At 45.5% G+C, this 144,179-nt stretch overlaps 1 long non-coding RNA gene across 1 annotated transcript; it reads right to left on the bottom strand.

The window, feature by feature from the left end:
• Positions 1-45,582: 45,582 nt before the first annotated feature.
• On the bottom strand, positions 45,583-112,811 carry LOC138515648 (uncharacterized). Its single transcript, XR_011282134.1, has 4 exons — positions 112,249-112,811; positions 111,605-112,130; positions 47,831-47,972; positions 45,583-47,288 (listed from the first exon to the last, which is right to left on the bottom strand). It is a non-coding gene; the product is annotated as an uncharacterized lncRNA (long non-coding RNA).
• Between the last annotated feature and the right edge of the window lie 31,368 nt (positions 112,812-144,179).

The raw sequence follows: 144,179 nt of genomic DNA, 5'->3' as shown, positions 1-144,179 counted from the left end.
CAAAACCCACTAACAACTATGATAGGCTCTGAGTGAATATCTAAGTATTTGATCCATACTAGTGTAGGATAGTAAGTGGAAGTGATATGTTTCTTAACATCAGGTGGGGCAACTAAGCCCTCCCCTTAAAATGGCCACTACAAACGTCACTAAATACACAACATCTCATTGGCTACACAAACTATAGGACTCTTAATTATGTGGTCCCCTACAATTGGTTGGCATTCTAACCTTCGTCAGTACTTTTCCACCTATGTCTAGCAACACGCAAATTGGACCTCCAGGTGCTGCTGAGCTCGTCTTAGTCCCAGCTTCCCCCCAATTAGCATATCAATTTATCATCACCTCAATGGTCAGTGTAGTCAATTAGGCTTTGAAGCTCGGCGTTGAGTTTGTTCTGTACTGCAGAGAATCGGGGGAGTGAAGGCACGCTCTGCCCTCATGTGTAGGTGTGAGCATCTTGCTCGTCCAACTTCCTCCTCCCCCTGACTATAGACCATGATTTCAAGCTTTTACTGCCTTAAAAATACTATTGCGTAATAGACCTCTGACGTCTTCCATGTTTTGTTCATGCCTTCTGAACAGGAGCTGTTCTTTCACAAGATTCTGTATCCAATGTTAGCTCATTCCAACCTGATAAGACTTTTGCTTCTTGACCTGACTTCATGGCTCATCCAGCCTCGTTTGTTCGATATCGACTTTTAATGCATATGTTTTCTTACTGCACCACACTGCAAATGAGGCCTTCCATTTTTAGTCCAACTCTGCTATAACACGTAGTGGAAACATCCATTCTTTACTCCTTATGCATTTATGTATATATTGGCGCATGCCGCAATCTATTCACTATAAAGATAGCCTCAAGACTACTTCATCTGCTTGCGGTTTTTTTTGCATTTGTACACTTGCAAACTGACTTGATATCTTCATCCATTTTATGTCATAAGCTTCTTCACCTTGATCCCAAGATGCCACTTATCCTTGATAATTTCTTGGTGCCTTATACAATATCTGCATTCTCTAATCTCTGCATCTCTTCTATTCACGTCAGCTCAGGTCTGTAAGACGTCACCATTAGCCTTGACCATTCACTTGCTCTGCTTCTTCTGGGATTTCATTCAAACAGCCATCATATTTTCTTGTATGCAGGTACGGTTTTCTCAATGGGAAACCTTCCTCTAGGATTTGACCTTTGTTGTTTCAATTGTTCCACATATGTCACAAACTTTGGTTTCCAACATTCAGGTAATATAGGTGAAGTGGTTGAGGTGGGGGTACTTGGCTCCTCCTCTACATCGGGCAAAGGTATCCATTCTGTTTTTCCCTTGATCAATAGATTGCGGGCAAAAGACATAATAATGCACGACCAGCTGTATAAGGTGTACTGCAACTGAGACATTGGAATCCAATGCACTGACACTGGATGTGACAGAACCATTCAGGTGCTCTGTACAAACACCTTTGCTTCTGGGAAGAACAGACGAAAAGACTCACAGTGACACTGAGACCATGGACTTGGTTCTCCAGGCAACTGCAAAGCCAAAGAAGCAACCCAAAGCATGTTTTCAGCTTCAAGATGCTTTTCGTGCCAGTCCGGCCATTCTCAAATCACTTCGAGCCACTACAGGACCTGCAGTGCTGCCTTTGGCACTCCAAATATTTCAAACCCTTACCTGCTCTTCGAGCTTTCAAGATGCAGAGCTCTACCGACTGAAACAGATAACCAGAGAACCTGATCACCAGCTAGACCTTGTGGAAGCAACTGTCTTGCTGTGTCTCAACCACTGACTCGCCCCAACCGAAGCATCGTCTTAACCCTACTCAAAAGCTGATTCAACCAGTTGGAAGTCATCAACTTGCACATCACGAATTCTGACTACACCCAGCAGAAGTATCATCCCGCTGCCGACTCAGCCATGACGTGACCCGGTGGAAGGCTCAACCAGTCTCCACACTGTCTTGACTGCAATAAAGCAGCTAGAAGTCTGACTTGATGCTCTTGAGCCCCAGTGACAAGAGAGGAAAAAGTATTTGAAGAATCCTGGTCCATGTGGTTTGCCTAAAAGGACCATAGTACCCTTTAAGCCCCACTTGTTTACCTTTTGAATAACATATCCATGAAAAGTAGATGTTCTGCTACTAAACTATTTGCCCGAGTACCCCTGTCTGCAAACTCAGAGTGCCCTTTTATCCTAAAGTTTGTTTTCTTTGTGTTTTCCCTTATAGGAGTGAGCCAGGCGTGCTTTTATTAGTTGTGTGCATTTTCGTAACTTTAATTAAAGACACGCTTTGGCCTAATTACACGTTTGGCGGTTGCGGGAATAAAGCGACAGTAATTCCATTGCCGCCACTTTTTTGGCAGTAATGGAACTATCACTGTGTTTTGGCAGCGGCAAATTATAATTTTGGGAAGATTTACCACCAGTAGAATTACCGCACAGTAAATCTGCTGATTTTGTGAGGGAAAGTGGCAGGTCCACCTCCAGCTTCTTGACAAAAATTTGCAGATTTACCCTGCAGTAATTCCACCAGCGGTAACTCCACCAAAAATCCCCATGGATTCCTATGGACTCCGTAAATTGGGAATTATACTGCCCTACCACCACTTGTGATCCCATGGTGACTCTGCAGGAACAAGTGGTAGCACTAATTGAACTTTTCGGCAATTCGGCAGGTTTACAGCCGAATTACCACCAAACTCGTGATGAGGTGGACTATGTCTACAGGCCCGTGGTTGGATATTTTTAAATTTGTATGCCTTTGTGCTATTGCTGTTTGCAGTGCTTCAGTGCCAGCTCACACCTCTCCCGAAGAGTAATGCCTGCCCTCGTCCCGTGTTCCTAAAAGTGGCAACGGGGGTATACCTATCTGGCTTTGCCTGTTTCACCTTCATGGTTTGCATCACTGCTGGTTTAGTAGACTCTTTAGCTGCTACTCTCCCCATTAATCCTGAAGAGCAGTGATAATCTGGCCACTACTACATCTCATCCTTCAACTTGCATCCTAGCACCACGGTCACACCACACAGACACACACACACACATACACACACACTCTCTCTCTCTCTTTCTCTCTCTCTCTTTCACATATGCATTTTTTTTTACTTTAGAGTATACAGCTGAGCTCAACTCATTGCCACTTATTTGCACTTACACAGTTCCATCTGTGAGGGTCAACTTTACAATCTGTGGAAACCCTCATACCTCCCCGGCCTTCCCCGCCGGCTCTTAACCTTGTTGCTCCTGATCAAATATGTTTTTATTCGATCTGTTTAAAAGACTGGGTTTTGTTACATATTAAACAGTTATTCTTTGCTTTTTTGATTTTGTAGCTTTGCTAGTTTCCACAAAAGCTTTAATTAATTTTCTGTATTCTTTACTTCGGAAACATTGTTATTTTGTTGCTGTTCCTACCTGTGCTTCAGGACCCTAGCTGCCATGTGACAACACAATCTCTGTCAATGAGTAAAAACGGCTGTGCAGTTTATTATACTGCAAGCACAGTGCATGCCTCTGAATAACATTTTTAGCACGTGCCATCAATCTCCTTCTAAGACACAAATGGACTTCGCTGCAGGTATGGTCATAACCTTATAAACAAGCATTGGCAATGACAACAGTTTGGGCTTTTGGTCTTTTGTGTGGGAAAGGCACTTGCCAGGCACAGCCGCTGTGGTATTAACTACCCATTGTTGGTTGCAGGTGCAAAATGGTATGAGTACCTGGACATCTAATAGCAGTGCCAGGCAAAAGCTTGAAACAAATGCAGAAGCCAAAGATTTTGGCTAAAATCATGCAAACAAACACTGAGATACATGGCCGTCGACTGTGCCAAATGCCGCTGCTGTAGGAAGTTCAGGGAGGGCTGCATATCCTTGTCTAGAACCCAGAGTGCACATGCTAGCCAAGCTACAAAACCATTATATTAAAAAAAGACAGTCACAAGGGGGCACGGATGGGGTGGTGTTCAAACGGCGAACAAAAAAGAAATCCTGCACAGAGATCCAAAGACCCGAAACATGAACACCAGTACAAGTGGCCCGGTCACAAGCCAACATTATTTCCCCTCACAGGTGCAGGCCTTTTGCCAAAGCTCAGTCCAGTGGATGAGAGCACTGGGTTATATAAAGCCTGTACAGAGGGGTAATAGTATGTAATGTAATTGCTTATTTATAACGCGGTTAATACCCATAGGTTTCTAAGCACAGACCCAAATTTCTCTGCGGCGTTTTGTCTCTAACGTGAGCGCATTGTCCCTGAGCTATCCTCCAGAGACAAGCATGGGTGCTTAGTGCTTAGAAAAGGCTGTAATCAGAGTTTTGGAGCGAGATGGTGATTCAGGAAGGAAGTGGGAGAAGGTAGGAGGTAGGTAACATAAGAGCGGACTGGAGTCATGTAGGGAGAAGGAAGTTCACGGGATGGCACGAGGAGAGTATCAGGAGGTGGGAGGAGCTGAAATTCAGGAAGTGGCAGATGGAGATTATACGGAGATGGCAGGAAGTGACGAACAAGAGGTTTCAGAAGGAGAATATTAATGGCGGGAGGTAAATATCAGGAGGGGACAGGTGAAGTGAATCAAGAAGTAGCAAGAGTTAAACATAAAAACGTGGCAAGAAGAGAATATGGTATGGTATGGTGTATCATTTGTCAAGAGCGGTTGTGACCCATAGGACTACAGAAAGTAAGAAACAGCACTGAAAAAGCACTGAAAATCTTGTGAACCAGATATCACACCCTCTGAGCACCAATAGCCCAATTCTTTATTGGAAACAGGAAACAGGAAGGATTCAGTAGCCCAGAACATCACTGGGAGACTATTCCAAAGTTTTGGAGCTGCTACTGAGTAGGAACACCTACCCACTGTGTTTTCAATGAAGTGAGGGACTGTCAAAAGTGATCTATCTGCCGAGCGCAATGGCCGCGACCGTCGTTACTTACACTGCCTTTCCCGAATGTACTCATCATGTCGTATTAGGCTCTATGTACCGAACATAGGGCCTCATTACGAGGTGGGCGCAAAGGGATACCGGGCACCGTTAAAGACATTGGTGCCGGTAATCCCTTTGCGCCCTTTTCCGAGGTCCCTTAGCGGGTCCCTTCCTTAACGCCTGGTTTTACCAGGTGTTATGGACGGGGCCTGTTAAGGGACTTCAGAGCTAATAACGGTACCGCAATTTGCGGTACCGTTATTAGCGCCTTCCCCCTTCCCTTTGAGCCCTATGGGTGCTCAAATGGGAATGGGGAACGGCTTTTTCAATGGGGATTTACCAGTCCCGCCAAGGTCGGACTGGACCGGTAAGTCGCCATTGAATGGGACCGGAAACGGTCCCGTTATTGGTGGTAGTCATGGCGCTAACAGCGCCATGACTACCACCAACCTTGGAATGAGGTCCATAGTGTCTTAAAGTTTATTCTGTCCTCCACTGGGAGCCAATGCAGTTTCTTTTTTTTATTTTTACTTTTATTTTTGACGGCAGAGGTTCACAAAGGCACATACATTATGGCAACAATGAGTATAACAGGTATATCGTGGAGCAACATCACAATACATCAATCATAGCAATTGCATCAGAGCGTCACCTGAGAGGAGAGGATATAAGACTTCATGATGTAGGAGTAGTCCCTGATGGGGCAGGGGACAAGCCAGGCCTGGGTGTAGCTTCACTTTTATTGTTAAGATAAGTGTTGAATTCAACCCAGATGTTCTTGGGGCGAGAGTGGGTGGGGAGCATGGTCAGGTATTCTTCCTCGCAGTTTCGTGAACAAGTGAGCAAGCACAGCCATTTCTGAAAGACCGGGGGGAGGAGCTTTTCCAACTCTGGAGTATACATTTTTTGGCTATCATACAGCTTATATTCAGAAATTTAGCCAGACGCCTAGTGTCATCCGTTCTCCAGGCCCCAAACAGAACTGCTAGAGGATCAGGGTCAACCACAGTTTCAGTAATTACAGTGAGTTTTTTTAAAATGCTTTCCCAAAATTCAGACAGGCCATTACAGGACCAAAACATATGTAAGTGATCAGCTTCTTCTGCCCTGCAACGAGGGCAGGGGTGCACCGTGGTGCGGGTGAACCTCGAGGTCCTGTGTGGGGTATAGTAAAGCCTGTTTAGAAGTCTGTACTGCATGGCGCGGTGGCGGAAATTGAGAGAGACTTTTTTTGTGTGTAGGCACATTTCCCCCCAGACCCTGTCGGATATTTCTAGACTCAGTTCAGCTGCCCATTCGTCACGTGCCCTGAGAGCTGGAGTCGGGGTGATGTCCTGCAGGATCTTATATAGTGAGGAGACGACACCACGGGCGCCGCCAGAGTTAGCAATATATGCGATCGCTGGTTTATCTGGGGGCTCCTCTGGAAGTGAGGGCCATTTAGTGCGATACACAGCCCAGAGTCTGTAATATTGGAGTGTCTCTAAGGCGGATCCGGTGTGCCCTTGTTCCCATGTTTGGGGGTCAATGAACCTGCCTTTGGGATAGAAGTCAGACAACACTTGGTATCCCAATGCCCCCCAGTGTCGGGCCAGAGCAGTGTCATGCGTGGGTTCCAGGCCAGGGAAGGCATTTATAGTATGAGAAGGACTTGGTTGTCGGATATAGCAAGCGTGTCCAGGCATGAATGGTCGTGTTTATAGGATCAATAGGAAAGTCAGGTGTTTAATGCTGATGCAGTATAAGGGACATTATGTTGGTGCCAGCGGCTGACAATCGCTCCAATTTGACGTGCGGACGCGTTGGAGAGCCAGGGTACCAATGAGTGGCGTGTTGGGCCTGGGCCGCAGTCCAATAAAGTGTCAGATCCGGAGCCGTGATTCCCCCCTGTTTGTATGGAAGCACCATGTCAGTCCACTTCTTGCGTACCGCACCAGAGTGCCATAGGAACTGTGCACATAATGTGTGTAGTTTGGCGAAGTATTCCCACCCAGGCCATACGGGTATGTTGCTGAAAGTGTAAAGGAGCTTGGGGAGCAGAATCATTTTAATGAGGGAGAGTCAACCAGCCATGGATAATGGAAGAGTGCGCCACTGTGAGATCTTAGTCTCGACTGTTTGTGCTACCTCCGAGTAATTATCGTCAAGCAAGGTGGATTTGGCTAGGGATATCTGCACACCCAAATATCTGACACCATCCGGGGACCAGCGATGGGGGTATTCGGTGATGGGTTGTTGGGTAGATTTAGTGAGCAGGAAGATCTCAGACTTTGAATAGTTATTTGTGAATGCGGAGTGGGTGCCGATGCAAGTGATATCTCTCAGTACAGGGTCAAGATGGGTTGTGGGATCTCTGATGTATAGTAGGACATCATCCGCATATAGGGATATAATTTTGGGTCATCTTTCAGTCTTATTCCCTTGCGGGCGTGGTGTGCACGGACAAAATCCGCCATCGGCTCTATTGCTAGTGCAAAAAGAATCGGGGAGAAGGGGCATCCCTGTCGGGTACCCCTGGAGAGTGTGAAAAGGTCAGATGTCAATGAGTTAGCTCTTACTCGCGCCACAGGGGAAGTGTATAGTAATTTAATGAACCTAATCATGTTTGGGCCGACGGCCATTGTCTCCAGCACCAGCCACATATAGCTCAAAGAGACCATGTCGATGGCCTTCTGAGCGTCCAACGAGACCGCTACAGCTTGGACGTCCTGGTCTAAACATTGAACAATCTTTTGATATTGTGGGAGGTGGACCTACCGTGGACGAAGCCTGCCTGGTGCCTGCCTGGACTAAATATGTCATGATGGGCTGAAAGCGATTCGCTATGATCTTTGCAAAGATCTTTGTGTCAAGGTTCATGAGGGAGAGAGGTCTATAGGACCCGCATTCGTCGTCGGGTTTACCAGGCTTGAGCAAAATTGTGATGATAGCTTCGTGCATGGAAGGGGGAAGGATAGAGACACAGAGTGCTTCATCCCAGACCTCAAGCAGCCTGGGGGCTAATATGGCGATGTGCTCTTGGTAGAATTTGGTGGTGGGCCCATCAGGGCCCGGTGCCTTGCCTTTGGGTAAGTCTGAAATGGCCGTTACTATCTCGTCTAATGTGATTGGGGAGTCCAGCTGGTCCCGGGTAGGAGGGGAGATCTCTGTAGTGGAGATCTGGTCAAGAAGCTCACGCAGGTGTTGTTCGGTGTGTTCGGCAGGCTTGGAGTAGAGGGACCTGTAAAACTCGGTGAATATATCTAAGATTTGTTGGTCCGCCCCCTGTGCGTTGCCATGTTGATCTTCTGAGTCCGGCCAGATTCCCTTCTTACTACTGTCACTAACGTTTCCTCTCGGTCTGTCCCCCTCACCATATTTCCTGGCAGCCTGTGGGCGGCTAAAGTATTGGACTTCATTGGTAGCAAGTGCGTTGTATACCTGGAGTTCATCGCTGATTTGGGCGAGTATAGCGGGGTCAGCACCAGTGGAGCATTGCAGCTCCAATTGCTTCAGTTTGGCTTCGGAGCGACCGAGGGAGCTCTAATTGCTTTCAGTACCCCAGCCTCCCGGGAGATAGACTTTCCTCTGTGATACACTTTGAAGGCATCCCACCTAACCGCAGCTGATGTGCTCTGAAGAGAGTTGTGCTCAAAGAAAGATTCAATGTCAGCCAGTATTTTAGCCTTGAACACAATATCTTTGAGAGTCTCAGATTTAAAACGCCAGGTGCTGAATATCGGGATGGGTATTCCCAGCCCCACAGATAATGTAATTGGAGCATGGTCTGACAATGTGCGAGGCAGGATCCAGGACCCCTCCACCCTGCCCATGATTTCCCTTGACACCAAGAATAGGTCTATCCTGGAGGAACTGTCGTGCACAGATGAGTAATAAGTGTACTCCCGCCGCTGGGGGTATAGCGTCCTCCAGACATCACAGATGTTAAGTGTCTGTATGTGGCCGTGTAACCTGCGTGCAGCACTGGACAGGGCTTGGGTAGCAGTACCAGTTCTGTCCAGAACAGTATCTAGAATAAGGTTCAGGTCTCCCCCCCATATAACCTGAATTCCTACGTAGCCTAGCAATATGGTGGTTACAGCGTCGAAGAACTCAGGAGAGTCTACGTTGGGGCAGTAGGTATTGACAAGTAGATATTCTTTGTTAATCAGTATGCAATGCAGTATACCATAGCGTCCTTCAGGGTCTATGTAGTTTTTATGCAGTATAAATTTAATTGATTTATGGATCATCGTGAGGACGTCCCTAGATTGGGTGGAATAGGAAGTGAAGAATCTAGCGGGGCCCCATGACGGGCATGACTTGGCATGTGACCATTGGAGTATGTCTCCTGTAGATATAGTACCTTACAGCTATGCCTATTAGCATATGCCATGATCTTACGGGCCTTGGTGTGATTGCTTAATCCCCGGATATTCCAGGACATTATGACGGTAGACATTTCAGTGACAGATATCTAATCCCATAATACCCGTTTTAGTGAACATCCCAGGTACAGCGATAGTATGAGCTCCCAGAATTGGAGTTAAAAGTGTGCTTGTGGCCCTTCAATGCGCGTGCTGTGAAACCTTGTGTCCCTTTTTTGAGTAACACCCCATTCCCACCCACCGCCCTCACCACCAACCCGAGATTAGCAGTGTGAACATCACCCACCCTTAACTGTACAAAACTGAGCCGTTCCCAACTTGGCCCAACCTGTCCAAAAGCCCAGCTGGGGCTAACCCACAACAAAGGTGTATCCAAGAACAGTGCAATCGCAGTGGGGTGCGCCATTGCCGTACACTAGCACGCTTGGAATCAAGTGGTTCCGTTACAAAACGAGCAGTGTTGGCGGTCATATAGTGCATGCCCCTGCCTTTCTAAGTGTGAAACAGGGATCTGCATATGAACCGTAACGGTTCCGTTACAAAACAAGCAGTTTTAGCAGTCATGTAGTGCATGCCCCTGCATCTTTAAGTGGGAAATAGGGGCCTGCCGCAGAAACATTAGAGCACTGCATTTTAGACAACAACAAACAGTAAGTGTGAAAGGGTACACAGATCAGTATTGCATTAGTTCTGTGATGTGTATCTCCCGGATGCTAAGTGAGATGTGCATAGTAGAGCTATGTATCATGGTGAATACAGAAGCGTGGTTAATTGTAGATACGAGCAATGTCTGGTAAGATTTTCGGGTTCACATATAAGCATAGCATTCAGAGGGTATCGGCCAAGTTAGCGGGGTGAGTTGTCACCGCGCGGCCTGCATTTTAAGCATAATGTAGGGCAGCATGTGCTGACCGGGACATGCTACTGCAGTAAATCGATTGTGTGATTGGCCCCTGGAACCAGAGAGCATCCCCCAGGCCAGCCAAGACCCAAGGAGGGGCTGGGACAGGTGGCTAGCTCCTAGGATCGGAAAAGATGAATTGCCAGTGTTAACCATCCAAGAGCCAGCCTGTGACCTAAATGCATGCCGTACGGAACCAAAATTGCTTAGTAAACAGAACTATGTTGCCATTAACACATCATAAATCAAGGATCAGCAGATATAGTGAGTCTCTTTGAGCCACACTGTTCGTGAACATTTGTCATTGGCACGGTCGCCTCTCGGACTACGGAGCAGTATTTGCATCTCAATGAATTTCACCGCTTCATGTGGGACAGCGAAAAAGTTCAGTTTGCCATTATAGGTGATTTTGAGATGTGCAGGGAACAGGATGGCATATGGGACGTCACGCTCCCTGAGCAGTTTCTTATCACAAAGGAATTGACATCTCTCCTGCTGCACCGCCACTGAGAAGTCTTGGAAGATTCTAATATTGTGGGCCTCTAGTCGTAGATCTCCCTTCTCATGTGACAGGCGGATGATGAGGTCCCTGTTGCGATAGTTAAGTATTTTGGCGATGATGGGCATGGGGCTGTCGCCCGGTTTAGGTCGTGGTGATAGGGCCCGGTGAGCTCGCTCCACTGTGAAGTATGTGGGGAGGTCTGGACCGTCCAGCAGGTCTTTGAGCAGTTTTTCTACCGCATCCTCCATCCGCCCTTTGAGGGCGTTCTCGGGAACCCCAATAATGCGCAGGTTGTTTCTGCGGGAGTGAGACTCCAAGTCATCGCATTGCGCCTTTACACTCTTCATGTCACGCGACAAGGAGGCCACAGTGTCTTGGAGCGTGTGTATTACATCTTCATTGGTGGAGATTCTATTTTCGGCTTCCGTGATTCTAGACCCCGCCTGATCAACACGAGTTTTGAGTGAGGTAACATTTGCGTTAATGTCATCAAGCTTTTCGTGGAAGGAGGCGAAGTTTTTGGCCATTGATTCTATCAGCGTAGTAAGATCTGGTGCCACAACCCCAGGATTAGGGTAATTGTCGGGTTCCTCTTGTAAGGATGAAGTGTGGCCCGCCTCAGCCCAAGGGACCGTTTTAGCGAACTTGTCCATGGTACCCCCTTTGGCAGTTCCCTTGGAACGGCTCGACATTGCAGGAAGTAGAAGCCTGGGTGCGATGTGGGCACACCGGAGGGGAAGATTGTTGTATGAAGGGAGCGGGCCTCGGTGAAGTTAAAGGTTCCCAGCCAATATCTCAGTGTCGGTAGGCTGCACTAGGGGTAGCGGAGGTGACCAGTCACAGTGAGGCTGCAGCACAATATGCAGTATGAGCTGCGTGGGGTAGGCAGGTCCAGCCAGTTAATCAAGTAGGGAAGGGGTCCCGATCCTAGGGAACCCAGCTGCGCAAGACACAGCCGAGCGCAGGCCACGTTACAAGCCCCCCGAGGGGGCTCCCGTGTTATTATGAGCAGCTCCCGTGGCCCACAACTCAACAGGGTCTTAAGTTGCATATAGGCAGCCCGTCTACTCCGATCGATGTGTGTTAGGGAAGCGGAGGGAGGCCCAAGAAGAAACACTGTGCAACTGGCAAATGTTCGAGGCTTCCCCCCACTATTGTATAGTCACAGTGCAGGTATTGGAGGGACCATTACAATAAAACAGTACATCTGGGCAAGGCCCGGGGGCTGTAGGTAGTTTTGTTCAGCTCTGGAGGGGGGAAGGAGCCGCAGCGGTAAGGACGGGGATGGCAGAAGAACACAGAGCAAAGCCACCCCTCCAGCTCCTCACCTGCAGCGCACCACGCTGTTTGCGCAACGCCGAATGAGGAGACCCTCCCAAGGGGCCGCAGAGTCCCAGCATGGGACACAGGACAGGAGCGCAGCTGTGCACCCCCAGAGGCACAGCGGAGGCGCAATGTTTCTCCTCACCGCAGAGTGATGGTGTCAGTGGGCGGCCGTAGCACACGGCCGCAGCGGGATCTCCCTCGCAGGTCTTGGGTTACGTGAAGCAGAACGCAACCCAGTTGGCCAGCCCCCCTGGAAGCTCACAGGCCACCGGCGACTCCGGGGCAGGACGCAGCAGCGGTCCCGGTTGCTTTCTCCACTCAGCACAGACGTGGCCCCCTCCGCTGCCAAGACGAGCGGAAGCCACACCGCGCGCTCTCCATGAGGGGCCGGGGTCCCCAGGAGGGCAGATCCAGCTGGGACAGGCAGCGTGCACGGGGCGGGCAAGGCTATGGGAAAGATGTCCGTTTCAGAGGCACTAGGGTACAGGCAGCAGATGTCGACTCCAGCGGCCCACCGAAGGCCCAGAACCAGCCTCCCACGAGGCGCAGCGCATTGGCCAGATCACAACTGTGGGGGTCCGATTCTTCCCAGGATTGGGCGTGTGGATAGCCCCAGCTATTAGTAACACAGGGAGCAGGGTGTAAATATAGGATTATATCGAGAACCGCAGATGTCGACGGATAATCAGCGGCTAAGCACGGAGCTTCAAAGCTAAGCAGCCATTTTGTAGGCTGCACAACAGCACCCCCACCCCAATGCAGTTTCTTTAGGGGTGGGGAAACATGGGTCAATCTAGAAGATTTGGTCGCAAGCCTTGCAGCTGATTTTTGCAGAACCTGCAGGAGCTTATTATGAAATTTCGGATGCATTAGTAGTGTAGCATTGCCGTAATCTATTGTCCCTGAAATGGAAGCCGAAATCAGAGGGATGATGAAGAGTATAAGGAGGTAGCGGGAGGTGAATATTAGGGAGTGGCTTCAGAGAAACAGTTTCCCTGAGGTAGGTATGCTCTCAATAAATACCCTAATGATAATAATCAAAATAATGATTGCATAATATTTAAGAGGGGAGTGCTCTACCTTCCCCTCAGGTCATTGGGCAGACAGTATACCCAAGGGAACCAGACTTGCTATAGGTTAGGTGCTACATAAAGGGAAGCAGAGAGCAGAAGGATCTCTTTTAAGGCAGCAAGATAGCAGATGTAGAAAACAATATCATACCCGCCCACGCCCAGGAATAGGTAGAGAGGACTAATGATGACTTTGTTGCAGCAGAGAATTACATTGTGGTCTTGAAGGAAAATAATGACTGCCACTAGGAATGGGCTGAGCAGTGTAGAAAGCAAGAGTCTCTGACAGAGCCAAGAAAGTGGGTGCTTTGAGAAAGATAGTCAACAGTTCAATTTGGCCCTCAAAAAATAAGGAGATGGCAGATACCAGTGAGGCTGCATTCAGGCCATGCTCACTTCTTTCATGCTAAACCATGTTACTTTGCTAACTTTAATCTGATTCATTTGGCCTCAGTTAACTGTTCCTCAGTTGCGCTGGTTCATAACCTGTCCTGTAAACTCCAACTAGTTCAGCTCCAGCCCACATCTAACATTTCATTCACATTCTGCTTGTCTACTGTTCCCTCACTCAAGCGTTGTCTAATTCTGCCAAAGCTTTTTCGCAGTTAATTGCAGATTTGGTTTTATTCCACCCTAATCTTATTCCTATGGGGAGTTTTGATGTTCACCCTAATGATCCTGCTGGTGGTTCATATGCCAGAAGACTTGTCACTAATGTACCTGACAATTCCAGTTCTCTGCACAACCACCTTCCTACACATTGTCGTGGCAATGTTCTGCATTTCATCTTTTCTATAAAAGCACTGATGACTGTTAGGCAGAGTTTGTAAGCAGTACTCTTTTGGATCACTACACACAACTAAGACTAAAGGTGTAAGCAAAACCAACCTTTGGTATAAGTCTGTACTACACAGTTTTTGGTAGCGGAGCTGAGCAGCCAGGCTTATCTCAAGAGCTAATGTGAGCTGTAATGATGTTACACAGATGTCTACACTCACACTCTACGCTCATAGGTGTTCAAATAAACTCTTACACTCAAGGTTTCTTGGTTAAACACTTATTAAGTTATTCAACAGTCAGTTATAAAACATTCACTAGAAGGAGGCAGTTAAATATCATACACAAATATACTTCTGTACGATACACTTTACGTTTCTGAGGCATACAGACTACTTTGAAGGAAGAGCAAAATGGCTTTCCGAATACTTTGAAGTAGGAGCAAAAAGGCATAGGTTATTTAGAACATGAAAGGTTACAAATTATTCTTAGACAGTGTAAATATTTAGAGTTCACGAGAAGAGTCAAATCAATTCCACAGGTTAGGCCAATGTCAATGGGCTAAAGTCTTGGATAGTATAAAGCAGTTCTTGTAGTGAAACGGAAAAGTCTCGGCACAAGTTCTTAGGAGTAGTTTGTAGCTAGAAGAATTATATGTTGGGTCACAAGCTGATTGGGCCTATGAGTTGGGAAAGTTTCAAGTACTTTCACCGCGAGAGGTAAGTACTCTCAGTCTGGTTTTACAGTACCTTTACAAATGAAGAAAAAGATGCAGCTGATGACTTCTGTTCCTGGCAGTTCCTGCAGATCTCACTGTTCCTGGGCCTCAATCGTGGGGACAAGAGGTAGGACGTTGGGGGACTCCTGCACTGCACTGGGACTGATCAAAAAGCTGGCAACTGGCAAATCTTCGTTTCCGGTAGCTGTAGTCGAGCAAACAAACTGGTGTCTCCCTCCCTGGTTCTACAGTTTCCTCCAGCACAGGAAAGTCAACCATCTCCGTTGTGAGTATCAGGTGGCCTTCGGTTCCGAGTTTATTGGTCCCACCAACTCAAAGGGAGAAGTCGTCCTTGTGGGGCCTTCTCTGTTGAGATGAACTTGGCGATTCGGACCTGCAGCAAGGCTTCACTGGGCAAACCAATGGCCCAGGAGTTGCTGCAGACGTCCTCTTCAAGCTCATCTTCGGTTCTTTCGTTGCAGTGGTCGACTCTGCCTTCCAAGCCAAGAGACTTGCCTTTTATCCAGTTTACTCCCATTCATTCCATACTAGCTGCCACTCACCAAGCAGGGTGGCTGTTCTTGCCGGACTGTCAGCCAGCCAAACACGCCAGAGTGCATTTGGGTCTCCTAGGAGACTAAGCACGGGGAGTTTTGGGCACCTTCCTCACTTCCTGCCCACCCCAGACACTCAGGCGCCAGAGGCGGGCTTCCAATGAAACAAAGGGATCAAGCCTGGTTTGGCACGCAGAGACAACCTCTAGAAGGACCTTTCCAAAATTAAATGGTGAAAAAAGAAGACCGGGACCTGTTTAAACAAAGGGGGCTCAGACGCCATCTTGAAAAACATGGCTCCCACGATTTAACGCTACCGGTGTTCGCAGTCGGGAAAAATCCTGGTAGTTTGTTGTAAAACCACTGCCACCGGCCATTCTAAGAGGAAAGGGTAGCATTTGACTGCTACATGAGTATCTAGAAATAGGGAATACTAAATAACCCCTTCAGCACTCTATTGTAAGATAGGGTGTGCTATGTCTAGGAATTTAAAAAAGACTAGTAAAGTCAATTTCACTTTACTTTCTCTGGCAAACAGTTGTTTATCCCAGAGAAGGTATTTAGTACTTGGGAAAGCCTGAAAGGCTTCCCTGTGCCACTGCACTGAGGGTGGGTGCTGTGTGACACAAATGAAAAGATGATTCCTATGGAGTTGTCCTAAACTCCATAATCAAAGAACACAAGAGTAAAACACACATCAAAATACATGAGAGAGTGGGAAAAAAGGGCCACACACTCTCCAGGTAAAAAAATCAAGTCCTCAAAATCCAGCAAAGTTGCTGGGGGTCTCTAAGGTGAAGGGAATTAGCACATTTATGAGAATTCTCCCCAACACTGGTCCCCCCCCAGACTAAGGGACAGGAGGATTTAATCCACCCCTGGATAAATCTCCTTACTCCAGACAGTCATACATTCTGGAGAGACCATCAACTATTTGGTGATAAACCCCTCACCTGTGTTCAATGGTAAAGTCAAACCCCTGTAGGCTGATTGACCATCTTAACAATTTAGGATTTTCCCTCTTCATCTGCATTAATCATCTCAAGGATTGGTGGTCTGTCTGAATCCCAAAAGTAGATTCATACAAGTATGGTCTAAACTTCTTCAGAGACCACACAATGGCAAAACACTCACGTCCTATGATTGCCCACCTTGTCTCTGGTTCTTTCAGTTTCCTACTGATGAAGCAGATAGGGTGTTCCCTACCTTTCTCATCCAGCTGACTTAGAACTGCACCTATACCTGCATTCGAAGCATCTGTTTGCACAATGAAGGTTTGGCTGTAGTCAGGAGCTCTTAAGACTGCAGCTTGACAAAGGGCTTTTTTTTTTAAATAAACCATTTTATTGTTTTTGGATAACATGAAAAGAAAGATGAAAGAAAGAGAAGGGAAAAGGGGAAAAAACATACAGCCTCGCACAGCGAAGTAACAATTACTCCCCTTTCCCACCCAACATTGATTCTATACCTTTTCTCCAGTTCGATAGAGTCTCTTAACAGGTTTAGTTGCATTTTTTGCGCCAGTGTCTCGTAATTCTGGTTCCCTATGCATGTCCTAAGATGCTGGTTCGGTCTGTCGATATAGACTACCTGTTAGTGTGCCTCTTCCCACTTCTGCCATATTTTCAGAGCTTTTCCTGGGCATCCCCTGGCTGTATAGACTCTTTTTTCCATCGCAATGCAGATGTCCACATCCGTGGTCCATTGTGGGTAGCGCTGTGTCATCTCAGAACCCCAAAGGTGTGCTATATTTCTCTTGACTAGTGCAGTGGTTGTGGATAAGAACAGTTTTCCGTATCTTGATAGCTCAATAGTCTCCTCCATCCCCAGTAGTAGCTGTTTTGGACTTCTGTGGATCTTTTTACCCATTACCCTTGACAGTTCATCGCAGCACTGCTGCCAGTATTGCTGGATAAGAGTACATTCCCACAGTATGTGGTAAAAAGAACCTTACTTCCTTTTGCATCTCAAACAGGATGGGTTAGTGGTTTTCCCCCAATTGAATAATGCTACCCTTGGATAATAGATTCTATGCAGTATCTTCAGTTGGATTAGCCTGGAAGAGCCTGGAAGAGATAGCTGATTCTCTGGGGAACATCAGTGCAGTTACCCATTCTTCTGGAAGTATGGCACCCACATCTCTTTCCCATTTGGTCTTTAGACCTGACAGTTCTTTAGTAGCAAAAGAGGTCATGGCACCATACATAGTGGATGTGACTTTATGTTTAATCATTTCTGGGAATATGTTGCGTTCCAGTGGGGTGTAGTCAGGCACATCAGTCATTTCGGGGAGGTGGACCTGCAGCGCGTGTGTAAGTTGCGTGTAGTGATACTGCTCATTTGGAGGGAGTGCAAAGGTGGTGGTTAAATCTACAAATGGTATTATTCCGTTTTCTCTCACGACATCCCCAATTTTCGTAATGCCTAGCTGGGACCAAGAATGTCATTTAGGTAACTTATTCACTTCTGGGAGGTGTTTATAGTTCCACAATGGTTGTGCTGAAGTTAGTATTTTGTCCCATCCTGGGTATTTATGTGTATCTGTCCATACTGGGGTTATGTGTGTCAACATGGACGGGGTAGCAGACTCGTCCTTTTTGCAATAGAGATATTTCAGAATGGGTCTTTCTTGTGGATTGGGGTCCTGCATTCTGTTATGTGGTAATGTGATGTCTCAGTGAAGTTTATCGTTGACTATTGACATTTGGCTGGCCCAATAGTAGGTTTGTAGCCAGGGGAGTCCAATTCCACCCGCTATATGGATATTTGTAGGGTAGTGAGTGTCAGGCGTGGGTGACCCCCTTTCTATAACAATTTCCTAAGTGTCTGGTCTATTTTTTGAAACTCACTGGGTGCTATGGATAACGGAGCGTTTTGTAATATGTACAGAAAGTGGTGGAGAGCTAATATTTTGAAAAGTGCAGCACGTCCTAGTAGTGTTAGTGGTAGGGACATCCAGTGACGGACATCTTCTTTGAACCTCACCGTTATTGGATGTAAATTTTTGGCCACATAATCCGATAAATTATTCGTAATTTGTATGCTTAGGTACCTGAATTGCTCCTTTTCAACAAAGAAAGGGACATTCGTCTGGCACTGTATTATCTGTTTGCTTCAGTAGGAATAATATGGACTTGGACCAGTTGACACGAAGACCGCTAAACATGCTATATCTATTCAATAGTCGCGTCACGATGGGGCAGGATTCTCGTGGATTCTTTAGGTATATTAGCAGGTCGTCTGCGTATAAGGACACCTTGTCCTCCCAGTCATCCGACCATCTGAAGCCACTCCATGTTTGTGTGGATCTTAATAGGATTGCTAAAGGTTCAATTGCTAGCGTGAAGATCAGAGCTGATAGGTGGCAACCCTGCCTTGTACCTCTATCTAATTGGAAAGGGATTAAAACGTGCCCATTTACATTTGTTACTGCTTCTGGGAGTTTATATAGCATTTTAACCCATCTTATGAAGTACGGACCTATCCCCATGCGCTGCATGATAACCCAGATTGCTTACCAATAGATCGAGTCAAAGGCCTTTTCGAAGTAACTTGGGTAGTTTTTCTAGTGCTGTGTGCAGCCTGTATAAATTTTGCCTAGTGGATCTCTGCGGCATGAATTCACACTGGTCCGGATGTACCAGTGTGTATAACCTGCTGTAGCCGATTGGCCAGTACCTTTGCAAGTGTTTTGGCCTCACAGTTTATAAGGGAGATTGGTCTATAGGAGCTGCACCTGTCAGGTGGTTTGTCTGTTTTGGGCAGAGCTATTATTGTGGCTTTCCTTAGGTCTGGGGGGAGACAGCCCTGAGAGTGTGAGTGTTGAAATAGTCGTAATAAGTGTGGGGAAATTACATTTGCACCTATCTTTTTCCATATTTCCATGGGGAAGCCGTTCGGGCCTGGTGTTTTACCCGTTTGGAGTTCCGCCATGGCCTGGGTTACTTCTTCCTCAGTAATTTCTTGTTCTAGTAAGTTAGATTGTTGTCTGTTTAAGGTGGGGAGGGTGATTTCTTCCAAAATGTCAGCTATAAATGGTGAGGATGGTGCTCTGTACAACTCAGCATAGTACTTTGCGAAGCCTTCTGCTATATCTTGGTCTGCTACTAGTGGTTCCGGTTCTTCTGTTGTTAATGCCCTAACTTGGGTGAGGCCCAGGTCTCTACAGTCTATCCATGCCAGTATTTTCCCAACTTTGTCCCCTGTTTCGTATACCTTTGCCTGCATCGCTGTGTGTGCTTGTTTTGCATTATCTAGAGCTATGTGTTGCAGTTGTTTCTGTGCTAGTTGTAGTGTGCAGTGTGTTTCAGGTTGGTCAGTGGTTAAGTGAGCAATCTCTGCGTTCTGTAATTTTACTTCGGCTGCACGTAATGCTTCAAGGTGTTTTTTCTTATGGGCTGTGGTCCTGCTATGATTTCACCTCTGAGCACTGTCTTTAGTGCCTCCCATAGTGTTACCGGGATGTCTACAGAGTCAGTATTTATCTCAAAGTATGATTCAGTGATCTTTTGGATATGCTCTACTAGTTCTGGGAATCCTAGATAGTAGCTGTTCAGTCGCCAGCAGGGTGGGGGAATCGATCTGTTGGTTTTAATCGTTATTATGAGTGGGGAGTGGTCCGATATACCTCTGGGGAGAAGTTGTGCTTCACAAGCTTCATGTATATTATTTAATGCTACGAAAAAATAGTCTAGCCTAGACAATGAGGCATGTGCACCGGAATGGTATGAGTATTCCTTTGCGTTGGGATGTAGTGTTCTCCACACATCTTGCAGGCCGAGTGCATCAATGAATCTGGCAAGCTTAGTGCGCACGTCTGGGTTCCTGGACCGTACATGTGTTTTGTCAAGGTCTATGTTAGTTACTTTGTTGAAGTCACCTCCAATTAGAGTAAGGTCTGTAGAATTGCTGGCGAGTAGAGGTGTGATGTCATTGGTCACAGGGGTTAGTAGATTAGGAGGTGCATATACAGCAATCATGGTTATAGTGCGTTCCCAGAGGGTCCCTGTCGTGTGTAAAAATCTACCCTCGTGTCTTTTGTGACAGTAGTGGGTATAAAGGGAAGTCTTTTGTGAACTAGAATTAGTACTCCTCGTGATCCAATGGTGAATCCGGCATGCAGTGCCAGACGGTAATTAGTGCGTTTAAATAGTGTACAGTTTGTACCAGCTAGGTGTGTCTCTGTAAGGAATGCTACATCTGGGGAGTGGCGGTTCAGTGACTGTAGGACTAGTCGCCTCTTAATGCTGTTGCCAAGCCCGTTCACATTCCACGTCATCACCTGGATGGTTCTACATTTATTCACATTGGTAGCCTCTACCATTTGGGATGTGTATCGCTAGTGTCAGCCTGTATCGGACTTCTGGGGATGCTGTGTAGTTTAACAACATGGTTTGGGATTCGCCGCGGTCATGCATAGGGTAGTTTTTATCGAGATGTACTTATTCATTTGTGTTACGTGACTTACCAGCAAGGAGAATATTACATTGTGCGTGTTAGAGATGGTGTGATTCTTAACCATATAACTTGTATCCCCCACCCCATACTCCACCCAACTTGAAGCATCTGTCGCCCAATATAACAAACTAAACACACTGCCGAAAATAGACAGTTAACTCATTAACTATTAACTGTTCTCCAACTCTTCTTCCTCTGCTTGTTTCGTTCCCAAACTTACTGTTCGTAGTAAAGGTCCGAGCTCCCGGGTGGTGGCCTCGGGCGGCCGCCGTCACTATGGTGATTTCGTGGTAGTATATGTGGAACAGGATGTGGATGCTTTTTGGTTGATGCCCTGGTCGTCCTCCTGATATCCTGGTTCTTTTGGTGTTTCAAGAGGAGAGGTGTGGGGGAGAGCACCCAGGAGATCCCCGGGTGTATCATGACAATGTGGCAACCCCAAGCTCCTTTCGAGTCACTTATTTGCTTTATCTCGGTTGCTGCTCTGCGGGCTCTGCTGCCTGATCCGGGGGTGCTGGCACTGGGTCCAACAGGGGTATCCCGCGGGGGGACACGGTCCGGGCATAACCGGGGTCCTCTCTCTTGTCCCTTTGGTCGTGCCGTCGACAAAGGGCTTTCTTAAGTCCTTCAAATGCCTTAGTGCACTCCTCATTCCACCTGACCTTTTTGGGGAATTTGATTGAGGAGACCACATTCAAGGGAGGAGCTATGGACCCATACTTCTCTATGAATTTCCTATAATAACCAGTGAGACCTAAAAAGGCTCTCACTTGGGTTTGAGTAGTAGGGGTGGCCCAGTTTTGTACAGCTTGTACTTTGCTAGATAATGGCCTAAGTTCACCTCCTCCTACCTCATGTCCAAGGTAGACCACTTTGCTCTGACCAATTTGACATTTACTTACCTTTATGGTCAGATAGGCCTGCCCAGGAGCCTGCAAAACATATCCTACATGGTCAACATGTTCTTTCCGAGTAGGGCTGACCACTGCAATGTCATCCAAGTATGCCATGCAGAAGTCCTCAATCCCATTCAGAACCTGATTAACCATCCTTTGGAATATAGCAGGTGCTTTTTTTAATCCAAAAGGCATAACCTTAAACTGGTAGAGGCCTGCAATGGTCAAAATGTCAGTTTTCCCCTTGGCATGGTCTGTCAGAGCTTTTTGCCAATAGCCTGATGTTAGGTCAAATATACTGAGGTACTTGGCTGAACCAAGTTTGTTCACCAGCTCATCTGTCATAGGTAAAGGATGGGCATCAGACTTTGTGACTGCATTAAGAGCTCTATAGTCCACACAGAATCTCAACTCCTTGGATCCTGCCTTTGGTACTAGTACAACTAGACTAGACCATGGACTGGTAGAGGGTTCTATTACCCAGAGATCAAGCATCTTGTTGACCTCTTCCTTTATTTTGGTTCTTACATGGTCTGACATCCTGTAAACTCTGTTTTTAACAGGTAAATAATCACCAGTGCGAATATCATGCTGGCCCCAAGGGGTCGAGCCTGGTGATAGTGAAAACAGGGAAGCAAACTGATTTAACAGAAACTTGCACCCCTCCTGTTGTTCCAGTGTCAGATTAGAAGAGAGATTAACTTCCTCTATCTTCCCATCTCAAGGTTGTCCCCTGAGGAGATCGGGTAGAGGTTCATTCTCCTCCTCCTCCTGAGCAGAGGCTAGAAGCAAAGCTCCCACTTTTGGTTTAGAGACATAGGCTTTTAGATGGTTGGTGTGAAAGACCCTTGGGGCCTCAATAGGAGTGCCATATTCCACCAAATAATTGACCTCTCCAAGTTTTCCCACAACCTTGAAGGGTCCAATCCATTTATCCTATAAGGCCCTCTGCCTTGTAGGTACCATAACTAGAACTTGCTGGTCTTGAGTAAACTCAACCATGTTGGCCTTCTGGTCATGCCAATGCTTTATCAAAGCCTGACCTGCTTTCAAGTTATCAGAAGCTTCTGTCATCATGTGTGTCATTCTCCTCCGGAAACCTGACACATAGTCAGTGACTCTCACTGGCTTGGGGGAACGAGCACTCTCCAACCCCTTCTTAATTACGACCAAGGGGTCTTTAACTGGATGACCATAGAGTAACTCAAGGGGACTAAATCAAACTCCCCCCTGAGGGACTTCTCTATAAGCAAAGAGAAGGCATGGCAGTAGAAGGTCCCACTTTCTTCTAAGGGGTTCTTCTAAAGCACCTATCATGCTCTTCATAGTACGGTTAAACCTCTCTACCAACCCATTCATCTGGGGATGGTAGGCAGTTGAGAACTTGTAAGTAACTCCACAGTTTTTCCACATGGCCTGCATGTAGTGGGACATACAATTTGATCCCCTGTCAGAGATGACTTCCTTAGGAAACCCTACCTTGGTAGAAATACCAAGTAAGGCCTTAGCAATTGCCTGAGCAGTAACAGTCCTCATAGATATAGCTTCAGGATACCTAGTAGCACGATCTACTACAACCAATATAAATTGATTACCTGAAGTGGTTGGAGGGTCTAAGGGACAAACAATATCAATTCCTACCCTCTCAAAAGGGACTCCTACCACTGGGAGAGGCACCAAAGGTGCCACCTTCTTGGCTCCATTCTTGCCAGATGTCTGACAAGTGTGACAGCTCCTACAGAATGTATCTACATCAGACCCCAACTTAGGCCAGTAGAAATATAGAGAATGATTTTCCTTGGTCTTCTTAAAACTTAAGTGCCCAGCTAAAGGGAGCTCATTGGCTAACTGTAGGAACTATTGTCTTATCTCTAGAGGCACTACAAGTCTTCTGTAGTCCCCTGGGATAGACTCAGTAGGTTCACTGTAGAAGAGGCCATCCTCCCAGTATACCCAGAGCTTCGCAGGCTTTTGCCTGTCCAGCTGGAAAACTTCCTGTTGGCGTAGGCCTTCAAGAGTATGACACTCTCTTTGACCTCTGCTGAAGTCCGCCCTAGAGGGGCCACCTTATGCCAGTAAAGACTGCAGCTCAGGATGGTCTTTAGGATCCAGATCTCCAACAGGTGGGCAGTCATCTTCCAGCTCTGAATCTTCAGCAGCTGATTCAACCTCTCCTGGTTGTTTAACGTACTCAGCCTCACCTGGTGGAGGAGTCACAGGTGTGACTTTGGACAGTCCTCTCGGGATGTCCTCGTTGGATGCACAGGAGTGATATCCTTCTTATTTCCTAAGACGTTGGGTTTCCCCTTTGTCTTCTTTTTCCTGGAAATAGAAGTTGGCATTTCCTGTCGACTGGGTGTTATAGGTTCTCCTGTAACAACCTCTTGAGAGTCATTTAAGGTGAGCTTTATGGCCTTCTTTGTCTGTTCATGGATACTTTTACATGGAAGGCCTGGAGGTGCATGATACAACTCCAAGAGTTTTTAAGTCATTCCCTAGCAGGACTCTCCCAGGCACCTCACTTTTCACACTAATAGGTATTCTTACAGTCATGTTGTTGCACTGGATGAGAGCTGGAATTCTTGGAAGCAGTTGGACAGGGCATCCAGCAAGCTTAGTGAGTCCTTTGGGTGCCTTAGCCACATTCTTAGGTTTTAAAATTTTTCATCCACCACTGTAATGCTGGCCCCAGTGTCTCTAATGGCAGGGGTCTCCTGACCATTTATTAGTACACTGTCCTTGTAATATTTGTTTGTGTTATCTGGAATTGGGTTATAGACATCTAAATCCTGCTGTCCCACAGATCTAGGGACACTAAAGAAGCACTGGCAGAGACTCCAATGGGGTCTTCAGCCAGTAGGTGAAAGTTTCCACTTGCCATATGTACTTCTCGCTCTGGGGAAAAGGCTAAGGAGGCAGTGTGGTCCCCTGAAGGTTTAACTTTGCATCTGGTATCCCCTTTCACATGGTTAGTTGATCCACAAGCATAACATTTTCCAAATGTTTTGACAAATGGGGGCTTCTGCTTACCTCCCTCTGGTTTGGCACCAGAGGTGTCACTAGCCTGATTCGGTTTCCCTTTTGGCTTACCCTTTTTCTGTTTGGGGCTCTCTTTTGGATTGGAGGTTTTAGAATTCTCTTTGCCATTTTTCTTTTGCTGCTTCCCTTCATCCTTTTTCTGAGTTGCCCCATAATCCTTGTGAGTAGCCCTGTTGGCAACCCACAAGTCAGCAGCCTTTGCTAGCTTCTTGGGATCAAGCTCTTTAGAGTCAGCCAAGTGCTGTCTCAGCTCAGGAGAGCAGGCATCAAAAATAGATTCTAACAAAAATAGATTTCTCATTCCTTCAAAAGTGTTAACTCTGTAACAATCTTTCAATCGGGGGCGTGGCTACCTGCTGAACGATGGAGATGTAAACCTCCATTGCTCCTGTGCCGCCAGCCGAATCCTGCATCCATCCTGCGCATCTACCCACCCTAGATGGCTTAAAATTCCTCCTACAGCTGTGTGATTATATGCTGTATCGACCTCCGCCGAAAACCGGAGCAGAGGTCCTGTACGATCCTATAGAATTGTAGTTTTGTGGCCGCGGTCCCCGCACCAAGCAGCGCTCCCAAGATGGCCGCCAGGAGACCGATGTAAGCAGTGAACGGAGGGATCGAGACGCGGCAACGGAAGGCGAGCTACAGGGAGGTGTAAACAAGCCTTCCCCGGTGTCTGGGGACCGCCTGTGGCAGCGAGACACTGATACCCCTGGTGCCTGTGAACACGAGGGACGGGCGAGAGAAAGGAGTGCCTACAGGCCCTCGCCCCCTGTGCGAATCGGCGCACGTGTTGTGGTACCGGCGCTCCAGCCCCTGAAGCGACACTGCATGACCCACTGTGCCCTGGCTGCTCTGTAAGGCCGAGGAGAGCCGGGTGGTTTCCCGCCACGAGGCGAGGGGTGATGCGGCGCTGATCCGACTTCTGCGACAGAGGGTACACGTTTGTGCGCCACTTACCCACCACCGGCGGCGCCCTTCACACGCAGAGACGCGTCGAGGCCTGCTCATCGGGTGGCTGCAGCGGCGTGGGAGCGGAGCGGCCACTACCTGATACACCCCTGCAATGGCGCAGGCGCTCCGCACTGCGTAGAGCACCTGCGGAGTCATCTATGCCCTGCAGCCACTGACACCTGCTGCTCCGTTCCGGAGAACAACTGTGCGGTAAGGAGAGGGGCGGCAACGGGCGGGGGCTCGAGTTTCAAGACACTGATGACCCCCCCAAAATCCCTCTTGCTCGTTGGACCGGCCCTGCTGAAGCCCTGGTGTCCCCCCTGGATCTACGAAGCGGGCTTGGGGGAACCGTGGACTGGGGCAAACAGGCAACTGCGCAACGGGCGAGAGGGGCTCGGGACTGGAAGAACCCACTGGCCCTGTCCCCGGAGCGCGGACTAACATCTTTGCCCCGACCCTGCCCCACCCAGTGAAAGTAACCACAACACAACAGATCCGTGTGGGTCCCAGTGACTGGTGGGCGCATCGATCACAAAGTGTCCTTGGACCAACAACATCACAACCGGCGCAGTTCCCTGGGTGTTCCACCCACACGACGCCTGGACTCGGCGACAACACTCCTGGCCCAGCAGCACTACCAGCCTCCTGCCCCGCCGCTGTCCCCTCTCGCCCCGCCCGGGACGAACCCTGGCCGGTGCCGGACCAGATACCCGGCAATGGGGAAAGATAAACCCAGGAAGACCTCTACGCAGAGCAGAATTGAACAATACGCTACCACGCCATTGACTTGCTCCCCAGAGAGGCCGCAAATATCTGAGTCAGACTGCATGGAAGAGGATATCTCCCTCAGAGATATAATGAGTGCCATGGCCAACTCCAGAACTTCAATTGAAAAAAATATGGACAGTATCGGTGCAGACGTGTCCCTACTAAGACATGACCTGCAAAAGCCGACCTCACGCACTGGGGAGGCGGAGGCACGAATTTCAGAAACCGAAGACAGCCTACGGGGGATAAATCGCAATGTGTATGGCATGATGGCATGCATCAAGCTCCTGGAGGCTAGAGTGGATGATAGCGAAGGCAGATCCAGGCGAAACAATGTTCGCATACTTGGCCTTCCCGAGAAGGCAGAGGGGGATTGTATGGAACTATCCCTCGAGGAATGGCTTGTGGACACATATGACGCGGAATCTCAAAATTTTTCTCCATCGAAAGGGCCCATCGCATCTCAACTGGCAGGGTTACCCCGCGAGCACCGCCGCGCACAGTTATCGCAAGATTTCTAAACTATAGAGACAGGGATACGGTGCTGCAGCTGGCGAGATTAAAGGGACAATCACGTATAATGGATCAAAAATCGCCTTCCTCTCTGACTTTACCAAGGAGGTGCAAAAGGCACGCCAGTCATTCGATCCGCTCAAGAGGCGCCTCCACTCACTGGGTGTCAAATACGGACTAATCTTTCCGGCACAACTTAAGATTTACCATAAGGGGACATTGGTGCATTTTACAGATCCCAAAGAAGCGTGGAGTTGGGCCGAGAGGCACATAGATGGAGACTGGGGCCCTGGAGGGGGGGGGGGAGAGAACACAATAGACCACATCCTGAGCACCCACCCGACATGGATTTGCAACTGCAGCAACAAATTTAGAATCAGCACCAAGAAAACGTATAAGGAGCTACAACAGCCAGTGAAGATACCTGGAACATCGCACAAGTAACGCAACAGCACTCATGCTCCATAACGGAAACTGAAACATAAGCTCCACAATTTAGCCTTAGACTGTGCTAAAAAGGCACACATTGCTATGAAAGCACGTCTATACGAAACGGGGGAAAAAGCAGGCAAAATGCTCGCGTGGCTGGAAAAGCGCGACGAAGGACAACAGAAGGTGAAGTGCATCAGAACCTCGAATGCAGATCTTGATTCGGAGATTGCAGAACGTTTTGCAGAATTCTACGAGGACCTTTACAAACCCCCCATCAACGCTGCAGTCAGCACCATACTGAACGACATTGACCTCCCAACACTTACCACAGAACAAGCTACCACTCTAGACAACAAAATCACGGCTGACGAAATATCAACAGCCATTGCCCAACTCCAAACAGGCAAGACCCCGGGTCCCAATGGGTTCCCACTTGACATCTGGAAAAAGCTGAACCATCTAGATATACCCACGCACTTGCTCAACATGTTCGAACACTCCCTAGCCAAGAGCGAACTCCGACCAGACCTCCGTAAAGCCACCATCGTAGTGATCCCCAAAAAGGGCAAACCCCTGTGCACCTCCTACCGACCCATATCCCTAATCTACAGTGAAGGCAAAATACTAGCCAAAATTCTAGCCAACAGGCTACAATTGGTCATTACGTCACTGATCCACCCTGACAAATGCGGCTTCATGCCTCAAAGGTATACGAGAATTAACATTCGCAGGCTGCACCTGGCGCTGGAGAGAGCACCTGCTTTGCAACAATCACTCGCATTGTTGGCCATAGATTTCGAAAAAGCATTCGACTCAGTTTACTGGGAGACCTTATGGGCAATAATGCGCAAGATGCAATATGGGGAGCCGTTCATAAAATGGGTACAACTCCTCTACAACAATCCAACGGCAGAGGTCAGAGTAAACGGGTGGCCTCACGTAATATCCGATTAGGGAAAGGAACCAGACAAGGTTGCCCGCTCTCTGCAATGGTGTTTGCACTGATAATGGACCCACTGGCAGTCCTTCTACGGGACACCACCACGTGGACTGGCTTCAGATGGGGGCCGAACTGGGAAGATAGGATATCCCTCTATGCGGATGACCTCTTAGTATACTTGGGCGACCCAGCGACCCCCTGCCCCGTGGTCACGCAACTACTGACTAACTATGGAACCTTCAGTGGACTTAAGTAAACTGGTCCAAATCTGTGCTGTTTCCGGTAAAAGGGGTAGACTGCATACCCGCATCGGGCTTCCCATATCAAGTAGAAACCACTCAGTTCCGCTACCTGGGCATTCTAATCACCAATGGGCTGGATAGCTATGTAAAACAAAACTTGCATCCACTAGGTAAAAGATACGAGCAAGATGCAGCCCACTGGCAAACACTGCCACTGACATTGCTAGGCAGGGCGGCACTATTTAAGATGCTGGCCCTACCCCGGTTCTTATACATCCTTCAAAACGCCCCTCTCCATGTCCCCACCGAAGAGTTACATAGAATAGATGGAACAACACGTAAACTCCTCTGGGGTGGGAAACACCCGAGAATTGCCCTCAAAACCCTCCAACGCTCAGTCTGGGAGGGGGGAATAGGACTTCCAAACATCCAGATCTACTACTGGGCGACACAGATGGCGACAGTCAATGATATATTGCACGAAGACCCTCCCATTCCCCATATAAAAGCTGAATTAGCTGCATGACACGGCATGTCCCTGATTAAAAGCCTCTACTGTAAACAGACTCGCCCTCCTGAACGTACGATAGTAGCACATAGAGCCCTGGTGTGGAAGGAAGTACACAAACACTTAGGATGGGACAACAAAATTACCCCAGTCCAACCCATCTGGAACAATGCTCACCTCTCGAGCCTCAGCAATCTCCCGAAATGGCCAAACTGGGTAACAGCGGCATGCTGACCATTCAGCAGGTATTCGTGAACGATCAGTTGATACAGTTCCCTGAGCTTGTGTCATCATATGATCTCCCGGACACTGAACACTTTCACTATGGACAATTACAACATGCACTCACCTTACATAGGGCCCAAATGGCGGACATGCCGGAATGTACGCCTATGGAAAGGAACATAGTCATAGACAGTGTGAATAACAAGGTCACATCTACTATGTACAACGCCATCTCCTCATTTGCCACAAAAGAGCTGCTGAATCTGAAGACGAAATGGGAATGCGATGTGGGGCCAATATTACCTGAAGACTGGATCTCGACTCTGATGTATCCTAGAGACTCTGCCATCTCCGCAAGAATCAGACTCGTTCAATTAAAGATTCTTCATAGGATATATTATCCCTGAGAAGCCTTGTATAATTGGGGCAAAACGACCGACCCCAAATGCCTACGCTGCAAACAGAAAGAAGGGACCTTCTACCATATCCTCTGGCAATGTACACGTATACAACACTTCTGGCATAAGTGTAGCAAAAGACTCACTAAAGTTATGTGCCGCCCGATCCCAACAGACCCTAAACTCCTTCTTTTGGGTATTGAAGATGTAGTAGACATGTCTCGCTTCGAAAAGCTTCTTCTCTCGTCAGTAACAGGAATTGCCAAAAGGAACATTGCGCAATTGTGGGGCTCAGAAGTTACCCCGAAATATGACCAATGGATGTCAGATGTGGACGCCATCATCCTAATGGAACGCCGATTCTACCAAGCTAGAGGCTGTCCGGGCAAAGCAGATAGAATATGGGGTAAATGGGAACAGACATTATAACTCAGATCCAGAATGGACAACAAGCTTTTTTGCACAACACTACAAGGCCACGAACTATAACGTCACTTTTCCGGCTGCTTGAGAAAGACTAATACGTACACGGCTATTTTCTGACTTGTTCGAATCTATTTCTCACAACAACTGTGTCTCCACGTCTGCTTATATCCAGATCATATCTGATTGTACTACTCTGCCTTTTGTATGCAAAGTTATATGGTTACATTTTGTATGTTTTTGTATTACCGCACAAAATGTAACAAAATGTGTTATAAAAAAAAAAAAATCTTACAATCAATTCATTTTCTTATTTTCTTTCCTTTAACAGGGAGACTCCTGTCCTTACACATATCTTTCAGTTGATCTACTGTTAGAATGGTCAGGGCTTCCTGTCTGAAGTTATCAATATCTGGCATGTTTAAAATTGCTTTTCTAGTGGTGCTTAGCCTTTTGAAGGTTACTATTAGAAACAAAAGTAAAGCAGAACTCTCAATGTAACAACTCTACAATTTATCCTCACTGCTTGCCACCAGTGTTAGGCAGAGTTTGTATGTAATACCCTTGGGGACCACTACACACAACTAAGACTACAGTTGTAAGCAAAACCAACCTTTGGTATAAGTCTGTACTACACAGTTTTGGTAGTGGAGCAGAGCAGCCAGGTTTATCTCAAGAGGGAATGTGAGCTGAAATTATGTTACGCAGAGGTCTACAATCGCAGGTGTTCAAATAAACTATTACACTCAAGGTTTCTTGGTTAAACACTTATTAATGTATTCAAAAGTCAGTTATAAAACATTCACTAGAAGGAGGCAGTTAACTATTATACACAAATATACATCAGTACTATACACTTTAAGTTTCTGAGGCATTCAGACTACTTTGAAGGAAGAGCAAAATGGCATTCAGAATACTTTGATGTAGGAGCAAAAAGGCATAGGTTATTTAGAACATGAAAGGTTACAAGTTAATCTTAGACAGTGCAAATATTTAGAGTTCACCAGAAGCTGATTAGGCTTGTGAGTTGGGAAAGTTTCAAGCACTTTCACCACGAGAGGTAAGTACTCTCCGTCTGGTTTTACAGTACCTTTACAAATGAAGAAAAAGATGCAGCTGGGGACTTCTGTTTTTGGCAGCTCCTGTAGATCTCGCTGTTCCTGGGCCTCAGTCGTGGGGACAAGAGGGAGGACGTCGGGGGACTCCTGCACTGGGACTGGTCAAAAAGCTGGCAACTGGCAAATCTTCATTTCCGGTGCTGTAGTCAAGCACACAAACTGCTATCTCCCTCCCTGGTTCTACGGTTTCCTGCAGCACTCTGAGGAAAGTCAACCAGCTCCTAGGTGAGTATCCAGGTGGCTTACGGTTCTGAGATGATTGGTCCCACCAACTCAAAGGGAGAAGTCGTCCTTGTGAGGTCTTCTCTGTCGAGATGAACTTGGCGATTCGGACCTGCAGCAGGGCTTCACCGGGCAAACCAACGGTCCAGGAGTTGCAGCAGCCGTCCTCTTCAAGCTCATATTCAGTTCTCTCATTTAAGTGGTCGACTCTGCCTTCCAAGCCGAGAGACTTGCATTTTATCCAGTTTCCTCCCATTCATTCCAGCCTAGCTGCCACTCACCTAGCAGGGTGGCTGTCCTTACCGGACAGTCAACCAGCCAATCATGCCAGAGTGCATTTGGGTCTCCTAGGAGACTAAGCACAGGGAGTTTAGGGCACCTCCCTCATTTCCTGCCCACCCCAGACACTCGGGCATGAGAGGCGGTCTTCACTCCTGAAGCCCTCCAAAGGCGATGGAACAAAGGGACCAAACCTGGTTTGGCATGCAGAGACAAACTCTAGAAGGACCTTTCCATGAAGAAATGGTGAAAAAAGAAGACCGGGACCTGTTTAAACAAACGGGGCTCAGACGCCATCTTGAAAAACATGGCTCCTGCGATTTAACGCTACCGGTATTCGCGGTCGGGAAAAATCATGGTAGTTTGTTGTAAAACCACTGCCACCAACCACTTGGAGATTAAAGATTAGCATTTGACTGCTACATGAGTATATAGACACAAGGGATACTAAGTGACCCCTCCAGCACTCTATTGTAGGATACGATGTGCTGGGCCTAGGAATTAAAAAAAAAAAGTAGAGTCAATTTCACTTTACTTTCTCTGGGAAACAGTAGTTTATCCCAGAGAAGGTATTTAAACCTTGGGAAAGCCTGAGAGTCTTCCCTGTGCCACTGCACTGAGGGTGCTGTGTAACACAGATGAAAAGATGATACCTATGGAGTTGTCTAAAAGGGTCAGACTCTCTCCAGGTAAAAAAATCAAGTCCTCAAAATCCAGCAAAGTTGCTGGGGGTATCTAAGGTGAAGGGAATTAGCACATTTTTGAGAATTCTCCCTAACAACAACCACTTTTAATTCACTTCCCATGCTGTAGTCTAACTACTTTCTCTTGCCTTTCATTATATTTCTCTCAGCCTCTCTCCGCTTGTCCCCTAAACGTCTGTAAAATCGCCCTTTCAGGGGTAAGGTTCAACCTCACGCTTTTGCGGATTGCTTGCTGAGTACTAGTTATTATTTTGTGGTAACTGCTGGCCAGGAGTCTTGTACTGCCTTACTAAATGCCTTGACAGACGTGGCTGATGCATTTGCTCCAGTCGAGACACGGTTTGTTGATCTAAACCTTCTGCAACATGGTTTATGACAAATCTTTGGGCCTGTGAGCAGGCCTGCCATCGTTTAGAATACAAATGGTGTTCTAACTATGACCTGGAAGTTAAGCAAGCTTACAAACAAGCGTTGAACCCCTATCACAGTGCGATCAAAGTAGCAAAATCTTAGTTTTTTGCAAATCGTATTACCGCTGCATCATGTTCCCCACAGGAACTCTTCAGAGTTGCGAAGAAACTTTCTTCTCTTCCGCCAGTAAAAGAGAGTTCCTCCTGTTCCCCTTCCCAATGCGGCTCCATCAGCCTATACTTCACTGAGAAGATCTCTGAGATTCGACAATCCATTTCTTTTTTTATAAACTTTATTTTTGTTGCACATCACAGCTGTCACATCACGAATTACATATATACTTTACAACTATGTTATATTCATCCAAATCCGTATCAATTGTTACCAATTGGCATCGTAATTTTAACAGTTAATGGCCTGGGCGTACATTTATAAGAGTATGTATGGGAAGAAGTAGGGCACCACACAGGGTTAAGACACCTTAAAGTTCGTTCGCACTGTTATCATCAGAGCTTTCTGAATCCGAGGAATTTTCGGTTAGGTACTTCCTGAGCGGTGCCCAGATGTCCTTTGGTTTGCATGGGGTAGGTAACAGTCCCACATACTTTTCCTCACATTCATTCACATATGTCAGTGTGGAGAGAAACTGCTCCAATGTCGGAGGCTGTGTACTTTTCCACTTCTGCAGGATGCATTTCTTAGCGACTGCACAGGCGACATTGAACAGTCTCCTAATTTTTTCGGGCACCTTTCCGATGTCTCCAAACAGGTATTTCGGGGGGTTAAGATTAGCAGGGATTTGTGTAATGCCTTCTAGGGTTGTTGCTACTTCCCGCCAGAATTTTGCTATGAAAGGGCATTCCCAGTACATGTGGTAGGAGTCTGCGCCGGGGGTGTGGCACTTTGGGCAGGTGTCGGGCACATTGGTGTAGCACTTCGCCATTTTTGCTGGGGTGAAGTGTAATCTGTTCAGGATCTTGAACTGTATTAGTCTTAAGCCCGCGTTTAACGATACCTTTTTGGACAGGAGACAGTATCTGGACCATTTTCCCGCCTCGATGACAGTGCCCATATCTTTTTCCCATGCTGACTTGATGGTACTCAAGGCGTCTGTGTGGGTCTGGACCAAGGTATACAGTTTGGACACCCCTATGCCAGACTGGGAGTGTAAGGATTGAAAACATGCGTGCTCTGGAGGTTCGTCTGGAAATGTGGGCCAGCGCTTCTTGAACGCTGCTTTCATTCTGTGGAACTGCAAGGTTTTTAGGGGAGTCTCGCCGACCGATTCTGCAAAGTCTTCGGGAGTTACAAATTTACCGTTTGGGAACATGGATTTCATTGTGAACTCATATTCTGGGAGCCAACTTCTTTGAATGCCAGTATCGTACGTGGGTGCGATGTCTGGGAAGTTCCAAAGCGGAGCTTGTGAGTCATACGGGACATCTATGTCCAGTCGCTTGATGATAGCTTTCCATGCTGTGATTGTGCATGTGGTTGGGTCAAATTTGCAGTCATCTCTGTGTCTTTTCGAGTAGATGACTGAGCGCAAGTCTGTTGGGCGGACTGAGCGGCGTTCTATGGATACATGTGGTGTCGTGTCCAGGGGGTTTTGCCAGAATTTCGCATATTGGGCTTGTGCTACTTGCCAGTATAGTTCGAAGTCCGGGGCTGCGAAGCCCCCCTTATCATAAGGTTCGACCAACTTGGCCCAGCTTATCCTGCTCGCCCCCCCGTTCCACACAAAGGTTATAGCCATGGATCTGAGGTTATCAAAAAATGATCTGCCCGGCCAGATGGGGACGTTGCAGAAAATGTAAAGGAGCTTGGGCAGAACAGTCATCTTGAGCACTGCAATACGGCCAGCCAGGGATATGGGGAGCTTAGCCCAGATCTGAAGTTTTGAATGTATGTTTTGTAAAATGGTCTCGTGATTATCTATATACAGGGAGGCGCCGTCACGGGAGACCTGTATTCCCAGATAACGAATGTGTGCAGGAGCCCATGCTAGTCCATGTGTGTTTGTGGGACAGTTGGTGGCATCGGTTAACGGGAAGATTTCAGATTTGGTGTTGTTGACTTTGTACCCCGAATGTAGGGTGAAGTCGTTTATTACGGCCAGTATGGGACCCAGATTTTTCTCAGGTTCTCGCACATATAGCAGAGCATCGTCCGCATATAACGAGATGGCCTGGTATTCTCCTGACATATATATGCCTCGATGTTCCTGTTCTGCCCTCACTGCTGCCGCCACTGGTTCGATTGTTAAAGCGAATAGTATGGGAGAGAATGGGCATCCCTGTCTAGTCCCTCTGTGTAGTGAGAATTGATTGGAGAGCGTTTGATTAGTCAGTACCCTGGCTTTAGGAGACGAGTACAGGAGCCTAATACAACTGGTTAAATAGGGGCCAAATCCAAATTTATGGAGAACCTCAAACATATACATCCAGGAGACTGAATCGAACGCTTTTTCTGCGTCCAGGGATATCGCTACTGCCTGTGCTTGAGGTTTGATCTGTGCTAGGATGCAGAACAGTCTGCGCAAGTTTAGCGCAGTGGATCTCGTGGGTATAAATCCACATTGGTCGGGGTGTACCAGTGTGGGCATCTTGGGGAGCAGTCTATTTGCAAGAACTTTTGCGTAGACTTTAGCGTCCGTGTTTATCAATGACAGGGGGCGATAAGAGGAGCGATCATATGCTGGACGTCTGGGCTTCGGGAGTACTGTTATAACAGCTTCTGTCATCGAGTCCGGGAGCGAGCCAGTGTTAATGGCTTCCTCCCATACACGGGTGAGGACAGGGACAAGGATCGTTGAGAAGGATTTATATAGCTCGGCACCTAGCCCATCAGGTCCCGGGGTTTTACCTGAAGCTAGTGTTTTGATGGCTTCGGCTATTTCGTCACTGGTAATTGGCTGCTCAAGGATCTGGTGATCTGCCAGGTTTAATTTAGGGAGGTCAATCCTGCTCAGGTATTTGCGAATTCCTTCTTGTGTGCTATTATCACGATTGGAGTATAAGTCAGTATAATAGCGCAGAAATACATCATTTATTTCTTTGTCGCCGTTGACAACTACATCTTCCTCTGTCAAGATGCTCGCGATTGGGGTATGGGAGTGTTCGTTACGGAGCATGCGGGCTAAGAGGTGGCCTGCTCTGTTGCCCTCCCCATATCTGCGTGCTCTGATGGGAGTGGCCATGTACTGCTGTTCCTTAGTCGCCAGATCATTGAAGGTATGGAGCTGTGCATTGATGTCGGCTAGGGTGTGTCTGTCATGTGTCATGCTATATTCAGTTTCAAGTATTTGCAGGTGTGATTCTATAGTGTCTAGCTCGTTCCTCACGGCTTTGAGGAGACCAGTCGTTTTGGACATCAATACCCCTCTCACCCACACCTTAAACGCCTCCCACACAGTCGCCCATCTGTCTACGGAGCCATGGTTCATGAGGAAGAATTCCTCTATATCAGTGTGGAGAGTCTCCACGACATTCGGGTCTTTTAATAAGTTGGGGGACATTCTCCATCGTCGTGTTGGGCGGTCTATGCCAGGGAGCAGCGTGGTCAAGGTGATCGGGGAATGGTCTGAAAGCGTGCGGGGAAGGATTTCGCATTGTTCCGTGTAGTTAACCAAAGGGGACGAGATAAGCCAGTAATCGATTCTAGATTCAGTGTCGTGCACTGAGGAGTAAAATTAGTATTTCCTCTCCGTAGGGTGAATGCCCCTCCAGGCATCAGACAGGGTGAACTCTTCGAGGGCATGTCTTATAACATTCGCCGCTTTGGTGAGGGTTCTAGGTCTACTGGAGGACCTGTCTAATGTAGTGTCGAGAATGGTGTTTAGATCTCCTCCCCAGAGGATCCAGGCGTTAGCAGTGAGGCCTATCATAGCAAGGAGTTGTACATAAAACTGCGGGTCGTCATTATTCGGGCCATACGTGTTAATCAGGACGAGTTTTACCCCGGCCAGGCTACCCCAGACCACTACATATCTCCCCTGTGGGTCTGTCTTGCATTTGTCGGTGGAGAACCCCAAGGAGGGGTGTATCAGTGTGATGACCCCTCTACTCTGTGAAGAATATTCCGTATAATGTCTATTACCACCCCATTGTCGAAGTATTTTTTCGTCTGTAGACTTCAGCGCGTGGGTTTCCTGAAGCATTACAATATGCGGATGGTGCCTGTTGATGTAAGCGCCTACCCTACTAGCTTTTGCTCTGTTATTTAACCCCCGAATGTTCCACGTGAGCAGTTTCAGGCGGAGCCCCTGGGGTGTCTTAGTGGTTTGTGCCATTTGTGGTCACGATGATAACATATAAAAGTGTGAATAGTTCTGTAAGGAGGGGCAGCGAGTGAGCCAGTGAGTGCACTTTTAACCTAGCGTAACCCATAACCACTAATGTAAGCTGTGCATTAAGTGCCCAACAGGGGCATCCAGGGGCCTCAACAATGGCCAACAATACCCATTGGCAACCCATATCGCCATATCCCACCCCCACCCACACCATCGCACCCAACTTGATGATGATCCCTTTACTCAGTACTAACTTGTGGGAGAACCCAAAGGTAGGGGTCGTGTACCGCAGCAAGACCGGCCACATACAAGAATTAAGAGCAGAGGTGCGTCTCTACCCCAGTCCATTGCCATACAAAGTTCACATGTCCGCCAGACTCACTGTGTACTCAATGTGAGGTGAATGTTCAGGTTACACCGGTTGTTGCAAGTCATCATGTTCAGCGCCCTGTCTTCCAGGCGGTAGAGGAATCGAAGCCTCCAAATAGGATAGGGCGGCCGCAGGGGATTCGAAGAAATGTGCTCTTCCGCCATGTTGTATTCTAAGTTTAGCTGGATAGAGGAGTGCATAGGGGACCTGTCGCAGCCGCAGTTGACGTTTAATTGTTTCGTAGGATCGTCTTTGAGTTTGGACCCCTGCTGAGAAGTCCGGGTAGACGTGGATGCGATCATTTCCAATCTTTAGGGGGCCTTTCTCTCTGGCCAGCCGCAGGATAGTGTCCCTGTCTCTGTAGTTTAACAATTTCGCTATGACAGTGCGGGGTGGGGCCCCAGGCCTAGGCGGCGGCACGAGGGAGCGGTGGGCCCTCTCCACCATAAATTGAGACGAGAAGGCCTCTTCCCCAAGGAGAGATTTCAGCAAGTCTTCAATCCGAAGTTCCATTGGCCCCTTACAAAACGATTCAGAGAGGCCGACAATACGGATGTTGTTCCGCCTGGAGCGAGACTCCAAATCGTCGCATTTACTACGAAGCGTGTCCATCTCCCTTTTCAGAAGGGTAATGTCCTGCGCGTTTCGCCGGGTAGAGTCCTCATTCGAACCAATTCTTCCCTCTGCTTCAGTGATCCTGGCACTTTCCTTGTCCACTCGGGCCTTCAGTGAGCCTATTGTGGATACGATATCGTCTAGTTTGACGTTTATAGCCAGGAATCCGCTCTGGACCGTGGTGAGCAGGTGGTCGAATTTAGAGTCCTCCGACAACGGAGATGTGGTGGAGGGTGGTGTGTCAGAGCTAACAGAAGGCGTCTGCGAGTTGGTGAATGAATCCATAGGGCCGGTTCTTCTGCACTTATTCGAGTTCTTACCAGGCATGTTGTGGGGTAAACAGGAGTTTGATGTTAACGGCTCAGCGTGCCGCTGGAGGGACTGGCGGCACCGCCCCGGAGCCGAGCCGCGGCGGGGCACAGTCGGCCGATTCCAATGCAGGTATGGCCCGTTGCGTGCAGGCCGCCTCTCGGACACCGCTGACGCGAGTTATAGAAGAATCTCCCCAGCCCCACCCCGGGGTGGAGGGCAGGCGCCGCGACAGGCCTACACCAAGCCAAGCGCCAGGACCGTCGGTACCCGCGATCTCCGGCGGCGCCGCTCGGAGTGGTGGCGGCACAGAAGCACCTCTCAGCGTGTTGTTTTATCGCTTTTCCGCGCAGCGGCGCAGAGCCAGGGCCCACAGTCCACCAGGGTTCCTGGATCGGCACTCAGGAGCTTGTCCGTCGACCTCGCGCCCGCGGCGCCGCTCGGTCCACCCTCGTTCTCTCCGGTCTCAGGGCCGCGCCAAGGGATCGATTCCTCACCTCGTATCGAAGGATCTGGTTTAGGAGACCGAGTCGCAGCTCAGCGGATGACTGTTCACGTCCACAATGGTCTCTGCGTAGGGGTGTCTGGGCGGTCCCAAGCCGCGGTTCCCGCGCGATAGGCCGCGGAGCCGCGCGGCGGGCAAGGCGAGCGAGACCACGGGACTCACCCGTCCGTGGGCTTACAATGGCCGATTTCAGCCAGGATTTTCCCCAGTGGAGTCTGGGTGTGGCGGGAAGCAGCTCAGCTAGTCTGGGGGTTCGGCGCACTCTGGTTCCGGATAAAAAAGTTAACAAGGATTCATGCCGGAGTGGAGCTCCTCGGCTATGCGGCCATCTTGCTGCGCGGTAGCCACGCCCCTTCGACAATCCATTTCTAATGAGAATCTGAATCTGGGTGATTCTAGGTAGTTTTGACTGCTCTTATTCAGCACAGATCAGCCTCTCCTATGGATCCTTTTCCTCTTCATGTTCTCCAGGCACTTCCTCAGAAAGTCATATCTTTGTTTATTGCTGCCCTTTACCAATCTTTTTCTTTTTCTTTCCTGTTCCTTTGAAACACACTTTGATTGCCCTGCTTCTGAAGAAGCCCCACCTGGGTCCATCTTAAGCTGTTAATGATTGTCCCATATCACTTCTGCCAGCTCTTAGAAAACTTCCTGGAAACCAATAATTGTTTACATTCATTCCAGTCTGGTTTTAGACCTCTCATGGGTACTGGGTCTGTCATGATCTCGCTTTTGGACAACCTTGCAATGCTTTGGGACTGCGCAGAGATCAGGGTGCTGATCCTTCTTGACCTCTCTGTGGCCTTTGATGCAGCTGATCATGGAATTCTCTTACGCCGCCTGGAACAAGCTGGTATTTCTGGTATTCCATTGGCTTGGTTTTCATCATTTCTCACAGACTGTATGCAAACTGTGTCTCTTCATTCCTGTCGCTCCGCCCCCACTACACTCTCTTGCAGTGTCCCTCAGGCATCTTCCCTGTCTCTGCTTCTTTTTAAGCTATACCTGCGTTCTTTGGTGGATCTAATTTCTGAACACTGGGTGCACTTTTACACATATGCCGATGAGACACAGTTAGTGTTTCGCCTGGACTCAGCTATAGCGGAGCCGCCGCACAAATTGAGAGATTGTTTATCTTGAATTGGGGACTGTATAACAAATATTTGGCTCAAGCTAAACGGGGAGAAAACTGAGGTTCAGACTCTGTGCAGATCCTAAGACTTAACCTATTGTCCAGAGAACACTAAAAGCGATTATTATACAATTCCTTTTGCACTAAAATTGTCTAGTACCATAAGTGTTGCTTTTTCCTTGCAGGCAAAGCCACTCATAGATGGATCATAAAAAAAGAGGGAAAATAAGGAGCAGTACTGTCAGTGGGGAAAGAAAAGGAGAGAAAAAATAGGGATATTTATCTTTGTGCGATATATACTCTTAGCAAGCAGACAACCAAGCATGCATGCACCGTTTCAGAAGGTGGTCCCAGTAGCAATTAGGCTTATTGCTGCATTCACTACATTCTGTTTCTTTTATTTCTTTGCCATTTTTGCCTTATGAGAATGAGTCCTTTATCAAGCACCCCAACCAGAACATACTAATATGACCCCCGTTCCTATAACGGGTGAAGAGAACTTCCAACCAGTCGCTGTTGTCAATACCCAGAGTAAAAGACTAAAACGGAATGCCAGGGAAGATTACCAACATGTAAGCACCTATATGGCTGGCTCTACACGAGCAGCTAATATTATGTGGCATGTACACATGAGGGGGAGAGGGAGACGTCTGCTGACAAGCTGTTATGTGTGTTCTCTTATTCCATATTCCATGAGCGCTCCCAGGACATTTGTGGTTACAGAAGTCCCTGCACATGATGCCCACTGTTTAACCCATTTAGCACTATACACGGACAAAGGACAATTCAATGGAAGATGGGCTACCCTACGATGGATGTCAACAGGCTTCTTTCCCTATAAGGATAGTTATATAGAAACAAAGACAATGATGGATGACCTAAAAATGTTAATGTTAATGTTAAAGGTATTTGTATTGCACAATGTCACCACCGGAGTGTTTACCAAGCGCACTAGCGGATCTGAAAAGGCGGGTATGGGAGTGGGGTTGTTACTAGGGTGTAGTGGGAATAGGAAAGTAAGAGTTCTGTTGTCCTGTTGGCAGTTTCAGTTCGGTTTGCACCGTTCGCTGTTCTTTAGTGCAGTTTTTGGGCCATTGCAAATTCCCATGTGCTGTTGTGCCGGGGTGTGATGTTGTTGGTCTGTTGTTGCAGTGTGGTGAGGTGCATGCAGATTGCTGTGCAGAGATCTGGTTGTATGAGTTTGTGCATGGGAATTCGATGCCGAAATTGAGGTTTTAGAGTTGCGTTCTCTTGATTTCCTTACCTCTTTGTCTCTGCATCTCTGCACTCAGCATCCAGAATAAAATGGTACGATATGTATTAGAAGGCCCAAATAAAGGAGACTCCACAATAGTGGATACACAGTTGCTGCAGTGCACAAATGTGATAGGGATGGAGACTCCAGGGGTGCCTGGCTGCTGGGAGAGTCCGCAACTACTAATATATGGATAGCTATACACCTCAGCGGGGTGGGTTGAGGGGATGATGGGATGTAAAGCACGGGCACTCCTGACAGTACTGGTAGAAGCCGTACAGAACACGAACAATAAATGTCTCAAGGAATGGACCAAATACAACAAAGTGCTCAGATATGTAGAGGATGAAGAAGGATCTGTATCCATATAACCCGTGAAGAACACCACTCTATGTTTCAGGAATGCCAGTCCTGTGAAAGTATGGGAGAACAAAGGGTGTAAACACATTTTTGATGTGCCCAGCGTGACGATAGGCACCGCAGTACTGATGGATCACTATTGGGTCTATGGGTCAGAGCATACATGAAGCTTCCACCAAAAGGGATGGGGATAATCCATGGTACTGATAAGCAAACCCACGTTGGTAGGGCTCCAGAGTGACTTAAACATTACAGATTTCTCAAAGATGGACAAACATTTACAAAGGAGAAGATCCCTGGTGCTCAACCAAGCTAAACGAGGGAGCAACTATATCTCAAAAAAGATGGAAAGTGCGTTCGATGAAATGCCATGGGAGCACAGGTTGTTCAGCCTCCTTGAAATGCTTTTTGCCTCCCTGACCTGACATATGGGGTGTAGACACATACTAATGCTAAGTGGTTGCAGATCATCAGATTGGAGCTGCTGTAAACAATTAATTCCACAGTGAAGAGCTTCAATACAATAAAGGAGGAGCTAAGGGCCATAAAACGGATGACCATAAAAATTAGGTATGTCCTCAATCTCATAACAGTCATGGTCGGCAGGGTTTGCGCAAACATTGGAAAATTCTGCTGTATCTATATACCTGCTAATGATGAGGAAGACAGCACCCTCACAGAAGCCATAACACTGATGACCGAATTACACATGAAAATGATCGAGGAGGTAGAAGAAATAGGAAACAATGATTGTTTCACATATTTGTTCTATTGGATAACATCCGGGCTGTCTAATGCATTCAAGGTACTAATAGCCATATTAGTGCTGATACTATTGGGATTCTGAACTCTAAGGATTATTATCACCCCATGCAAGAAAACAGAATAAAAAGGCAGTAGGAAGAAAGAGTGTGATAAATATGGACACCAGAGTACATGTGTACGCACAAACAACCAATGATCTACCTTACTTGGAGTTGAAGCAAAGTCTTACTATCCCTCCAGGATCTAAATTCTATTATCCCCGATAACCCCTTAGTTACGTGGGCCATTGGGTATTCTGCAAACCAGATGGGGTGTGCTGCTACATGACCTGGAGTGTGGATGTACACATAACACATTTTGGTGACCTGATGGGAGCAACAAATATATGAACCCCCAAAGGATCTCATTGAACAGAGGAACCTCCTAGAGATGTAGACGATATCTCGAACAGTTGGTGGAATGTCGAGAGACAGATGAACATGTCATCTGTAGCGTCGGCTCCTTCCCCACCTCCATATTGAAGGAACAACAGAAGGGAATCATTTATGGAGCCTGTCCCTTTCCCGCCACCGTATCATGGAAGTAAAAGGCGGTATTTGCTCAGACAACCATATCAGACTTATCCTGAAGTAATCAGCGAGGAGGTGAACATGCAGAATCAAGAATAACTGAACCTGTTGTGACCAAGTGTCAAAGCAAGCACCATCACTGTTGAAGGTGATACACATAGATGCACTAGACACAAAGCAGACATACATTCACCATGAAGCTACGCAAACAATAGGTCAAACTGCACTTAGACATGAAGAACATATTTTTACCCAAAAGGTTAGAAAACATAAATACGCTATATGCTGAAAAGCAAGGCGCATGAGAAATACAGATAGGAGGCTGCTTAAGCTGCAAAAGGAGCAGCGAGAAACAATGGCCATATGAAAAAGATGGACATGAAGGATATACAAAGAGCCCACAAATAAAACAGACATGCTAAATTAGCTAAAACCATGGGTCGAGCAACACAGAAGCCAGATGTTCTACCCCTGCCAAGGTTACAATGGAAACAGGAGTTTTTGCTGCTGATACCGGAGAGAACGGAAGATAATGCCCAAGGGCGAAAACATTTCTCTTAGATTAAATCCGGGAAAAACAACTCATCAAAGACCAGATGCTCATTAATTAATTAGACAAAAATAGCTCAACCAAGTCTCTTGTTGACAGGAAGAGTAAGAACACCCATAACCAAATGGACGAAAATCCCAGTAATAGGTCAGCAAATTGATTCCAAACGTGGTCTCATGCCAAGTGACCGAGTGGAGAAGGCAGTGCCTACTAATAAAGGCAAGCTGCAGGAATGCACCTACCAGCAACTCCTTAAAAGCTCTTGGAATTCCAATACACAACAAGGTTAAGTTCAGAGCTGGAAGCCCTGGCTCATGGCCTAGAGGATCAGAGATGGTAAGTTTTAATTGGAAAAGTTGCCTCTCGGAGCCTCTCCGCCTACCAGTATAGTTACTCATGTATTGATGACCCGCCAAGTAACCAAGACTAGTAAAGTCCACGCCAACCAATCCTTAGCCTCTATTCACTATGGGCCTCATTACAAGTGTTCCGGTCCGGCAACAACAGTGCCGGTAAGCCTACGGGCACCGTTGTTACCGGACCAGCACACTATGGGTCTGCTTGCCGGATTTGCTGTGCCCGGCAGGTCAGACCCTGCCAGGCACAGCGGCCACGGTAAGCAGACCTACACGGAAGCACCGGCACTGTTATTAACGGTGCCGGTGCTTCCATGTTCCCCGTGTCCCGTGTGCTTTCTATGAGACTCTATGGGAATGGGGAATACCATTCTTCCGGCGCCTGACTTTTCAGACCAGCAGGGTTAGAATCTCCCACTGTTACCAGCAAGACGGCTGCCAGACAAAAAACAAATTCAGCGGCACTCTACCGGTTTACCGGCACGGCTACCGCCAGACTTGTAATGAGGCCCAATGGCTCATTAGTAAATGCACTAACCAATCCTATGGTAAAGAAAGGACATGTATTCTCTATTATCAGTTTAGAGGTGGTCTAAGGAGGGGCCATCAGATTAAGCACGGCCAATGAAAAGACTAACCTCTATCGCTTCTATATGTATACTATTCCCTTAAAAAATCCCTATAACTCATAGGTTTTTGAAACCAAGTTTGTGACATGACATTAATGACAATGTATTTTCTGTTTTTAAACCATTGTCGTGCTGGACAAGATTGAGAGCTCTGAAACTTCTTCCTTGTGGCTGTCCCTGTTTTACATAATTGATTAATAAAACAGGCCTTTCTCAGTTACTTTGACTCTTCCATTTATTGGGTCCGGGATTTCCCAACCTACCCGGTCTGCAAAAGGGCTTGAATTTCCTGCCCTGCCATTACACTAAATAAATAAAAAAATTTAAAGGAGAGGGAGGATCAAATTTATGGCATTGACCTTAAGAGTGAAAGACCAACTGATAAACGATTCACATGTAATAAGATATGTCATCATGGAAGTAAAACATGCAGCCTTTTACCTCCCTTCAATCATAGTGTGTTCTCAGTTTTTGGTTTAATTCTTTTTTTTATTATTTTTAACATGTTAATTGTAAAACCATTGTGTCATTACATCCTTTATTATACTTATTTTAGTTGTATTTAACAACAACAATAATACCAACCAGATATACTAGATAACTTACATGTGAGAGCATTATGTGAGTGATATCACAGGGATTGCCATGATCTTCACACTCGTAATTACTGACATTCCTTTGTCTTTTACCGCTTCCCACCTAGCTTCTCACTCTTTGCATCCATCTTAAACCTGCACCTCCCAATTTGAGGTGTGTTCCTCAGGGGGGTTTATCATCCTCTGAGAGAAACATTGATTGCAACCGGGCATTCCAGGCTGCCACATTGTCACTTCCTTCTCTAATCCCTTTTTGCAAGGCCCTATACCATACTTACGCTATACGCCCCGAGCTGGGGGGGCATTACTGCTTCAGGTAAAGACACGGGGCCCATAGTTATAGGCCCAAGTGGCCCAGTGCATTAACAGAATTGGAAACGCACCCCCAGCGAGGTGCTTATTGCTATTAGAACCCCGACCTGGTACTAATAATATCTTTTCTCCATTTTGAAATACTACAGTTTTTCGCAACTAAAAAAAAGAAAAAAGATGGCCACCATGGAACGGGTTACGTAGTCATTTCTCCCTTTCCATGGTAACCATCTAAAAAAGTAAACAAACAAGATGGCCGCCAGAGAGTGGGAACACAATGTGAAAATCGTTGTGGGGTTCTGATATAAGGCACTTTTTGGAAAAGGTATTCAAGGGGAAAAATATGTTTTTCTACATATTACCACAGATGCAATATGAGGGAAAGAAAAACAATGGGAAAATTCATTTTGTGACACAGAGCAGGCAGGGCTTTGTGGTTTGGTTCAGAGCACAATGGGAACAAAGGGGCAATTTTGTTTTTCCCACCACACATGCAGAGGAAATACAAGGCTTCACACTTCTGATTTCAAATGAAGGGGATCAATGGGGAAATTCATTTGGCACCCTGCACCCTCACTTGGAAATAGTGTTTTGGGATTCATTCTTTTGGCATATCTTGATGGCTATACCAGCTCAAAACACACTGGGAAGAGCTTGTTACATTCGAATGCTAACAAAACACATCCCGTGATTTCTATACAGGATTTAATTGATTTACTTGAAATAAATATGCTAAGGATCTACACAGACAAACAGTTCAGCAGCAGGTTACCTCCCGGAATAAGTGAAAAAGCCCAGTTCTAATGCAAACTGGTTTACTTTTAGGGCAAATGACATCACGAACTTGTCATGACTCCCGCGAAAGGGAATGGTTGGTTTTCTATACCCACCTACCTCCAGTGGGCTAATAGGATAAGTAGATGAGGGGTGTGAGTTAGGGAAGCTGAGGGGGGAGAAAGCTTTGCCATTACAAACTGACATATGAGCTCAGCCTGTTTAGACTCTGAAGATCTACCAACATGGCAAGTACCCTAATTTTTCAAATCTATACATGTATGGATAGTTTTTTAAGAACTACATTTTAAGGCAAATCGGATGATGCTCATCTGAAGTCGGCAGGCCCTTCCTATGCAGATGTACATTTTTGCTTCATTTACTCAGCAGTCGTATCCGTGAAAAATATGTCACTTCATAGTTCACATGTTAATTTTATCCTTCACCCTCACACCAACTTTCAAATCTCTCGGAATTAAGGGAAAGCTCAAATCAAGTTTTCACTATGAACCTTTGTTATGTTTATCACACAAAATTCATTTTAGCATGGTTCAAATGGGGTTACTGTCACCTTTGATAAAATTCTGGAATGACTGTTGTGGCATATATGCTGCCCTTTTTATGCAATAGTATGTATTTTTCCATTAAATAAACTCCAGTCTTTTCTTTATTCGCTTTAGGTTTAATTTCCCCTTAATCATGTGATCAGCCAGATGCTGGCTCATATTTATCTTCGCCTCTCCCTTTATGGCCTTCAATGGCCCTGGCTGCAACTCCAATGGACATTTTTGGGGAATTGTGACCTCAAGGTCACTTCTGCTGACAGAAGAGGCATGGCCTTATCTGTTTCCACCTTGGTTTAAATCTAGGCAGTGTATTTCTTTCTATGGTTTTAAGCAATGGCCCTGATTGATGGTTGACAACAAGACCTCCCCCTCCAGGACCAGCAGAGGAAAGGTCTTGAGGTTAAGTTTCATCTTTAGAGAAATGACCGGCTGCACGTAAAATTCTGCAAAAAAATGTTTTAAACACACACACAATGCATTTGACATAACATTTTATAAGGCACATGGGCCTTATATCCATGTGTAGTGTACTTCTTTAATCTCACATTTCCAAAATACATGAATATCACTTCTGGATTGTCCATATGAATAAATCAGCTATATGAGAAAATCATGTTCAAACTCTGAAAGTCTAGTAGGCACTTCTCTTTGCATACTGTCATTCTGATGAGGAAAAACAAAAAAGGAAGTTATTTTATTTCTTGTAAATGCAAGAAGCTTGGTTTCAATTAAGATTTCAGGATCACACTCTCATGTTGCATAAATATATAGTACACACTGCTATCTGTTTCTTTAAGTACAAGTGCAGCTCTCCGTGGATTTAGTATAACAGCATTGTCAGCCACATATCTTTATTTTCCTTGCTGAAATGCATTGCGTATATCTTTGCACTTTTGAGATCTAAGCCCACTTTCTGTCCACTTTCTGTTCGGTTCAATAGGCCTCATGTCTGACATCACCATTTCTGTGCTGGCCTTATACTTCAATGGGACTTCACAAACCACTTTGGCCTCTTTATTTCTGGCATTCGGGGCTATATTTCACCCCACACTTCCAGCCAATGGAAATCTGTCTCTTCACCAATACGCATGCAAATCTAACATTCTAGTAACGGGGTTGGCCGCCTTCGGCCTCACACACATTCCTAATAGTCATGCCTCTGATGACTAGGTGAACTTGGTAACTCCATCCCACTTTATCCTTACCTCTTCCTCCCATCAGAAATGTTGGATCACTATGCAATCCCAGAACAAATGAATCATATCCTCTCCTTATTCAGTGCACCTGGGGCATCCTTTATCCGTTGAGCTTGGGAATTGTGGTATCCTGCGCAGCGTCATGTATGCTCTGTGGAATATACAATTGTGTGAGTTTAAAACTAGCATTCTTATACACCTTCTTTGTTTATAGCTGTGAATTTGCCAGTTCTTGATGTGTGAATTGCTTGCCCAAGTCTGTCTCCCATTTAAATTTTGTATTCAGTATGTCAATCCGCAATCCCGCCAGCAGCCACTGATACAATCTGGATACCCCATCATGGCCCTCAGACATGTCATGTAGCAATGCTAGGGTGTCGTCCTCTTCTAGGTTTTCTAGGAATCCCTGCCTCCTGGATCTGGCAGTCTTGTGTAAGTAAAAACTGTCCTTCAGTAACCTCTGCCTCCTCCATGGCCTTATCTGTTTCCACTGTGGTTTAAATCTAGGCAGTGTATTACTTTCTATATTTTTAAGCAATGGCCCTGATTGAAGGTTGACAACCAGACCTCCCCCTCCAGGACCAGCAGAGGAAAGGTCTTGGAGGTTAAGTGTCATCTTTAGGAGAAATGACCAGCTGCATGTAAAATTCTGCAAGAAATGTTTTTAAATTCACACACAACGCATTTGACATGACATTTTATAAGGCACCTGGGCCTTATATTCATGTGTAATGTACTTCTTTAATCTCACATTTGAAAAGTGCATGAATATCCTCCACTATGCTTTGAAACTCTAGAAGCGCATCCTCTGCCAACAGGTCTCCCCATAGTGTGTTCTCAGTTATGGGGAGAGAGGTGGAGGTTGACTGACAGAAAATGGGTTGAAGTGGGTTCAGAGTAAAGCAGCTATGCTCAACATTTGAGTGCACTGGAAATCTTGCTGGGTCAACTGGCAGACTTTAATGCATCAAGCATGAAAAGGAATAGACACCAGACTACCCCTCCCATAGGCGTGTGGGTGGGAGGACCTATTCAAAAACTAGTAATGGCTTAAACTAGCTATAGAAGATCACACTTGAATTTATACATATAAAACAAAGTTTAATTGAAAAAAACATGTTAAAAAACATACATAAAAAAGTGTTATAATGTGTTAACCAGAAAGAGGACAAAAAGACATGTCTTGACAAGAAAGAAATGCAACATGGAAAAATTAATTTATGTGTAGTAACAGATACTGAACACATTTTGATTGTCGACACAGATTTGGTGTTTCTAGCTTAGAGACCCAGTCTAGTGTTTCTAAAACAAATACAAGTATTATAGACACTAAAGTCTTATTGATGGTGGGATGACTTTCAGGGGCTCCGAGCCTTCTTCAGGTCAAGAAGATTAATAGATGTACGAGTGTTCATCTAAAATAGTAAAAATAGCACGAATGCCACATCTCCACCCCAAACATTTATAATAATGTCACATTTTCATGTAGCACTTTGTCACAGATCCATCCTCCTTCTAAGCACTGAAATAATAACTTTTATTTCTGACAATATGGACCTTGCAAGGATGAATGGCCTGTCAGCTTCACCGGGATGAACTTGTAAAATGCAGGCTGGCACCATATTAGAGGTGAGCGCTTAACAGTTGAGCTATCGACCCACAATAATGTCAGCAATGCATTTTAGAGGTAATTGTATGCCCAATTGTATGGTTTTATCTCTTAAGATTCTAAACGCAACCCAATAGCATCACTCTTAGTGTCACCGATAATGGTGGGCCACCATCCCTTCACATACTCGGGAAGATAGCTCAGCGGCAACGTGTTCGCCTTGGAAGCAAGACCCGGGTCCGCCCTTAGAAACCTCTGGGTATTAAGCACGTTATAAATAACCCATCACATCATATCTGTTCACACGTTCACCCACCAGTCGACACCCATTCACTCTCACATTCATTCACTGTCTCAACTATTCACTATTCACTCACCCATATTAAGCTACTTACCTATCCAACGCAGTTCCCCCATCCACTGACACACTCATATATTACATCACATGCATAACTCACACTACAGGCCTGTACTCACACATCCCCTGAGTCTCCTGAGGCTGCTTACCCAGATAAACATAGCTTTATAAAAACTGAAGAGATTATCCTTGCCAGGGCTTCATTGTGAGTAGTGCAGAAATTGTAAAACATGCAGTATTTCCAAATGGCTTTTGCTACCCATCCCCCAGATATTGTGGTAAAATGAATGGAAAAATCTATGATTTCTCCTCCAATAGGAATCTACCTATCCCGCATTATACATGCGTAATATAGCATTTTCCCAATGGGGTCCAACATGACTCCAAAATGGGGAGTGCATGATATAAAATCATGCAGAGCCTTCCTGTTATTGCTCTTTAGCACATGGAATGCGGTATTTCATTTGGCGGTAAATACACATGAAATAACGCTAAACTAATGATGAGGCCCTATGCTGTACTTTGGTTGCTGATATTAATGTGCGCTGTTAGAAAAATCAAACTGTGTTATTCTGAGTGTTCCCATACCGCCTCCGCGTGATGTGCTATGCTGCGCCTGGCTCCTTCAAAAGCAAATCCCTAATCCACGCTTGGGCTCTCTGGAAAACACCTGGTTGGAAAGGTGGCCAGATCTGCACTAGAAACTGTCAACACTTCTGCAGAGAGTCCACCCCGATTGGAGGAGGGGGCTCAGGAGGACTAAGAAGGGGCATACCCACGCACGCAAGACACAACCTTACAGAATTCACTGCATTGGTTTGTAAGTAGAACAAACGTTCTCGATGTCATTAGTCATTGTTCCCATTTTGAGGTGCAGAATGCTATCAAGCAGTGACAGGGGTGAGAGGAATGAGGGGAAGGGGTTGCACCGCCCACCTCCCGATGCTGCCGGCAAAATACTGAAATCGTATTGATACAGACCTTTGAGGTAACCATGCCGCAATTTGTGGCATGGTTACCCCCTTACCGGATACCAGGTCCGGGTTCCTTGAATGAGGAATTACCGGGCCATTCCAAATTTGGAGGACCCGGTAATTCCTCATTCGAGGAACCCGGACCCAGTACATCCCCATTCCCTTTCGAGCCCCCATAGGGCTCAATGGGAATGGGGAGGGAGCTAACAACGGGCCCGTTAATAATAGGCCCGTTTTTAGCTCCCTGGTCTGCTTGCAGGACCCGCTAAGGGCATTACGACCCAGGCGTTAAGGGTTAACGCCATCGTTAACCCTTAACGCCTGATTCCAATTTTAAAGGCTGCTTTTAGCAGCCGTTAAAATCCATGGCGCTAACCCGCCATGATGCTAATTACGCCACCGTAATTTACGGTGGTGTAATTAGCGCCTTCCCCACTCCCATTATGCCCTATGGGGCAAAAATGGGAATGGGGAAGGGAAAATAGGAAATGGGGATTTACCACCCCACTCACCTTGGAATGGGGCGGTAAATCCGCCATCCACCATGGTGTAAACGTAGTTTACACCATGGTGGTAAAGTTGGCGTAATTACCGCCTGGGTCGTAATGACCCCCCTGGTTTTACGAAGTGCCCTTAACGGGTCCCGTGAGCAGACTCATAATGGGGCGGCAAGCGTTTGACAGCTCCGGCAACATTACCGGAGCCGTTAACTCCTTACGGCCAAGGTCGTAATGACTTGCTCGTCTGATATCAAAATCCACCTCAGCCACTGCTGCCACGTCCACCTAATAGTTATTTGCCCAAACCTTGGACATCGATTCCCTATGATGCAGGTGCTCGCGCTAGAAATCCCCCCAGCTCGTTGTCTGTCCCCCTCAGCACACAGTACGTGTAGCCCCCTCTCCTCCTACCTCAGCTTATGCGGTTCTACTTTGCACTCTAGCTAAGCGTGTTCCCAGCAAATGACAAAAATACATACATACGAGCAGGGTAAAGGAGTTTGCCGTATCTATGTGCAATCCTTGCTTTACATGTGCTCCCTTGTCACCCTACAGCAAGAAATGCTTTTAAGACCTCTTTAAACATGAATAGACGTGCACTACACGTACATTCACATTCAAAACGAGAACAACTTTAGAGACTGACTGCTGAAATGCAAAATATGGTTCTGGGATCCCATGAGGGGAGAGGGGAGAGAGCGGGAGGGATTAGCTGGGGTGGAGGGGTACCGGGAGATTTCATCGCGGCAGAATTCGTCGAATTCGTATTGGTCGGATTTCTTTAGACGAATTTTTTGGGCCTCATTACGACCCTGGCGGTAAGGGGTTTACGCCAGCGTTAGCTGCGCCGACCCCTTACCGCCAATTACGAGGTCCCTTAGCGCCATGGCGCTTTTAACACCTGCTTTTAGCAGGTGTTAAAATCCATGGCGCTAAGGGACCATGGAGTTAATTACGCCACCGTAATTTACGGTGGCGTAATTAACGCCTTCCCCACTCCCATTATGCCCTATGGGGCAAAAATGGGAATGGGGAAGGGTAAATGGGGATTGGGGAGTTACCGCCCCGCCAAGGTCGGAATGGGGCGGTAAGTCCGCCAAGCACCATGGCGTAAATGTAGTTTACGCCATGGTGGTAAAGTCACGGCCCAGGCGGTAACTTACCGCCTGGGTCGTAATGAGGCCCTTTGTCTGCAAATATATGTTGGAGGGGTGGCTTATCGTCATAATAAAGATAGGGGGAAGTGAGGGGTTTGTGGGGGATCACAACCCCTCAAATATTTGCGCCCAAACGTAAAAAAAAAGAAAAGTCGACGAAATCGAATTCGACAATACAAATTCGATGAGATCACATAGAACCGGGTGGAGCTGCGGGTGCAGTCATGCCAGGCAAGTGACAGGCTTGTAAAATGTGTAACATACATGACCCAAATAACATGGGGCTCTTGAAATGCGCAGTAATGCCATAATAAAGCAACCTGGAAATATAGTTGACGAAAAAGTATATAGGCTTCTTGCTTTATGTTTCACATCCTGCTTCGAAGCCTACACGTACCAGAATGCTCGGCTGCTGCTATGTAGCCATCTAACCTTTACTGCGCTTTTATGCCCTAAGGTCCAAACACATCATACAAAGAGACACACGTGAGCAGGGCACTTTTGAGCTTGACTCCTCGGAACAGCTCGCCCCTGCGAGCGGTGTAATAATATGGCTCGCAAGGACACCGCTGTTTGTTTTCCTGGATTCGGGATCAGTGGGATGTATTTTTTCCAGAATCCAACTTCCAGGAAAATCCAATTTAATGTTAGCCCTGGTTCAGGATTTAGTGAATCCAATTTATTTGTTCTTTTCTTCGAAAGACTACCTGCGCCCACACGTTATCTTTCCCCCCGGTGCTGAGGTGTTGCCTGGCGGCTGGTGAGGGCGTGAGGAGAAAACGTGACGCAGGGCACAGGCTGAGCTGCACTCAGGATGCTCTGAATGCGGACTTGCGCGTGTGTATACAGCCCGGGTTCCGAGCCTCCTGATTGGCCACGCCTCCCTGCTTGTTAAGTAGAGCACCTGCCACCTTCTGGCGTTAGGCAAATTGGAGGGAGGATGAGCTGATCCTGTTGGTTTGTACGGGTTGATTTCTCACTGCAATGTATTCGAACTTCACTATTTCTTAATGAATACGCTAAGGAGCCCATTTTGAGCAGATTCCGGCCAGCGCTGGCAACCAGTGACATGTAGAGCGATTTTTCGTAGCTCGCAAATGTCAGGGATGTCGCTATTCGATTTCATAAAGGAGTATAGTGTTGGAAAGCTCACAGGGAAGGTCATGGCAGCAGGGGTGGACTGGCCTATGCGAAACTGTGGAGATTTTCTGGTAGGCCTCTGCACCCTGGGGTGGACTGGCCTATAGGGAACTGTGGAGATTTTCTGGTAGGCTTCTGCACCCTGGGGTGGACTGGCCTATAGGGAACTGTGGAGATTTTCTGGTAGGCCTCTGCACTTTGGACCTCTTTTGTGTGGTATTTCCAAATGTTCCCATAGGAAAAGGGTTGGGCTTGCTCAAAATGAGTAATATGGGGCCACTTTGAACATTATTTCCAGGGCCTCTTTTGGTTGCCAGTCCACCCCTGCCTGCCAGTAGGACACTATGCTGATAGGACACTATGCTGACCCCAAAAAGACTATTCCATACCCTTTGAATTGTTCAAGATCTAGACTCTGTTTTTTTAAACCCCACTTTTTTTAGCTGACAACTCTCAGGTCTGTAGTCGATGAGACCAGAAATCATTGAATCATTTCAAACCTGAAGGTGACGAGAATAGAAAAAAAGATGCAAGCCCCCATTTAAAAAGGTAAAATCTCAGGGACTACCTCGAGAAGTAGGAGCAAGTCTATGACATTAAGCCAGCCTGCACTTTGCAAGTTTGAATAGCGTGGCATGGTCGAATCCGCTGTTCATCCATGGTTGATAAACGATAATTATCTTTTTCATTCCTGTTATACTTAATAATATAATTTGTGGAAGTTTTCTGGCTAAACTGGACGTACAGCATTGTTCTCTCAAAAGTTTAAGAGCTCTGGAAATATGTCCTGCCATGAAAGTCCTATTTGCTAAATAGTCTCTCTTTCAGATAACACTCTGGGCCTCATTACGACCTCGGCGGTAGCCATGCCGCCGAAATCGCGTCCGGGTCCTCAGAATGAGGAATTACCGGGCCATTTCGAGTTTGGAAGGCCTGGTAATTCCTCCCTCCAAGGACCCGGACCCGGTCCTTCCCCATTTCCATTTCAGCCCCCATAGGGCTGAATGGGAGAGGGAGCAAACAACAGCCATTACGAGTTGGCCCATTGTTTGCTCCCTCTTCACCTCGCGGGACCCGGTAAGCATGCCTGGTTTGACCAGGCGTTGCTTTCTGGGTCCCGCGAGGGGACCTCGTAATGAGGCGGTACGGGGTAAACGGCGCCGGCACCTTTTACGGCACCGTTTACCCCGTACCGCCGGGGTCGTAATGAGGCCCTCTGTGTTTTATAAACTAGGGTTGGTGGGTATGTACCCAGATAGGCCGGGCATCCATTGGTTGATTATTGAACTTACCAGTATACACATATCAGGCACCACCTGTGTGCCTGCGCCTGGGCATGTGTAATTGCATTGCCAGCAGCGTGTGACGTCTGCATTTTTTGAAATTGCCAATCCAGATTATTCACTAAAAAGTGTAAACCCTATTTTGGCTGTAAATCGGTTACAAGAGTGGTAGAAGTCTTTAACTGGAGGGGAACACTCATGACTGCCTCGTCCTCATAATAAGAACTTTAAGTGAGCCAGGGCTGAGCCCTGTCAGTCTCCATAAATTCTTCTTGAGCCGGGGTTTTCTGTAGTTCCCAACTATGACATTCACTTAAAATCCTACATCACACAGTCTTCATTGTATTGTATTGTTTATTTATAAAACACTTATACACAAAACGAGTGCTTCAAAGCGCTCCAAGACCGGAGGGGAACATGGGATACAATCATTCATAAGGCCTTGGAAATTTCAGAATGATGTACAATAATAATAAGCATACTAGGCCTGACAACATTTCTGCTAATTCAAGTGAGTTACCAGGTAGTTGGGGGGGGGCAGGGTGGGCCGGGAGGAGAGGACAGTGAAAACATGAATTGCTTTTCGTTAAGTCCCACTTTTGATGTAAGGGGGAAGAACAAATGTGACTCTGGATACTGTTGAGCAGCATGAAACCAGAAGCTCGACATAGGGGGATGGGGATGGGAGGATCAGAACTGTGAAGAGGTGGGATTACTCATCCTTCTGAACCATTGATTCTTTTCCTTTATTTACTCTGGCCACAGCTAGTGGTGAATATTTGCCAGCATTACTGACAAAGCAGCGTCTTCAACATTGATGGGGGCTGAGTGGGTCATTAGCATTCAGCAGAGGGGAATTTTACTGAGACTGTAAATGGCCCCATAACACCTGAGGAGCCTACACTGTCAGGTGGCAATTCATCTGAGGTTCAGTTTAAGGAGATGGTTGTACATTGTAACTTAATCTATCTTTTTAAAGCTGGAATACAATATTATTAGGACAAACAATGCCTTTTTATAAGCAAAAAACAACACAAGATCTTCAGAATTGAGTTAGTATTATCTCTCCAGATTCGGTTTTGCTTTTTGCATTTCAAATACATAATGTTCACTCTTCCTCTAAACAACAAGGTGCTCTTAACCTATCTAAAAAATAGAAAATTACAATCAACCATTATGAAATAAAACAATTCTTGTCAATTGAAATCCCCAAAATGTTTTCTGTAATTTACTATCTTTTTGTTTTGCTGTGATGAGGAAACTTGAGTTCACATTATGCAGCCCCCCAGTCCCCATCTGCTCCGCCCATGGGTATGCATTGTTTGGCCAGACAGCCCTTCCCTAAGCCAGTAGGTCATGTCCACTTGTTAGACTGGTTCCTAGTGATTGTTTCGAAAGGCAAAGTTTCGAATGGCAATGTTTTGAAAAAAAATCCATTGAAAAAATGCATTTTTTAAAAAATAATTATAGTGGGGGGTCGCCCCAACCCCCATTTTTTTACACCTTAACACCCATTTTAGTAAAAAAAAAAAAAACTTTCCATACAAAACAATGCATTCGAAACTATGTTTTCGAAACAATGCCTGGATACCGTTAGAGTCCCTCCTCAATGTTTCATCCCACTTAAAGCACTGCTCATAAAAATGTTCTCCAAAGGATTTCTAGCTACAATTATTGGGGTTTATTAGGCGGTTACACTCCTCAGGGAGTTATTTTCCCCCAATCAAGGTGGCGCACAACAAAGCACCATTTGTTTCTTAAGGTTCACTTTGGTAAGATCTCCAACCCGTCTCGCACTCGACCCCAACAAATAGATGCCACAATAGACTAGGAACCAGTCTGGTGTGTAGTAAGAATATAGATGTATTAATAACCAAATTTGACAAACAGACTAAGATCAGCCACCAATGCTGTGGCAACACAAGAACAAAAATTACTTCCGTAATGGCACCAACACAGAAATAATACTGAGATATGCAGTCACAATTTCCCACAGCTTTCTTTTCAAATCACCCACCAATACAGAAAAAGAATCATTCAAGACACACAATGATTGCTAATTTGGTTATAATACTTTTTTCTCCCAGCAACCCCCACCCTCCAAACAGCAATTAGACTTGGCCTCTGAATTGAAGGCCAGTGGCAGAGAGTGGGAACACAATGGGAAAATCGTTTTGGAATTCGGATAAAAATACACTCTTTGGAAAAAGGGATTCAAGGAGAAAACTAGTTTTTTTTTCACTTATTACCACAGATGCAATATGAGGGAAAGAAAAGCAATGGGAACATTCGTTTTGCCACACCTAAAAAGAACAGGCAGATCTTTGTGGTTTGGGTCAGAGCATAATGGGAACAAAGGGTCAATTTATTTTTGTCCCACCACACATGCAAAGGAAATACAAGGCTTCACACTTCTGATTTAAAAAGAAGTGGATCAATGGGGAATTTCGTTTTCACCCTGCACACTCACTTGGAAACAGGGTTTTGGGATTAATTATTTTGGCAAATCTTTAAGTCTATACCGGCTCAAAACACACTGGGAAGAGCTTGTTAGTTTTGAATGCTAACAAAACACATGTCGTGATTTCTATAGGGGAATTAATTGCCTTTAATTAAATATGCTATTGATTTACACAGATAAACAGGGTATTTTGCTACAGGGAAATAACTAAAACAATGCTTGAAAATGCAGGGTCTATACAATCTATGGCATTGGGATAGTTTTAATTACAGGAGAAACCATGTAATGGGCATCAGGGAACAGCAGGGCACTTCTCAAGATTTGGGGCCTTTCTGCTTGGGTGTTTCTCGCAAGCGTTAAGCAGAAGGTTACCTCCCCGAATATGTGGAAAAAGCCCTGTTCTAATGCAAACTGGTCTGCTTATAGGGCAAATGACATCCGAAACTTGTCATGATTCCCGCAAAAGGGATTGGTTGGTTTTCTATACCCACCTCCCACCTGTGTGCTAATAGGACAAGGAGATGAGGAGTGTGAGCTAGGAAAGCAGTGGGATGAGAAAGCTTTGTCATCCCACACTGACATGTGGGCTTGGCATGTTAAAACTCTGAAAATCTATCTACTTGGCAAGTAGCCTAATTTTTCAATACTTTGCATATATGGATATATTTTTAAGAACTACATTTTAAGGCCAATGATGTGATGCTAATCTGAAGTTGGCATGCTCTTCCTATGCAGAGATATGTGTTTTCTTAATTTACGCAGGAGCCGTATCAGTGAAAAATATGCCACTTCATATTTCCCACGTTAATTTTGTCCTTCACCCTCACACCAATTTTCAAATTTCTCGGAAGCAACGGAAGCCGCAAATCAAATTTTCATTGATAACTTCTGTTATGTTTATCACACAAATATCGTTTTGGCATGGGTCAAAAGGGGTTACTGTCACCTTTAAAAAGTCTAGAATGACCATTGTGGCATATACACTGCCCTTTTCATGCAATAATATGTATTTTTCTATTAACTAAACTCCAGCCTTTTCTTTATTCTTGTAAGTTGCATTTCCCCTTAAGCATGTGATCAGCCAGAGGCTGGCTCATGTTAATCATCACCCATCCTTTCTTGGTCTTGTAATGGCTGTGTCTGCAACTCTAATGTACATTTTATGGGAGTTGTGACCCCACGGTCACTTCTGCTGGAAGAACAGGCATGGCCTTCTCTTTTTCCCCGTGGTTTATATCTAGGCAGCGTATTTCCTTCTATATTTTTAAGTAATGGCCCTAATTTATGGTTGACAACCAGAACTCCCTCTCCACGACCAGCAGAGGAAAGGTCTTGGAGGTTAGGTTTTATCTTCAGGGGAAATGCCCAGCTGCATGTAAAATTCTGCAAGCAATGGCTTTTAAACTCACACACAATGCATTTTACAAGGCACATGGGCCTTATATCCATGTTTAATGTACTTCTTTAATCTCACATTTGCAAATGACATGCGTATCACTTCTGGATTGTCCATATGCACAGGGCAGTTATATGAGAAAACCATGTTCACACTTTGAAAGTCTAGTAGGCACGTCTGTCTGTATACTGTCATTTGGATGAGGAAAAGGAAGTTATTTTATTTCTTATAATTGCAATAAGATTGGTTTCACTTGAGATTACTGGAGCACAATCTGGTATTACATTGAAGATAATGTACACACTGCTACCTGTCTCTTTTAGTAAAAAGTTTTGCTTTCCATGGATTTACTAAAACAGTTTTGTCAGCCCCATATCTTTCTTTTCCTTGCCGAAATGCACTGTGCATATCTTTGCACTTTTGAACTTCCCAGCATATGTCTCTTTCATTTGAGATGTAGGCCTGTCTCTAGTTATCGTCGCTAGCTAGCTTCTATGCAGGGGTACAACCAAAAGACATGGGGCTATAGCACCCTTTCCCCCCTTCCCCACCGCTAGCAATGTCTCTGGAATTTATGCATTGACCTTTTTTGCAATAAAATGGGGACCACCTTTGAAAGTAAACAAGCCATTTTCAAATCAAAATTGTGGGCCACGGGATCTGGTGGCAAATGATAAATCAAAATATGAGCCATGTCTGATAATGACATGGAGGTCCCTGAAATTCACAAATATGCTGGTCAGAAACGTTTGGTGTAATTTAATTATCAGCTTAGATTGCTCGTGACCTTCCTGGTCTAGGGCTTCTATGTGTTCACCTAATTAACATAGACCTTTTGATGTAGTCAGACAGAGGAAGAGGGTGCAGTAAGAGCAGCCCAGGGGACAGCTACAGTCCACAGAGGAGTCCCACCATCTGGGATTTTTCTAGGGCTCTCAAACATCCTGTTCCCAACCCCTCCTCCTGCAGCCTAGGCACTCTGGGTATCATATCACCAGGCCAGAAGATTCTGAGCAGCAGTCTAGATTGAGGCCCTTTCAGAAGGCTAGTCGTTAAGAAATCTGCTGTGCTAGTTTACCTATAGGGCCAGAGAACATTTGGGGGTGAGGCTACTGAATGGACTAGGCTTAACTGTTGCCTGAACACTGTCACCAGTACCCTGCTCACTGGAAGTAGCTGTTCCTGTGGGTGCTGCCTGGTAAGCTTCCTTCTGTGGAAGTTCAGAAATAAAGAATATTTTTGCACCTGGAGACCGTTGACTGAGCTACCCAGAATTCAAGGAACTGCTCTGGCCCCTTTGATGGATCCTGTAGAGTCATCACTGATACCCAGCCAAAGATCTCCTCCCATGTGGCCAGGGGAAAGCAGCCGCTACCTGATCCTGACCCTGGGGGTAGGATTATGAGGGAGGATGACAAGGGAGGAGACGGCTGTCGAGGAAAGGTGGTGGCTCCATCAGGAGAGACACAGGATTCTTCAATTCATAATGAAGACGACTTCATCATTCCTGAATTCTTGATGGTTTGTTTTCACTTTATAAATCCCTCTCATCATAAAACCCCAAAACCCCTTCCTGCAAAACAAACTGAGAAGAAAAGCCTCATACCTCATTTACCCATTTAACATCTCATGTCAATGATATTTTAGCTTTAAACAAAAATATAAAACAATATAACTTTAAAGGACCTAAATATTCTATGCACTCCAACATACCATAAAGCCTCAAGTAGTGAGACAAGGAAGAGGAAGAAGGAGTTAATGTGGATTAAAGGAAACACCAAGCTAAACATGCTGACTAGTTGCTACAATGGAAATCAGCTGCGCAGGACATTTAAATACTGTGTACACCTTCAATTAAGAAGTGAAGGTGAAGGCGAAGAGGAGAGATGCAGAGCAGGTGAAGCGGGAAGCAGAACTGAAGGCAGAAGTAGACGCACAAGAGAAGACCGTGCTAACCTATCGGAGAGGCGTGAGACAGAGAGAAGCACAGCGGATCCCGTAGGAAGACCGTTGAGGAACCGGCAGCAGCAGCAAAGCTGTCAGGAACGCAGTCACGTCAAACAGCAGCATTTAGACCAGTGAGTGAATGCAGAACCCATCGGGAGAACTGAAAGAGGGTCTGCAGAGCGGGACACCTTCCCGGAGTGAAAACCTTGCTGCTGCAACATTGCACAGGTCAAAAATGCCATAAAACACCTGTGAGTCTGCCCAGAGGTGTTGGCGACCCCAGGCATCCAGATAGGCATATGAACAATTGAGAACCTATTTTGAATACCAACCAAGACAAACAGAAAGACAGAATTTACACAAGTCTATATATGAGGTGTCAATATGGGGAAAGGTGGAGTAAATGATTTCATAAGCAGATGAACATTAATGAAGAAGTTGAAAGTCAAAATCTGTACATGTTTGCATATATGAGATGCCAATATGAGGAAGATTGGAACAAGTATTGCCACAAGCAAATGAATTCTAGGGAAGAAGTTAACAGACAGAACTTGAACAAGTCTCCGTATATGAGATGTCAATATCGGGAAAGTTGGAACAAGTAGTACGTAAAGCCAATGAAGTATAAACAGTGAAGGACTACAACTGTGTTATACTAAAAGAAAAAGAGAATGTTGTAAGAGGTCCTGGTGAAAGAAGCACATCAGGCAGTGAGACTTTGGGAGAAGGATACGTGGCAGGATTGATTGATTGTTTTTTTGTATAGTGCCTATACACAGTCGCAGTGTGTTTTAAAGCGCTTCAAGGAGGGAGGGAACATGGGAAAATACAGTTACGTTCTTACAAGTCCTTGAAACAAATTCAGAATGTGAAAAAATAACTATCATGATCAGCCTGGTGACAGTTCAGATAGTGCAAGTGCAAGGAACAATAAAGTAGGGGGGGGGGGGGAGAATGAGACAGGACAAGCAGTTACATTACTATGCCTGACGACAATTCTTGTAGTGCCGGAGAAAGAACAAAGGGATGGAGGGGGTATGGAGTGAGAGAGAAGGAGAGGAACAACACAAGCGACTATCAAACTAGGTCGGATGACGATTTAGAATAGTGCTGGAGGGGGAAGTGGGAGGTGAAGACAAGGAGGGAAGGGGGGAGAGACAAAAATGCTGCTATCACAGAGGTCACGAGATAAATGATAGAGTAAGTGCTATTGGACAATAAGAGGAAAGGAAGGAGGGAAGGAAAGGAGGATGAGAAAGACAGGCAGCTACAATTACTATGCCTGACGGCAATTGGAGTATTGCCGGAATTTAAGAAAAGGTGGGTAGGGGTGGGGAGGAGGAGAGGGCAGGGGGATGAGAAAGACAGGTGGCTACAATTACTAAGCCTGACGGTAATTGAGGTAGTGCCAGAATTTAACAAGCAGAGGTGAGGGGTGGGGAGGAGCATAGGGTAGGAGTATGAGAAAGACATGCGGCTACAATTACTATGCCTGACGGCAATTGAGGTAGTGCCGGAATTTAACAAGAGGGGTGAGGGAAGGGGAGCAAGAGAGGGCGGGTGGATGAGAAAGACAGGCGGCTACAATTACTATGCCTGAACGGCAATTGAGATAGTGCTGGAATTTAGCGAGAGGGTGGAGGGGTAAGGGGGAGAGAGAAGGGGTGAGGGAGGAGGAGAAGGAAAAAAATAAGCGACCAACGTACTATGCCAGATGAACTTTCAGAATAGTGCTGGATGGGGAGGAGAAGTACAAAAAAAGGGAAAAAGGGGGGACACAGACAGGCAATTATCATACTGGTCAGGGGGCCAATATGAGAAAGCAAAGTGCTAGAGAACAGAGAGGGGGTGTAACAACACCACATCAAGGGAGAACCCGAGAGGGATGGGGGCACACAACCATCAAGGTTAGGGGAGTTAAGGAGGGCAAAACACAAAGCCTTCATGGGGGGCAAGAGGGTGGGTGGGGCCACACAAACCATCACAAGGGGCAAGGAGGTGGGATGGGGCAACAACCAACCATACAGTGCAGCAACTGGGTGGGAGGGGGACACACACCATCAAGGGGGCAACAGGGTAGGTGTGGCACACACATTATCATGGGGAGTAGGAGGGAAGGGTGAGGGGCACACACACCATCACCCAGGAGAGTATACCAGGGGATATACAAAACCCAGAAGGGGATTCCTGGCAGGGGAATACACCAGGTAATCCAGTTAAAGTATATGAAAGAGATACCTGGCAGGACAGTATACCAGGGGATCTAAAGAAGTTACTGAAGGAATCCTGACAAGGGAGTCTACCAGGAGATCATCCTTAATAAGTCACTGTGACAGGGCCAGCAACATGGCCCTGTCAAGGGGGGGCAGCTGACAGGGCCACACCAACCTCCCTTGGGTGCCTAGAGAAGGACAGGCTCATCCCCACCCATCCTTACCTTCAGAGATGGCGGCCTCCGGGCAGAGAAGAAAATTGGGAGCGCCACTCGCCAGCCACAGCTGAGGATGTCAGAGAACAGCGAGGCAGCAGCGGCATCCCTTTCACGGGGTGCCGCCAAGCTGCACAAGGCCAGGGAGCGTGACTCCAGCTGACAGTGTCAGCTGAAGCCTGTAAAATGAAAGCACTGCCACTAACCCACCAGGGATGGTTAAAAAAACATAAAAGTCACACAGAAGCCTTTAATACTAGCCCACCAGGGATATTTTAATGAATAAAGGCCCCACGAGGCCTTAATCCACTATGCCACCAGGGATTTGGGCAATTGTTATTTTTAAAAGCCTACTAGATTTAAAACTGCTCCTGCATCCCGGGACACCCAGCAGGGTCAATATTGGAAAGGTGGAAGGTCTTACCAGCCCTTTTAAGCCCCCCGCCCCATGTCCATCGCTTGTCCCACCCCCTGGAGCCAGGTAAGACATTGGTTAAGTTAAGTGGCCAATCCGGGGAGGATGTGGGGTACTTAAGGAAGTGTGTGTCAGTGTGCTAGTGTGGGCTAGTTGGGTGAGGACAGGGAGAGGTGGAGGACGTCTGAGAGACCAACGATGGCAAGAGCGTTTTGGAGTGCAGAGGATATTGTTAAGGACCGGGTTTGTGGTGTGTTTGTTTGAGGAGTGTGAGTAGTAGAAGTAGGAATATTAGAGTGTGGTATTGGTAGTGGTGGAGGTATAGTAGTTGGGAGTAGAGGTAGTAGATGGTGGGAATAGCGAGCAAAGGATATCAGTAGTCTAGTGGGAGTTAGTAGGAGAAAGGTGAGCAAGGCACCATATCCCTGGTAGTCCCTTAGGGTCAAAGAGGGGCCAGAGAGGTGAGCAGGGCACTATATCCCTAAGTGACCTGGAAGGTAGGAGCGAGAGGTAGAGGTAGTAGCGGAGTGGGAACAATAGTTGTGATAGTAGTGGAGTGGGGACAGTAGTTGTGGTAGTAGCGGGAAGAGTGACAGTGAGTGGGCGAACAGGAGAAGCTATTGGTATAGGGGTGAATAGAAGTTAGGAATAGAGGAATAGTAGGAGGCTGAACAGTAGAGTGAGAGGAAGGAGGGAAAAGAGGGATAGAGGTAGAGCAGTAGTGGGAGATATCCATCGTAAGAAGAACAGGAGTAGGAAAAGGAAGTAATATGGAAGGGTGGAGATGGAAAGGTGGAGTGTGAGATTGGAGGGACAGTGATGTGGTGGGAGGAGAACAGTTGGAAGGGTTTTGTATAGCGATGGGTCAAGAGTGAGAGGTTGTGGAAGGAGCGTAAGTGAAGCTGGGTGATAAAAAGGCACCATTATCTATTTTCCCAGCAACTAACCAATGATAGGAGGGTTCCATGCCATTTCATTGCCTGCTTTTACATCGCCAGGCTTTTAAATGTGCACATTCCATCGAATGTGCTCATGGTTTTCTTTTTGATTTTTGGGGGGGGTCCCCCTCCAAACCCCCCACCCACACTTATTTTTTTAGTATTGTTCACACGCCTAAACCCTTATTTGCCCTTTCCCACCCACCCCCTAAAAAAAACGATGAGCACATTTGAAAGGAATGTGCACGTTTAAAAGCCTGGCAATGTAAAAGCAGGCGATGAAAGGACGTCGTACCTGATAGGAGAGGGAGAGATAGAAGTTCCCTAGGGAGTCAGGTAGCCAACAATTTAGGGAAAACCCCTTTTGTCATAGTAAGAAAAGAGACAGATAGGGGTTACCGATCAGTAGATGACAACCCGGTAGGGAGGTCTGGGTCTCGGAGGTGAATGGGTCTGGGAGGTGAATTCCAATCCCGGGGAAGTCGAGAGAGGAAAGGGACGGCTCTAGTGCCAATATTCCCACTAGGTCTGGAAGAACCAGATGAGAAAAGTAGCTATCCTGACAATTTATTTTAATAAGTCCTTGAAATTCTACTCAGGAGTCAGAGCGGTTATTTGTGGTGGGACGCCCCATCACATTACTGTGTAGAAGAGACATTTTAGCCATCCTTGAAAAGTTGTTGTTTAAAAGAGACACTTTTGCTACTCTTCAAAAGTTATTGCTTGAAAAAGACACATTTTGCCATCCTCAAGAAAGTGTTGTGTGAAAGAAACATTTCTACTACTCTTAAGGAATTATTGTTTGAAAAGACACTATTTATATCCTACCTGAAATAGTCCAGGGGATGGGAACCATCCCCTGGATCCAAGGATTGTTTTGTTGGATTTACATACTTGGCTTTTGCACACACTTTTCATTGAGTGTGAAATGACGACATTTACCTTACACATTTGGTTGTTCCTTTTAGTGTGCGGACTTGATACGTTTTGGACACAAGGACCAACTGCATGATTTTAATTACGAGACAGAGACTTCTCATTAGTTTTAGTTTCCTATGCAGGGAAGCTCTCTTTAGGGTAGGGACAAGAAAGGCCGTTGTCCAACCGCTTTATGAAGATGTCTATTGTTGAAAATATTACAACTTTGTGTCCGCTTCTCATTTCTGACCCCTCACACCTCTCTTTCCTGCCTCAATCCACTTGTGAGCTACACCAGCCTGGACACCGCCTTCATGTCCCAAGCTTCTTGCTGTCACATGCTGTGGCCGCTTCTTGGTCCACATTGCAAGTTGGACCAAGTCTCCAAGCTCACGCGACTTGAATCACTGCCTCAGAAAGCACATAGAAGCCTGACTTGATGCTATCACCCTCCAAGAACAAGACTAAGAGGTACGTGAAGTGGTCCTGTGCCCATGGCTTGCACGATGCACAGGCATATCGATCTGAATGAAACAACGGAAAGACTTGGAACCGAATATCCTTTCTGGTGCCCTGGAGATATCGCTGTGTGTCAATGGCATAGGAAAGGTAATGCAAATACAAACAAAATAGTAGAAATAGGGGCCATAAAATGCATGAGAATGACTGTGGAGGGAAATAAGTCTAGCGGCACACCAAGGGTTCACATGTCCCTAGGGGACATAGAAGGGCCCGACTTGAATTTATGGGATCCATTACAGAGTATGAACCATTAAGTGCGGTGAAACACATATTTTTAGTATTTTCAAGTTATAGAAATACTGCTGGGTGATAGGAAAGTGTCCCCTGACGATTAAAAACGTCGGGCCTCATTATGAGTATGGTGTGGGAGGAACACCACTTTCCCTGAGAAAAAAGGAAGTTACACTACCTAAAAATGTTATATTCCACAGGCTTTACACCCCATAAAGTAACAGGTCTCCGTGGCAACATCACAAGGCACATAGTTATAGTAACTGACGATATCAAAGATTGCCAACTGGATGCATATCACCTGACCGTCACATGCCATATCACATAGCCAGAGTGCAGATCAGTAGATAAAAGAGTGGAACTGCAAACCCCAGAGACAAAAGAATGTCTAATAAAAAGAGAGGCTAGTTCCCTACAAATTAGGGCTCAAAATGGAGAGTATAGGACGTGCATGATTGCTGTAAGTGCCGCAGTCATCGCTTAGAGCACGAAGAGGAATTTCCACGCTTTGCACTGAGAGGCTATACAGAGAGCCTCTGACTCCCATTACTTGGCTACCATATATGGATTCTGATTACTCCACAACCCCCTTAGAAATCTGAAAAGTGCCTAGAGCCTGAGAGTGATCCACAGACCACTGATAAGTGCCTATGGTCTGAGTGGGATCCACAGAACACTGAAAAGTGCCTAGAGCCTCAGAGCAATCCGAACACCACCCCAAAAGCACTTAGAGCCTAATAGGGATGCACAGACCACTGCAAAGCATTTAGAACCTGAGAGGGATCCACAGACCACTGAAAACTGCCTATAGCCTGAGAGGAATCCACAGACCACTGAAACGCACTTAGAGCCTGAGAGGGATCCACAGACCACTGAAAAGTGCCAGGAGCCTGAGAGGAATCCACAAACCACTGAAAAGTGCCTAGAGTCTGAGAGGAATCAACAGACCACGGAAAAGTGCCAGGAGCTTGAGAGGAATCCACAAACCACTGAAAAGTGCCTATAGCCTGAGAGGAATCAACAGACCACGGAAAAGTGCCTAGAGCCTGAGAGGAATCAACAGACCACTGAAACACACTTAGAGCCTGAGATGGATCCACAGACCCTGAAAAGCGCTTAATGCCTGGGAGGGATCCAAAGACCACTGAAAAGTCCCTATAGCCTGCGAGGAATCCGCAGACCACTGAAACGCACTTAGAGCCTGAGAGGGATCCACAGACCACTGAAAAGTGCCAGGAGCCTGAGAGGAATCCACAAACCACTGAAAAGTGCCTAGAGCCTGAGAGGAATCAACAGACCACTGAAAAGTGCCAGGAGCCTGAGAGGAATCCACAAACCACTGAAAAGTGCCTAGAGCCTGAGAGGAATCAACAGACCACTGAAACACACTTAGAGCCTGAGATGGATCCACAGACCCTGAAAAGCGCTTAAAGCCTGGGAGGGATCCAAAGACCACTGAAAAGTGCCTAGAGCCACAGAGGAATCCACAGACCACTGAAACGCACTTAGAGCCTGAGAGGGATCCACAGACCACTGAAAAGTGCCAGGAGCCTGAGAGGAATCCACAAACCACTGAAAAGTGCCTAGAGCCTGAGAGGAATCAACAGACCACTGAAAAGTGCCAGGAGCCTGAGAGGAATCCACAAACCACTGAAAAGTGCCTAGAGCCTGAGAGGAATCAACAGACCACTGAAACACACTTAGAGCCTGAGATGGATCCACAGACCCTGAAAAGCGCTTAAAGCCTGGGAGGGATCCAAAGACCACTGAAAAGTGCCTAGAGCCTCAGAGGAATCCACAGACCACTGAAACGCACTTAGAGCCTGAGAGGGACCCACAGACCACTAAAAAGCACTTAGGGCCTGAGAGGGATCCACAGACCACTGAAAAGCACTTAGAGCCTGAGAGGGATCCACAGTCCACTGAAAAGCACTTAGAGCCTGAGAGGGACCCACAGTCCACTGAAAAGCACTTAGAGCCTGAGAGGGACCCACAGACCACTGAAAAGCACTTAGGGCCTGAGAGGGATCCACAGACCACTATAAAGCACTTAGAGCCTAAGAGCGCTGCTGATATCCTTAAAATGTGCCTAGAGCCCAAATGGTGTGTTGAGAACCCTACAAAAAGCCCAGAGGGTGAGAGAGGTGCAGAGAACCTTCGATAGCACTTAAAGCCCTAGAGGTACAATCTAAACCCTATCAAGCACCTAGAAACTGAGAAGGGTGCTGAGAACGCCGAAATGTATTTATAACCTGAGACGGGTGCTAAGAACACTGCAAAACACCTAGAGCCTGAGGAGCCCAGGGAACCCAGCAAAGCACTTAGAGTCTGACAGGGATGCTAGAACACTCAAAAGGGCCTAGAATCTTAGAGAATGCTGAGCACCTAGAAAACACTTAGAGCATGTTAAGGGCGCTAAGCACTTGTAAAGTGCCTAGAGTATAATCAGACCATTGAGAACCATGCAAAAAGCCCAGAACATGCGAGGGGAGCTGTAGACCGCGCAAAGCACTAATGGCCTGAAAAGGGATGGCGAGAAACGTGAAAAGCACCTTTAACTTGAGAACTCTGAGAAGAATTGTGACTCAGAAAGAGGGTGATACCTCAGGAGAAGTTGGAAGGCACAAGAGATAGACTTTGAGACAAACAAGTAACTGAAGAGTCAAGAATTTCAATAAAGGCGTTGAAACATATCACTTTCTTGGGAATCATTTTTGTACAAACACGTGGTAATAGTAAAAAAACATCGCCCAGTTATTGTGAGTAAAGCTCGCATGGGATATTTCCCAGATGGGGAACATACAAATAACGCATAGGGTAAACATTTGTTATTCATCCCTGTGCACCCCTGTGCATCCCTGTTCATCCCTGTGCATACTCTGTATGTGTCCCACGCATTGAGTATCCCAAGCGATCCAAAAACATAATTAAGTGGGCATTTAAAAATAGGGGGTACTTAAAATACCACATGTATTTACTGTTTTTTACCGCATGCATAATGGGGTGCATAATGTCAGCCATACCATACATCTATTTCCGATATCGGGATAGGACCCTAGACACACTCACTGCGCATACATCATCATCTAAATAGTGACCAGATCAGCTCTACCCACAAGGGAGGAGGTTTTATTTTCACCTTGTGTAAGATTTTTATTTTATTTCTTTTTGCATTTATAGAAGTGCACAAAGCCCTTGGGCATTTAGGCGGTGTTACATACAGTAGAAATACAGTATTATATGATAGGTTATTTATAACGCACTTAATACACAGAGGTTTCTAAGCGCAGACCGGGATTCGAACCTCTGTTGCTCTCTATCATTTTGACGTTGCCCATGTGCTATCCTCCCGAGACACAGTAGAAATGTTGCATACAGTGCGTTTCAGTGTGTGCAGTTGCAATCAACAGTGGTCGAGAGATAGGCGAGAGCAGTCAGTTGAACAGATAAGTTTTTTTTTTCGGAAAAGGCAGAAGGAGGGCTCCTCCTGAAGCATCAGTGGGAGGTTGTTCCAAAGTGTGGCAGAACGGACAGGGAAGCTGGAGCCACCTGCTCTCTTGCGTTTGAATCTGGGTGTGCTGAGGCAGTGGTTGTAGGTGGAGCGTAGGGATCTGCTGGGCGTATGGCATGAGATCAGCTCGGGCCAGTTGGTAACTTCCACCATTTTGCAGCTCCCCTAATGATACTAATCAGCAGTAAAGGGCTAACCTTTCTACTTCTTTGGGAATGTCATCACATAATCCTGGTGCAACCCACCCTCTAAAACCCTCTAAAACCTCTCAGAGGATATACTATGAACAACCTTTTAATCTAATAGGTTCCTGGAGACTTCACTCCCCAGATAATAGGGGCATATCCAGTCCCTCAACACCACATTCACAGGGTGCTGGTGTCGTTCAAAGCATAGCTCAACCATCACCAGTAGAGCATCAATGAATGCACGCTCTGCTCCCTATCATTGCTCAGAAAATCAAGATCTGGTTTTGTAATATGACCTTGATTTTATGGGCATTACAGAGATTTGATTTGAAGAGTTTTCAGGCCCAGCTACTGCTGCTTCTTCTTTCCCAGATAATCATAAACTCTTTTCGACGCACAACAACAGGCAAAAGGCTGCAATGCTGCATTCACTATAAAACATGCAGACACTGGCTCAGTCTCTCCTTGTTCTTCCCTCCCAGACTGCACAATGTTATGGGTAAGTGCTACATGCAAATGATTATTATTTATCATACTCCTCATTGTCATTCTACTATTGTTCAAAACTCTATGAGGATAATCTCTTTTAACTTAAAGAAGTTAGCTTACATTTTATTGATGATAGCGATAACCAGGCACGGCTCCTGCATACCATTCTTTTGAAACTTGGTTTTCATTTTCTAGGTCTTCTCCAACACACAACAGGGAATGCGCATGGAATTGACTTATTACTTAGAATATTGATCCCTCTAAAAAGTGTGTGCTTCCCCTTGATTGGTCTAGTAATGCTTCTATTTTATTTCACCTGCCAAAGTTTCAGCTCACTCCCTCTTGGGGATCTATCCATGTGCCTATTGTGTTGTGAGGTAAACGGTTAGCTCCCTCAACATCCATTTCAATGACATCATGGCAAGGCTCGAGGGTGACACCCACGTTGACCATACAGTTTCAGTTTACGACACGGACATTGCAAAAATGATAGATTCAATTACCCGAATGAAATCCAAATTTATCAACATGAAACATTTGGGCAAGCCTCTGCAGGAAGTAATGTGTAATGTGTAATGTGAGCTTATATAGCACCGGTAGCCCGCAGGCATTAGGGCGCGTTAACACGAACAAAACACAAACTATCTAGTGATCTTAGTGGTGCAGCTTGAAGAGTAAAAAGTTCTAGAAAGTGGGATTACTTGAAGAGGTGAGTCTTCAAGTGCTTTCGAAAATTGTAGGTGATTCTCCTGTAGTCTCAGAATCACTGGAAGGGAGTTCCACATCTGAACTGCCTGAACAGCAAAGGCTCTGCCCATCGCTGATTTAAGACTGTGTTCGGGGACAGCAAGCACATTTTTTCCAGCCGAGCGCAGCTGTCTCTTCTCCGTATAGGGTACGATACTCTTCTTCAGATAGTTGGGTGCTTTCCCAAAAAGGCATTTATGCACAAGCGTGAGGGATTTAAACTTAATCCTCTCTTCGACTCCTAACCAGTGTATCGCTTTTCTAGCCATGTTAATATGGTCTCTTCTCATAAGGTGCTTGATTAGTCTTACCACATCATTTTGAATAACTTGGCAGATGTGTAGATCTTTAGCATGAGCGCCTATGAGAAGGGCATTGCCATAGTCTAACCTAGACAACACCACCGTCCTGGCAATGGTGGCCAAGTTGTTTTCGCTCAAAAAAGGTCTAATAATCCTCATGAGCCGCAAATAGTAGGCTGTGTTCTTTCGCAAGAGGTTGGCCTGGGCTTCTGAGTTAAGTCCCTTCCCCATTCTGCCTGAACGTTGGAAGCCGGAATTTGCGACTTGCGCAAAGCTAGTGATGGTGTCTATTCCACAAAGAGCCTTTGAGACAAGGTATCCGTTGCGAAGACCCTATGTGATGTACCCTCGCAGAGATAATAATCTCTTGGAGAAGGTCCCCGAAGGAATATGAAGATGAGAAGATGAGAGGCTGGTGACGTCACAAGAAATAAGAGTGAAGCACTCAGAAGAATGGTCGAAGAAGAAGATGTATAGACCTTATAGAATCTGATGACGAAGTAAAGAATCGAGTAGACTTTCATATGTGGGATGAAGATTGCATGTGTGAAAAGCACTACAGAAAATGCAAGCCATTTTATAATTGTACAGATGTTGTAACGCAAGTAGATTAAGGAATCATAAAGGAATCATAAAGGCTGGCTATACGTAGTGAATAGACTGCAGGCAGTGCCGCCATTAGATAGTATCTGGACATCGGTGTCACACATTTGGTAAGCTCACACCCATGAAGAAAGAAGGATCGGAGGATTGTGTTTCAGTAAAAAAACAGCTGAAGATCAAGGAAAGGCCTGGAATAGCTGTCTGGCCTGGTGTAAAAGGATGGAGCAGCCAAGAACCGGTTATCTATCCTTTAAGAAGAGTGGACGTGAGAAGCTGATTCAGCCCTTGTAAAGGTACAAGAAAGAACAACATGAGTGTCAGGTTTATTAATTCAAGACAATGAAATGCTGCAAAACAAGCAGAAATACAATCTCCTGTCACGTGAGCCAAGGATGAACTTGAGTGGATGAGCAGACCTGAGCTACGATAAGGATGTGTCGATATTACCTTTTATTCTCGGGAACAGTGATACTTTGCAAGGCCAAGTTCAAAGACAATCTGAATGGCAGAAGGCATGAGTGATGAAAGATGTAGGACTAATTGGGTGGCGAGACACAGTCAAGTCCACCCACCAGCACCTGGATTACTAGCTTACATGCTGCTAGCAAACCGAATGTTCCAGAAGGGCACGAGCGTGCCAACCAATTATAGAAGGCCATATAACAAAGGGCCTTAAAGTTTGAGAGCCAATGGTGTACCATGTATCTAGTAACTGATGAGGATGACTTGCACTAGGGGTGGGCATAAGTTGTCCACCTGACTGCAGAGATCCAATCAAAACCGATCCCCTAAAGAAAGTATACTTAGATGTTCCCCTTGAACCTATCACAATCCCATGTAGGTTTTGTTAATTTGCCACAACGTATGACATCACTTATGATGAATTTTTAGTACTTAAGTGTATTTTTTATGCATAATGATTGAGAGCATGATTGAACGTCCGTTGATGTCTGTTGTAACTCCCTATTTTAGACAATTGAAAATAAAACTGTTGGAGGAGACATTTTGCCAAACTTCCTGAGTCGCTCATATTATTTGGTGTAAGGGTTATTCTGCATCCCCATCCTTGTATGACATGTTACTGATTTTAAAAGGGCACATTCATGGGTTCACGTGGTAGCATTGTTGGATGGTTGAACGGAAGACCCATCGACCTGTAGACTGCAGAGCTTCGGACGATCGTACATCCTTCACGATCTAGCCGGAAGATAGCAGGGTTTCCTGTGGAGAGCGGCAAATCCATACCTGGTGTCCACAGGCGCTTTGCAGAAGAAAAGGCGAAAGTGGTCGATTGGAGGAGGAAGTCGATACCGAAGGCTTCGAGCCGAACGAGTGAATGGTGAGTAGACAAAGGGGAATGGCAAACTGAGGGGTTGGGGTTGTGATAGTTTAGAAAGTTACCAAAGTAATAGAAAAAGTAATGGGTGTAAGGGGATATTGTATTTGTATATAAAGAGAGAGATAGAAGAGAAGGCCCGTGAGTCCTAACTCAAGGGGTTTTAGAAGAGATTGTCTTACACTCCAGTCGGATAATTTAGGCTTCGTGCCGGACAGGTCCGCATAAGATGAAAATCTAAACTCTGTGACCAGGGTATTATTAGGGGCAGAGATTGAGTGATCACTAAGGTTCAGGTAAAGAGTCGACTGTTTATGCATTTGTGTCAAAATGAAGGTGTCGAGGAGTGGCACAAACTGTTGTATGAGAATTGAGATGAGGTAAAAATGTTATACTATATATCTAGGGAAGCAATCGGTACCGATTCGCAGGTAGACAGAAGATATTTGAAGAGGTAAAGGTTTTGAGCTGTGATTGTTGGAGCACGCTCATATTTGTTGTTTTTATAAAGGTATTTTGTAAACACTGGTAAGTATTGACAGTCAATTGAGACTTGTCACAATGGGAGACATTACTCCTCTGATGCATTTATGTAAGACATTGCCAAAGCACATGCCCAAGCTGAAACAGTATAGTGTGGAATGGGTGAAAGGCACGGCAGATAAGATGTTCATGCCATGGCCACAAGAGGGATCACTGTCAAAAGCAGAATTGCAACATATGACCACATACTTGCACGCTGCATACATGGGAAAGGAGTTAGAAAAAAGATGAGCTATTCTAGAGCTTTGGAAGATGTACCAAAAAGAGAGTGAGGATCTGTCGCCTGAAGAGTGGACGTTTAATCAGTGTAAGGAGTAAGGTGTCGAGGCCTCTGCTCCCCTTACCTCATCGGAAGTAAACAGCGATAGTACGGAAGATATAGGATTGTATCATTTAAAGGAACTGAAAGCCGGCGACAGGGGATAGTAATCCAATATACGAACCACCTACGATAGTCCAGAAGAGAGTAAGAGAAAAGAGGAGATCTTTAAGATCTAACAGGACAAAGGGGAGAAAAGTGAGCCATCAAATATATCGACAGAGATAGAACGAGTGATTAAGAGATGATTAAGAGATGGAAAGGAGAGAAGGATAAAGCTGGCGAAGTAACACTCGTACAGAATGAATGGATGGGAGGACAGATATTGCTCAAGCTAGGTGGGAAGAGAATCGAGGAAGTAAGGCAAAGAGAACAAGAAACAAGATTGAAGGTACATGAGCATAAAAGAAAAAGTAGACAGAGTTGAGAACAGATGTATCAGGATGAGCAACAAAAGAAAGAAGAAATGGCAGAGGAGCAAATGAAACATGACAATAGGCAGAGAGCAATAGAAGAACGGGATAGACAAGAAAGGAAAAGAGAATAGGAGGAAGCGCAGCAATTAAAGGATAAATGAATACAAAGACGAAGAGACGAGGAAGAAAGCATAGCAGGAGCAAGGAGAGAGGAGATAAGACAGGAAGAGGAAAGAATTAGAGGGGAGGCGAGAAAGCAAAGGGAATTAGATGAAGAATTAGAACGAAAGAGAAGACAGCGTGAGCGCGATATTGATCGCGTTCAAAAGGAGCTGATGGAACCAAATCCAGCAATACAATGGAGCAGTGTCAAGGCGTTCCTCCGTTACAGGGACCAACGTCAGGGCTATCTAGAGTAGCCTTAGAAGAGCACTCTGCTATAGGAAGCATTAGAGATAGGATCGATAAAGCCTATCAAGAATTAAGGGAAGGTAGTAAATCAGGAAGCCGAGGGAAAGGAGATCACACATTGGTCTTCCAATCACAAAGCAAAGAGAAAAATCTATTTATCTTCGAGCATAGAGCCTTATCCCTAAGCAGACTGACCTTGGATAAGGGTGAAGGGGACGAGAGTCACACTAGTTGGGGACTAGATATGTCAGACGAGGAAAGGAAATCCTTCCATGGAGAAGAGGGAGGAGGTGCATGTGCCCCCGAGGGAAGCCTGCAGGCGGACAAGGAAGTAAGATGGTCTGATCTAGAGTAACCAAAGGATAGAATGCCAGATCCCATAGCAAATCCAGAGCATCCCAAAGGACGATCGTATAGTGAGACGAGAGAATCACCACCATATGTGAGCAGGTTAAGATCGTTGCTAGGGAGGAGCCGGTCCGGAACCATTGTCCCTGATGTGGATAGGCAGACGCTGGGAGCCGATTGCGGTTTAGGGTGTACGCAGATTCCCATATTGGATAAAGGAGGAGAGAGACCACAGTATATTCCATGGCCACAGATGGACATGGATAATTTAAGGTCTAAACTCCCCAGTTTAACAGCGGGTGCAGGGAAATGGATTTATGATTTAGAAAAAATGACAGGAGAAAATACCTTGGCAATAGGGGACTTTAAGGGTCTCCTAGCAGCTATTCTTGGGGAAAGAGCTGATGACATATGGAAGAGAGCAGGCTATTTTAGTGTGACAGCACAGAACACATTGCACGATGGAGCGCCACTTAATAATTATAGAGCAGATGTCTGGAGGGCTCTCAGGGTACAGTATCCTGCCACATCAGACATGGGTGCAATCAGAAACATTCAGGACATTCAAGAGCACTGGACTCTTGAAATGTGCGAGCCGTGGGAAAAACAGTAGCATTATTTTACCACATTCTATGTCAGGGGTTGCCCGAGCAAGTATAGAGGCAAATTAAAAAGCAAGTGGGAATGGAAGCAAAACCATGGGCAGAAATACAGTTGACAATAGTGCATCACTGTCGGCTGTTGCAGGAGAAAAATAAGAAGAGAGAAGAGGTTAGGAAACTCGAGGAAACTAAACTAGGTCAGAAGAAATTGTCAAAATATGCCATTGAAGGGGCGGTATTGACAAGAGGAGAAGGGCTGGGAGTACAGCAAGTAACGGGTACATTGCTGGCGAATAATCAGCACCCGATGGACCAAGGAAGGAATGGGTTTGTTCCATGAGGTAGAGGCATGGAGTATAGAGGAAGGGGTGGATTACAAAACAACCTAGCTGGGTTTCAGAACGGCAGAATGAGAATCAGAATGCGCAATGAGGATTCAATCAAGGGAGACTAGTTAGAAGGGCTCTCTTGTATGTTGGACTTGTGCGATGACAGGGCACATTGCGTGCATATGCATGAGCCAAATGTATGTACAGAATGGTCAATTCTCAAGAGGGGGGACAGCTTATCCTTCAGCATATAGCTCACAATCTAGAGAAGGGTTTGCTCAAGATCAGATGATGTATCAAACACAGACTCCGCAAATGCAACAGGCACAGCAGCCACAACAATTACAGCAAGCACGGATGAATTCACTGCAAGGGCCATCGCAGCATGCCCCTATGCTGATACAGCAGAATGCAAACACGGGACAACTATTGACACCTAAAATAGGGGGAGGCACTGTGGTAGAAGGAATTCCTTTCACGGGTACATGGGTATGTATGTATCCATAATAGGACAGCTCACAGGGCAACTTGATGTCTGCAGTACTATCAGTGACACCAGACCCCCAAGAAGAACCAAGGGTTGATGTGACTATAGTTTTTTTAGTAGACACTGGGGATACTTGTTCATGTATACGAGAGGGAAAATATCCAATGTCAGGAATTGCCATGAATGCTCAAGCGTTCTCTGGAGCTACGAGTTGAGTTCCTTTTACTGTTGAATTACCAGTCTCTTTAGGAGAGTGTGACATGTCTGTTCCATTGTTGTATTCATGACAGACGCCAGTTAATATTTTGGCAAGAGATTTGATGACAAAACTTAACATGACAATTTCTTTTACTGATGAAGGGATCATGTGTTTCACTCATGGATTACACTACATTAATGTGGGCATATTTATATTGGCATTTAAAGGGCAAATGGCTCTGCAAGGAGCTCCAATGGAGCCCACGGTTTTTCTTAATGAATGAGCATTCTGTTGACATGGCTACCTGGCTTATTGGGAAAGACTATGAGAATACCTCATGGATTTTTGTTTAGACCAAAGATACCCCTGGCCGAAGAGGGGGGATAGACCATCCCAATAGAATTAGATACAGCCATAGTACGAGAGGAAATGGCAATGCTCGAAGTCGACGATGAGGGTAGACCATGGAGGACAGTGATAGCTATTGAAGAACGGTGTAGGTTGACTGACGTCACTGACAATTACATGTTTAGAGACGACCCAACAGATGATGTATTGTTCTTCATGAGCATCACATATTGGATTAGAATAGAGAAAAGAGAGATCTCACAGTGCATGGCGATAATGCGGCAGCACCCAGCATTTTTTTATGAAGACTTGGAGAAAGTGCCACGCGCCTTATGGACTACAGGCCCTTATGACGTAGGCCTATTGAAGGGAGTAGGGGAAGTTAAAATAAAACTGAGACAGGAGCAATTTCACCTTGAGCAAGACAGTACCCAATGTCTCAAGAAGCAGATGAAGGTTATTTTTAAGACTTTCTCAGCACTTATGGAACAAGGTATTCTGGTACCGTCAGAATCATCATGCAACACCGCAGTGTACCCTGTGAAAACATCAAAGGGAGGGTCATGGAGATTTATACAAGATATGAGACAGATTAAATAGATTGTAGAGGCAGATTTTCCTTTAGTTCTTAACCCGGCGACGATACTATGCAGTATCCCAGTAGCAGCTCGATATTTCACAGTTATCGATTAAAAAAATTAATTTTTCTCAATCCCGTTGCACAAAGACTCACAAGACTTGACTTCATTTACATTTCACCAGACTCGTTGAAACACACTAGGCTGCCTCAAGGGTATAGTGAGTCCTCATTGATCTTTAACAGAGTCCTACAGATGGACTTAGGAAATATTGATTTGAAGAGTGCTGTGATACAGTACATAAATGACATTTTAATTTGTAGCACCACAGAGGATGAGTGCAGGCAGAACTCGATTCAGTTGATGACTATCCTAGCAGAAAAGGGATATAAGGTAGACAAGGAGAAGTTTCAGTTCTGTCAAGAAGAGGTGTTATAGATAGGCCAGTTGATCTTGCATGAGGGAAAGAGGGTAACACCTGAAAGAGCTGAGGAGATTATGAAGACTGCAAAACTGAACACAGTGAAGCAGATGCAACAGTTCTTGGAACTAGGTAATTATGTAAGAGCTTGGGTGTTTGACTATAGTTCGTACATAAACCCCCTTTTACAGGCTATAAAGAAAGCACAGGTGAACAAGGAGAAAATAGAATGGACTGAGGAAATGGAGGGAGGGTTTGAAGAGTTAAAGAAAGCAATTTGTACAGCTCCTGTTTTAGGAATTCCCAATAATGCAGAGGAGATTTTCTTGTTTTCGCACACAAATGGGACAGTCATGACTGCAGTGATTACACAGAGGACTACATTGGGGTATAAGCCTCTAGCATATTACAGTGGGATTCTAGACCCAGTTATGAAAGGACACTTTCCTTGCGAACAGTTATTGCCAGCCACCGCATTCGCGATTTAGAAGTCCACAAGTACTGTGATGGGCTGCTCTATGATGCTTTTTGTAGAACATGCTTTGTTTGCCATATTAGAGAAACCCAAGAGTACATTGACATCCCAGAGAGCTTCGGCATACGAAGTGATGATCTCAAACCCAGCGATAAAAATGGGCAGATATAAAATAGTGAACACTGTCACATTTGTAGGTGAGCCAGTGACAGAGGGCGAGCATGTGCATGACTGTGCAAATTATGTAGAGTTTTATGATGATATATCGCATGTAAGGGAGAACGCATTATCAGGAGGGTAAATTCTCTTTATTGATGGTTCTTCAAAAATTGATCAAACAAGTGGAGAAAGGCATTCTGGCGCAGCTGTGGAGAGACACAGAGCAAATGGCGAGTTCGAAGTTGTAGCAAGTGCAAGACTGCCATCTCACTTTTCAGCGCAAGCAGCAGAATTGGTAGCGCTTATTGTTGTGCTCGAAAAACATGAAGGGCAGGAAGTGACGGTGTACAGTGACTCTGCCTATGTGACATCATTTGTACATGGAGGGCTAGCACATTAGAAAAGGAGGGGCTACCTCCGAGCAGATGGCACTCCAGTGCAGCATGCATCCTTATTGGACAGCCTTATTAAGGCACTACAACTCCCAATAGCCATAGCAATAGTTAAATGCGCAGCACATACTAAGCGTACTGACTTTATTTCTTGCGGGTAGGAAGCAGCAGATGCAGAAGCCAAAAGGGTTGTGTATTCACCAGATATTCAAGGTTTTATACTCCAAATGTTAAGGAAAAAGTAGTCACGATTATTATAGTGAAAGAAGGATTTAATAATTTAGTGAGAACGCAATTGATGGAGATTCAAGAAATGCACCACAGGAATAGCAGGAATTGTGGAAGCGAAGGGGGTGCTCTTTATCCCCCACTGAAGCATTGTGGTGACATGACAGCACTGGAAAGCTGGGGATGCCAGTAGCCTTGTTAAGGGTAGCGCTTGAACAGCTGCAATACCCTGTGCATATAACAAGGGAGAGCCTTGCTACAATGATTTCAAAAGACTGGTTTATTACAAATCTGTTAGAACACGTTGCATTTTATCTAGTAAACTTCATCGTATGTCAAAAGTTTACCGCTGGGCATACACTGTGAACAATTAGAGGAGTAATTCCTTGACCGAATGGTCCATTTCAGCATTTACATATTGATTATGTTCATATGCTGCAAGTATTAGTTTAGTTTAGTTTATTCATTTATAAAGCACACCAAAGCCTCAGGTATCTAGGCGCATAAAGTATGTAGTGGACACAGGTATTTGATAGAGGTGTTGTGTCCTTTCTCTGGGTGGATTAAAGCAGGTCCGTGTACACACCCTGATGCTACTTGCGCTGCAAAATATTTAGTATGTGAAGTCTTTTCGAGATGGGGAGTGTGTGAAGCGCTGAGATCCGATAATGGGCCACATTTTGTTAATGAAGTATTCAAACAGATAGCTTTATTGTTTAGGATTAAGCACAAATTTTGTTCTGATTATTACCCGCAAGTGAACAGAATATGTGAGAGACTCAACGGCCTCCTTAAAGAAAGGATTGCCAAGCTCAAATTGCCACTGAAAAAGGGATGGCTATATTGCCTGACTTTAGCTTTATATGCCCTAACAAATCACCCTTGTTCGGACCATCACCTCACACCCCACAAACTAGTGACAGAAAGAAGAGTGAGAATGCCTTTAACTCCTCCATCATGGAGTAGATGTCACACACCCGTGTGAGTGGCACTTCTGGAATCAATGGAGATTCCAGAGACCATTGAATGGTGCCATCACACCTTCTGGCCATTCAGGTCAACGCTCTAGTCTTTTACATCATGGACAGCGCCGGGTTGCCAATAGTCAGACGGCAACCGGCGGTCGGCGCGTTGCAACCTTGTGGACTTTCCTCTTTGGGTGAGATGCTTAGATTTAAACTCTTTTGATGCTCGCCTTGAGCCCCTTCTGTCCAGATGCCTCCTTTTGCTCTCTCTCTTGGCTCTCCTTCTTGGTTGCCGTTCTCACATGGCGAACACTTAGAGCCTCTCTGAGCTTCCCTTTCTCTCCCGCTGTCCCTTTCTGCTTTCTCTTCTCTCTCTGCGTGGCTCCCCACACTCTTCCCGCTCTACTTTCTGCTCCACTGGACTCTCCCAGCTTTCCTCTGTCCCACGCCGCTCTTCCCTAGCGTGGCTCCTGTTTTTTTTGTTGCCTGGTGCTTGGGACGTGGCTGTCTCACTGCTCTCTCTCAGTGTCCCAGCTTTCCTCCATTGGACTGATCTCTGGGTCACTATTCTGATTCTGCACATTAACTCGTTTGGATTGAAGTAAACATTTTTTACTTACTACGTGGGAGTCTTATCCCAAGCTCCCACTTAAGGATTCTGCATCTTCTGATCCATCACTACACCAAACTTCAGGAGCCATGCATACAAGAGGTTTATTCCGCCAGCTCTGGCTTTTTCCTCTTACGGCTTCCTCTGGGAAGGGGCCACCAGCCTAGCCTTTCTACTGAGGCAGGCATAGTGGCTTCCCTCCGAGGGAGACCATAGCCCTCATTATAAGGCTTGTGCTCCCGTAATGAAGGGGGCCCGTACGAGACCGGCCCCCTTCATTACGGGAGCACCGATTATGAGCTTCCCATCGCGGGACCCGGATCGCATGCCTGCTTTCCGGGTCCCGCGAGGGGAAGAGAGAGGCAATAACGGGCCAGATCTAATCTTCACATTATTACCTCCCTCCCCATTCCCATTGAGCCCTATGGGGGCTCAAATGGGAAGGGGTCCCAGCAAAGAGGACTTACTGGGTCCTCCTATGTCGGAGTAACCCGGTAAGTCCCCATTGCAGAAACCCAGTAATGGAGCCCGGAACGGAGGCAGCCGTGGAGCTAATAGCTCCATGGCTACCTACATTCTCATAATGATGCCCCATATCTCTTACAGAAAAAGCAGAACTCTTGACGGAGAGAAAGAGACAAAAACCAATGGGCCAGCTACAGCCATTCAGGTGAGGATGAGGGGGAGCTAACTGAATTAAGTGACGACCCTTGTGAGCATGCTAATTCTGACAGCAGAAGTGATGCCCAAAGTACAGCAGAAATGTTATGAAATTAATTACGTGATTATTTGACATGTATGACAGCTAGTATCTCTGTCATTTCAGATCAACTCAAGCGGCACAGGGGTCGGTCTCAGAACACAGATGAAAACCATTCAGCAACCGGATATTCAGAAATATTATCGGTGCACAAACTCTTTGCTGGTGACACCGTGTTAATAAAAAACTAAAAAGTGGCACGAGCCAGGCAAGGTTTGATGGACCATATGGTGTAGAGAACATTACTCCCTCAGCAGTGAAAGTTCAAGGCAGACGAGCTTGGATCCGCCTGAACGACATCAAGCTCTACACCAGCGGGACCTCAGCACCCCCAGCTATCGATACAGAAGCAAGACAAAAAGAAGAATTTCTGCGTGTGCAGACTCGATCGGTAACAATGAAGAAAGATGATAAACCAACGGATTAATAAATGCAGATTTGCATTTGGACTGTGGCTTGGACATACCTTATAGATATTATAGCAGGCATGCAATCCTTTTGCTTGAGCCACAGGAATCTTTGAAAATGACCTTAAGAGAAATGCTGATATATCGTGATTATGCTTGAACGACAACACTTGGTTAAGAGTTGGAAGCGTGAACAATACCCTGATTCGTTTCTCACAGAATATTTATTTGACTAATTGTATGGTTCTCCCGGAGGATATGTGCATCGTATCGTGCTTGCTATTTTTGTGTTTATTCTTCGAGCTTATCCGGCCCTTGTTAGAAGAGATGTAGACATGCACACTCTTTTACAGGATCCTAAGAATGTCCCTATAATCCGAAGGCTGCTCGTGGCAATAGTAGCGTATCTACTGCAGCAGCCAAACCTGTTACAGTTACCTTAGTAAAGTTCTTTCCTTCCTTAAACTGCAGCAAAAATGATAAATGTTGAGGATAACACAATTTCATAGAATGAGCAAGCTCAAGAGGTTCCAGAATGGCATAAATGATGGGGATTATTGTGGTGGTTCGCGATATACATATGCACAGTTATGCTACGTGTCTTTCTGTTTCTTATGATTCACCTTTTTTTATTTTTGAGCCGAAAAAGGCAGAAGTCCCTTTGATTATCCCCACTCCAGGAACTCTTGTAGGCTTGCCCATTACCAGTGAGTCAAAGTCTCGCATGTTTTGTCCCCAGCATAGAGGTGCATTAGAGTTGTTTCCATGGGATGCAAACATTTTGTTAAGGAGACACAGGTGAAATACAGGGGAAGATGGAATGGGATGGGATGAGCACATATCTAGACAGTACAGCACACTTGGGTAATAACATGTGGTATCAGCACATGAAAAAGGTGGGAGAGAGCCCATCTAAAGAGAGTTGCTATGTCTGTGCTCTCATACCTTATGCCATGGGAACTTCTAAGATATTCTTAGCTACAGAGGTACCAGTGCAACAAGCTCATTACCTGATGAATCTCGCATTCTGCCAGATGAAAGGACAATTCCAGGGTCGAACAGCATCCTTGGTATGGGTGACTAAAGAGACATCTCAAAGGAAGATAATTATGTATAAGATTTTAAGACAAGAGAGCCAGAAACAACAAAAGTAGTGATCAGATACGAACAGCCTGGAATGAGTGGAGCAGGAATTCAGATGGAAGAAAACACAATGTTAAATTGTCAAGGTAAAGATAAAGAAGAGATACAGAGATGTTGGGAAAGAGGCCAACTGCAAATTAAAGGAACAGTGTTGACCCCAGAAGGATGGGCTGAAGGCCTGATTGTGTGCAAAGCACCATCACTAACTGGACGACCTGAAGCAATTGTGGGACATGCAGATGGACAATGCGTAGATCCCTGGTCGAAGATAACAAAGTTACTGACATGGGTTGACGATAAAGGAGGGCCGTTGCAGATAATAGCTCTAGTAAATGTATCCGTGTTTTTCTGAAATAATTGTACGAGGAAAGTTGTAGAGAATCGTCAGTGTGGCCGAATTTTTGATATAACAGGCATGAAGGATGGGGCAGTAGTTCTGCTGGACCACCATTGGGCTTGTGGGTCTAGAGCCTACATGAAGCTGCCCAAAGACTGGGGAGGGATGTGTTCTATAGTGCTTGTTCATGTTCCAGCATTAGTGAATCCGAAGAGTGACCTGAACATTGGAGAGTTTCCAAAGGCAGATGCCCATTTGAGGAGGAGAAGATCAACCGAATTTCTCGACCGAACAAAGAGGGAAAATTACTTCTCAGCTAAATCGATAGAAGCCTTTGATGCGATTCTGTATGAGCAAAGATTGTTCAGCCAGACTTCTGCAATCTTCATGATTATCTTTATGCCTGGGATCCAGACAATGGTGAATGCGAAGTGTGTACAGTTCACTCGCTGGGAACTCCTGCAGACGATCAACACTACCATAAAGGGATTCAATGCGATCAAAGAAGAATTGAGGGTCATTAGATTGATGACCCTCCAGAACAGATATGGATGGAGGAGTTTGCGCTAAAATCAGAGAATCATGTTGCGTGTTCACACCTTCTGATGATGATGAGAATGGGACCTTGACAGATGCCATAATGTTGCTGACGAAGCTGCACAACAAGATGGAAGATGAGACAGAAGATATTGCAGATGACAGCTGATTTGCGTCTATCTTCTCATGGGTTCCACAATGGATATCTTGAAGCTCCTGGGAACAGTATTGGTGATGATAATGTTTGGATTCTGTGGGATGTTTTTATCCACGCATCCAAGCCCTACCTCAAAACTGTGCAGTACTGACATGGAAAACATCATGATGGCCAGAGCTTCCCAGAAAATGCCCAGGGAACTGCATGAAGAATAGGCTGCCACCCATTTTTGCCGATGTTATGGGCACAGAAGGGCACTGCCTAAAACCACCATTGGACTACCCACACAGTAGCCTGAAACCATTGGGAATGGCAATGCTGATTGCCAAAAGCAACCTAGAATTGTGGGGAATTCATTTTCTTAAATCCCAAAAATGGGTGCATTACCAGTACTCACCACTATCAGAAAGCCAGCGTTTTAAAACAACACCAGACTTTTTTCTCTTTTTGTGTAAAACTGAATAAATGAACCCAAAGCAGGCCAAAGAAAGACTTACTGAGAGGTGGATCCAATGTAAAGTTATATTCTGAAGTGACTTGAAGGTTTATACAAGACTGGCTGAGCTGTGGATTTCAGCAGTTTAAGTAAATTTGGACTGAAAGACACTAAAAATCTAAATGTTTAAAAGAAATGAGTGACCTACTTTTGAGTGTCACATAGGTTGCAATTGTTTAAATGTCATAGTTTTAAACTTAGAATCAGCATTCTAGCTGCATATGTAAAATGGTTAGTTTTATTTGAATGCAGAAAACTGGGTAACTAAAAGTGACATTAGCTGGGGCCTGCCTTAAGGAACTGAATTCTGCCCACCAGCTACCCCCGACAGGAGATGAGACTTGCACTACAGCTGTGTTCCCAGGCCAGCTGCCTTTTGCTGTTCCCACCAAAAGGGATCTGACACTTCTCTGATTGAATTACCTGGGCTCTGCAGGAAATTGAACAAAGCCCTGTCCTGACTCAGGCAAATGTTTTATTGGTGGGAGTCGTAAATGTGGTTTCCTCCTGGAAGGAAAGGGGAGGAGCACTGCATGTGAGAGCAAGCTGGCTTGGCAGAAGCTGGGAGGGGGAGAAACTGGAGACAGAGGCTGAGCTTGAAGAAAGTGGAAAGACTGGTTTCTGTACCATGTGACCTGAAAAAACACACCCCTGTAGCCAGAATATGGTTTTAGAAAAAGATGAATAACTCATAGTACGGACTTGTCGTAATTATTTAAATGATACCATAATTATTGTGATTTTTCTGCCCACATTTTAAGAGGTTTTTAGAACCGGTGGCATGATCTGGGGGCAAGCTATCAGTTAAGAGGGTATTACTTAAAATGCATGCATGTTAAAAGTCTGATACTTCATCAATTAATGCCTGCATGCCTTGCACACATTTGGGTAAATTTGAGTAAGAATCTGATATTGGTAACTTGACCAAAAAGTGAAATATGTTGCCATTTCTCAATGCAAGCTCTCAGGAAGAGCAGATTTGGACAGGGTATACCTCCTGTGATATGTGATGGGTGCATGTAATTTTAAACAAATGTGTACCTGTGCAAATATGTCTTTTGGGTCAAAATATAGATTGTGTGTAATTTGACAGGGGTGGGTTCTCTGTATCATAAAACCTACAGCATCACTCTGACTCACAGTTCATTCCCCCAATCAAGGGGAAGAGGAGGAAGTGGCCAATGACAAGTGGAGAGGGGTAGGGCCTAGGAAGCTAGCCTCTCCACCCATTTTCAAAACACATAAAAGCAGACAGTCAGGACAGATAGGGACATTCAATTCCATTTGCTGCGGAGCATGCTGCCGGACCATACAACATCCAGAGATCCAGACTTCAAATTCATCAATCTCCAGAATCCAGAGAGAGCTGACCCAGACCGCTGTTAGCAGAACCAGAGAGCTGACCCAGACCGTTGTTAGCAGAACCAGAGAGCTGACCCAGATCACTGTGAAGAGACCCAGACCAGACCGGAGTCCAGTCCAAAACCTGACCAGATCCGTGGCGAGGCCTAATTCAAAAATATATTGTGAGTACCTAGCATAACTGTGCAGAACCAACCTCTTAGTTAAAATAATATAATTCAATCTATTTTAATCTAAGTAGAACTGCCTCCTAACTGTCACCTGTCATTTTGCAAAGCTGTCACCTGTCATTTCTAGTTGCTAGCTGTCACTTGTCACTTTGAACTTTTAAAGTTTCAAATCTGAAAAACGACCTTTACCATATCGCTCATATCTCTGTGACCGTTTGTCTTAGAGACTTGCAGTAACTTTCCTCTGAATGCTGGGAATCTTGGCTTTTCAAGGAACCTAGAACCGCATTCCTATTCCATACACTTTTGCCGCAATCGTGAAAAACGCACTCACGAATTTACCGCGATTTGCACATTTCTCCACGTGTGAAAACAGCAGTTTCCTTGCTAAAAATTTGTTTGCCTCTTAAGAACCATCCCTGAATCATTGCTAGAGTGAGCCTGGACTAATATTAACTTGATACCACTCACCCTGAACCTCTAGAGGGAATTAAAAGCATTTTAGCATATTTTTCACTTCATTGCCAGCACATATAAAAGCATTTTAGCACATTTTCCAATATAGTGCTATCACATATAAAAGCATTTTGGGCCTGTGTTTCAAACTTCTGTAGTCTAAGCTTGCTGGGATGAACTGAATTACATTTGATTGCATTTCTGAGAACTGTGTGCTTTCCTTCCATTTCCTTGCATTGCATAAAGGGGGGAGGGGATTGCCAGAGAAAAGTGATTACATTGTTTTGTTGAAATCATATTGAGTATTTTCTGTACTGCATTTCATTCCACATTGCATCCATTTGAAACCATCAAAGTATTGTTGCTATCTTATGCATCCTATAACCACTCATCATTGATTATAAAGAAGTGTGCTAGTGCCAGACTATCCATTATTGATTACTGCTCAGATTCAGTGTGATATTCAATTATTAATTTATTATAAAGTGTGATATATATATATATATTGTTTAAATTATCAAATAAACCTTTTAAACTTGCAAAACAGAACTACTTCTTGGCTCAGTGGGGTCAGGGGGATTCCAAGAGAGGGGTGTTATATAGGGGTAGTCATCCAGAACGCATGAACTGGACATAAAGATATATCAATAAGGGTTTCCATTCAGTATCCCAGACTAGGCATTGACTTAGCTGTAGTGTTGAATTGAATCCTCTTACAAACTGGGGGCTCGGGCCGGACGTTTGGGTTAGATCTATCACTTGTGCAGATTAATACAGTGTGCCAGCTGACCAGATACACATATCCGGTCGGATCACCACGCTGTGTTACGCTGTAAAGCACTCCTCAAAGGAACACTCTAAGAAAAAGGTCTGTTTTGCAAAAATAAAATACTAATTTCTGTAAGTCAGGACAGAGACCAATCTCTAGAATGACGACCTTAGTAGACATGAAAATAGCCAGAGAGCACTTCTTACATAAGTTATTTGTGAGAGGTGAGTGGACTCACCAGGACCGCATGGTCTGGTTGCAGGCCATCACGCAACAGGTCACTGAAACAGGGTCAGATATATGGGGAGATCAGGGTCCCCTACATGTGGCCCTGAGTGAACTATACATGGCTCCTAAAGCTAAGGATGAACAAGACAAGATGGTTAGGATAGCGGCATACCTGTACCTATATATGGGAGACATGCAGGATAAATGTACGGAAAGCCAAGATCTGGCGAACAAGCGACAGATGGCGTTAGACAAGGTCCAATCTGACCTGGTCTCTTCTGAGCAGAGGCTGCAGGGGAGCCAGGAGTCAGAAAATGATAGTAGGCAGTATATCATTAAAATAAAAGAGGACATGGATATACTGCAACAGGAAAAGACAGACCAGGATACCAGAATTCTGGGTTTGCAGAAGAAACGCCAAGACAGTTTGGACTCCCTACTGCAGAGCCAGAAAAAGCTGGAGCAACAGATCAATTTCAACAGGGCATGCACAGAGCAGGTAGCCACCCTGCAAATCCAACTAGACAGAGAGAAAGAGGAGAGCAATAAACTGATCCTGAAAGACCTGGATACCCAGGCAGAGTTTGATCAGGAGCGCCAGAAAGCTGGTGCCTTCCAAAGGCAAAGGGACGACCTGGCGTCACAAATTCAAGCTCTTGGTCAGGAAAGGGACACCTTAGGCCAGGAAGTCTGCCACTTAAGGAGAAAAATGGAAGAAAATCACCTGGCCCACCAGGGACTGGGTGACCTCCAAAAAGAACACCAGGACTTGCTAGAGCACACCAGGAGGGTGGAGGAGGCTCTGGCAAGACAGGAGCAGGCCAATAGGGACACAGCTCAGGAGGTAACCCTCCTGCAGCAAAGACTGGCCCAGTGCTCCAGGACCAATCAGGAAACGCAGAGAGAGAATGAGGCTCTCTGCCAGCACAATGATAGACTCCAACAACAGGTAGCGATGCAGGAGAGACTGATAGATTCTAGTAAGGCCTTAACTGAGGAACTGAAGGCGCAGGCTCTTGCATTGCAACAGGGAGCAGGGGCGGATAGAGATGAGGTTCGCTGGGAAAGAGAAACTCCTGAGCATAACCCCAGGAGCCCTAGTACCAGAGGCCTTTATCTCTCTCAGTCCCTGGACTCTGCCACCCCCATGTCCCCTGGCGCACATGAGCACAGGGCCACAGGGATGGCAGATTACTATCCAGCCAGAAGCATGGGGCTCATAGGCCAGTACCACCCAGGAATGGAGGGGCGGGCATCCGGGTATGGGCACCCAAGCACAGTGCAATTTGATGGGGAAACCCAGGAGAGTAGGCCCATTAAGGGCATCCTGAAAACCTCTGCCCAGTTAGGTCAGTGGGGGGGGTACCCATCAAATCCTGGCAGCAAGGAGGGATCTGAAGACTCCTCTGAGCGGTACAGGACACAGGAGACCAGGTCCCCACATTCTGCCAGCCATTCCCAGGCTCGCAGAATCCGGGAAAACCTGGAAGAACAGACGGGAACCTCTGGGAGCAGTGCCTCTGAGTCAGAAGATGAATGGACCAGGGTTACCCGAACCAAAAAGGCCAATAAGGCAAAAAAGGCCTTGCTTAAGGACCCATTGAAACAGATTAAGGCAATCAGGAGTGTCATCACGCCTTATCATAAGAACGCCAAGTATTCTGTTTGGGAGCACTTAGAGTTGTTTGAGCAAATGATGGAGACTTTCCATTTGAAAGACAGCCAAAGCTGTATTCAATATGTAAAGTGGACCTTCTCCCCGGAATACTCCAGTTTCTTTGCGGGGCTGGAGGACCAAAATCATTTAAGATGGTCCACCTATAAGGCGGCCATCTTGAAACATTTTTCTACTCATAGAAATCCTCAAGAGGCTCGCAAGGCAGCCTACAATTTACAATGTGGGGAGGATCAGGCCCCACAAGAATTTGTGCAGGAGTTAAAGCGTGCTTTTGCACAGACCACAAGAAGGGTGCGCACGGATAGCAGAGAATTTATTAATACATTTTTCCATGCCTTGCCCAAATACATAATGACCCAGCTTGTGAGGGATTTTCACGAGAAAAGATCTTTAGACTGGGTCATTGAACAGGCGACCCGGATCTATGAGGTGCAGAAGCCAATAGAAAATAAAAATAATGCGCCCAAAAACCCCAAAGCCAACAGCACCCCTGCTGCTGCCAAGGTGGCAGAGGTAAAGGTTGCCTCCGTTTTGGATTTGGAGATGGGGGGGCCTAAAAACCTACCTGCACCTAATAATGCTAGGCCCAGAAGGTCCTCGGGCCAGTCACAGACAGGGAGCCAAGGAGGCAGCCCCACAAATGGGGTCCCTCGCTCTCCTGATTATGTAAGTCCCCGTTACAAGGGAAATCGACCCATCCTGGGTTATGTGTGGACTCCTCCAGCCCAAGGGGGGGATCCAGCCAAGCACCTAACCCAGGGAACTTCCCTCCTAACTTCCCACCGGAGGGCAGAAATTCTCCAAATCCTGGGCAGAACTTCTTCCCCAGGTATCCACCCAACTTCCAGCCCCAAATCTTCCCAACCAGGGGTACTACCAAAGAAGGGATAGCTACCCTTCCCGGGATCAGCCCAGGGGAGGAAACAGGGCCCCGTATCAGCCTGAGCGGGTTTCCCAGTTTCAAAACATGGCGCAGGATCTGGGTCACATACTGAGGGCTCAGCAGAACCCTCAGATCGGCATGCCGGCGCAGAACGCACCCAACTCTGGACCTGGTGCTCCAGAACAATGACGGGGGCAGCACCCCGATAACTCACCGGTTCCCAGGGAGGAGGCACAAAGGGAAGGGGGGTGTAAAGCCTTGGAGGAAGCTTCCTTCCTCACTTGTAAACAGCCCCTGGAAACCCAGGAACCAGAAACAAAATCTCTTGCCCCTGAAAGTCTGCCTCCTAAGGAGCAGAGGGGGGGTAGGAGAAACAAAAGACCCAAACAGACTCAGTTTGAGGAGGAGGTACAGATCTTCCAATTTGAGGGAGAGGGATCCTCAGAGGATCCTGGGAAAAGGATCTTCTCCTTCAGAGAGGGGGGAACTCCTCCCAAAGAAAAATGGGTCCCTAGGGATGCAAATCCAGACTGGGGAGATGTGGAGACTGAGCTACCGCCGCCCACCATCTCATCCCAGAACCAACAGCAAGAAAATCCCCTGGTTCAAACCTATCCTGGTGACTGCCTCCAAAAAGGGGGGGGCGGCCCGGAACCGGAGCCAGGGGAACCCACAATGGCTCTGATCTCCAGTTGCCAACTTTTTCTTTCAGATTCCCAAGGCTCTCCACAGAATTCTGCCCAAATCTCTTCGCTAGCGATGTCCAAAACCAGAAAGTTAGCCCACCAGTTGTCCAAAAATGTGCATTATCTGTGCCCCCTGGAGGAGAAGGAGGGAAGATACTATGCCCCGGTACAAGTACAGGGGCAGAGTACAATTTTGGCGCTGGTGGACACGGGATCTCAAGCTACCCTTCTGTCCAGAAGGGCCTTTGATGAACTGAATGCAGGAAGGGGAGAGAATTACCAAATTCCTCTCACCTCTCTTCCTGGACAACTCCAGAACTTTGACGGGAAGGAAATTCCCGTCGAGGGGACGGCAGATTTGGACATTAAAATTGGGCGACACAAGTTGAAACACACGGTCATAGTTGTGACTCCAGAGGGCACCCCTTGTTTACTAGGGAATGACCTCCTGAGAAGGTTGTCACCCCTAATAGATTGCGTAAACAAGGTCCTCTGGACCCAGACTAGCCGACCAATAAAATTAAAACAGAGTGTCAACCATGTTAGTTTAAACGGCACCTGCCACATGGTTGAACAAAAATCTGACCAAGTAGAATTTCACTTCCAGAACAACCAAATTCCAGACGTGACAGTAATAGCAGTAGGACAACAGACTGGTGATGGGGGGTCCTCTCTATTTCTGAAAATCAACCTTCCTTCCAGTTTAAGGTGGTATTCCACACTGGAAGGAAACACCCTGAAATTCTTTACCAATCCACAATCAGAAACTCCCACTCCTATAGTCCAGAAAGATGTGAAATCAGCTCAGAGCCTGGCTGATATTCAGCAAATTGGAGAGCAGTTGTTCATCCCTGTTCAGTTAAATGATGGGAAGGACTCTGTTCTCGCTCGAGTGTGTGTGAACAACGGTAAGAGCTTCATCAGCGAAGCCATGTTCCGCCAACTCCCAAAAGATCCAGCCATTCCCACATTCAAACTGATAGACAAATGGGAAATGGACCTGGAAGCACCTAATTCCAAACAGCTCCTGCCAAGCAGGTGTATGCTCAAAATCTCCATTGGCAACAAGAGCATAGTCCATAATTGTTGGGTCGTGCGAGACGTCACTGCCGCCTTTTACTTAGGCAATGACATTCTCAATCGCTTTGCCATTAGTTTGGACCTAATAAACTTCAAAGCTTGGTCCCGATTAGCGGATAATCCCATGGGCTTTGATGATCCGGAAAAAGCATTTAGGTCAGCTCAATTGCTACCTTATGCAGTTGAAATTCAGATTAAAGAGGAAGTCACCATCCCAGAAAGGACCCGACAATTCTCCCTGCAAGTGAAAGTTAAAAGAGGACAATATTTGCAAAACCCTGATGCTTACATACATCTAAACGCTTCTCTCCAACAGCAAGGGTTGGGGGGAAACCCAACACCATTAGTCAACATAGAACATGACACCATTCTAATAGAGGTGGATAACAGCGACTTAAAGAGTATTACACTAGCCGCAGGCACCATTATTGGAATGGCGGTTGATGACCGACATTTTTCCATAGATTTAGGTAATGAACTGTTAGGGCCAATCCCCAAGGACTGCTTTGAAGTGACAGTGATGACAATACAACACCAGACAGGATTTTTACCCGGCATGGGGGGAACTTCCTGGTGTACACTTCTTGCCCCTATGGTAAGGAAGATGTGACTTGTGACTTCAGGAGGGATGAGGTGATTTTCCAAGTCCATGAGGGCTGCCTTTCCCACCTGAAGCCCCCAGTCCAAATCAGCACTCTGACCAGGGACTTCTCCACCCAGCTGGAGGAGGCCGCTGAAATAGCCAAACCAGAAGTCTTTCCAGGCTTCAGGCAGATGGTGGAAGAGAGAGTCAACCTAGCTGATCCCTGTGTGACTCTGGAACAAAAGCAAAAATTGAAACAAGTTTTCTTGGATTTCCAAGATCTCTTTGCGGTAGACTCATATGACTGTGGTCGCACTGACATCCACACAACAACAATCCCCACGGACCCTGGCATGACTCCTGTGTTTGTGAAGCAATATCGCTTGCCTCTCGCATCAATGGAGTCCCTTACTGAAATAATTAAGAACCTTGAGTCCCGGGGAATAATCCGTCCAGTCCACAGCACCTTCAATAATCCGGTGCTGGGAATATTGAAGCCAAACGGCCAGTGGAGACTCTGCGCCGACCTCAGGGAGCTCAACAAACGGGTCCATACTTCCCGATGGCCTCTGCCCTACATTGACCGAGGGCTGGCCCAGATCCAGGGGTCACAGGTATTCACTGCAATAGACCTGACCAATGGATACTGGACCCTGCCTGTCAGCAGGGAGGACCAATACAAGCTGGCTTTTACCTTTGGGGGCCAGCAGTACACATGGACCCGGACTCCCTTCGGATACCTTAACTCCGGTAATGAGTTTAACATTTTCCTACATAAGGCCATGCCCGACCTAGGTGCGAGGGGTAACCTGGCTTATGCAGATGATGTCCTCATCAAAAGTTCATCTGTGGAGGAACACATAGCGGAGATCCGTTATGTTCTGACCCAGTTGAGGGCCGCCGGAGCAAAACTTTCCTTTCAGAAAGCACAGTGGTGCAGAACCCGTGTTAATTTCTTGGGGCATGAGATTACTCCTCAGGGTCTCTGTCCCCAGGAAAAGAAAGTGGAAGCACTTCAGAAACTGAAAGACCCCACAACTCTGCGGGAACTAAGGAGCCTCCTTGGACTGATGAATTACAGCAGAAAGTTCATTGAGGGCTACGCAGAGATCACCAGACCCCTGATTCATCTCTTGAAGGGGGGGGTCAAGTGGGAATGGGGTCCAGAACAAGCCGAGGCAGTAAAACAACTCAAAAGAAGCCTCTCACAAGCGCCCTGCCTAGCTTACCCTGTCAGAAACAAGGAGTTCTTCCTGGAGACGGGGTTCTCTAATACGTGCTTGACAGCAGTATTATACCAAAAGCATGACAAGGTCAATAAAGTAATCTCCTATGCGAGCAAAACTTTATCCTCTGTGGAGGAAAAATTCAACGATTGTGAGAAGGCACTCCTGGCAACGGTGTGGGCATTGAAGAATTACCGCCCGTTTATCCAGGGGGATCACATCATAGTGGAGACTCCACACCAGCCTCTGCAATATCTCCAAAGTGACAGAATCCGGGCCGGAAATGTGAGTAATTCCCGAATTACTTCCTGGATTCTGTCAATGCAAGGCTTTCCTGTGGAGGTCAGATATGGCCAAAACAAGAAGAGTCCCCTCGCGCAAGGTCTGGCTGACTTGCATGATTGTGCCAGAGAAAACTGTCTCGAGGACGAAAGTCTAAAAATAAAGGACAACATGGAGGCATACCTTAATTCCCCACACAAAGTCTTTGAAGAAGACAAGTGTGAGGGAATGCCCACTTTCTATGTGGATGGATGCTCTTACCATGTTGACAACAACGGGGAGAAAGAACTGGTGGCCGGCGTAGGGAATGCATGGGTGAATGAGTCCCCAGAACCCTCCGCTGGATACAAAATTGGTCCCCGAAGTAGTCAGGTGGCAGAATTGATGGCGGTGCATCAGGCCATCCTCACTGCTGTCCAGCATCAACTCCACGAACTGGTCATAATCACAGATTCGGATTATGTACGGAACGGGTTCGTGGAGCACCTGGTTAATTGGAAAACCAGAGGCATGTTATGTTCTAACAACAAACCCTTGAAACATGGGAAGTTGATCCAAAACATTGACGATCTGGTCACCTCGAATGAGATGACCATCTATTGGAAAAAGATCAAGGGTCATTCCAAAGAAGAGGGACCAGACAAAACTGGAAATGACTTAGCTGATCAGCTGGCCAAAACCGGGGCCATCCAAGGGGATTTAATTGAGATTGAGTCCCTGTTGGGGGAAATCCAGGTCACTGCTATCACTAGGTCCCAGACAAATGCTCACAACGACCTTTCAATTGCACAATGGAGTAAGGAGACCCCTGATGCTGATTTGATTACAGCTCAGAAGGGGGATCCAATTATTGGTAAGTTTTACCAGTATATTGAGGACCCTGAGAACTTTCCCCTGACGGATACCGATTACATTGGGAAAGAGGACCTAAGGGTGTTGATGAAATGTCCAAAAATGTTCCGGATACATGACGGTTTGCTGGTAAGGAAATCCAAAGCTGGCCACGATCAGTGGGTGGTTCCTACCTAATTCCGAAGCCTGATGTTAAGTCACGCCCATGATGCGGCCACCGCCGGTCATAGGGGTTTTCACACAACATTGGAAATCTTAAGAGAGGTTGCATACTGGCCACACATGGGGCAGGACCTCGACCAATACTTGAAGGGGTGTCTTGTGTGTGCACAATTTCAGCCATCATCCCTCACGCACCGTGCGCCTCTCCAAAAGAGGGGGATGACACTGCCATGGTCAGATTTACAAATCGACTTTGTAGGCCCCGTGATTCGCTCTGCTAGGGGGAATAAGTACATGTTGACTGTGACATGCTTGTTTACCAAGTGGGTGGAATGTCTCCCAGCCCCAAATTGCAAGGCAGAAACGGCAGCCGCCTTGATGATTAACCACATCTTTTCCCGTTTTGGTCTACCTCAAAGGATTGAGTCAGACAGAGGTAGCCACTTCACCAGTGAAGTGATGACAAAGATGTGGGAGATACTGGGGGTCAAAAGGAAGTTGCATATTGCTTACCGGCCAGCTTCTTCTGGGGCAGTAGAGAGATATAACCGAACCATTGTGAGCATATTAAAGAAGTTTGTGGCAGATTCTGGGCCAAGTTGGGATATCCGATTACCTCTGGTCCTAATGGCCATCAGATCTACCCCTTCATCTGCAACCAAAATGTCACCATTTGAGTTGATGACTGGGCGCAAGATGGTGCTTCCTCAGCATTTGCTCTACAGGACCCAAGAGCAGACACTGATAAATGCCTCCACAACTCATGAGTATGTGGAGAATTTAAGGAAACACCTTCAACATGCTTTTGCTTATGCTCAGCGGAATCTAGAATGATCAGCTGATAGCATGAAGACCCACTATGACCTGAAGACTTCCAGGAAGGAATATCAGGTGGGGGACCGGATCTCTCTATACAATTTCCAAAGGAACCAGGCAAAACAGCGAAAAGTTTTGCCTACATGGAAGGGACCCTTTGAGATTATAGACAAAATCTCCCCTGTGGCCTACAAGATCCGCATCCCCAAAGGCGGTTTGGCAGAGGGGGAAGACAAGTGGGTCCACATAAACCAGTTGAAGTGTTGCCATCCCAGGCACACTCTGCAACAACTGGAGGAATCCTCTGGAATCCTAGAGGGTACTGTCTCAGATTAATTCAGTTCTAACTTAAAATATCCTACATATCGCCTATCAAATTCTGAGTTTCTCAATGTGGGTGTTTTCGTTTTTGAATGCAAAAAGAAATGTGCATGTTCATATGTTGTGACTATAAATTTATATGCCACCCCACTATATCAATGGTGGGGGAGAAATGTCTATGAATAGGTATTGCCGCTCTTCCTTTGTCGTCCTAGGAGAAAGAAAACCTGGAGACGGGCCAAGGAGGACGATCCGGAGACCGGGAGCAGAGACGCAAGGGGCCCAGTGTACCGCCCAATACTCCCATCAGGACCGGTGAGGAGAACCGATCGATCCGACCGGATGGAGGAAAAGATGCTGAACTGTGCCATCTATTGGAAGAAGATGAGGAAACATCCCAGGTCTTGCGAGTCCCATCAGTGAAACAGAATGGCCATCGCAAGAGGGGGGCTTGTGGGATGTTTTTATCCACGCATCCAAGCCCTACCTCAAAACTGTGCAGTACTGACATGGAAAACATCATGATGGCCAGAGCTTCCCAGAAAATGCCCAGGGAAATGCATGAAGAATAGGCTGCCACCCATTTTTGCCGATGTTATGGTCACAGAAGGGCACTGCCTAAAACCACCATTGGACTACCCACACAGTAGCCTGAAACCATTGGGAATGGCAATGCTGATTGCCAAAAGCAACCTAGAATTGTGGGGAATTCATTTTCTTAAATCCCAAAAATGGGTGCATTACCAGTACTCACCACTATCAGAAAGCCGGTGTTTTAAAACAACACCAGACTTTTTTCTCTTTTTGTGTAAAACTGAATAAATGAACCCAAAGCAGGCCAAAGAAAGACTTACTGAGAGGTGGATCCAATGTAAAGTTATATTCTGAAGTGACTTGAAGGTTTATACAAGACTGGCTGAGCTGTGGATTTCAGCAGTTTAAGTAAATTTGGACTGAAAGACACTAAAAATCTAAATGTTTAAAAGAAATGAGTGACCTACTTTTGAGTGTCACATAGGTTGCAATTGTTTAAATGTCATAGTTTTAAACTTAGAATCAGCATTCTAGCTGCATATGTAAAATGGTTAGTTTTATTTGAATGCAGAAAACTGGGTAACTAAAAGTGACATTAGCTGGGGCCTGCCTTAAGGAACTGAATTCTGCCCACCAGCTACCCCCGACAGGAGATGAGACTTGCACTACAGCTGTGTTCCCAGGCCAGCTGCCTTTTGCTGTTCCCACCAAAAGGGATCTGACACTTTTCTGATTGAATTACCTGGGCTCTGCAGGAAATTGAACAAAGCCCTGTCCTGACTCAGGCAAATGTTTTATTGGTGGGAGTCGTAAATGTGGTTTCCTCCTGGAAGGAAAGGGGAGGAGCACTGCATGTGAGAGCAAGCTGGCTTGGCAGAAGCTGGGAGGGGGAGAAACTGGAGACAGAGGCTGAGCTTGAAGAAAGTGGAAAGACTGGTTTCTGTACCATGTGACCTGAAAAGACACACCCCTGTAGCCAGAATATGGTTTTAGTAAAAGATGAATAACTCATAGTACGGACTTGTCGTAATTATTTAAATGATACCATAATTCTTGTGATTTTTCTGCCCACATTTTAAGAGGTTTTTAGAACCGGTGGCATGATCTGCGGGCAAGCTAGCAGTTAAGAGGGTATTACTTAAAATGTATGCATGTTAAAAGTCTGATACTTCATCAATTAATGCCTGCATGCCTTGCACACATTTGGGTAAATTTGAGTAAGAATCTGATATTGGTAACTTGACCAAAAAGTGAAATATGTTGCCATTTCTCAATGCAAGCTCTCAGGAAGAGCAGATTTGGACAGGGTATACCTCCTGTGATATGTGATGGGTGCATGTAATTTTAAACAAATGTGTACCTGTGCAAATATGTCTTTTGGGTCAAAATATAGATTGTGTGTAATTTGACAGGGGTGGGTTCTCTGTATCATAAAACCTACAGCATCACTCTGACTCACAGTTCATTCCCCCAATCAAGGGGAAGAGGAGGAAGTGGCCAATGACAAGTGGAGAGGGGTAGGGCCTAGGAAGCTAGCCTCTCCACCCATTTTCAAAACACATAAAAGCAGACAGTCAGGACAGATAGGGACATTCAATTCCATTTGCTGCGGAGCATGCTGCCGGACCATACAACATCCAGAGATCCAGACTTCAAATTCATCAATCTCCAGAATCCAGAGAGAGCTGACCCAGACCGCTGTTAGCAGAACCAGAGAGCTGACCCAGATCACTGTGAAGAGACCCAGACCAGACCGGAGTCCAGTCCAAAACCTGACCAGATCCGTGGCGAGGCCTAATTCAAAAATATATTGTGAGTACCTAGCATAACTGTGCAGAACCAACCTCTTAGTTAAAATAATATAATTCAATCTATTTTAATCTAAGTAGAACTGCCTCCTAACTGTCACCTGTCATTTTGCAAAGCTGTCACCTGTCATTTCTAGTTGCTAGCTGTCACTTGTCACTTTGAACTTTTAAAGTTTCAAATCTGAAAAACAACCTTTACCATATCGCTCATATCTCTGTGACCGTTTGTCTTAGAGACTTGCAGTAACTTTCCTCTGAAAGCTGGGAATCTTGGCTTTTCAACGAACCTAGAACCGCTTTCCTATTCCATACACTTGTGCCGCAATCGCGAAACACGCACTCGCGAATTTACCGCGATTTGCAAATTTCTCCACGTGTGAAAACAGCAGTTTCCTTGCTAAAAATTTGTTTGCCTCTTAAGAACCATCCCTGAATCATTGCTAGAGTGAGCCTGGACTAATATTAACTTGATACCACTCACCCTGAACCTCTAGAGGGAATTAAAAGCATTTTTGCATATTTTTCACTTCATTGCCAGCACATATAAAAGCATTTTAGCACATTTTCCAATATAGTGCAATCACATATAAAAGCATTTTGGGCCTGTGTTTCAAACTTCTGTAGTCTAAGCTTGCTGGGGTGAACTGAATTACATTTGATTGCATTTCTGAGAACTGTGTGCTTTCCTTCCATTTCCTTGCATTGCATAAAGGGGGGAGGGGATTGCCAGAGAAAAGTGATTACATTGTTTTGTTGAAATCATATTGAGTATTTTCTGTACTGCATTTCATTCCACATTGCATCCATTTGAAACCATCAAAGTATTGTTGCTATCTTATCCATCCTATAACCACTCATCATTGATTATAAAGAAGTGTGCTAGTGCCAGACTATCCATTATTGATTACTGCTCAGATTCAGTGTGATATTCAATTATTAATTTATTATAAAGTGTGATATATATATATATTGTTTAAATTATCAAATAAACCTTTTAAACTTGCAAAACAGAACTACTTCTTGGCTCAGTGGGGTCAGGGGGATTCCAAGAGAGGGGTGTTATATAGGGGTAGTCATCCAGAACGCATGAACTGGACATAAAGATATATCAATAAGGGTTTCCATTCAGTATCCCAGACTAGGCATTGACTTAGCTGTAGTGTTGAATTGGATCCTCTTACAATTCTTTGTGATCAGGATTATAATAACACAATGTAAGAAGACAGCAAAGAAAGCAGTGGGAATGAAGATCATGATCGATGTTGAGTCAGGGTTTGGACCCAAGGAATTGACAGATGAAGAGATCAGAAAATATGTAGAGGGCAACATCTTAGCACCTGAGGGAACAAGGTTCCTGCATCCAAGAAATCACATGAAGTATGTGGGACGATAGATTTTCTGTAATCCAAAGGGACAGTGCAGTCACATGACCTGGAGTGTTGTTGAACATGTAAAATCAGCAGGATCCCTGAAGGAAGTAGCAGAAATCTGGACTCCAAAGAAGAGTGGTCGATGAATCAAACAGAGGGGGGAGTATAGAGGAGCAGATGAATGCCTCTGCAGGAAGTCCTGCACCCATTCTGCCTATATGTTGGAAGCCGGAAATTGCGACATGCCCATCGCCAGTAATGGTGCCTATTCCACAAAGAGACTTTGAGACAAGGTATCAGTTGAGAAAACCCTATGTGATGTGCCCTTGCAGATATGATAATCTCTTGGAGAAGGTCCCCAAAGGAATATGAAGATGAGAAGAAAAGAGGCTGGTAACGTCACAAGAAATAAGAGTAATGCACTGAGAAAACTGGTTGAAGAAGAAGATGCACAGACCTTATAGAATCTGATTCCGAAGTAAAGAATCGAGTAGACTTTCATATGCCGAATGAAGATTGCACGTGTGTAGAGCACTGCAGAAAATGCAAGCCACTTTATAACTGTACAAATACTGTAACGCACGTAGGTTAAGGAATCATAAAGAAATCGTAAAGGCTGGCTATACGTAGTGAATAGACTGCAGGCAGTACCACCATTATATAGAATTCTGGGCATTGGTATCATATATTTAGTAAGCTCAGACCCGTGAAGAAAGATCCGAGCGCTGTGTGTCTCAATAAGAAAACAGCTGACGATTGAGGAAAGGCCTGCAATAGCTGTCTGGCCTGGTGTCAAAGGATGGAGCAGCCAAGAACCGGTTATCAATCCTTGAAGAACAGTGGACGTGAGAAGCTGAATCAGCCCTTGTTAAGGTGCAAGAAAGAACACCACGAGTGTCAAGTTTATTAATTCAAGACAATTAAATGCTGCAAAACAGGCCGAAATACAGTCTCTTGTCACGTGATTCAAGGAGGAAAATAGGAGTGGATGTGCAGACCTGAGCTACAATAAGGATGCGCCTATACTCCTTTTTATTCTCAGGAGCAGTGATACCTTGCAAGGCCAAGTTCAAAGACAATCTGAATGGCAGAAGGCATGAGCGATGAGAAATGTAGGGCTAATTGGGTGGGGACACACGGTCAAGTTCACCCACCAGCACTTGGGGTACTAGCTTATGTGCTGCTAGCGAGCCGAATGTTCCAGAGGACAAGAGCGTGCCAACCAATTGTAGAAGGCCATATAATGAAGGGCCTTATAGTTTTGGAGCTAATGGTGTACCAGGTATCTAGTAACTGATGAGGGTCACTTGCACTAGGGGTGGGCATAAGATGTCCACCTGACTGTAGAGACCCAATAACAACCCAATCCCTTAAAGAAAGTATACTTAGATGTTCCCCTTGAACCTATCACAATCCCACATAGGTTTTCTAATTTTGCCACGTAGAATGACGTCACTTATGACAAATCTTTAGTAATTAAGTGTGCTTTTTATGCAAAATGATTGAGAGCATGATTGAACGTCCTTTGATGTCTGTTGTAACTCCCTGTTTTAGACAAATGAAAATAAAACAGTCGGAGGAGACATTTTGTCAAACTTCCTGAGTCGATCTTATTATTTAGTGTAAGAGTTTTTCTGCATCCCCATCCTTGTATGACGTGTTACTGATTTAAAAGGGACCATCTGTGGGTTCAGAGGTTTGCATCTAATCTTTGAGGATGGGACAATGGGATGATAGAAGTAATTAACGCAAATGGAGGAAGAATCCCCAATCAACTCAACTGTGGCAAACTTAAACATCCCAAGCTTCGCTCTAAACAAGCCATTGTGGAAATAATTAGGGGATTCTATGCTTTGCAAATTGAAGCATCTACTCGCTCTTCGAGGAAATTGTTTAGAGTCTTGTACAACTTGAAAGTTCTCTGTCCCAACATTAATAGCATACTACAGTCCCTTTTAAGGTGTGATCAAATTCAATCCTTCATTCAAGGGAAGATCCATAAGATTAGAGGATAGCTCTTCATAGCTCTCTCATGAGTATATCCAGAGAGAGAACTTTCAATAGTACGCTTTGCTCCATTGGCTCTTATTGGCCAGGACCCAGATGTTGAACTAACTGAATTCAATCAGCTCTCCTTTATGTGACTAAATCCTTTCTAGCAACAGTGAAACCTATCAATCTCTCTACTAAAGCTTTAGCAATTTTTCTGCAATTCACTCTTGCAGGACACTGCATTAAGAATGAATCCAATATAAACACATTGGGATTCATCTTAGACTCCACCCTTTCTTTAAACCCCTAGATAAATAAGGTGCTCACTGTTCGTAATTTTGATTTGATGTGCGTCAAACAGATTAGACCATTACTATGTGAAAGTCATTGCTCTACCATTGCACTGACCATCATTGGTTCCCTGTTGGATATTGCAATGCCCTTTATGCCGGCGTAACTGAAGTACAAGAAGTACAACATAGGTACTGTTTTGAGAAAGCTACATTGGTTACCTTAAAGGGACAGGGTTGCTTTTAAGCTCCTTACTATCACACATAAATCGCTATTTGGATAAGCCTCACTTCATGTTAAGATCGCTTGACGTGGCACGCCTCCTCTTGGCCACTAAAATCCGTCTCTCGCTATCCAACAACCCTTAACTGTTTCAGGCTTTCCAAAGGCCTTCCCAATTCCAGTGCGGCCACAGCGAACAATCTTTGGAATCTTCCTTAGGATATCCATTGTAGCAATAAAATGTAGATCTCTAGGAAAAGTGAATACACCTCCCTATTTGAACTCTTCCTTTCTAGTTCTACGTCCTTTTCTATTCTATGGTCTGCTAAATGAGAGCTGTGATGCTGCTGGGTTGTAGCGTAGCCACAATTATTACATTTATGTGTACATTTGTGGCATTATTTTGTTCGTTAAAGGCGATTACTAGTGCCAATGGATTTGCAATTGGAAAAATATATACCACTGGCAGTAATGTCCTTTTAGTTAATTAATCTTTTATAAGGTGCTTAAAGCTGGGGACCAGGATTTGAACCTCTGTAGCTTTGAATTGTCTTGCTTCCAAGACAGGGACGTTGCTCCCGAGTTATTCTCCCGCCTACAGTTTCTACTTCTGTAATTCCTATTGTACTTCCAGTGTAAACTACTACTTAATACCCAAACGGTTCGTTGAAAAGTAATTCTCAGGTAACGGGTCAGGGTCATATCTTTTGTATTCAGCCCCAACTAAGCACCACAATAGATGTGGGTGGTTATGATCCTGACTAAATCAGGAAAAGTCTGCTAGACCCCTACAAATGAAATGTACCAAAAGAATGCCTTTCTTGAAATGCATATAATTGTAATTGTTGTTATTTATAACGTGCTTAATACTCAGAGGTTTATAAGCGCAGACCCGGGGACCGAACCTGTGCTGCTTTGCATCGTCTTGTTTCCATGACTGCGTTGCCCCTGAGCTATCCTCCAGAGAATAAACTCCAAGTATGCAGATTGGTATATTGACTCTACAGTTTGTACATGACTGAACATTCCCATATATGTACATAGGAAGGAAAGGCACTTTTGCTAGTCTGCACACCTCCAAACAAAATCTACGAATATACTGAGGTACTGTTACTACATGTGGGTGGTCCCTAGAGTACTGTCTCAGACAGGACCAACATCACCCCGATTCAGGATCAAGCGCAGGACTGGGCGATCCATATGCAGCCCTTTGCGTGAGGAGCAGGCACATGCTTTTCTAAAGCATGTTATGTTAAGGGGCATGTATTTCCTTGCAATGGTTTGCACAAGATGAGAGACTGGGGAAAGACAATTATATATCAAATCAACCATTTTCAGAATTCATATATACATAGACTGCCAGGAAATGCAAACTGAATTTTTCCCAACAAACATGACAATGTTCATCTTGTTACTCTTTCAATATATTACAAAAATTGTATTGTTCATCAATGTGTACCACCATACACCATTATTTACAAAGATCTAGTTGGACCTCCAGTTGATTCAGGAAACGAATTAAAGAAAAAATGATAGGTTTATAAACGCTGTTCATCAGTCTAACCCATAAATTCTCCAGACTGTCTTCAGATTGTAGATTCACAAACTTTAAGAATATATCTGAACGTAACCCTCTAAAATTAATGCATTCCAGATGTTTCAATGATTCCTTTTCCTCACCACACCCTGGGAATCGACAATGCCTCATAGAGGTGCCTATCACTTCATTTGTCCAATACCTTACCCGTTCACGTGTGTGCACTTGGTTCAATTTAAATCTTAAATAAGAACCGCGTACCACATTACACGGAAAGGAGATAATATAAGGCTGATGAACTGAGCATTTTTGATCATTCAGTTCTGACTTTGCTAAATCAGCTAGATGCGTTATTGGGGTATTTATCGTAACCTTATCTTTACATTTCTTTCTGATAGCCCTCTGTTTCCCAGCCTTCCTGAGAAGACGATTATGACGGCGTGATAGGGGCATCCTTTCATCTTTTAATCGTGCCTTATCTAGTTCTTCACTTTCTATCAGGTTAGAGAGAGCTGCAGGGCTATTAGGGTGAGATACATTGCCCAAGCCAGAGCTATCATTATCCTGGCAAGCACCACCATCAATCTCTTTACTATACTGATCTTTCACAAATTGAGAGTGTATCTGGGCTTTGATTTCCTTCATGTCCTGGATATTCTCTCTCATTTCCTGTGAGAGCTCTGTAACTAAGCCAATGAAGGTTAGCATGCTCTGCATACATTTTATATTGTTTCAAAGAGTCTATTGTTGCAATCCAATAATTCTCATATAGTCTCTTTTTTACATATGCAGGATGAGTCAATAGATCCTCTTGTAGGTCATCCAAAGCAGTCAATATGCCTTTCATCCTGTTGCTGTAAGAGATTTGCTTGAATTATTACCTAGCACAGATTGTAAATCCATATACAAGGAGTTTTTCACTTGAGCAAGAATTTTAGAATAAGTGCATAGGGATCTCTATTTAAACCGGGTAGCTAATGCAATTAGCCCAAATTCATGGTGAATTACCATATTCGGTATCGACAATGCCAGGCATAAAGCTGTTTTCAGCACCCGTCCTTGAATGGTATTCAGACCTGTGTGAATATCACACAGGCACATATCAGTGGCATACAAGATAGCAGGTTCAACTTTTTTCATCATAAATTCTCACAAGGGCAATAAAGAATATTTACAACATTTTTTTAAGATCACCTTAATCTGTGACAACAGCAAACGCACATTTTCATTTAGCATCTCAGATCAATATTTAGCGAAGTATAGTTACACACATTGTAACCTAGATAGATGAGACTAGAAGGTTTTTTAACTTGGATCTCATTTATCACCCATTTGAATGGTTTCAGTTTTCTGTCAGCAGTAAATGTAAACATCAAAGTTCTTTTCTACATTAGGACTCAAGTTATGCTCCTCCGTGAAATTTGCAAATATATGCAATTTATTTTGCAGACCATATGGCGTTGCATCGAATGGTATAACATCATCAGCAAATGCGAGCCAGTGGAGCCGCGTAGATCCCAATCGGACAGCATATGAATCTGATGCAGCCCTTAGCCTTCCTATAGCAGTCAAATAAATATTGAATAGGGTCGCTGCCAGTGGTACACCCTTGTTTAAATCCTACAAACGTAGGAATATTCTCATTAATAGACCCTTATTTGGTAATCCTTACCTGAGATGATGTACCAATGTTGAGCTTTAGGGTCCACGCTATTTACTCTCAATCATCCATTTTCAACCAAAGAACATTTCTGAACACTGAACACTGTATCAAAGGCAACTGTTAAATCTATAGAGGCCATATAGATTGGAGAAGAGTTTGCGTGTTTAGTATTAGCTAATTAATGTGAGATAACAGCTGCATTTATGGAGGTCCCCATACCCCGTCGGAATCCAACCTGTGATTTGGAAAGTATCTCATTGTCAAGTATATATTTCTCCAAACACAATAGTATTAGAATTGAAAATACTTGGCTGCTGCATCAGTTAACGCAATAGGGCGATAGTTCTCTGGTCGCATAGGATCGCCCTTTTTCAAAATAGGTACTATAATTGCGTTAGCCCAAGATTCCGGAATAGAATTGGTAGCTAGGATGAGATCATATTTTAGTTTCAATATGCTAGCCCACAGGACTGGATCAGTTTTAAAAATATAAGGGGGAATACCATCTGGGACAGCACTGCTGGACGGGTTAAGTTTTCTTATAGCCCATATTATATCTGTGATAGAAAATTGGAGGACTGGTAGGCAGGCAAAGTCTGGAATATAGTATATTACATCTTTAAACTTCGTTGGCATACTGTATTTCGATTTAAAGTACTCCACCCAGACTTGTGCAGATATACAAGAGTCACCCCTGTTCTTTATAATTTCATAATACAAAAACAGGATGTGCTATATTTAATTGAATAATAGCATGATCACTTTTTTCCATTGGATGGATTCTTACATTTGATGCCAAGTGCTGACAGGACTTTGATACCCAAAAGAAATCAATCCTTGATGTAAAGTCACCACGTTTCCACATATATCAAAGACCATCATTAACAAATGGCTGAAATACCAGATCCCAGTTATTAAAAAAGCTGTCCCATCGATCACCTCTCTCACGTGAATTATGGTTGAAGGTCGAACATGCCATACCCGGTCGAAAGGTGGTATTATTATTGCAACAAGTGTTGAAATCCCCTCCTATTACAATTTCACACTCAAGATGGAAAATAATGGCCTTTTCTAGTACTGCATCCAAATCACCAAATATATATTTCTGTGAAACCTTACCAGGATTCCAGTATATGTTTATCAACAAAACAGACCATACTGGTATCTGGTGAAACCTCACTAATATTACCATCACATGATCCAGACAGAGAATCGGATTAGCACTACATGACTAAGAATTCACAATAGCAATTGCCAGCCGACCAGAGGGTCGACTCAAAAGACCTCGTTTTGCATTCACACAAAATATATCATACCCCGCAAGAGTGAAATCTGTTATTTTCATGGTCTCCTGAAAGAATACAATTTCGGGTCTTCTTGCCGGAGAACAGGGACCAAAATAGCGAACCAGGTTCTGGTGACCACACCCATTACAAGAAAATATAGATAAATTACCTTTCGAATACGGCTATGTTGATTTGGAGTCTGATGACATAGCTGTAATTGTCTTTATCAGAGGCTCTACCTAGGACCAACCTTTAATAGATACTGCCTTAGTCAGAAAATGTGTTATATTCATGCCTTGGTCAATACCATTAGCTGGTTTGCTAGTCCCGACCTCTGTTACCGGATTCTGAAAATTAAAAAACTCAAAAGCATCAGATTTAGTCTCAAACTGATATAATTCAAAACCCAACTCTAGGAGATCAGCTTTATGGAGCCATATCAGTTTTTGCACAATAGGTTAAGCCACATACGCTGTCACACCTCGGCGCTGTTCCACACTACGACCCCGTTGCTTCATACTTACCTCAGGGCCGACAGCGGAAAAGGACATCTGGCAAAACTATTGCGCTTCGCCGTTCTGTTCGGCATTCTACAGCGCCATTCTTGATGAAGTGGAGAATGCCATGGAGGCTAACGACTCCTGCACCAGCCAGAGGGTTTCGAACTACGATTCCCATGAAACCTAAGGGAATTCGTAGTCCATAACATCACGTGTGCCTCCCCTCTCTTGGCTCCACCTCCTCATTGATTTAAGCGGCTGCAGCCCGGAGGACGCTGCTTCTGTTTGAATGTTACAGCCGGCGCTTAAATTCTGTCTTTATCGCCTTGTTCCTGAAGCTCCTCTTTTCAGTTTCCAGTCTGCTCAACGGAATACTGTTTCCTTCTCCTTCATTCTGTGCTCCCGTGCACCGAACACTCTTTTGAACTAAGGACTGCCTGTCTGCTGTTTGTTACCTTCTTGCTCGCCCGTGTACTGACTTGAAGATTGTTGTAAGGACTGCCTGCCTGCTGATTCTGTTACATTCTTGCTCGCCCGTGTACCGACTTGAGGATTGTGGTAAGGACTGCCTGTCTGCTGATTCTGTTACCTTCTCGCCTGTGTACCGAATAGGAAAACTGCCCAACGGACTGCCTTAGCACTTTTTCCCAAAGTTCTAAGTATTTGTTTTTGTGCACCTTTCCCACGCACCCTAATCTCACCTGCACTCCTCCTCTCGCTTGTTCTGGAATCTTTCCATTTGGCTCCACTTAAAGGACGTTTGTTGTTATGGATTCTACCTGGTTCCGCCCTATAAGTGCACTTTGAGGACGCCTTGCAGTTGTGCACCCACCCGGATCTAGTGCGTCCCTTGTTCAGCCCGGGACTAGTTACCCAACTAACATTCCCCGTTTATTATTTTGCACTGTCGTTGTGTTCTGTATCCTGGAGTACAAGGGAACTTTGGCTTCCTAGGGTAAGACTTTCAGTGCCTTTTTCTCCTTGTTATATACATTACTCAGGATAGTTTCTAATTCCTTGTCTATAATATTTCAGGGGATATCAGGGCATTGTAATTTCAGGATCCAGGGACTGGTTTGTTCAGGTACTATTCTGTTTTATCTCCATCTATTGGTAGTTGCTGTTATTCCAAGTGATTAATCGTGTGTTGTTTCTTGCAGCTGGGTCCGTGGCGGCGTGTTTCTCCCCGCTCTTTCGGGTGATCGGTCCCTCTGTCTGGCACACCTATCAGCAGAGGGTCATATCATCAGAAAGGTCATTTTCCCTCATAGAGAGGAGGCTCGGGTGGAGGCTCCAACCCGAGCTCTTCAATCAACGCACTGCCTCGCTGGTCAGGCCTCCTGTCTTTTCTACTCCCGTTCGGTGAGTTACATACATAACTTAACATACAATAATTATTTGACTGTGTCAATGATATTCAATCAAAGTCTTTAGCTACTAAATTTCGTAAGGCAGGAATTTGATTAATGGTCTCCATAGTTAGCTGTCTATTCATGCGAGTCACACCGAGTACATCACAACAGCTTTTCCATCCAATGATAGTATTTGGAACTCAAGTTTTTTTCAAACCACTTTCTACTCCCTCCAATGTTTTTTCCAATGTCAGAGTATCTTTCATAACGGGTAATAATGACGGGACAGTACCACTGATTTCTTCAGCTGTCCCATTCTGATCATTTGTACCAGAAATTTGCAGGTTGCTGTTAACACCCCCCTTTTACCTTGCATTGACATAAATGAATTCATATCTTCAGCAGAACTGGAGCCATTTTGGAGCACCCTGAGTGATGACAATATCATCGAGTATGAATTGGTAGGGAATCAGGTTGTTGTGGCCTCGGGCTTAAAGCATTAGCACGTAAGTCTTCATTTGAAGAATTATTGTTTGGATATACACCCTGCCTATCTGTACTTACACCATTATTTAGTGTGGGAACAGCACATTTTTGTAATACTTCAACCATGGCCCCAACCTCAGGACAAGAGGTTGCAGTCCCCAAAGCTAAAATGATTTTCACCTGGGGTCTCATCTTCGCACCGTCAGCCACATCTGCATACAATCTCGCAGCAGATTGACTGGACGAAGCTGGTATGTCCAGGCGAAGAGAGGTTCCTTGTGGGGGGAGCAGCGCTGGACTGAAATGTCCCATAGCAACATGTTTAATACCATGGCTCAGGTAGAAATTTGATAGAAGGGGTTGAGCAACGGGCCCTCGTATCACCTTCTCACTAACCAAACCTGATCCGGTTTTGGTCGGTACTTCAAGATTACTACTAATGGGATCAGGACTGCCCTTTATTCCAAAAGATAGTACTTTTTGTTCCTTTGGTGTCAAATGTAGTCTGCTTTCTTCAGTGTGCTAAATCAATTACTTCCTCCTCATTCAACTTTTGATCATTCAGTTCTGACTTTGCTAAATCAGCTAGATGCGTTATTGGGGTATTTATCGTAACCTTATCTTTACATTTCTTTCTGATAGCCCTCTGTTTCCCAGCCTTCCTGAGAAGACGATTATGACGGCGTGATAGGGGCATCCTTTCATCTTTTAATCGTGCCTTATCTAGTTCTTCACTTTCTATCAGGTTAGAGAGAGCTGCAGGGCTATTAGGGTGAGATACATTGCCCAAGACAGAGCTATCATTATCCTGGCAGGCACCACCATCAATCTCTTTACTATACTGATCTTTCACAAATTGAGAGTGTATCTGGGCTTTGATTTCCTTCATGTCCTGGATATTCTCTCTCATTTCCTGTGAGAGCTCTGTAACTAAGCCAATGAAGGATAGCATCTCTTCAGATTTTCCTCCATCATTCCTTGCCACAGGAACATTAATAGTATCTCAATCACATTCCACCCCTAAGATGTCTTCAGGAGTGCACAGTAAGTCGGCCTGAGTTTGTTGGTTCATATTAAGACATTTTGTGACACAACACGCAAGGATTTTCCCTTTGAGATCCTCTTCGGAATTCATTATCCAATTGACGGCAGGTTTCCCTTGCCGTCAGAAAACCCTCTAGCTGGTTCATCTTTGCTAAAATCAGTGAATTCGAATGTTTGATGTCCCTGATTTCCAAATGGGTTACCTCATGTCCCTTGTCAAGCAGATCCAGTATTCTTATGATAACTGGAAAGGTATTATGCTCTTCCTGATCATGTATAGATGAGTCATTTTAACACATCAACGGTATTGAGGAAGACGGCAGGCCCCCTTGAGGTTCATTGCTGTCAAAATCGCCCACCCCCAGCTTTGGGGTACACAAACCAACCGAAGGTCTGTCACATTTATCTAGTTCCTCCACCACTGCTGGTGCCAGAATGGAACAGTCATCAATATGACTAGAGTGGAGCACAACCATTTTATGTCTTGGAGAAGTAGTATCAGTTACCATATCTTTGCCACCCATCTCATTCCCCAGAGATTGATCCAAAAAATGTATTTCCTTAAGTGAGTAAGTATATGCTTGTGAATTTGGCAGGAGGGTACTGGTTGCGCGACATGGTCAGTTATACTCAAGTCATTCACTGGCTCATACCCCTTAGCATTATCATCTGACTTTTGTAGGGACTTGGATTTGCTACAACAATGGGTATGCATAGATAGTTCCATTATTGAAGCTTCCCTTTCCATACCATGAGGAAGTTAGGGAGGATCAGTTAATAATATGCCACACGTCATAAGTAGCTGTTACAGCCCCACCACTGGTATTAATTACTGGTGGTACCATGCATCTTCCACTTCGCAAGACGGCCCCTGCCACCATTTTGTTTGTATTCCTTTACCTGTGTTATCGAGGCGTACAAAAAGAAGCAAATCTTATAGTCACTCACTTATCAATAAAACCTCCTTAGCTATCAGCAGGTAACTCTATAATGAGCACGTACTACTTTCTCATACAGTCCTCACCTGGTTCACTGCCCACCGCTGCTCCGCCGAACAGCCAAACAGCCACTGCACACTTGCAAGCAATTCCGGTGAGCGTGCGGTGCACATGCCCAGTTTTTGTAGCAAGTCCGACCCAATGGGAGTGTAGAGGGGCGGAGCGGCCATGGGTAGGTCTATGGGGGAACGAGAAAAAAATAGAAAAAGAGAAGCAAAGCTTCAGTGCAAAGATAGACGGAGGATGTCACAGTGAGTCATTAAATTAAAACTCCTTGCGTTCCCAAGTCAATAATTACTTTGCAGTCCAGAAATCAAAACAAATGAAGCGACGTGGGTCGCAGTCAGCCATTCTCCCTCTCACAGACGGCACTCCTTGTGAACAAAGGGCAAATTTCTCAGTCAATCTCCTCGCAACGTAGCAGCAGTATCACCAGCCACGGCACACTTGCGAGCACTTCTGGTGCGCCTGCGGTGCGCGTGCCCAGAGTTTTTGTAGCAAGTCCAACCCAATTGGAGTAGTGTATAGGGGGCGGAGCTGCCGTGGCCAGGTCTATGTGGGAGAGAAAAAGAGAAGCAAAGTTTCAGTGTAAAGATAGATGGAGGATATCACAGTGTATCAAAGTGAGCCATTAAATTAAGACTCCTAACGTTCCCAAGTCAATAATTACTTTGCAGTCCAGTAATCAAAACAAATGAAGTGACATGGTTCGCAGTCAGCCGTTCTCCCTCGCACAGAAAGCACTCCTCGCGAACAAAGGGCACCTTTCTCAGTCAATCTCCTCGCAACTTAGCAGCAGTATCACCAGCCAAACAGCCACTGCACACTTGCGAGCACTTCCGGTGCACGTGGGGTGCGCATGCCCAGAGTTTTTGTAGCAAGTCTGACCCAATGGGAATGTAGAGGGGGTGGAGCGGCTGTGGGCAGGTTTTGCAGTCCAGTAATCAAAACAAATAAAGCAACGTGGTTCGCAGTGAGCCTTTCTCCCTCTCACAGACGACACTCCTTGCGAACAATGGGCAAGTTCCTCAGTCAATCTCCTCGCAACTTAGCAGCAGTATCACCAGCCAAACAGCCACTGCATCCTTGTAAGCACTTCCGGTTATGGATAACCTGCATCCCATTAAGCTGTTGCAGGATAGGTGTGAACTTGCAGTCCCTGCCAGCAGTGGAGCAGTAGCGTTATGGATAACCTGCATCCCGTTAACTGCTGCAGGATATGTGTGAACTCCCAAACCCTACCAGCAGTGGAGCAGCAGCGTTATGGATAACCTGCAGACAGTCAAGCTGTTGCGGGATATGTGTGAGCTCCTAGTCCCTGACAGCAGTGGAGCAGCAACATTATGGATAACCTGCAGCCAGTCAAGCTGTTACTTGATATGTGTGAACTCCCAGTCCCTGCCAGCGGTGGAGCAGCAGCGTTATGGATAACCTGCATCCCGTTAACTGCTGCAGGATAGGTGTGAACGCACAGTCGCTGCCAGCAGTGGAGCTGCATCGATTACCTGTAGCCGTCTGATAAAGAGGACCAGTAGGCAAACGTCGAGGAGATTGTGACAACAGAAACATGCGGGAGGAAATCAGGTAGCTTGCCAAAATCCTAAAATTGGGAAAAAATGCATGCACTGAATACTTAATTAATCTGTGGATTATCTCCAAAACGGGAGGTGAAAAGGATGCACCACAAAGGTTCTCACACGCACACACCTATAAGGCGTACCCCAATGTTATATTTTTTTGAGTTTTAGCCACTGGAAGATCATCGACTCATTGTTGGATTTCAGACCATATTCATTTACAGCCATGTTGCAAGGAGAAACAGTAAGACACTGCCATAACGCACACAGCGAAGCATTGGGTCCCATTAGTCACATGGCAGTGCAGTAACGCCCGTAGTAGACGCCATTTATTGATTGCTGCACTGTTGCCATTGTTCCTAGTTTAGGGAGCATTGTGGATCACATGCTGGTAAAGTGTAAAGGCCATGTCCAATCTCCAACTCAAGACCAACTCAATACCATTCATGGAATGATCTTAATTGCAGCTGTGAGGCCTGTGTAGACCCGTATTGGCTGCATTAGTTGGAACGATGGCTCAGCGGGGTAAACGCTCGTTCATGTGATCTATGAAAATCTGCAGGTTCAAATCCGGGCATGGTCGACTCAGCCATTCATCCTTAATGTTTGTAAATATGTGCTAAGGATCAAAACACTATAAATGTCAAATTATTATCAGTATTAGGGTGTGGTGTGTTCCTGCAGGTCTGCACGAAAACGTACGGTCTCAAGGGAGGCATGAAAGTAACTGCCATTATGAATATGATGCATGAATAGCCATGGACCACAAAATGGCGTCCAGTATGAATTATGGTGTATGAGCTGCCTGGCATTATGGGTAGCACCATTGCTTATGAGCCAATCTCACCCAGAGGCGTGTGTTTCGCTGCCACTTTTTGGCAGACTGAAGTACTTTTAACAAGCCACCCCGCTTGCCAATCACTGTGACAATGTTATTGCCAGGCAATGTAAAATGCAGTGTTTAATAACTGAGAGTGGAGGTGCAGTTTATGCAGTATATGTTGACTGTCTCGTGTTCCTGCACTGGTCAATTGTGGGCACGTCTAGGTCCGCCTCTATTTTCCATACTCATCTCATTAATTCAACCAAAAGTACATTTTATGTACATTCTTAACATTGCTAGGTTCAGATTAACAATCCTATACAAAGTGCAATCATCATAGCTGATAAAAATGTATATATACATGCACTCAATGTGAATAACAGCAGCGAAGTTTAAAGTTAAAAGAAAAGAAAATGAAGTATTCTTGTGACCACAGCTCGCTTTGATACAGAAGAAAGAGGAAGGCATGGGATGTATTTTTCATGAGCTACCTTAAAAAGAACCCGCGCCTTGGGAAGTGCGCTGCGTCAGTGTAAGTGCGCTGATGTCCCCGGTACATCCTCTCTGGCAGCCTCGTGTGCTGAAGCGGCTCAGTGCTAATGCACAGTGGCACTTTCTGTGATTCAAAGTCACAGGCTGACCCGGCTGTGCTCAGTGACCGCGTGGTGAACTCCTCTGCTGTTCACAGGGCCTGCGCTGCGCGGCCCTGCCTCTCGCGTTCCCGTGCTTTGGGGGCAGTTCTTGCCTTTAGCGCAGCTCAGGGGCATTTCAGAGAGTGGAGCCTTTGATGGCTCTCTTCCCTAGCACTGCCTGCCGTGGGAGCGCGGCAGCGCGCCGGCGCCAGCTGACTTCTTATGTTTGTCAAAGAAGTCGCTTCACCTGTTTGTTTGTTTAGGGTCAGAGACAATTCATCAGCAGGTTGAGAGGGGACTCAGAACTTTTAATGGATTGCAGCGGGTGCATAAGGGCATTCATTGGAAGGCAGCCATTTTGAGTGTTAATTTGGCACTGTAGTGAGGACATTTTTACTTACTGGCGAGCTGCTCATAATCACACTGACTTGTCATTTGTAAAGATTTTTCTACCCCAGGCACTGCCTAGAGGGACTACCGATTGTTAGGCAAAGCTTGTAGGCAGTATCCTTTGGGACCACTGCACACAACTATGACTACAGGTGTAAGCAAAACCAACCTTTGACATAACTTTGTACTATACTTTTTTTGGTAGCAGAGCTGAGCAGCAGGCTTATCTCACACAGAGGTCTACAATCACAGGTTTTAAAATAAACTCTTACACTCAAGGTTTCTTTGCTAAATACTTATTAATGTATTTAACTGTCAGTTATAAAACATTCATAAGAAGGAGGCAATATAATCACACACAAATATACTTCAGTACTGTACACTTGAAGTTTCTGAGGTATTCAGAATACTTTGAAGGAGGAGCAAAAAGGCATAGGTTATCAGAACATAGAACGAATACAGTTATTTCTTAGGCAGTTCAGATATTTTGAGTTCACCAGAAGAGTCAATTCAATTCAATAAGCTAGGCAATCAGGCTTTCGAGCCTCCCATAGCACAGAATCAGCTATGCTCGATCTTCCGACCTACATGTTAGACCTGATAGACAAGGGCAGCACTGGTATCCTTATGCTGTTGGATCTAAGCGCGGCTTTCGACTTGGTAGATCACCAACTCCTGCAGGAAGCACTGGCTAAAACAGTTGGTTGCACGCCTAAGGCGTTGGAGTGGTTAGAATCATTTTTGAAAGACAGGATGCTAAGATCCACTGGGGTGACACGTTCTCTGAGGCTGCCCCTATCTTGTTTGGTGTCCCCCCCCCCAGGGTGCTAGTCTGTCACCGCTGCTATTTAATTTATATATAAGAAGTCTATGCAAGCTCCTGGAACAAATTGGCGTGTTCTTTACTAACTATGCCAATGACACGCAGCTCATTTTTGAACTCAAGGGAGAATACAGCATCGACAGCGCAAAAATATCAGAGGTTTATCACATTATTGACATTTGGATGCAACGTCATTGGATGTGTCTTTATAATGCGAAAACCGAACTGATGATTTTTGGGACGCAACAGGCCAGATCCAAGTTAGGGACAGAATACCAGACCTTTACTATCAAACAGGCTAAAATCCCAGTGGTGCCCCACGTAAAAGCCCCAGGGATGGTTGTGGAAGCACCAGTAGGATCCGAGGCTCAGGTTAACTACCTGCAGAAAAACCATGCCTACTACATGCGTCTCATGAGAGCCATAAGGCCATTTATTAATGAAGTGAATGGAGCAACTATAGCAAGAGCGGCCATTCTGTCACGACTTGACTACGGTAACGCCTTACTGATAGGAGCCACGAAGAGGGATATACAAAAGTGTCAGGTCATGGAAAATGACGCAGTTTGAGCTACCAAGAGAATCAAAAAAAGGGAGCATGTGACTATGGGGAGAAGATCCCTTCACTGGGTAAGAATGGGAGAGAGAGTACACTTTAAGGCGATGACCATAGTTCACAGATGACTGTATGGAGAAGCCCCAATTTGTACCTGCCTCAAAGACACCTTAGATCAGAGGATAAGGCTTATTTTAATATTCCTAGAGCTAAACGCGTGCAAGGGCGGGGGAAATCTTTCCCAGTGAAGGCAGCAAAATTCTGGAACGAATTGCCACTAACTCTACGACTAGAAGAGAACTACCTGAGTTTCAGGAAATCGTTGAAAACCCACCTCTTCCAATGATAATCTTATCTTCTCGCAGACCGCCCTCTACGGCATATAATATTATGCGAACTGAATTACCCGGACACTCCCGCGCCCTGATGCCTGCGGGCTATAGGCGCGTTATAAACAAACACATAACATAAAAAGACACTTAGTAGTGCAGGGTTATACTTATCTGTTTGTTGGTTTTGTTCTTTGTAAAGCGCCCTGATGCCCGTGGGCTGCTGACGCTATAGAAGCAAATACAAATACAAATACAAATACAAATACAAATACAAATACAAAACATAACATAGGCCAAAGTCAATGGGCTAAAGTCTTGGATAGGATAAAGCAGTTCTGGTAGATAAACGGAAAAGTCTCTGCCAAAGTTCTCAGGAATAGTTTGTAAAAAGAAGACTCATATGTTGGGTCACAAGCTAATTAAGCCTGTGAGTTGGGAAAGTTTCAAGCACTTTCACCGCGAGAGGTAAGTACTCTCAGTCTGGTTTCACTGTACCTTTCCAAATGAAGAAAAAGATGCAGCTGGAGACTTCTGTTCCTGGCAGTTCCTGCAGATCTCGCCGTTCCTGAGCCTCAGTCGTGAGGACAAGAGGGAGGACGTCGGGGGACTCCTGCACTGCACAGGGACTGGTCAAAAAGCCGGCAACTGGCAAATCTTCAATTCTGATAGCTGTAGTCAAACACACAAGCTGGTGTCCCTCTCCCTGGTTATTCGGTTTCCTGCAGCACTCTGAGGAAAATACAACCAGCTCCGAGAATGGTATCCAGTTGGCTTAGTGTCGAGTTGACTGGTCCCACCACCTCAAAGGGAAAAGACGTCCTTGCAGGGCTTCTCTGTTGAGATGAATTTAGCAATTCGGGCCTGCAGCAGGGCTTCACGGGGCAAACCAATGGTCCAGGAGTTGCAGCAGCCGTCCTCTTCAAGCTCGTCTTTGGTTCTTTCGTTCCAGTGGTCGACTCTGCCTTCCAAGCCAAGAGACTCGCCTTTTATTCAGTTCTCTCCCATTCCTTCCAGCCTGGCTGTCCCTCACCCAGCAGGGTGGCTGTCCTTGCCGGACAGTCAGCTAACCAATCACCACATAGTGCATTTGGGTCTCTTAGGAGACTAAGCACAGGGAGTTTGGCCACCTTCCTCACTTCCTGCCCACCCCAGACACTCGGGCGCCAGAGGCGGTCTTCACTCCTGAAGCCCGCCAAAGGCGAATGAACAAAGGAACCAAACTTGTTTTGGCGTGCAGACCAAAACTCTAGAAGGACCGTTCCACAAAGTAATGGTGATAAAAAAAGACTGGGACATGTTTTTACAGAGGGGGCTCAGACGCCATCTTGAAAAACATGGGTCCCGCGATTTAACGCTACCAGTGTTCGCAGTCAGGAAAAATCATGGTACTTCGTTATAGAACACAAGCCATTTCGAAAGAAAAGGGTAGCATTAGACTGCTACATGAGTATCTAGACACAGGGGATACTAAGTAACCCCTCCAGCACTCTGTTGTAAGATAGGGTGTGCTGGGTCTAGGAAATTAAAAAGACTATGAAAGTAAATTTCACTTTACTTACTCTGGGAATCAGTATTTCATCCCGGAGAAGGTATTTAAACCTGGGAAAAGCCTCATCTGCATCAATAGCACATTCCTTAGCATTAGCAGCAACTCCACAGTTTTTGGATCAGAAAACAGCAGTGCACAGGACGGTTCTAGAAATGCATACATTGACCATGATTACAATTATTTCTTGTTCAATGGACAATAGGATATCATAATAGTGTCTTTATGGGATATTATAAACATGCCATGAATGAAGAACTAACTGACACTACCAAGATAACATCGACGATGAGATCAATAGATGACATTTTCCTTATTTGGCAAGGCAATGAAGAATAACTGCACAACTTTGTATCTCACCTCAATTCCAATAGTTTTGGACTGAAATTGACGTGTAACAACAGCAGAGAGGAAATCATGTTCCTTGATCTATATACCTATAAAGAGGACAACTGGATTAACACTACACTCTATAGAAAACTGAAAACACAACCCCCACCCCATTTAGGCAACACACATTAATCCACTGCACTAATCCCTTGCTCTCTCCCCACTCAGCTGCTACCAGCCTCCTTAAGCAAGGAACATGACTAATCAACTATCCTCCGGGTAGAACCATCTCAACACTTTCTAATTTCCCTCTAATATTGAGCTTCACCACTTCTAATCATCTAACTCTTCTTCCCTTCTTCTTTTCGCACCTTGGTGCACCTCCTGCCTCTTACCAACTGGGCCTTCCAACTGTTTGACTATCATGTTTTATTATATTATTTTCTTAAACTGGACATGCATACAATTGACACATCTTACTCATCTTGTAACTATACTACTCAAATGCAAAGGCCTTCATGTATCCTGACAATTTTTTGTCATAACGCACGTTATCACTCACGGTAACCCGCCACCCACCACTACACCACTTGGCAATGTCGCTATGGCACAACATCACAACATCACAGCCTGCTGGTCGAAACACTTCTCGGCTTTTTTCATGATTTGAATGGCACCACATGTGCTCTAACAACAGCAGCAATCTCATGCTAACAGAATCCAGACTACAGTACAAACCAATTATTTTGACTCATCATTCGCTCGTGCTAAACGCACTACCCTAAAGGGTCACAGCTTTTGAAATCCGCTGCTAATACAGATAGAGTTCCCAAAACCCCACTTTGTCTCTAATTCATCACAAAGGGACTTTTTGAGCATTGTTCCTCGGGAACCCTTTACCAGGCAGCAGGACGAACCATTGAAGATGGAACAGATCAGTGCAGGGATCCATCGTCTCACTAATGCTCTTGCCACTACCTACACTTTGTCCGATAGTGCTACTCCACTGTTGCCTCGTTGCCTCTCTATATCAGACACACCAATGTTAACTGTGTCAGAGAGTGCTACTCCAGTAATGCCTCGTTGCCTTTCTATGATAGCCACATAAATTGCAAATGTGTCAGATAGTGCTACACCACTGTTGTCTCGTTCCTCTCTATATCAGTCACAGAAATTGTAACTGTGTCAGAGTGCTACTCCAGTGTTGTCTCGTTTCTTTCTGTATCAGCCACATAAATTGCAAATGTGTCAGAGAATGCTACTCCAGTGTTGTCTCGTTCCTCTCTATATCAGCCACAGAAATTGTAACTGTGTCAGAGAGTGCTACTCCAGTGTTGTCGCGTTCCTCTCTATATCAGCCACAGAAATTGTAACTGTGTCAGAGAGTGCTACTCCAGTATTGTCTCGTTCCTCTCTATATCAGCCACAGAAATTGTAACTGTGTCAGAGAGTGCTACTCCAGTGTTGTCGCGTTCCTCTCTATATCAGCCACAGAAATTGTAACTGTGTCAGAGAGTGCTACTCCAGTGTTGTCTCGTTCCTCTCTATATCAGCCACAGAAATTGTAACGGTGTCAGAGAATGCTACTCCAGTGTTGTCTCGTTCCTCTCTATATCAGCCACAGAAATTGTAACTGTGTCAGAGAGTGCTACTCTACTAAAGCCTTGTTACTTTCTATGTAAACCACATAAAATGCAAATGTGTCAAATAGTGCTACTCCAGTGTTGCCTCATTGCCTCTCTATTTTAGCCTCAGAAAATGTAAATGTGCCAGATGTTATTACAATAGCAGCACCCTTAGCAATGCCCCTGTGCCTTCCCATGAAAGTCACAAGAACTGTAAAATTGCAAGAAGTGTGCCAATACACCAGCACCACCTTTGCTGCCTGACTACCACACTGCATTAGTCCAGGCTATTGTTCCTGACTGCGCCATCACTGTAGCCCCCCTCGAGTGCCGGACTGCACAAGCACAGTAGCCTTAGCAACTATACCTAATTCACCTACGCTGCCCTTATACAACACCCTAACTACTCCTGGCCAGCACATACCTAGAACGCTCAAAGCAGCCTTGATCAACGCCAGGTCAATAATAGCCAATGCACTGGACATATTCGACCTAATATCTAATAACAGCCATGACATATTAGCCATCACGGAAACGTGGCTGAATGCAGCAGCTGGTCCTGCCCTCTCTCTAGCCTTACCTGACACCATCCTCAGAAATGACAGACTAGATGCCAAAGGAGGGGTAATAGAATGAATAGCTAAATATTAACTCTCCCTCTCCCTCAGAGAATCAAACAACTACACTATGCAATCAGGGGAACAGCTGTCAACAATATTGGCCCTCTCCTATAATGCCACTTTGACCTTACACTTGATCTACAGACCACCTGGCCAACTCTATCATTGAGGATGATATTTCACAATTGGACACCAAACCTTTCTCAAAAAGGGTCCTTCTAGGCGCCTTAAACCTAAACTTCAATGACCCATCAGACCAAACCGCCATCGCACTTGCAAATTCCATTGAAGCTCTCGGCTTTGCCCAACGCATTTCAAGCCGCACCCACTGCAAGGGGCGCATCCTAGACTGGCTGGCAGATCTCAACTGCAATATAGACATCCTTTCTAATGAGTCTTGCCTATGGTCAGGCCATAATATCATCACCTTCATCATTCCTACCAACAAACAACTTTTGGCCTCACCAACAACGGCACCATATCAGCTGCCCATATATTCCCTCTGTTGAAATCACCTACAGCATTCCAAGCCACAACAAATGCCCAAGCGATCATGGTTGACCTATGCAACCAAACTCTTCCAGGCGCAATTGATGAAATTGTTCCTTTGACTAATTGAAGAAAAAAAACTTTGGCTCACCTAAACACTTAGTTTACCCCAAGTCTCAAAGCCCTCCGCTCAATCATGAGAGTAGCAGAGAGTGCCTAGAAAAATACCCCCCACTGCCCAACAAAGATCACTTCGCCACTCTTGCCAAGGCCTAAGAACAGGCCATGCTCCTCGCCAAAAGCTCCACTTACAATGAATGAATCGCTAAAAACCAACTTTGGCACCAGACAGCTCTTTGCTATACTACAAGAACTAAAATCTCCAGCCCCACCACCAACCAATTGCTCCAAAGACTTATATAGGGCTCCAACATACAAACTGTCTTGCTCACCACAATCTCTGGACTCCAGAACTTTTATTTGTGAAAAAATACAAACTTGTCTCCTCTGAAGTCCTACCCAACATAAGCAACCCAAAATACCCATCAATCAGCTTGCATGTCCAACAGTTTGAGTTTAACCTACTCTCGGAATTGAAAATACTCAAACTCATCCAAGGACTAAAACCATCTTGATGTCAAGGAGACATCTGCCCGGCCCAAGTCATCAAAGACTGCACACAAGAGCTGACACTGTTCATTGTCTCTCTCATCAATGCCTCATTCGCCTCTAGCACTGTGCCTACGAATCTAAAATATGCTTGGGTACTTCCACTCCACAAGAAGCCCACCTTAGACCCTGACATACCGACCAACTACCGTCCAATCACGACTGTTCCATTCCTACATAAAATACTGGATATAGCAGCCGACCTACAAATCCGAAAGCACCTAGAATCCAATAACCTCCATGGGCTGTGTCAATCCGGATTCCGCCCCGGCAACGGAACGGAATCGGCTCTTATAGACCTAATGATCCAAATAGATGAATTGAAAGACAAAGGCAAACTCGCCCTACTCCTCTAATTAGACTTATCAGCAGCATTTGATCTGGTAGATCATATCATCTTTTGCCAACATCTTTCATCGGCAGGCCACTTTTCCCCTAAAGCCGCAGCTTGGATATCATCCTTGCTGTCAAACAGAACAATAAGAGCTCTCCCACCTCATCTCCCCGCCGCTTCCCCTGTCACCTGTGGAGTCCCCCAAGGTTCTTGCATCACCCCAATCTTATACAATATATTCATTAAACAACTCTTCCACCTCCTAGACACATTGGGTATCTCCTTCACGAACTACGCAGACGATACTCAAATCATCATTCCTATTTCAGGCTCCTACAACACAGACTCCAACACCTTAGCAGGATCTACCAAACTATTTAGGCCCGGATGGCCATGCACTCTTAGTGCTTTAACGATGAGAAGACAGAGTTGCTTTTGGGTCGGGTGCCATCAACTTCTAAATAAACTAGACAAAGCATACAAGTAATTCCTCATCATGGCAACACCATCCTAGTGGCCAAAGAAGTAAAAACCTTGGGGGGTGTACTTGGACGCTTTACTTTCCCTAACCAGACAGGTAAATGCTATTGCCTCTGCATCAGCATATACCACAAAACTGATCTACGCCAGCAGACCTTTCCTTTCCAACGAAATCTGTGTCACAATCGTAAGAGCCCTTACAGTTTCCAGATTGGATTACTGTAACGTGCTCTTCGCAGGAACTACTAATAGCAATATCAAAAAGCTCCAGATCACACAGAATAATGCTATACGAGCGGCCTTAAACATTCAGAAGACAGACCACATCTCCCCAGCTAGAAGAAACCTACACTGGCTTCCAATTCGAGAGCGTATTCTATTAAAAACTCTTTCCATAACTCACAAATGCCTCTCCAACACAGCGCCTAGTTACTTCACCCGTAAATTCCTTAGACCTCAATCCACAAGACCGACACAGTCCACTCAGGAGCACCTCCTCTCGACACCAAGATTCAGATTACAAAGAGTAGGCGGTTCTAGCTTCCCAGTAGTGGTGGCGAAGCAGTGGAATGCACTACTGCTCTCTTTAGGATCCGAATCCTCACTCTGGAAATTCCGGAACAGTCTCAAAACCTGGTGTTTTTCTCAAGACCACTAATCTGCTCTAAGTAGCTCATAAGCTTGTATGACTATGTCTAAACCACACTCTGTAACTAAGCTCTGCTCCAACATGTTTCCCATATGTACCTTTCAAATGTCGCTTTCTGTAACCACTGTAACAAACGCCTGGAGGCCTTTGGGCTTGGTGCGCTATACAAATGCCAAATAAATAAATAAATACGAAAGTCACATATCATTTCACAGCATTTTGCTGTTGACAAGGAGAGGTATTTAACATCACCCATGGTATGCATAGCAAACACATGGCCCTATAGATACATCCTTTTTAAATATGGGTTAGCCTTATTTGTGCATTCATATACGAACATACACGTCGTGTGAAACTCATACAACTCCAAGATGGCGCTCATTATTACAATCAGTAACTTACTAGAGCTTACTGTTATGGGGGCTGGGGGTGTTAGGCTTACGTGGTTGGATCTGGGAGGCAGAGCAGCGGCTCCATGGTCATTGTGCATGCTGCGTAATCGGGGCTGCAAAGATGCTGATTGGGAGAGTTGGGAGGCAACTGGTGGGCAGGAAGCCATCTGCTGGTATTTATTGTACATATACATGTGACACTGCACACGCCCTTGCAGTGACGTGCAGTAGTCACAACATCCCATGCCAAGGGTATAACGAACAATGACAAGCACAACACATTTCTATCTCTACTTTAAGCATACATAAGGGTGCAGGATAACAGTTTAAGACATGCATGATTGCTCATGGACACAAGAGATAATACATAAACTAGTAATGCGTCCGTGTCAGGCACTGGGGCAAACTTTATTAGTCCATGAGAGTTGTGGAACACGTCCCACCGGCCAGCAAAGACGCATCCAGGGTTACCGGGGGCCACATCGGCTACAGGGTGTTCATTGCTGGGGAATCAGCGGTGTCTACAGGGGATTCAATGCCATGAGAGCTGTTCTGCCACACCAGTAGGTGGAGTTGAACCGTGGCTGTTCATTTACCCCCGTCCCAGGCCAAAGTTCTCCATTCCTAGTGTGGCAGCGTGCCGCTCACTCTCGCCCCAGTCGGGAGGCATGCTGCTTGACCTGAAGGCTGCACGTGAAGATAGGCCGCGCGGCCCCACAAGCACTTTCCTCCTGGAAAGACATGGCCAGGTGTGACTTGCAGCTTTTCACCTGACTCTTGCTGGCGTTCTTCACAGGGCTTTGCTGGGCCCGGCATCATCACCATGTATGGCGCGGCCTCTTTGCTGTACGGGGGTAGTGGTAGGTAGCGAGCCCCTGGTGGCAGGTGTTTGTGTCACGCAGCATCTGGACTCCTCCATGCAGTCGCTTTATTTGGATCATGGCTGGTGCGCCGCTTTCCCTCTCCCCTAGGCGGGAGAATTATTTCTTTCACCGCGCCACTTTAGCCTTTAGCGGCTGCCGTGCTGTCCCTTTCATCCATCCACCAGGCCGGAGGCAATACGATAGCTGCTCCCGGGCCACGAGGTCCCTTGCTTCCTCAGGCGGGAGTTCTTACCGCGTCACTGCAATGGTGACCGAGGCCACACCACCAACTCACACACCCCCAGGTGGGCATGATCATTGCGAGGCAGGGGCCACGTTGCAGGAAGCCCCCACAGTATTTATTGATGGTGGCACTCAAAGCCGCAATGACAGGACAGCAGACTTGCTGCCAAGCCCTGTCTAGGCTCCCCCATGCAGGAGCCATCGGAGGCAGCGGTCTGGGCCGCGCCAAGGCATGTTCTCCCAGGTGGGAGTAGTTTGTTTGTGGTGTGCCTGGGAGGCCGGAAGAACTTTGGTGCGCTGGAGAGGCTGTCAGATCTGTTGGGGGCTGCGGAGAGGCTATACCGCTTGTTGTGGCCAACATCTTGGCCCTGAGTGCTGTCTGGCAAGCTTCGCCAGGCACCGTAGAGGCCAGCATACCCTTTTTGCCAGCCGCAAACTGCCCCATGTGGGAGCAAGCTTTACCACGTGGGTCGCGTGGTAGGACTGTCATAGCCCTTCGGTTTTAGGGATTGGCAGGGAGCCGCATCCCATCCTCATTGCCAGTTGTTATGGGGGCCGGGGTGCCGGGTCCACGTAGTTAGTGGGGTTCTGGGAGGCAGATGGCGGCTCCATGGTCATCACGCACGCTGTGCAATTAGGACCACAATGATGCTGAAGGAGCCGGAGGAGTTGAGAGTCAACTGGCGGGCGGGAAGCTATCCGCAGTATTGATTGTACATGTACACGTGACACAGCACACAACCTTGTGGTGACGTTCTGTAGTCACAACACTTACCCCCTTACGTGCAGCGATAATCATGTCACTCAGTCATGTGACGATCAACAGCAGAAACAAATATTGCAAATGCAACAAGCAGTTCAATTATCCAGTGCTACGCAGACCTGGGACTAACCGCCACGAGAGGAGAGTTGTAGCTATTCTCAATGCAGAGCAAGATAAGCAGAGAAACTACAAATTAGGAAACCACTTCTAACCCTTCTTCAACAAGCAGATTTAGGGATTCTATCTCAGGTTACTAACAATACCTTTCTCTTTCTCTCTGCACCCGCAGAGCTTTCAAGAGGCTAAGAAACCCTAACAGCCAATGAAACATTCACTGCAAGGGTATCCCTACATATTACCCCCACCAAAATATCGCCGTACATATGCTCGTTTCTCTCGCCATAGGTGATATTTTTGGGGGTGATAATTTTTGGGAGCAGGGGTTGCTCAATATCGCTGCAAAAATATGGCAGTATTTTTGTATCGCGATATTTCTGGGGGGATATTAACACATGGAAGCACTGCAAGGGACTACCAAGCAGTACATCGAAAAGACAACATTCATTTGCCTATGTACCATTTTGAAACCATAAAATTCATCTGACTTTTAGGTATAATGCAACCCTTTTAAAAATCGATCAAACTCATGAGGAAATTCACCTGCAAAAACGCTGCATGTGTAAACGAAATAACAACAGTTGTAGGCAAGTATGATTCACCTGTCTTTTACTTACCTAGATCAGCAACAGTAGATAATGTTGTCATGCCTTTGCATTTAAGACATTACGGGTTTGACGGTAACCCACCTGTAAAACCAGCGGGTTACCGGCAAACCCGCCTTATGGTTACCAGCACCCGATTTCCCGGTGGTACCGGGATATTACAGGTGCCGCAACAGTGGTGAATTCCCATTCCATGGAGTGCCATAGGACTCCATGGAATTGTTTGTCCCCAATCACCGGCGCCTGTAGTACTGTTGCCGGTGATGGCAGCAATTATTTGACGATAGGGGCCTGAACTCCCGGCAGGTCAGGCCTGCCGGCAGTTCACTGCCCCTACCAGCAAACTCGGAGTATGCTGTTCCGGTAAAAATGCTGGAGCCAGTATTGCCCACATTTATTCTGCCATTTGTACGAGACTGGAACACTCATAATGAGGCCCTATAGTGTCACTCTCTTGTTTGTTTGTTTTTATTACTTATATTGCGCACCAGACCCAAGGGTAACCGGGCGCATTTTATAAGACAGCCCAAAACTTTGTTACAAGATCACATGGCAAAAATAGCAAAAATAGAGCAACAAGAATAATATACAACAAAATATGCAGGAGTATACACAAAATATACAGGAATATACAGCATGTAAAGTGTAAAAGCATGTATTTACGGTCCTAAGCAGAAATTCCTAGGCTTGATTAAGTCCAGGCAGTAGATGAGGAGTAAGAGTATATGTACGACACATAGCAAGCCACTACTATATACTGTACTAATTTGATCATACAATTGTGAAGACATTATAGAATTGCCACACAGATGCTGAGGTAAGGTATCATGCCTCACTGGTTAATGAATAAAAGGCCTAGAATCACACACACAGATTAGCCATTAAACCTTCATCACAACATACAAAAAAGGTAGCAGGTGCCCCCCTCTAGCAAGAACATGGCATGAAAACCTGTTCTGTGGTTATTTCCCATTTTGAGAGTCCGCAGCCATCGTTTTTTGATCACTGTACCTTTCACAACGGAGGAATAGCCATTTGCATATCAATTTTTGTCCCGCCCACACGGCAGTCCAACACCGAAATGTCAGGCAAACCTCCTTTAAACAAGAGTACCAACAGCACCCCAGACACATGTTTCAGCCTTGTTGGGCCTCATCAGTGAGGTGGAGCTTTGCCTCTCTGAGCACAGTGAGCAAGGGGTCCAGGTGTGGGTTCCCCCGAGTAACTTAGGGTGACCAACCCCAAGTTCCTTGCAAAAATAGAAAAAAAAGCTAGCAGGCACCCCTCTCTAGAAAGAACATAGCATGATAATCTATTCTGTGGTTATTTTCCACTTTGAGAGTCCGCAGCCATTGCTTTTTGCTCACTGTACTTTTCACAACGGAGGAATATACATTTGCATATCAGTCTTTGTCCGGCCCACATGGGCAGTCCAGCATCGAAAAGCCAGGCAAACCTCCTTTGAACAAGAGTACTAACAGCAACCCCAAACACATGTTTCAGCCTTGTTGGGCCTTATCAGTGAGGTGGAGCTGTGCCTCTCTGAGCACAGTGAGCAAGGGGTCCACGTCTGGTTCCCCCAGGTAACTTAGGGTGACCAACCCCAAGTTCCTTGCAAAAATAGAAAAAAAAGGTTGCTGGTGCCCCTCTCTAGAAAGGCATGATAACCTGATCTGTGTTTTTTTTCCCACTTTGAGAGTTCACAGCCATTGGTTTTTGCTTACTTTACTTTTCACAAAGGAGGAATAACCATTTGCATATCAGTCTTTGTCCCGCCTCACAACATTTAAGGCTATTTTAATCTATGACACAATATTTATAAATTATTCTAAATCACAGATAAAACACGAACATGTATATTACACCACCCTCTTCTCTCAATGAATAGTAACAACAGTTGATATATCTTTGGTTAGGCATCTATAGTTATGATTTCGTTTGTCTTTTGCATGAATACAATTTTCACCAAGAATGCACATGTATCCTCAGGTTTTGTTTTGTTTCTTCTTCTCTTCTTGGTTCATGCTTCAACAAATGGGATTTTAATTGTGGGAATGACAAACGAGGGTCCATGCCATTCTATTTTATTTCTCTTTGATTCTTTCTGATTATGATTTATGCTGCACGTGTCATGTGTTATGTTTCATTTTAAGAGCTAATTGATTGGCCAAGGGGAAGGTTTATGAGTGAAACAGGCGTTGGCCTATGAGAACACATATATCAGAATATCTTAAATTCTGTAATTACTTGTGGGAATACATTACTTCCAAACATAACTTTCTGACCAATCTATTTATAAAAAACAATTAAATGAATAAATACATTAAGTGTGATATATGCGCATAGGGGATCCAGAAGATTTTGAATAATAATCTGTTGAATGTATTCAGATCTGAAGGGCCTCTGTTAAAATGATGCTGCAGTACAGTCGTTTTTTGACTTCTTCCTGTCCTGATGTTCAGTGTACACTGTGCTTGCTGCTATTATTCTTTACATATCCCCATATGCTGCAATGATAGCTCAGTGAGCTAAGTGCTCATTGTTGAGGTCTGTGTTTGACCAGAATGCCACAGTTTTGAAATCTGGTAGAGCTGACTCAGCCTTCACTCTTCTGGGGTATTTGAACTGAGTATCATTAAACTGGGCAATAGTAGCACCTTTTGATTACTTCACTACATCAAACAAAGGCTTCTGTAGGAAGGGCTATATACATATTTTTAATGCCCACAATATCATAGCAGTACACATTTGGCAGAGTAAAAAGGCTATGAAAATGCCATACATAAGGCAACATTATGAGCATGGTGGTGTGGTAAAAAAGTGGCAATTCATTCCGCTACTGCTACTTTTTTTGGTGGTAATGGAATTACCGCAATTTTGAGAGAAGCGCCGAATTCCAGGTTTGGAGGTATAGTAAAGTCTTCACCTCCAGCAAAAAGCTGGAGGTGTAACCTCCACTATTACCACGCATGGTAATTCCACCATTGGCTTTACAATAAGCACATTCCAATAGCACATTTTCTTATTTTATGAATTTTTAATTATGGCACAAATACAAGAAAACCTGGCAGTATCACTGACTCAGCCTTCACTCTTCTGGGGTATTTGAACTCGGATTTAGAAATGCTGACAGAGATGAGTGAATGCTTAATGTAATCATAGAGATTTATGTAAGTCATTGAATAGTATATCCAGTGGTCAGTTAAAATGTCGAAAATAAAATGTAGAATGACAATAATGTTGAAAAATAAATGTAGAAAAAAAAAATGTCGAATTCCCTTTTTTAAAATTATTTTTTTATTTTGGGGTCTGGGAATAAAAAAAATAGGTAAAAAAAAAAAGAGGGGGTTGGGGGGGGAACCCCCCATTTCGAATCAAAAACTTCATAAAATAAAATTTTACATTTTTATTTTCTACATTTATCTTTCGACATTTTGACTTTCTACATTTGTCTTTCTACATTATCACTATAAACCAGTATATCTAGAGGTGAGGCTTTGGGAGTTTTTAGATGGAGATTGAGAGACGTTTGGTTGGCATGAGATCGAGAGGCAAATGAAAGGAAGGTGCCTTTGAGAGAGAAGCGTTTGGTGTGGCATTGATGGAGGCATTGGCATGCATCCTTGGCAGACCAGTTTGGGAGAGATCGATGAGCTTTGCAGAGGCTTGAGGGAGGCAGTTCGAGTGACCAGACTGGCAGAGGGAGATGGAAAGGAAAAGTGGCCCGCTGTTTGAGATCAGCCCAATGCAGTTCGGTGGGGGCAGCCTTCAGCACATGACAGAAGGGGAGTATAGCTGATATGAGGCCTAATTGATCTGAATAAGACACATGCATGGGGAATTAGGAAAGACACTCACACAGAGCTTTGGGTTTGGAGAAGGGGAAATTAGACAGGGATTGTCTTAGAGAAAAAGTGTGATGTGTGGTGTGGATTGGAGAGGAATACTGAATGCTGACGCTTGCGAATTGTTATTAGTCTGCATTTGTTGTTATTAGGCTGCATTCGCATTATAGATCCAGCTAATTAGATGGCTTGCATTAGAAGCCATTAAGGCTTACATTTATTGCATTGCCTTGTAGATTTGCACCCAGAGCATAAAAGGTGAAAATTTGAGATTGGCATTATAGTAGTGTTTGCATCATGCCTTGCTGTGCATGAATACATGTATTACATTGTATTATAATTGAAACTGACATGTGTGTTTTCATTTGAATCCATTGTTATCTTATTTCGTTTTGTGTCTATACTTAGGGTTATTGTCCTAGGGTATGTGTGTGTGTCCATAGCATAGTAATTTAGGAGTAACACAGTGCACAATCGCCCTGAGATACAAGAGCAGGGGGGGCATAGTGGTCCACACCCCCCAAGGTAGATTTGGAGACTAGCAAGTGGTCGCCCATAAGGGGCTAGGCCAAAGGTAATTCTGTTTTTCAAAACTAACAAGGGGTTGTCACCACCCCCCGCCGGGGATATGAAGGAACGTGGACATTCGAGGGCTTCTCGGTCGGGTAAAGCCCCGGCGTGGGCCTATCAGAATGCATGAAACAATTAGATTGTCTTGCGCCGGGTACTAATAATGGTAAAGCACAACTATAAGTCTCAGAATGCCATCAAGGAAAACTTTACTGAATGTGACAGAAGACACAATCATATAGATGGGATTACTAGTTGCTTTGCTCTGCAGCCACCTATAAAGGTATCTAATCAAATAATTAAATCATGAAATAGAAACAAAGAAAGTGTCACTGCCTACAACATTTCTCGGTACTATTTATCTTTCAGGCATAATAACATTCCACTTTACACAGTTAAGTACATTATGTTGTTGAGTCTTATGTAGTTGAATGTCAACCCTTTGGCACTTAGGGAGTTGCCAGAGATGGGAGTAGTTGGACTTCATTGAGATGCGAAATTAGGATGAGTGGGGGAGCAAAGGAGCTGTACCTACAGTGTTGTGGAGCACAGGCTATGTGTGCTTGTAGGCTTCTAAGTCTTTTTGGATGAATGGTTTCCAGTGAGACCCACATCAGCATGAGCATGTTTGGTATGCAGTGTGTGTCTGTGTGGAGATCTCCTCGAGTTTATACATGCACATCTGGTGCTTTAAGGTCTGTTCAAGGGTCTGTGAGATGGAGATTTTCAATTGTATGCAGTTGTGGGATGTGGTTTTGGTTATGATTGGAAGCTGAAATGTTAGTTGGTAGTTTTCATTGGCTGGGTATGGCGAGGTGCTGCCCTGGGGCTCTGCAATGGCTTCCTGCCATCTTTCTGTTCATACAATGCATAATAAATAGCACACAGAAAGACATCAGCAAAATGGTAACTATCTGTGTGACGAAATGACAACTGCAGGAGTACAAGTATGAGTAGTGGCCAACACTACTGCAGAACAACAGTGATTCCAATCATGAAGATGAAACAGAGGCAGTCAAGAGATAAACCTCCTTAGCCTTTTGTGGTAATGGCAGCCAGGGGCAGTCTATACATTTAACAGCCATCCAAAATAAAGAAATTTCCAATCAAAATCTATAAACTTTGATTAAACACACCATATGCAGTAATTGTACTGTAAAACACACTAACAAAAACCCACCCCTTTGGAAAGAACACACAATATGCAGAATGTAAACAATGTAAGCGCTCTGAGTAATTCAGCAGCTGTGAAAGGCAAATATATCAAAACAATATTAACAAAAGAATATGTCTTGGATGTGTAATCAGTCAAATGAGTGGCTTAACAATTTCGAGGGACCGTGAAGAGGATCAATGGGGCTGAGCCATGCAATAGTACCATTTCTCAGTTTTGGCAGTTCAACTGCATTGAACCAGGATTCTTAATGTTGTGTGAACAGGTCTAACCAGGTTTGGATGTGGTGAATCACGGTAAACCAGACGGGGAACAGGATGAGTCAGGTTCGATAGGAAGCTCATTGAAATGATGCCACCAGAGATGGTTTGATGGTCAAGCTTGGACCGATGACAGACATGTTGCCGGTTTGAGATGCAGTTGGGGCCGTGGGGGTTTAAAGTCTTCATATATATTGCCGTACATATGGTCATTTCTCTCGCCATAGGCAAGATTGAGGAACCCTTTCTCCCTTGTATTCTGCTTTGTCAGTCTGCATAAACATGTTTTTCTCTAAGCCTGCATTGCAAAGGTCTCTGGTGTGCAACCTCCTAGTGTGAGTCAGGCATTTGACAAGGAATTGCATCTTTGAAGCCATGGTCCCTGGAGATGTCCTGTTGTGTGCTACTGGGCCTGGCATGGAGAAGTGACTAATCCTCCCACAGTGATAACAGGGGCAGGAATCCCAATCACTGGAATACAGGTATGGAGGTGCCTGGAATTCACATCTCCTTTCATAGTTGGCCTGAGCTCACAGGGTTGTCTCTGGGATGCAGCAATTCAGCAGTAGCTTTAAAAATCATGTTAACGATCATCAGCCACGATACCAGAACCTAGGTATGGCTTATATTTCCAGGCGTTCCTGCCACTGTGAGATATTTTTGCATTATTTGTATGGTTTTTGAACAGAGGTGCAAACTTAAATGCAATCTCTGCACTGCAGTGACTTTGCTGTCACAGCAGCATTCAAACAGGTCACCTGTGACCTCTGAACCTGGTCTATGCCACTGGAGAGCAAGAGCTGCAGATCAGAATACTGATGCGGCAAAACACAGGTGTACACTGTGCTTTTTGCATGACATTTTATGAATGTGGGGTCTGGTTAGCAGACCATCATTTTTGGGGTAGAATTACATGTGTCATTTTCTTATTGCCACCCTTATCAGATGGAAATTCCGCACAACGTCCCACATCTGTTCTTTCAGAAAGCGACCGCACAGCACTGCTTGCGTAGCGACCGTCACAACAAATCAGCAGAATACAAAAGACTATCCCCATTGCCCCTATCAGCAGGCCAAGACTGCAGCTGCGATGTAAGTGCTTATGAGCCAGCCTGACCAGAACCACCAACAGAGCATCCACGAGGTGCCTATGGGCAGCCAGAAAGCAGGATTCATTCAACTGATCTCCAACCATGGGCCCTGAGCCACGCCCCACCACAGCATGACCCGAACAGTACGCCATAGTCCATCTCTACACAATATAGCCTTGCAAAACACTATGAGGCAAAATATACTATGGAAAGGCGTGAATCGGGATGCCATAACATAAAAGGCACAAAAGAGCAGAACAAGACATAAGGTTATAAAATAGACAATTTGACCATCTTCCCACACTCCGCACCCACACTCTCTCATTCTGCTCTCCCTCTCCTGTGCTCTCGCTCTCTCTATCTTGCTCTCAAAGAGACAGGCTGTACACAGTGCAAAAAAAGGACCAGGAGATCGCCTGAAAGGTGCAGGTGGCCATCTAAAAACTCCTTGCCGCATGGCCCCAACTGCAGAGCCAGGGACCTTGCCAGACATGAGCTGTCAGTGTGAGAGAAAAGAAACAGCAAGTGAAAAACACAGGTCACCAGTCCCCCCTCCCAGTGTTCTTGGAGGCAGTGCAAGAGGCCTCCCAGCACCCAACCCGCACAGTTCCTCTTTCCAGCAGTGTGTGCCAGTACCTATTTCTGCTGTGGCAATGCCCATTGGGCAAATAACTTGTGTCAGTTGTCTATTGGGTGTTTGTCAGGCAATTAGGCAATGACTAGAATCCCTGGCAATTCTCCTAAAAGTTCACTCCAGCATCTCCAACAGGTCTCAGCCCCCTCTCACAAGCCACACAAAGCCATAGGCAAAAAGGACCCCGCTTACTTGTCAAATACGTACATGGGATCAATATATCAGAGGTTACCCAGTCCTGTTTATGGGCTCATTAGACCTTTTTGCAGGAGTATGGCACTCTTGGTGGGCTTCTCATCATCCAGGTGTCTAAATAATGAATATCACAATGGCACTATCATGGCTCAGGGTCCTCAACCCAAGCTCCTCCTCTTTGACCAGTGCCTGCTGTCCCTCATCAACTTCCTTTCTACGGCTGCTACTTCTTCCTCCTCTCTCCCTGTCCTCTTCCCCCTCCTCTGACTGGTATACCACGCCCATGTACCCCTGCTCATGAAACCTTCAAAGGCAGAGACCTGCTTCTTCTAGCCATGCTTAATGCTCACTCTACTATCAAACACTCTGCTGACATCTGCCACCACCTTGAAGACATTAACCTCAATATCCTCGCTCTTACCGAGACGTGGTTCAATGACAGCTCAGTCACTGCTTTTGACTCCATTCTCCCTGATGGCTGCAATATCAACTCTAAGCCCCGCCCTAACCATTTTGGTGGTGGGGTTGCCCTGATCTTCCCTTCTCCCTCGTACCCAGCCATATCCCTCTTTCGAGACCCTGGTCTGCAAGCGGGTCATCTCTCCTACCTCCTCCCTGACCATTGCCACTATCTATAGGCCACCTGGCTCTATCACCATGTTCCTCTCTGAATGGACTGATTTCTCACCCTCTCTCCTGACACCTTCTTCTAAACTCCTTCTACTGGATGACTTCAACATCCACCTTGAAATTCATGTTTGTACTGATGGACTGCTATGCCAAGAGGCCTTGTGTGGGCTTATCAGATTAAGCCGCAGGTTCACCATGAGACTACGGCCTTGTATTGTCTCTGCCAAAATTGAATGTTAGAGCATTTCAACAGGGTGGTAAGCCGGTCAAGTGGCACAGCGAGTAGAGCGCTCGCTTTGACATCAGTGCAGAGCCTGCGAACGCAGGTTCGAATCCCGGCAGCGCCAAACTCAGCGTTTCATCCTTCCGAGGTCGATAAATGAGTACCACACACCGTGGGTAATAATAAGCAGCGCTCAGATACCTAAGGGTTCGTAGCGCTATATAAATGCCAAATTATTATTATTATTATTAAAGGGTTGCTTCAGTGGGCCAACATTTGCAATTTTGATGTTGTGAGTTTGATTTGTGATATGCTCTGGGCTTATAGGCCTAATCACCATTCCACTACAGGAGTCACACCCTTTGTGGCAACGAGGGTCAGGAAACCAGTTGAGATGAGCTACCCTGGACTGGCTGGGGACATCTGGTCCCGTTAGTAGGTCAGAAAGGTGCCAGGAAAGATACAAGCGGTTGTTTGATAGTAGGAAACGTGTGAATATGGAGCTATTTGATGTTGGTAGCTTCATTAGAGTAAGAAACCTGAGAGTGAGAGATGCGGGTATTCAACTTGTGTCTGCTCCCAGGAAAATGTGCAAAGTCACGTCACTGTGGTCGTGTTGGAGAATGGCACAAAGTGGACATTAGGCCAGCTTGTGAAGTGTCATGAGACGGAGCGTAGAGTGCGTGATGGTAGTGGAGTTGTGCATTAAGACGTGTGTCACATGTTGCCCAGTGATGTTGGCTGGAGTGATATGTTGGTTAGAGATGACCCTATGGGGTCTCAGGAAGGGAATGAGAGGTCGCCTGTTGTGGGTGTGGAGAGTGGTGACCCCTCCAATGGAAGTGAGAATGGTGGGAGTGACTCCTCAGTTTGAGGTAGTGATGATGTTTCAGTTTGAGGTGTAAATGGCGATGAGTGGGAATCGATGAGCAGCTCTGAAGAAGGAACTCCGGAAACACAGGTTGAGATCAGCCTGCAGAAGAGTGGTGGCCTGCAAGCTGAACAAGGAGATCTCGTGTGGGGTGCACGTGTGCAATGGCCACATGTCAAATTCAAGGACTATGTGTTGAGTTTGTTTAGTTACGTGGAAAGTGTCTAGCGGTGTCTATGGCCATGCACCCATCACTGTGTGTAGGCTTGGGGATGCCTGTTTTGTTCCATGTGGGGCAAGTCACATAGGAGCATCCTGTGTGACGCGCCGCACGGGAGACCCAGAGACAGTTGCTGTAGGACTGGGCAAAGGTGCGCCTGCCAGATCGGGAGCAGTCTTGTACTAATAAAGCCCTGCTGACTTACCTGCTTGTCTCTGGCTCTTCTCTGCATCCTCACACCTTCCTGGTTGTGCCGGACGATGCAACAGAAGCCCCTAGGCTGGACCAAAATACACATTTTCAAAATGAGATGGTGAAAAACTGGCAACAATCTGGAAACTTAAATATTTTAATAGAACAAACCAAGAGGTGAAAAACAAACCTTCTAGAGAAACCGCAGTCAGTGACGAACCAATTTGGTGACAACAAAAAGACTAACAATAAATCTAATGAAAACCAGGTACGGTAAGAAACAATAAAACCAACAGGACACTATATATGGTTTGCACAATTGTATCAAAAACAATCATACCTATACATATAGAAACCTGACAATGATTGAAGAAACATTATCAGAAAACGTACAATTGAATGGAAAACAAGTAGAAAGTATGTAGTCAACAACAATTACTGTCCACCCGTATATGGGGGTTTCTGCATAGGTCCGTGTGGTATGTAATGGGGCCAGCTTTCGTCAGGACAGAAATGAGAATCGACAAATTAAATCTGGAAAGAGGTGAGAGGGTCAAGACTTGTGGTCTTCAAGGTTCAAAATGGTCCCAGATGCGTACCATGTTCAACTGAACTAGCAATCAAATTCCAGTGTTTCACTTCAGCCATAGAATGGAGAGCTGATGTTCATACATTGTTAAGTGGATGTGGACAGGGAAAGATCTGTAATGCAGATTTTCAAGCTGATCGATTTCTAGCCAAGCGCCTGATGGAGAAAAAATAATTCTAAACAAAAGCCTGTCACGGTCTGACACACGCCTGGGCTGATGGTAAGTTTCCCGAACAGCTTCATAATGCATAAGTGAAGCCTCTTTGGAATAATTTGCAAAAGGGACTTAGCCAGTCTCAGTTGCCACAAAAGGTGGACCAAGGGGACAGGGTCATTTGAAAGTACTTTTCTCCAATGTTGGGCAGTTTGATAGGGTCGAACCATGCTTCCAGCGTTGCTGCGGTGTGGGTTGAACTGGGTTCCGATATGCGAGTTGTGTAAGGTCAAGTGTTGAAATGACTGCTAGGACAGGGTGTGTCCTTTCAGGTTTCGATCCTAGCCCATAGAGGTTTGATACAGAGTGGGTGATCAGCAGCAAAAGTCACTCCCAATGTGCCCTATGAAAGGGTTGGGAGCATAGCTTGCCTCTGCCTTGGAGTCCTCCTTCTTTACGAACAACTCTCCCAAAAGATGTCCACATTAATTTGTCTTTAAGTCCAAAAGTCCTTGTTCCAAAAGTGAATGGATAAAGGAGTGGGAGTCCTCCTCTTTTATAGGCAAAAGTTCACAGGTGATTGGGCAATAGAAAACATGCTTCAGGGGTCCATTCCCTGCTTTTCTGACAAGTGGTCTTTCCCAGCTTGCATCATACCCAAAGTGCTTGTTCTAAAGGAAGTGGAGGAGACAGACAGGCAGGAAGAAGAGGTAAAGAGAGTAACGGTATTGTCCCAAAATGTCACCCTCATTTGTGCGCCCCCGCATTCACTGCGACTCTGGAGGCGAACAAAATGAGGGCAATATTTACTGCGCCCAAGCAGAGCGGGAGTTGCAGGGGTGTCTCCCGCTCTACTTGAGCGCAGTAATGGGGGTCAGAGGTTGCGGGGACACGTAAGAAAAAAAACAGAAAAGATCCCTGCGGCGTCAGCCCCAACCAACGTTAGTGGGAGGAGCTTACGTTGCTGGGATCGTATAGTGCGGGCAGCACAAGCAGAAGTGTGCCGCCCTAAAGGGGACTGGAGTGTGGGGCTTGGGAGGTTTAATGCGGGCACAGTGATCAATATGATCACTATGCCGCGCCGTAACTGGCGTCAGCATTTTTGGCCATCGCAGTTACGGGTGGCGCAGTGATCACATAGATCCAGAATAAAAAGATGGTGGAACCTTTCCCCGACTGTGATGGGCTCCCTATGTCTACATTAGCCCCCACCTCTTCCGAGACCCATAGCATCAAAGGCCCTTTGATATGCAGCACCCTGGTGTGAGGCTTGTCCTTTTGTGAAGGGTGTGTGTAAGGTAAGTCACATCAGAGCACCAGTGACCGATGATTCTCATCAAGGTGTAAAGTATCGAAAAGGACGTTAAAATGGTTAACAACCTTTTCGGTACTTAAGACCTATTCTGAAGGTGGCGCATTCTTCTGAAGTCGGAAGGAATGCGCCACTTTCGGAATACATGTGGCGGTTGCTGGGATGGGTTGGAAACCGACCTAGCAACCGCCACATTTGTAAACTGGCTTTTTGGAAGCCTATTCTTGTGGCACTTTTCCAGTTTAATATGTACACTAAACTAGCGCACATATACAGTACCCTTTTGGTGCCATTAAACTGGAGAGAGTGCCACAATAAGCCTTGTTTGGTGTAAATGGAAGTGTCCATATACACCCCTGTGTTGTATATGAACGCTTTCATGTACACCAAAGCAAGCAGCTTCAACATCCTGCAACGTTGAAGCTACTCGCCTTGGTGTAAATGAAAGTGTTCATATACACCGCGTGGTTGTATATGAACACTTTCATTTACACCAAAGCGAGCAGCTTATTTTTAAAGTTGACAACTGCCACCAGGATAGTAGCTCTCATAATAATGTGGTTTTGGGGACAGAGGTGTCTATTTTAAAGACAGCTTCTGTGTTCAAGTGACTTTTCTGTCACCCCTGCTGTCAAGAGGGAAGCTGTGACCTCTAAACCTGCTCTGTGTGCCTCTGGAGAGCAGAAACTGCAGATCAGGAGACTGATGAAGCAGGGCAAATGTGTATGTTATGCATTTTGCAAGGAGCCTATGAAAAAGGGGTTCTGATTAGAGTCCACCCTTTCTGAAATGGAATTACCTGCATAATTTATTACATCCCAAAAAGCCAGGGCTACCACATCCTTGCCAAATGGCAATCCTTCTCACTTACGTACATACATACACACCAACGTACATACAAAATAACTCTTCTTCCCCGTATTTCGTATTCGTGCTAAAACGATGCTAGCGACACACTCCATCTTCTTGTTCCTTCCATCCTGCATGAGAAACCTGATCAGAATCTCTGACTTGATCAGCCCATGAAACGTTTCCAGGTAAGCTACCTTGGCAAGTTCGGCTTCAATGTTATACCTTAAACACTGTGAAAAACCACTGTGTGGTCTGACCACACGTCCCTTACGTGTCCAGCTAAGGGACCAGAACGCTAATAACGGGCTTGCTAGTCGTGAGCCCGTTATTAGTGCCCTCCCCATTCCCATTGAGCCCTATGGGGGCTCAAATGGGAATGCGGAATGGTTTATTCAATGGGGATTTACTGGTCCCTCCAGGGTCAGAATGCCCAGGTAAGTCCCCATTGAACAAGACCGGACTCGGACAAGGTATGGGAGGCAGCCATGGTGCTAATAGCACCATGGCTACTGCCCATCTCGTAATAAACCCATAGTTTCTGCTGGAACTGGAACCACTCTTTGGAGGGTACCCCGCTAAAAGTCGCAAAGAATGACTTCAACAGATGACTTCTGATCTGGCCAACAGAACATCTGTTAAAAGAACATCGCAAAATTAGAGTAGATGTCCCAAATGGCATTGCTCGGGCAGCTCCTTGAACCATCAAATTACCTATCAGAGAACCTCAGTTTATATCATCTGCAGCAAAGTCATGAGTTGCAAATGCTTTCATTGCAAGTAAAGAATGAAGAAACTCCATGACCTCATCTGGACCAGCACTAAATGTCACACTGGGAGAAATGATCACAGACCATCGTTACCAACACAAAACTGTACAGCAATCATAGCCTTGTGATACACATTCTCTACCTAGTCTGCACCTTTGTAGACATATTATGCACCAAGGGCAGGCGCTGACATCTTTCCATGATACAACCATGGATTTGTGGGTGTCACAAGCTGTCAAATTTTGGGAGCTGTCCTGCACAATGATCCCACTTGGTCAATGCTACAATGTCACCACTGGAACAAATATAAAGTTAGGCAAACGGCCATCGAGACGATACCCTGAAGTGGAGGGGAAAACTGTATGCTGAAAATCCCTGAAGTTCAATGAAGCCTGCAGTCTGTTGCCACGGGACAATTCCGATCGATTCCACATAAGAAACCTTAGCGCAAGCACCAGGGCAGTGAAGTAACAGGAAGAGTAGAGAATACACTTCATCCCTGACCACCACCCTTAAATGATGGTTCAGAAAGGATCCCAGCCATGCCACAGCAAACCAGGAAAAACCATGTATGAGAACAACCATGGGAAACCCACTTATAATGTTTGGATCTTAATTCCAAACACATACATGTCAACATTATCCATTCTATTCGGGAGATGCAAGTCCAGTCCTCGTTTTATCTTTGCATTCTGGGACTTGTAATCCTGGATTTATAAGGGGAGAAATCCAGAACTACAAGTACAAGAAAGCAAAGTAAAAAACCAGGACTGGACTAGCGTCTACCGGATGGGATGGATAAAGTTGGCATGTATGCACACGCCAACATATGTCCAAGACACTGTGGATCCAAGCACAACACAACACAGACCAGTGGCTGCAATGGTTAAGAACACAACAAAAAAACAAATGCGTTATCCCGAGTACCCAGTAAACACCACCTTCAGGCCGCTCCTGATGTCCCATGCTACGTAGGGTCCGGGGAATATCAATTACAAGATTTTTCATCACATATCTGGGTAGTCCCACTATTGATCAGGTATTCCAATCATATGTCCAGGAACTCGTATAAGATGTACTATGTATTAATATAATTGCCCAGTTATTACCATTATTTGCCATGAAATAACACCACCTATCAGGATTTGACATCATGTGCCTGGGTACTTTCATCATTTGCTATCAAATGGCATAGTTTGCCCAATATATGCTAGGCTCCAGTTTCTACTACGGTATGTCTGGTTGCACCAGCAAATGCCCAGGAATTCCGATTACAAGCCAGGTTTTGTCATTATGGGTGCAACTTTGTAACCTCCGCTGGAGAGAAAGCAAGGGTGCCAAATCGCGATGGCAGCCGGGGGTGAGAGTACCAGTACTGTTTGCTCAGACCCTTCCCACCAAAAAAGGCAGAGGCACGAGAAAGAGCGGGAAAGCTGCACTTCTAACCCAACCTATAACCAATGACACTGTGCCCGTAGAGTTGCCAGATTGGCCATCGTGAACCAGTTGGTTTGGGCAATGACAGCACATGTAAACCGTGCAGCTGTGCATGTTAACTAATGTTAATGCCTCAAAGGGATTTGAAAAGCACCAAAACTTCTCAGAAATATGCCCTCAGAAAGTTCTCAATTTGTTGTGAAAAGTTACACATTGTGATTTGTGATGATGGGACACTTTTGTTTTGGTGCCAGGCATATTTCTTGTCGCCAGGGGAGTTGCTAGGTCTGGAAAAGACCCGGGGCTACGCTGATGTCAGAACTGTTGGGACTGGGGGCTGGGGGCTGAGATTCTATCCGGGGCTACAACCAAAAGATCAGTGGCTATAGCCCCCCTAACCCCCCCTAGCAACGCCCCTGCTTGTCGCAGTCGAAACTCGTCTCCAGTTCCTTTCCCCCACCAATGTGTGGCCGGCCAGAGCAGAACATTGTCAGGTAGGCTCGACAGAGAAGACAGAAGCCGCGCAACTCTCGCTCTTGACCTCCTGCTTCGGAAGGCATTTCTTCAACCACTGCTAATCTCCTGGAGTGACACGGTGAAGTGGAAGAAAGAATCGGAAGTGTGCAGAAAAACCTGGCCACACAGCAATCTGGTATTTCCGGCTTGCAGGCAGTGGGACTAAGAGTCCGTACTCACTTTCCATGACTCTAAAAATCAATGAGAAAGAAGACGGACTACACGTTTGTCTTCATAGAAAGCAGTACTAACGACCACTTTGCAGGCTAGTGTTTCTGTATTGCCTCCCACAGCACTTCTACTCCATTGCTAGGGCACAACAAAGTTGACAAAATTAGCAAAACAGTCCTTGCTTTTGTGCATAGTATAGGCATTTGTCAGGCATTGCCACCTGTATGCCAACATTCCGGGGCACTTGGGAGGGAGATCCTGCCACAGACATCAGGAGAAAGGAATTTTGCCAAAGGATTGTATTGGGGATTGAAATATTTTAGGTGGGAAAAAGCAAAACATGGCAATATTTGTAACTGGAAAATTGGGAGTCTCCCACCTAAATGGGGAGGGTTGGCATGTATGTTGCCATAATGCTGTACCTAGGCATATGATGGAAATAGCTGGAAAATGGTGTAAGCATCCGGGCATATAATGTCAGTGACTGGCAAATGCGTATCTAATACCTATATGCAATCCACACCTGTCGACTTGGCCTGCCAATTGTTCTTTTTATCAGGACTTCTCTAAAAGCAATAGATGCAGGAAAACTCATATTGCTAATAAATCAAGTGACTAAAGGCACACTTGGTAAATATATCTTACACCAGAAGCTAGTTTACGGCTGTAACTAAGCATTGACTCACAGAAGGCTGCCTACAAATAACACTGTCAGGCCCTATACAGCCGATAGTTTGATGCTACTATGTGACAGAGATAGCTTAGAGAAAATCCAGGCTTTTTTGTGCAGGAATGGGCAAATTGTGGGTGTGAATGACCATATGGATTAGCAAGGCCATGAGCAGTAGTGGGTGGGCAAAGAACAAAGCAACAAGCAAAAGTTGTTTGTACAGCCTCACATCCCATCTCATTCGTATTTATTCACCAGCACAATAGTTTTGGCTCAAAGGTGCCGCAGTGTGACTAAATCGCCACCTAAAAGCCCAAACTAAAAACACACACTGGCATCAATCAGGTCAAAGGTCATGTAAAGTGCATTCCTGTGCTGAGATCTCGGGTAAAATGGCATGCGATGGGCTCTCAAGCCTACATATATTCATATAAACACGACCCAAAAACTAATCAGGGCAAAGTAATGGAGTATGATAAATCTACCTTTTCTATAACGTATATGAAAAGTGCCTGCAGCATAGTTTTTTTAATGACTTGTATGGACCAAATCCAAAAAACAAAAACAATGTGAAACCCCAACCAAACCATTTTTCTTCAGACATATAGTGGACATCTTCCCATCGGTAGACAACATGGCCTTTGAGCACTTAAGCCGGCGCCCTGTACCTCACATATAGAGGCGCTGAAAACAAAAGCTACGTGTGAAGACGAGCAAACACCCGATTCCCATCGCATTCTGTTTTTGCTGTCTTGACCTAACAGGGAACTGAAGTCCACCAGGGGCCGGTGACAAGCACTCACTGGCTGCTGCCACGGATAAGCCAGGCGCATGTAACGTGCGAAGTGTTCCAGTGACAGGCGCAGCTGGGCCTTGCTGCCGCTGCGCCTGCGCAACCTTCATTCCGTGGAAACTAATCAGCCTCCAGAGTTGGAAGTAGCAAGAATGCAGGGCGACTGATCACAGAGTGACCTGCTGGTGACGTCAGATTTATCCTCCGAAGTCACTTCCGGGATGCCATGACAATACTTCCTGTAAGCGCACGAGGAGCAGCTGCCTGCTCTTTGGTACTTTAGAGCCACGGAATTAAAAGATTGAGGCAGCTCCTTGCAGTAGCCTCCGCCACATGCAAAACAAGCATTGCCAATGCCAACAGTTTTGATTTTTCTGCATGGACACGCACTGCTTGTGACTAAATGAAAGCTGCTGTGCAGTAGTAGTACAGGGATACGTGCTGGTATGTAAACTCCTAACTACTACTAAAATAGCCGTGACCCATGCCAAAAGGTGGAACAAGCACAACAGGACTGGTACACCTCCTTCTCCCCATTAAAGTGGTTTGGGCCAGGGCAGACTGTACTCTTCGAGAG

This window comes from Ambystoma mexicanum, chromosome 6q, assembly GCF_040938575.1.
Source record: "Ambystoma mexicanum isolate Mex_15411 chromosome 6q, UKY_AmexF1_1, whole genome shotgun sequence".
Taxonomy (NCBI): domain Eukaryota; kingdom Metazoa; phylum Chordata; class Amphibia; order Caudata; family Ambystomatidae; genus Ambystoma; species Ambystoma mexicanum.
Note: the sequence above shows the minus strand (reverse complement) of the source record. Positions and strands in the feature narration are given on the sequence as shown.